This window comes from Scleropages formosus, chromosome 1, assembly GCF_900964775.1.
Source record: "Scleropages formosus chromosome 1, fSclFor1.1, whole genome shotgun sequence".
Lineage (NCBI taxonomy): Eukaryota > Metazoa > Chordata > Actinopteri > Osteoglossiformes > Osteoglossidae > Scleropages > Scleropages formosus.
In genome coordinates this window covers 9,911,563-10,023,619 of record NC_041806.1, presented here as the reverse complement: position 1 = coordinate 10,023,619, position 112,057 = coordinate 9,911,563, and the positions used below count along the sequence as shown (strand labels likewise).

Sequence of the window (112,057 nt, the reverse complement as noted above, 5' to 3'; positions counted from 1 at the left end):
AACAGTATTCTGCAACAAAAAATAACAAACAGACAAACAAACAAATATGAACAATTAAAAAAAAAACTGCTATGGACTGACCTTCTGCTTAGGTGTATCTCTCTTAGCCTTGTGACCAAAGCAGCCAGGATAGGTTTACCACAGCCCTGCTTAGGACAAGTGATTATTAAAATTGGATGGATGCAAGAAAACTAAAAAAAAAACTGTTATCGAAGTGAAACAAACTGATCGTTGAACCAGTAACATCAACAACAACAACAACCACTACTACTACTACTACTAATAATAATAATAATAATAATGATGAAAATAACTATTATTATTATTATTATTATTATTATTATTATTAATCTGTCTTTTTTCTTCTGTTTATAATGCATGACCAGCTGAGCCAAGCATGCAGAAATGCAGCAGAGTAACTGGCATTTTTCTAAACTACCACATGGAATGTGTAGGAAATGTCAAATGCAGCTGCTGAATATGGATAATTAATTTGTTAGACTAGTTCTGTTGCAAAAATATAAATTTTATATGAAATATTGCTATAAAAGGCAGCAATGCTGGATGTTTCAGTCACTCTGCCTCGTTCAGCAGTACATCAGAATATCGATGTGAAAGAGTTGCGTTGTCTTTATGGGATCCCATCCCTGTGCACAGGTGGAAGAGGCTCAATGCCTCCAGCACCATTCACTGCATGCAGTTCTCCACGAATATCTCTTTGATAGTGACACTGTTGAAGACCGTGGCAGCCACCGTTCACATACACCCAAAGCTGTGAGTGACACTCATGACCAGGAACTTTACCTGGCACTGGGTGAGGGCTATAAATTGACCTTTTCATTTTCAGCGCCCCTCATCCCCCACCCCAGCTCACACTGTACACATATCTTGCCGTGACGCACAGTCCTGACGACACGCATTCCAGCCCGCACAGACTGCGGCTCCAGGCTGTGGAAGCTTGACCGTCACTGGAACGAGTGCCGTCAACAGCTTTGGATTGCTGTGTTTTCTGTCAGGTTCATTCATTTGACCTCCAGGTTCGAATCAGATGCAGATTTGAATTTTGCCTCCTGCTGTAGTACTCTTGAGAAAAGTACACACACACACACACACACACACACACACACACACACACACACACACACACACACACACACACACACACACACACACACACACACACACATTTTCAGAACCGCTTGTCCCATACAGGGACACGGGGAACCGGAGCCTACCCGGTAACACAGGGCGTAAGGCCGGAGGGGGAAGGGGACACACCCAGGACGGGACGCCAGTCCGCCGCAAGGCACCCCAAGCGGGACTTGAACCCCAGACCCACCGGAGAGCAGGACTGCGGTCCAACCCACTGCGCCACCGCACTCCCCTTGAGAAAAGTACTTACCGTGTATTGAAACGGTAAAAATTACCCACCTGTATAAATCACTGTAAGTAGCTTAACATTTCAATTTATATTTATTCATTTAGCTGACGCTTATCTGCAAACTGACTTATGATAATAAGCAACTTACAATTATTTAGATTTATTTACATTTATTCATTTAGCAGATGCTTTTCTCCAAAGGAACATACATCTCAGAGAAAATACAATTTGGGCATTACATTAGGAGAAAGAGAGACATAGTTGCAGACATGTCATTCTTGAGTAAACCTAGTTTGTTTCTTTCCACTTTATGCACCCACGTTCATCACACATGTACGTGCATAAAACTCAGAATAGATGAATCCTGATCACCTTCCTACAATTGTTTTTTTTTAAAAAAGGTACATAAACATTTACATGCAATATAGGATTAGCAGCTGTGTAAAGGCTTATCTGGCTATGGTCATAAAGTTACAGTACATGAACATTTGCACCATACTTGAGCTTGAGAGATCCTGGGCGAAGTGAGTCCGGAAAAGTTGATTTCTCAGACCCCTCTTCAAAGTAGACAGAGTTTCTGCAGTTCCGAGTGAGAGGGGGAGGTCATTCCACCACAATGGAGCCAGAACTGAAAACCTCCACGCTTTATCATTCATGCGCGGGATGACCAAGCGAACAGAAGTAGACGAGCGAAGCCATACGGTTGGGGTGTAGCGGTTGATCAAGTCTTGTAAATAGCTAGGAGGAGTTTTATTGATGCATTTGTAGGCAATAACCAGGGTCTTGAATTTCATCCTGGCAGCTATAGGAAGCCATTGCAGAAAAATGAGTAGAGGAGATACATGGGAACACTTTAGCAAGTCAGACAACTTGTACAGCAGCATTCTGTATCAGCTGCAGAGATTTGATGGCAGTAGCAGGAAGGCCACATTCATTATCACCCATGAAATTTTACTGAAGCAATTTAGGGCAAATGCCTTGCTCAAGGGTACTACAGGTGGAGGTGGGATTCAAACCTGCCACCTTTGGCAGCAGCACTAACTACTACACTTCCAGGTAAACCTTACTTTGGAGAAAAGTGTCAGCTAAATGATTAAATAACTAACACACACACACACACACACACACACACACACACACACACACACACAAAAAAAGGCAATTTAGAGTGGCCAGTTCACCTGAAACACCTCTTTGGATTTTATGTGTTCATACTGGCTTGGGGAGAACATGCAAACAACATACAGAATAAGTTTGATTCAAACCTAAGCCCAAACAGCCCATGGAACCTTGAGGAAACTACCCACTGCACATCCCTTATTAACAATTTACTTGTCAATAAACGCACAGATGTGCTGATTCATATGCTGCTCCAGTTGCTACAGTATACATGGGATGCAGTATCCCTCCCTCCCTGAGGTCTCTCTCTCTCTCGCTCTCACTCACACACTCACACACACACACGGTCCACATAAGAGTTCTTCATCCCAACCTATAGTGACATAAGCAGGCGGCGCCCTCTAGTGGTCATTGCTATGCCTGCAGTTCACGCAGTGACAGTGAAAGTGGCGGGAAGATTTTCAGGGCAAAAACACGGAGCTCTTTAATTCTTTAAACAAAATCTAAGAAACTCGGTGAGCAACAATTCGCCATCTTGCTTAAATATAAAATAAGAATTTTAACCGGGATGTGGTTTACAACCAAAATATCAATTTCAAACAGTGTTATTTGAAAAACATTTAAACAAACTATTCACAAGTCACATCATATCTGGGAGAAACCTGACATGGAGTATTAAAATAATTTATTGTATTCTTCTTCTTATTATAATAATAATAATAAGAAGAAGAAGAATTTTTGTTGAAAAACCCAGTGTGCCCTCTGGCTTTTGATAAAGGAAGGAAAAGCTCTACTGATTTGTACACAAAGACTTGCATTGCTGTTCTGCATATTTGGATGTTATTCTATATGTGGAATGTGTGTAGAAGAGCATCACCATGTCACATTCCTCATATGTGCATACATACATAGCCATTGAAGTTATTTTATAAACTGACATTTATAGTCATTAAGTGTTTTGAAAGATATGAACTACACTGTTTCTTTTGTTCACGCCACTACAGATCAAACCCAGTTTTCATACCGTGGTAACGGCAGAAGTGGATGCTCTTTCTGCTGTCCTTCACACTGCTTTGACTCATGTAGAGATAAAAACACATGAGTTTGGATGTTCCACTTCAGCTCAGCTTTCAGTACAGGAGTTCCCACCATACTGGCCTCAAAACTCCATGTCCTGTGCCTCTCTCTTCACTTGGACCCTATACTCGCTTACGAGCGAGCACTGTTGCCTCACAACATCTGGGTGGTGCGAGAGGACATGGGTTTGATCCCTGCTCAGTCTGTGTGGAGTTTGTATGTTCTCCCCCTGTCTGTGTGGGTTTCCTCCCACAGTCCAAAGACATGCTGTTCAAGTTCACCCATAGTGTGTGAGTGGCAGTGTGTTCCACTCATGTATGGATGAGTGACCCATTGTAAGTCGTGTATCTAGCAGTGTAATTCAGCTTGATAAGCAAGGTGTGTGGGCTAACAACACTGCATAGAGACCACTGGACAAAGGTGTTTGATAAATGTACATGCAATAATGCTTTGAATAACTGTTTTTCTCTGCTTCTGCTCAAGTCCATTTAGACTAGACCACATCAGGACTAGGATGTCCCATTTTGGGCTGTAACAACAAAATCCTGCACTGCCTTTTCCCGCCTAACCCTTTGTAAGTAGTGTATCTAGCGGCATAAGTCACCTTGGTGAATAGGGTGTGTGGGCTGATAACACTACATAGAGCTCATTAGAAGTCACTTTGGAGAAAAGCATCTGCTAAATAAATGTACCGAACATTGTATGACACAACAATGTGTGCTCAGCCCCCTCCCGTATCCCCTGTCGACCATTCAGATCATTACGTGCACAGATGACAGGACGATAGTGGTTGTGGGCTCCCCACTTGGAAGAAGTGGAGACCTTGGTGAGGTGGAGCCCTGTACACAGTCTGTCTCTCAGCTTCACAGGAAAATGAGAACTAGAAAACAGTCCTTTTCACATTAATGGTAAAGAACTAAAAGAAGCAGAAGTCAGGTTTGTAGTTTTAAGATCACAGAGCACCTCTCTTGCTCCCTCAGCATTTCCACTCATTTCATAGTTTTCCCTTATTTCTTAATTCCTTTGGTTTCACTGCACAGTTTCTATATTGCATTGTCTTTGTTTTCTTTATCAAACCCTTGCAGACTGGCACTATTGAGGATTTGCACTACATGAGTGTTGGTGATAAGCTCTATCTGCTAGTATTTATTCTACACGTTCTGTATTTTGCCACAGTTAATACAGCAATCTAGCCCAAAAACCCCAAGCAAATTTTCCTATATAGAACTAAAACACAAATACAAAACTATTAACCCATCTGTAATAGACAAGGCAGGAACAACAGGTGCGGTGCTTGTCTGTGGAGGGGCTTTATTCACTCTCTGGTAAGGGAGAAGGAAGGGGAGGGAAAAGGGGGGACAGGGAACTGGTAGGATGGGGCTTCAGGCCGGTCCGGGTGGCGTCGTCCGCAGGTTCGGGCTCCTGCTCGCCTGTATGCGTTGGCTCTCCTCCTCCGTCTCACACCCTCGCTGCTGGGTACGGGGGAAGACATAGGGAGCGTAATTAACCCCAGCTGTGGCTACTTCATCCCCATCTTCGCCCCCTTCCCCGGCCACCTCGGCGTGCCACACTCCTCCACCGCCGCTGCCAGGCCCCCAACGGGGAGCTATGGGGCCTCCCTGCACCGGCCCAGCTGACCCCCTGCCCCTCCCCACTGAGAGAGGAAGTCGGGGACCACTTGGTCCCGACCCGGCCAGTGAACCACCCAGAAGTGGTAGGGCTACAAGGCCAAATACCAGCAGGTGAGGGGGGAGTTGGAGTCCTTCATGGGGTGCAGCCATTGCAAGGAGGTGTGGTCTGTACACAGGTCGAACTCCCGTCCCAGAAGGTAAAAACGGAGGGAGAGGACCGCCCACTTGATCGCAAGGCACTCTTTTTCAATGGTGCTGTAGTTGCGCTCTGGGCCTGTCAACTTGCAACTGAAGTACAGCAGGGGCCGCCACTCCTCTTTTACTTCCTGGGAGAGGACCGCCCCAAAACCCCAATCGGAGGCGTCCGTCTGTAGGAGAAAGGGGAGAGAAAAGTAAGGACAGGCAAGGACAGGACCCCTACACAGCGTTTCCTTGATCTTCCGGAAAGCACTCTGGCACTGCTCCGCCCACTGGACCGGATATGGGGCCCCTTGGTGGGTGAGATCCGTCAGGGGCGCGGCTAAGGTGGAGAACCCCGGGACGAACCGGCGATAATAATTTGCTACCCCCAAAAAAGATCTCACCTGTTTTTTGTCTTGGGGACCGGACAAGCTGCGATAGCGGCTGTTTTGTTGATTTGGGGCCGAATCTGTCCATCACCTAAGAAGAACCCTGGATACCGTACCGCTCTCCTTCAAATTGCACACTTTGCTGGGTTTGCCATGAGGCCCACCTCCCTCAGGGCCTGTAGGACCGCCCTCAAGTGGGTCATGTGCCACGGCCAGTTGGGGCTGTACACAATGACGTCATCCAAGTAGGCTGCGGCATAACCGGCGTGAGGACCTTGTCCATGACCGCTGGAAGGTGGCTGGGGCCCCATGTAAACGAAACGGGAGTGAGACAAATTGGTGTAAACCAAAAGGACTAGAGAAAGTTGAGATCTCCTTGGACTGTGGAGACAAGGGAATCTGCCAGTAGCCCTTGGTGAGATCCAGTGTCGAATAAAAATGAGCAGATCCCAGCCGGTCCAGCAACTCATCCACCCGGGGCGTGGGTAGGCATCAAACTTCGCGACCGCATTGACACGTCAGTAATCTACACATAAGTGGGCTTTGGGACCAATACCGGAACTCAGTATTGAAAAGCTGGACGGGAGCGGCTGCGCTGGCGGCGTCATTGGCGGCCTCCGCGGCGCTGGAGATGTCCCTGGTCCGCACACCGCCAGCACTCCGGTTCCTGCATTCCGGCCGCTGGAGGGGTCCCTTGGGGAGAGGAAAAAGAAGGGGCTAAAGAGACAGGGTTGGGGCCTTTCGCGACAAAGGGCGGGAGAAGGCCCGGCATGGGCGGCGGGAACAGTCTTGGGGCGGGTGGGGCTGGGGGATGCAGGGGGCTGCCTGTGAGGGTTTCCGGCCCGTGGCATTGGAGCCAGTCCACGGTGGGAGCCAGCGTGGCCACCAAGAATTGCTCCAGGGCCACCTGCTCTACAATCCGCGCCGGGTCTTGTTGGTCCGGCTGCAACCACCTTCAGGCGGAATCTAGGACCCGCTGGGCGAAGAGGAAGGGCCGGGCTGACTCATCCCACCTCAAGTTTCTCAGGGGTTGGCGGTGGCCCTCCGTCGTCAGGCCAACCCGTTCCATCACAGCCTCCCGGAGAGCCATGTAATCCGCGGTGGCTGCAGCCGCAACCAGGACTTGTTGAGCTGCCGGGAGCGCCTCGCTTGTGAGGAGGCGGGTGAGCTGCAGCGACCATTCATCCGGAGCCCACAGGCAGCTGCGGGCAGTGTGCTCGAAGATCTCCAGGAACGTCTCCGGGTTGTCTTCTGGGGCCGTCTTCGGTAGGTGGATGGGGCCAGTCCAGGAAGGCGGCCAAGGCTTCCGCCAGGGCCTGGTGCTCTGCGAGCTGGACCGCCACGATTGCGTCCAGCGACTCCTGTTGCTGCAGCTGCACGCGCTTGAAAATGGGCTCCAGCTAGTTTCCGTCCATCCCACTGCGCTGGTGATCCCAGGTTTCAGCACCACTGTAACAGATGAGGCAGGAACAACAGGTGCGGTGCTCGTCTGTGGACGGGCTTTATTCACTCCCCGATCAGGGAGAAGAGGAGGGAGGGTAAAGGCGGGACAGGGAACTGGTAGGATGGGGCTTTGGGTCGGTCCGGGCGGCGTTGTCTGCGGGCTCAGGTTTGTGCTTGCCTCTGTGCCTTGGCTCTCCTCCTCCGTCTCACACCCTCACTGCCGGGCACGGGAAGAAATAGGGAGCGTAATTAACCCCAGCTGTGGCCACTTCATCCCCATCTCTGCCCCCTTCCCCGGCCACCTCGGTGTGCTACACCATGATATGAAACACACACACACACACACACACACACACACACACACACACACACACACACACACACACACACACACACACATTTCAGAACTGCTTGTCCCATACAGGGTCGCGGGGAACCGGAGCCTACCCAGCAACACAGGGCATAAGGCCGGGGGGGAGGGGACACACCCAGGACGGGACGCCAGTCTGTCACAAGGTACCCCAAGCAGGACTTGAACCCCAAACCCACCAGACAGCAGGACTGTGGTCCAACCCACTGCGCCACCGCACCCCCGATATGAAACACTTTAAAATCAATTAAGAGACAAGATACTTTGTCACTGTATACAAGAAAATTAAATTCTGTATAGCAACCCTCAGAAGAACAGTAGCAGAAAGAACACTTGATACAAACAACCAAATAAGTAAATAAATAAATAAGAATTGCACTGAAAAGCTCTGGAGTCTTCAGTCCTTAGCAGCTTTGCAGGGGAGTATTGGAGGCAGCAGCTGGCTTTGTGATCAGATTTCTCTGGTTGGACAAGGAGGGCCACAAGAAAGAAGCTGTTCCTCAGTCTGCTGGTACGGACCTTTATCGCCCTGAACCGTTTGCCAGATGACGGAGGGTCGAACAGGGAGTGACCGGGGTGTGTGGTGTCCTTGATGATCTTGCCAGCCTTCTTTCTCAGTCGGCTAGCATAGATTGTGCCCAAGTTGGGGAGCTCCATCCCGACAATCCTGCTGGGCTACCTTCACCACACGATGCAGGTCTTTCCGCTCGGCGGCTGCACAGCTGGCATATCACACAACAGAGCAGTTGGCTCTCAATGACGGTCCAGTAAAAATTTAGCCGAAGTTTCTATGGGAGCTGTGCTTGTTTCAACTTCCTGAGGAAGAAGACTCTTTGCTGGGCCTTTGTGACCAGGTGTGAGGTGTTGCAGGTCCATGTCAGCTGTTTTGACACATGGACTCCAAGGAACTTCATGCTTTCCACTGCTTCTCCTTGTATGTGGGGGAGTGTCTACCGCTTTTGTTCTCCTGAAATCCAGAATTATCTCTTAGCACACAGCCCTGAGGGGTTCCTGTGTTTAGAATGAAGGTAGAGGAGGTGTGGTTACCAACTTTGACCTGCTGTGGTCAGTCTAAATCCATGACCCATGAACAAAGAGAAGAATCTAGGCCCAGGTTATTCAGTTTGTTGACCAGTTTGTGAGGGATAATAGTGTTAAATGCGGAGCTAAAGTCCACAAATAGCATCCTCACATAACTATTTGGTTCTTCTGAGTGTGTCAAAGCAGTGTGAAGAGCTGTTATGGCATCCTGTGCAAAGCGGTTTGCTCGGTAGGCCAACTGATGCTTACTCACATCAGATGGGTTGATGGTTCTGATGTGTGAAAGCACAATTTTCTCAAAGCACTTTATGACTATGGGTGTTAAGGCCAATGGGTGATAGTCATTCAGGCACTTCACAGTTGGTATTTTGGGCACTGGGATGATGGTGGAGGATTTAAGGCATGTTGGAACTACAGTTTGTTGTAACGACAGGTTGAATACTTTAGTAAACCCCTCTGGAAGTTGGTCGGGACACGCTTTCAGTACCTGGCAGGGAACTCCATCTGGGACTGCCACCTTGCCTGCATTAACTTTCTTCAAGGTGGCCCTCACCTGGGGATGATGTAGAACCAGTGTCGAACGCTCCTGCAGGTGGGTTGATGGGTGGAAGACCCTCTCCTCCGAGTGCAGTCGAGCTGCAGTGGCTGAATGCGCTGCCATCTAATTACCTAATAATCAAACATTTCATGGTCATTCCAGTGTGTTGCACTCATATTGTGTATGGTGTGCATTCACATTGGGGTAGTGTGTATCCAATAGATTGCAGAATCTGACAGGTGTGTCAGTCACATGCCTCACAGAAGGGAGTCACGGCAAGTACTGTGCAGCACTATCAGACACATTGATAGGACAAAGAGGCAGTTATGCCATGGAGTTCACCAGTCCTTGAAGGTCCCACTTCATCGTATCTGCATCACAGACTGCGTTTATGGGTATGTGCAGTGTGTACTCTGAACTGATACAGTAAAAATAAAGCTACATGGATAAATGGGTAAATAATTGTAGGTAGGTTTAACATCGTCAGTTGCTATGGAGAAAAGCATCAGCTAAATGAATAAATGTAAATTAGTTTAATTCTGTTATGTTAAAGAGCCTGATATGATACACAAATAACATTGATATTTTTTGACCCTTCATGAAATGGCAAACACACATAAATACAAACAACAATCCTGACCCTGCAATAATTTTAAATCAGACTTTGTCACATTCAGCATTGGGTTGTGTGAATGCAGATTACCTGTCTTGATAAAGAGCAGAGTAATACAGAAGTGAAAATAAAATCAAAGTATAACATACTTACATATAAACCCCTGAAGCCACAAATTTCATAAAAAGTATTAGATATCCAGTACTTTGTTTCCCACGTGGGAAGAGTTCTAGGGAAGTCTAATGACTACAATCATACTATTTAATACTAGGACAATTTCTCTGTTTGTCTTTGAAAATGTACAACTAGTACAAAGAAACATACCTGGACTGCATTTCTACTTTATTTCATTAGCAAAATTGACATGTTTCTAACCTAAACCTGTAAGGTACAGGCACAACAGTGACAGAAGAGCCAAGTGAAAGAGACAACACAATGGATGTTTTAAATAAAAATAAAAAATAAAAACACCAGACATGACAGTATTTATGTTTTAAATAAATTCTTATTATTAAGACATGGCATTTAAATTAGGAATACTTAAATGTCCAGTTAGAAATTCTGGAGGATGAGTTAAATTGAGATCCTATCCTTGACATTGCATTTAACCCAGGTCCAGAAATCATCTAAATACCTTAACTGAGGGCCAAATTAAAATATCTTTTTAAATGAATTGTTCAGCTAAGGAACTAATAAAAGAAATAATTAGAACAGTGAATTAAGCTTAAAAACTACTCAGCAAACTTAACTGGTATAAACCATTAATGACTAATGAGATTTAAAAGTGCTCAACTGAAGAGCAATATCTATAATATACGAATTTTATTCAGGGGTACCTGAGGCTTCAATCAAGTTGTCTTCTTGTACTTAGCACCAGGCATAAGATAATCAAAAATAATCACTCTTGCAGTCCACAGAGGGCAACCGTATAAGGAATCAGATATTTAGCCATTTTCGCAAACCATCCTGGACTAATTTAATGTCACTCTGAAGACGAACTAATTTAAGTTTTATATTCAAAATAAAAATAAAACAAAACATAAGCAGCATTTAGAGTTCAAAGGGGCAAGCACACATTGAGAAAAAATGATTTTAAGACCTAAACAGAGCTCATTCATTGATCCTCAGACAAATTCTTCTAAATCATGACTAGGCCACACAATGTATTTACATGTACATTTTATAAGTGTATGAACAAGATAAAAATAAACTTTTAATATTAAGGAATTCAGCTAGCTTCTTAATGGCATCTGTTGTAATGACTCTTGGTGTTTAGTGAGAACAGAAGAGCAAGCTGTTACAATTCAAAAGAATCCTGGTTCCTTGTCAAAATTTGCTTGTAAAATTTTGACAGATGAGTAGTTAATATGAAGTACCAGGATTTAGCAAAAATAGCTCGAACCAAATCCCCCACCTTCCACATACTGCCGAAATGGGGTACAACATACAGAAAGAACTACTTAAACATCCTTCTTCAAGGCACACACTTTTGATTACACTGACATTGATGAGTAAACTGATGAACTAGATGCGTAAAACACCCTCAGAGGTCAAAGAGCAGGATTCTTCCCACTACATCCCATTTTCTATTATGACTTCTATGCCCTTTAAGTGAACTCAAAGTCATGACACTCAATTTTCATGTCTGGATGATTTTTTTTTAAAAAAAAAAAAAAGCAAAGTATAATCAGTGAGCCACATTAAGAGTGCTGAAACACGGTATGTTAAATGTTGTATACAAATGCATGCCTTCCACGTCTTGATTGTACACCTTAATTTGAGCCAAGCAATAAACCTGTAGAAAAAAATGGCTGACCTTTTTTTTTTTTTTTTAAAATCAATCTGTCATAACCAATAATTGTATAATTCTAAAGAACTAATATCTTTGCCAGAAAATTGTACCTTGACAACAAGAATATTAAAATGGCTAAATACTTCAAATATCTGAAATTCTTATATTCCCACTTCTCTTGGCAAAATCTGTATCCCATGCAGTGTTTATTTTTTTAGAAGATGAATTCAAATCCAATTAATTTCACTGTATCCTTATGCACAAGAAATAAAGAGAAAACAATCATGGGGTCATGTTCTACCAATCTCTTACAGACAAACTAGACCTCAATTTTCATTCATGTTTTATAATGATGTATAAGGACATTGTGAGATTAAAGTCACTTAAATTTGTGCATTAAAATTCTTTTTAATGTCACTTTAGTACAAACCCCCCCCCATTTAGGTGCTCGCTCAGACAGGCAATAAGTCCTGCTGCAAAAATGGACGGTTGGACAGTCCGGAGATTATGTGCTTCTTGCTTCTGTACTGGGCGGTCAAGTGTGTGTATTGCCAGTCACTTTACCAGCAGGCACCAAGGGGGCCCTGTGGTGAGATCCCAGTCTCAAGCCTCTCTGATCTTAGCTGCCAGGGCAGAGTTCTCCTGTCGAATGGCTTTATAATCTTCCAGGATCTTCTCCAGGTTGCTCACAGTCTTCTTGCCATTCTCCGTTTCGATCTACAGAAAGGCAATGAATACTCAGGGGAAAATAACCTCACATATTAAGTGAAATTATAAAAGTTCACAAAGACCAGGTTTAATCATGTCTGGGAAGATTAAACATGTAATTTGATCCAGATTACAGGTGATGCCCCAGGAGGTGCTGATAACTAATTAAAACTGCATTTCTTTGCATATTAAAAAACACATACTGACGTAAACAGGCATTTTTAATCAATGTTCTGTGAAGAAACATTTAAAGTAGTTTGCAGAATACTTAAAATATTTCTATCTGGAGGCTTCCTTGTGATTCTACAAATACTTAACACAAAAGTTAATTATAGTAAAATGACACTTTGAAATCAAACTGAATTTTGCCAAAGGAATATTCATTAATTGGTTGCCAAACTGTTGTCTACAGTACAATTAAGGCATTGCTTTAATTCAGAGGATTCAAACATAAAGCAAATAGGAAAATTAGCAAGAAAAAATCCTGACAGGCACTTCTCTATTTTTATGTTCAAAAACAAACTAAAATACTAAAAAAAAAAAAAAAAAATTCAAGGATTTCCATAAGAAGAAATCACTGTTGGTAGGCATGCCTGTCATGACATCCTGCCAGTTTTTTCCATGTTGTGACTGTTTATCCTGCATTAAACAATTGTTTTCACTATGGCATCCGGTTCAGACTCATTAATGAAATGTATTAAATACTGTCATTGGTATAGTTATGAAAGCAATCTGTACACATTATTATTATTAAAAGTGGTGGTCTTTTTTCTTAATACTTGCAATCCATAAGCACTTAAATATTTAACTCCAAAAGTATTCACCAATTTTTTTCCAAACGTAAACAGTCAAACCTTTAAGATTCAAATTTTCAGATACAAACATTTTTGGTTAATTTATTTTAAATTGTATTCATTTTACACTTTCTAAAAATTTGTCATGGATTACCAACATTTCCACAGACAGACACTGCCTGGCAATAAAACATTCAGAAAAAGTAGATTAGACTAGACCAGACTAATTCAATTCACTTCCAGAGCTTGTGACTGGTGCTCCTGAGTGCCAGTCAATAACAAAATGAATAATTTTTCCCCATAAAAATGGGCAAACTTCATTGACTCTTGGCATTAAATACTGTGTGTATACTGTACTGTATATTTGTGGAGAAAATGTATTTTTCACTCTTAGCCACTTTCATTAACCACTTGTCCTTATGAGGGCTGCGGCAGTCCGGAAGCTATCCTGGAATCAGTGGGCACAGGCTAAGAGGGATACATCAGTCTTTCGCATGGCAGCCATGCATTCAACAAATTCAGAGTCACACACTTAAGGCACTTCTGGGTCATCAACACTCGTGAAACAAGTCTTTGGACTGTGGGAGGAAAACCGATGCAGACATGGGGAGAACATATGAATTTTACACACACTGACCTTGTTTTGCATCTACCCACTATGACCCCGTGCTTCCTACAATGTCTTATTTTCAACAATTTGTTTTAATTGTAATGTAGCACCAAGGTAATAAAATATTAAAATAAATCTTACAGTAGATTTTATTTATTAATGCTGTATCCAAGATCTTTACAGAACCTACCTTCCAAATAAATCAAGGCATGTTTTCATTACATATCATCCTCAAAACAATGAACTATACAGAGGGATGCAGCGTCTGTTGCTCCGGAAATCAATTGTTCCCAGCATCTCATGTTTTTGTGTACTATTGTGTATATGTATACAGACTTCATTAAATATATGGGACAAGCAGTTCAGACGGTGTGTGTATTTTAAAACCTTTAACTAAAAAAAAAAAAAAATCATTTTGTCCAGTGTAAAAACTAAAAATGTTTTTCAGCTGGACGGTATTACATTTTTATTGACTGTATAATTAATAAAGTAAACTGAAAGCTGAGAAATGTTGTACATGTTTATGTGACGAATCAGTGTGCATTGGATAGGAGACTGTAGTTGATTTTCTTCAGTAGTTTCAAAGCACATTTCATTTCAATATTGCTTAATAATAACAATAAAAGATTAGAAAATAAACTGTGCAGGTGTACCCTGTGCTTTCAGGATGGTCTCTGGATACCCCTACTCTAGAAGAGAAGTTGATGAAAATGGAAGTTTCAAGTTGTTAGAGCTTTTTTTTTGAAGCTGAGGGATTAAAAACTTTTCTTTTTGCATTCCATTATTCTTCAGTAATGAATTTATTGTTCATACATTCAGCAAGGAACAGGGTGTAAATCTGAAGAAATACTTAAGAGCTGTTCTTTGTTTTTATTTACCTGCTCCTCCAGGTCTCGGATTTCTCGCATGATCGTCCCAGTGTCTTCAATAGTCTGGATCAACTGGGTACAGTTCTGGGATACATGTGAACCCAAAAAGTCAAAGGAAGCATCATAGTATAAATGTGGCATTATAGTGGCCAATAAAATGGCCACAGGTTCAAAAACATAATGTAAGCACCTGAATATTCAAAGAGTTATCTGTACGTTTTGGGCATAAAAAAATAATGCAGTGTAAAACAGTCTGGCCCTCTCCAATGCACCTTTACACATATAGCCTATTATATTACATTTCTTAATTGAACCGGTGTTTTTCTTCAAAGTAACTTACAATGGTAAGGTACTTTTACTTAGTCCTTCGAGTGCAAAAATACAGCTCTAGTAATTATGCCACCTGCTGGTAATATACCAGAATTTTTCCCATTTAGAACAATCCATTTTATTCAAAATACCTTCTGGGCTGCCTACTTAGAGCACAGCTTCTCCATGAGCTTACGTGAATCTTATCCATTCGGCAAGTTTTCATTTTAGCAGTTTGCTATTGATGATAGCTAACCCTAGTTAGTGAAACTCATTTCTCCTTTACCTCATGCAGAGCTGCCAGGTACTTGTATGATTTGCGAACCGATTCATCTTTCTTGGCATCCTGCAACACACATTACAGCATCAGTGAGAAAGCAGACTAGTCAACTTGTGCCCCTGAATCTAATTTAAACCTTCAAAATAAGCATAATTTTAAGCTTTCCAATAATCACTCTCAAAAACTCAAAATATGCCTGCACTTCATTGCCCAATACTAGAGTACCATTTAAAAGAAACTTTACCTTGAAGACCAGTTCATCAGTTACTGCAAAAGTTCGATCCAGCTTGCCAGTCAGACTGTTTATCTCTTTCTGAAGATCCTTGGTGTCTGACAATATCTAAAGTAATCAAAATTAACCAAGAAAGAATTATTCAAAAATATAGGTGAGAAATTAAACATGAAAGAATAAGATAAAGCACACTGACAGAACCTTTGTGATTTCCTCCTTCTGTTTCTTGATGTTGCCAACAATCTCTAATATTCTCATAGTGTAGGCTGATCGAGAAACATCTTTGGGTAAGTTCTCAAATTCTTTCATCTGCAGCAAAAAAAAAAAAGCAATTGCAAGAAAGTCTCTTAAAAACACAAACTCACAAATTTCATCCATTTCCATATTTTAATTTTACAGACAAACATCATCTCTGGTTCAAATCATTCTCACTCTTACCAGCTGCTTGTAGAGTCCTTCCTTCTTTTTGGCATCCTCTGCAGATTGTCTTATTTTGTCATGTAGGTCTTTTATTTCAGAGAGCTTGCGTGATGATTCAAGCTGGAGGCAAGAACCAAAAGTTGACAAGTCTTCATAGCAGACCTTAAACCCAATGGGGTAATGCTTTTAGAGTTGCAGCAAATGAATATGAAAAACAAATTACTGCTGAAAACACACAGAGGAGGCCTTGAAATTTCTCATATAGCCAGGTAGGTAACACCAAGCCACAGACTAAGCATCACCTATCAGACAGGTTCACAGACCATCACCTCATGACTGCTGCTGAGCTCCTTGAGTCGCTGGTGCTCCTCCACAAGGGGGGCACGGTGCTTCTCCCATTGTGAGGAAAGACTGGCTACCCTTTTCGCACTGCTCTCCACAAGTGCCTGAAATTAGATATACAGCTAACTCAATCAAGGCACATAACTAGACTGCAGTATTATGACCAATTTGAAATATTAAATGAGGAATATTATTAATTTGTAATTGCTTACGTTATTCGTCCAAGAAAATTTACAATGCAAGATACACTAAGCTATGTAAAATTCTTTACAAAGACACACAAGAGTACAATTTAACATCAATATACAAACACTAAGGGCAATTTATAGTAATCTAACTACTTTTTAGCACAGGTCTTTGGACTGTAGAAGGAAATCAGACATCCAAGAGGAAACCCAGATGAACAGGAGAAGATGCAAACTTCACACATAGTGAGCTGAATTTAAACTCATGTCTGAAGCCAAAGCTCAGGATTTTAGGAGATCATTGACTCATGTTGCAGAATGTTGTCTTTGTTCCCTGGATGCAGGTTATCTTCAAGTACCTGTGATTAATATGATCTCATTAGAAGGGTGTGCCTTTAGCTACAGAGTGTATAAACTTTGGAAAAGTCTGCCAGATACAATCAGGAACACCCCATCAGTTTCAGCTTTTAAATCCAAGCTTAAGGCTAATGCTCAGAAGTGACAGGTTAGTTTTACCCCACTGGTTGTGTTTCTGCAATAGTAATTTTGCATTTATTCTGAGAATAAACATGTATCTTCAAAAAACAATGCAGTTGATTAGGTAAAATATGAAATACCTTGTCTTTATACTATTTTTGTTTGAATAGAATTAAAATTTACAAATCACTCCTTTTTGTTTTTATTAGTATTTTCAATATTGGCCCAACTTTTTTTGAACTGGGGTTGTACCAGCACCTCATGTTGACAAGATGATGACTGCACGCATTGGTGGACTAGATCTGCCCATGTAAACTGGCATATCAACTTGCTAGCATCTGGTGACAATATTATAAATAAAGTCTTTTTTTAAATCTAGAATGTCCAGGAGTTGTGGTTTTTTCTTCTCTCTTGCCTTTCGGTTGGGAGTTTTTTTTCCCCCCTTTCCTGCATGGCCAGTTGGCTTACTTACAGCTGTAATAATCACATAGTTATTGTAGTAATTTAATATATAACCAACCTATTATTTGTATTATGCTTCTGATCCTTTGTACAGCGATCTATGTTAATGTGACAGAACAGCACTCCATAAAAATAAATTACCTTCTTTAATAAGACCAAATAAGTGATTTATATGATAGATGGATATATACTGCTACATATATATATATAGCTATAGAATTATCGTAGAAGTCCAACAAAAAGAAATTGTTAATCTCTCTTTCAAGTTGTACATATGGTGAAAATCAACACATTGCAATAATAATAGTGCAATGGACTGGCATCGTGTCCAGGGTGCACCCTATCCTTCTAGGGTAGGCTTTGTGCCACCAAGACCCTGACTTGGACAAGAGGTTAAGGATTGTGAGTCCAATAATAATAATAATAATATGGAAACCTATCGTGTCCTGAACATGATTTTACAATTTTAATTTTTCATTGCATATCAAACAAAATGGGTTCATTATTTTTTCGATTAAAAGAAAAAATGAATCTATATGGAATGACCTACATTCTTCAGAATCATTTCTATCTTGATTCAGAAGCCATGTTTAGCACTCTGGTTCAAAGGAATATAAATATTAACAAAGAATATTTCACTCACTGTGAAAGGAAACTGCAAAAAATCAGAGCATACAAAAACAAAATGCACTTAAAAAAAAAAAAAAACCAAAAAAAAAAAAAGTGCTGCTGCTAAGAATTGCTGAGCTGCAGCTAAACAGGGCTGTCAGACTCCAGGGGAGCATAGACTAGGGACAATAGTTCCATAGTCCGCTAATCTGTCACTCAGTGTTATTAGCTGCAACACTCTGAGCAGATGTCTTACTGTAAATGTATTACCAAGTGATTTAACAGAATCTATAGTATTTATAGTATGCGCAATATTTAACATTATTTATTTACTAACATTCTTGCGGAACCACATTACATGAGGTGAGCATCTACGTGGCCACAAGTCGGGCTACAGATAATGACTGTGGTTAATACTTTCTACCGAAGTGTGGGCAAAATATTTTAATTAAAATAGAAATTCTACAAGATAATATAGATTGACAAGGACATATATCCAAAGGCTCGCTGTTCTTTTGACAAATAGGACCTGGTGCCATTTTACCATCAGTAAAAATTGTTAAATTTTTTTTTTTTTTTTTTTTTTAAACAGAAAAAAAGAATAAGTGTCTCCTTGGCCAGTGTGCACAAATTCTCCATTGCCTCTGAAGAGAGTGTAGTGCGCAGGTTTTTATGTTCTTCATCAGATGACATTGCTGGAGAAGCAAATGTACCTGGAGCTTGGCCAAGTTGTTCTCTGCATCTGGTAAAAGGTCGACAGTCTGCTTCTTCACCCTGACAGAGGCCTCCTTTTCCATATTACTTGCCTCCCACTGCTTCAACTCATCAGACACCTGGGACACAGACAGCAATACACCTAATGATATCCTTACGCTCTGTAGTGGAGACTCCACAAATTACAATTCCTGCACACAACAAAAACAACTTGATACAAAGACAAATAAGAGGTACGGGTGTCTTACTACAGTGTTATACAAAACATGGACAGGCCACAAGGAAACACCAATATGACACAAACACAATAATATAAGAATTCAACAGTTCAGTCAAAGCAAAACAGATCAAACATAGCAAAACATGCTAAAACAACTGTTTTTGCTCAAAGCAGTACAAGTACTTATTTTAAGTAAATGCTGTACTTATTAACTGAATCTATGCAGGACTCCACAATAATATACTGCAATACCGTACATTACACCACTTTGAGTATTCAGAATACAATGATCTTAACAGGATCTGTAAAATGGAAAGATGAAACATTTGTATTCTAAAGGCATTTGCATTATTTCAGAAATTATATCAAGTTAACACAAACTAAATAGTACAGAGTAGGGGAAACTGTCAAAACTATTAAGAGGGTTGCACATATCTTGAAAAGTGCTATTTTTAGTGGGGTATTACCTGGCTAATCGACTGTGTGAACTTTTTAATGTCTCCACCCACTTCCTCCATACGCAGGGACAGCTGCTGTAGCTGCTGTTGAAGAGATGCTACTTCCTCTTGCTGCCGGGCCCGAAGATCTTCTTCTGACTGGTGGGAATTAGGCAGCGAGTTTGCTGCTGCCGCCATCTGCTGGGCAGCTTTTTCAGGGTCCTAAACAAACACAGGCATTTCACACGCTTACCGGAAACAATAGTGTTTCACAATAACCGAAAATTGGACAATTTATATTTAGATTGCAGAATAACAAACAGGACAACATCTAAAATATTTGTAGAGATGTGACTATATAATACTACAAAGAAAAGTAAGAATGACCTGTGTAAAGGTGAATTTCTCAGTGTGGGTGAAGCGCGTGCCCTTTGTAAGTACATTTCCCCCAATGCTGGCCCCTCCAAATGAGTGGAGTAGCTCTGCTAAGTCTTGGCCTGATCTTGGTGCATTCTGAGAGTCAAGGCATGGCTGAGCAGCTACTCGAAGCTGTTCCAAAATGCGTTTCTGAAGCCGTGCACGTTTTCTGGACCGATAGTCCTGCATCAAGGAAACAAGCAGAAAAGTAAAATTTCCATCATACAAGACAATGTTCACAGTCCTATCAGTTATAATAACAATTAGATATAGCAGAAGCTAGAGTTATGAACCAATGTAGTGAAATGTTTCTGAGTCACAAAAAATTTCTTATATGCTAAAAACAGGACTCAAGTGAAGAAAATTAGAGCGCAGTGCTTTTGTGAAGGTCTGCATGAGTCTACACTGTAAACTTTGCTCAGTTTGGAAATCTCAGTCGCAAACAATACAAGAATTTCATCAGGTCAAAATTAACTTCTCCATGCTGGATTTAAAAAGAGAAGTGATGACACAGGAAGAAACAAAAATTACCCAAAACACACCCTAAGAGCTATTTTGAACTCTTCTTCAAATGTTATGTACATAAAAAATATATATCACATCTTAATCTGTATATGTTTCAAACCAGTTTATCAGGTTATTCACATCCAAATTCAGTATTTATTTTGGAGTAAACATACCATACATCATAAATATAAAATTAATTCACCCGGAGCTTCTGCTACTTTGTTCAGCTTCTAAAGACACATTGTCAATCGTCTCACAATCCAATAAGGATGCAAGCTCAATTAGCATCTTAACTTCATCACAGATTCTGAATTTACCTGTAGCAATCTTAGTGAAACAAATAAACAGATGGACATACATAGATACATGGATAAAGATGTATCCTGACGCTAAGTTATTCTGAATATACTCCATATAGCTAACATTTCAGATGGAGAAGAAAAAGCAAGCAGAGTGACTCAAATATACCAAGAACAGACGCTACTCGAGATGCTCCGCTGTAAAACAGCATCTACATACTAATGCATTTCCTTGGATATGTGGTGTCCTACAGTCTGCGGTTACCTCAGGGCTAAGTCTGGACAGGAGACCTTGACTGTTCCACTCATTCTCCCATTCTTGGGCAGCACTAAGCTCCAAGGCATGGTGCTCCAACAGGGAGGCAGGCACTGAAGAATGCTGGGAAGGCTGGGCAGTCACAGGCAACAAAAAATCCTTGTAATACTTCTTCACCTCTACAACAGAATTAGGCATGGAGGAGGGGTAAGCACAAAACTAAAAGCATCATCAGTCTGAAAATTCTTTGTTTTATTTTAGTAGAATAGAACTCAAACAAAAAATACATCGCAAATCCTACATTTTAAAACTTTTAACTATTCAAAAAAGGTGCTTGCAATATATTAACTGCACCATTATAGATATAATGACTGCAGGCTTGCCTTTTAGATTTTTCCCAGACGCTTTAGAAAAATGAGGTAAACTCAGAGGCTGAGAATGGAAACTGTGAGATACACCTGGGCTCTGAAATTACAAACAAGCAAATTGTTGGATGAATTCAGTCAGCAAGGGAAAAAAAAAAAAAAAAAGAAAAAAAATCTTCCACAGCAAGTACAGAACCTGTTTCTGTGGGAAGGGGGCACATAAAAATAGAAATGAAATGAAACCAAACAATCCATCTGCCAAAATATCCACCAGAGTGACAAATCTGAAACTTAAAAGTACTGGGTAATTCAGATATACCTGTGTTTGGCAGAGAAAGGGCAAACGGCAGGAAGGAGGCACCCAGGAGACAGCTAGCTGAGCTTTGATCTGGTCAGCGATAGATTTTTGCAATAGGGCCAACTTGCCTGTAAGGAAAAACCAAAACAGTAAGGAACTATGGCTGAATTATGTGTTTATGATATAAGCTAATGTTTTTAAATGAGAAATTTTAGCTGTGTTTTAAACAATTCCACTCATTCACAGAAATACAGTCTCTGACAGCACCTGTAGGCTGATCAGAGGCTTCTGCACTTTCCCTTGGAAGCTTCTCCACCAGGAACATGAGCAGAGAGCGGATTTCGGGTTCGTTGCTATAGAGAAACGTCTGGTAGCCAATCTCCCCCTTGTAGCCAAGGTCCTAAACAGACAAGTTCATGCCATCCCAGTACTGCTGTGATGCATTAATTTAATCATCAAAACATTAAATATCAGTATCAACTTTCATTATAAAAGTATGCAGAAGGCTGAGCACTAGTGAAACGCACTTGGATACACATGAAGTAAACTGTTTATTAGATTCATTCGCTAAAAACTAGGAAGAAAGTATGGAAGACCATTAAATTTAACTTAGTACTTTTGCCTGTCACCGCAGGTGGCGTATAGGCCCCCAACAATAGTCTGGACAAGACCAATAAGAGAGACTAGAGTGTTGTTTACTGCTGCTGTCAGGATGACTCTTACCTGGCAAGCTTGTGCCAGACTCATGCCTAGCCGGAAACGAGCGGACATGCCAGGTGGCAGTGTGGCAGACAGGCCATTGCCCAGAGGTGGGTCGATCACACGCAGACATCGCACCACTGCCTCCACAATCAGCTCGCTGGTGAACTGCTTCACGCTCTGAATGTCCTCTGCCACATCCCTTTGAACAGAGATGCAGGGTAGGGGGGCTGAGACTTCACTCAAAGCATAAGTTTTTATGACACAACCTGACATTAAGCAAATAAGGAGAATACACACTTTTCTTCAGAAACATTTAAAACCCACTTTTAAGTACTTTTGAAAATATATTGATTTTGCTTTTCATGAATTCCTTTGACAGGTACATTTCATTATCATATATAACATTTACCATGATTACACAACAGTATATTAACTATCTAAAGGTAGCAGTGTTAGATGCTCTCCAGTCAGATATGAACTGCACTGAAATGGTTTGAGTCCTACCCCACCTGATCTGGTGGGGCTCTCGATCACCCCCTCAGCCTCTGGCAACTGGTGTCCCACAGGGCTCAGTACTTGGCCCCCTACTCTTCTCATTCTACACCTCTTCCCTCAGCTCTGTCATTGCCTCTCACAAATTCATCTACCACCGCTATGCCAAACAATACCCAGCTCTCAGACAATACCCATGTTTTTTGCACATCACCGCCTGCCTCTTGGACATCTCTGCCTGGTTGTCTGATCACCACCTATAACTCAACCTCTCTAAATCAGAGATTCTTCACCTCCCAGCTGTTCCATCGTTCTATCGAGAAATCTCTAAAAACCGAAGAACTCACTCATTTCACCAAACTCATCAGCTAAGAGCCTGGGAATAATTATTATCTCAAGCCTGTCTTTCACCCAAGATATCGAAGTCGCAACTCGGTCCTGCAGATACATCCTGCAAAACGTCCACAGAATCAACACTTATCTCACAACAAACTCTACACAACCAAATTTGAGAAATACAAGTATGCATACACTAACAAACTGTATATATTCAATTTGTATTTTTTTACTGACATTAAATAAACTGACATTTGAGAAAAATGTACATCTATATACAGACACAGACACACACACACACATTTTCAGAACCGCTCGTCCCACAGGGGGTCACGGTGAACCAGAGCCTACCCGGCAACACAGGGCGTAGGGCCGGAGGGGGAGGGGACACACCCAGGACGGGACGCCAGTCCGTCGCAAGGCACCCCAAGCGGGACTCGAACCACAGACCCACTGAAGAGCAGGACCTGGTCCAACCCACTGCGCCACCGCGCCCCCCTTATATACAGACAAATGTAACTATTTATTACTAACCTATATTTAACTTACAGGCAACTTAAAGTGTGAGAATCAACATTACAATGACTTACTGTGAGAATACTGTGCTGTATAAATGGGTATCATTTCAGGGTAAGTGCCTCAATTGAGGGTATTACAGCAAGCAGGAGATGTGAACCAGGAACTTTTCCAATGCAAAGTAATAGCACTACCCTACACTACTCGCTGTCTTAATAAATATGTGTCATACTAGATTTAAGTTTTGTGTGCTCAAGACTGCATACTGTGCAGGATTATATTTTTCACAAAGCATTAATACAACAAAGTCTTAATATGTACCACATTTTTAGAAGCATTCTTGTTTCTATAGAGATGCATGTGACTGCCCATCAGAAACTTCACAAAAAAAGCACTGATGCAGTGGACCTTATTAAGTGGGGGTCAAGTAATCTTTTTATGTTGAACATGTGACACAGAATACTTTTCCCATTAGCAAGATTATACTTTCCTAGCATTTACATCATGATTAATGATTATGATGTCTGCTGGCTTTTCACATGATAAAAACTCAAATATATGCTACTTTTTAGGGAAATAAGAGTGCCATCATGATCAACATGTCAAAACGGACGACGAGTGAAATCCAAGATGAAGATGTGTCAATCAATGTGTTGTGAAACATCTGGATTTACTGGCAAAAAAAAAAAAAAAAAAAATGGCAGAACAAGTGTACTCACGTCCCAGTTTGTCTGAGCGAATGAATTAAAATTTTATCGACCTCTTCCATCGCAGCCACCAGCGCCTTGCTTGTTTCGTCAGGGTTCACGTTCGTGCTCTCGGAAAGAAGACCTTGTGTAAAACAGTAGATGAACTCGGGTTCACACAGAACTCAACGAGCTAGCGACCGACTCTCACTCAGCGGCACCCATTCGCCACCTTAGACATGCAAACGGTCCGTTTCTAATTCCAGACGTCTACTCGGTTTTCCCAGTAATGAATATCTTCATTTTGAATGCTTTTCCATTTTTCTTTCAGCGTAAAGAGAGATATAACACTTCAGACCGACTGACACTTTCTTAAATTCTGCATCTGAAGGGAGGCAGGAAGTCATATGCAAGGAGTTGTCCTTCGCATTGGTCGCTGGGAATGAGAGTTTCAGGCATTTCTTCCAACGTTTAAATGAGAATCAGTTTAAACTACAACTCCCAGGCAGCACTGTTCACCGCAGTCCCATGATGTTCAACGCTTAATCAGCGGTGCAGGTCGGGAGTTGTGGTCCAAAGTATAGTGGGACGTTTGCGTGATTATGGTTGTTGCATGTGGGCATAAATCAATTCAAAAAAGAAGCTGGAAAAAGGTCGAAACCAAATGTATTAATTCAGTTCAGTAGGGAGGTAGGAATTATTTTCATTGTGAAAAGACTAACAACGTAAGAATTAACTTTAGTTTAACAATTTTATGCATCCTGACCTGAGGTCAAGCCTTGAGCTTGACTCTCTCTTATATTTACATTTCATTTATTTAGCAGACGCTTACAAAGCGACGTACAGACTAGCGAAAAAATATGTGAAATTCGTTCATGACAATCAATCATACCTGGCCCAAATCACGAAACAGAAGTCGTTCATCTTACCCATTTCATTTGCTGTTTGTATTTCAGTATCACATTTACCGAATGTATGTTGGGCTAAACGGTTATACATTTCAGTTCATTTTATAAATCGAATGCATGATCATCAACACACAGATGCCACAGCAAATCTTCAGTTACATCATCATCATTGTAACTGAAGATTTGCTGTGGCATCTGTGTCTCTGGGACAAGCATAGAAGAAGAGCAGAAGACTGGTTACATTTTTTTTTCAGTACGCTTGGGGTTTATACTTTACAAGAAAAAAAAAACAATTCTTAAGTAATTTTGTGTGTGTGGCGACCCTGCGACACCCCCTCCGTTCCGCCCGCGCTGTACGGCCTCTAGCCCAGCGCCCTGTATTTCCACACAATAGGCTCCGGACTAGCGTGAGCCAGCTTAGGACAGCCGATTTATTAATACTGCTATCATCAATATTACTTTAGTAGCCACGCTGGACAGAACTGTGGCATGTCAGGAATAAGGATAGCAAACGAGCAGAGATGTGTTTCTGTAGGCGGTGTCATAGCTCGATGCTCCTCAGCGCCTTCGCTAAGAGGCAGCATTGCACTGCGCAGACGCAGGACTCCGCGAGCGCTTCTCCAAAACGTTCGGATCGCTTTACATACTTCGAGCAGCATTCGCCAAAAGTAGCAAATCACCCACTGAGATTGCCCGCTGAAAATGAATAACTACTAATGAATTCAGCTTCTTACTATCAGCTGAATCTTGTTACCGCATAGTTTTCAGAGAAAAAAAAAAGTTACCGGGGGGTTCCCACAAATTTTGCAATATTTAACTTTGATAAAATGTCCAAATTTGGTCTGATTTTGTTAATACAACAAAACAAATAAAGCCACGATTCTCTTGAGGGACTGAAGCATGATTTCAAACTGATAATATTTTCTGTCTGCATAAGTTGGATCCCAAAAGGCTGTATTATTACTTGTGTAATTATTACATGGGAACTCTTCCCTACAACTAATAATCCTGTAACAGGATTATTTTTAAACGTTGTTTTCTGGCATGAAAACAATTTGTGTGACGACCTGTTGCAACTCAGAGAACTGATCTCATTCAGTTGTTATGTAACCGGAGTTTAATGGTTCTAACATATTTTCCCTGTCACTTGATTTATAGTGGAATGTATGGAAAAAAAAAAATAATGCACCACAGACTTAAACAACAATAGGCCTAGTGTGCTGAAAAAAAAACACTCTTAGATCCTGATGGGTCCCAGGCTATGTGTGCTCAGTTCAGGGGTGGTTTTGGAATGTTGATCATCCTGCTCTTGACCAGAGTTAGGAGTCTGTGACATCACAAGAAACTTGAGCCCCCTGCCTAGAGCAACCCTCCCTTTAGTTCCCTCTCTGGCTTTCCTTCCTTTTGCAGTCCTCTTGTGTCTTCTTGTCCTGGCTTTAAATTTTATCCCATTTACAACTCTGAGGGAAACCACAGACACCAGCAAACAGAGAGTATGCACAGCTTGATCCACTGCTACATACTGTGAAATACTGCTCCGAAGATCCACAACTTAAGGAGAGGTAAGAAAACAAAGATCCTCTCAGCTTTCCGCCCATGTGGCACATGGGCCATAAAGTGAAACGACCTCTTGTGACTGGAGGGGGCTGTGTTCCAAAAAACAGTCATTTAGTGCAATCACTTGCATGTTGTTTTCATAGAAGTTGTGAGAAATATGTTATTTTCGAATCTAATGTAATAAATGCATAAATTAATCCATGGATTTATTTATGATAGTTTGGAGACCGTTGAACGTTCACGAGGAGCATTTTCCTTTCGTTAAACTGTTTCTGTCTGGGAAGAAACTCATGACATAAGTGTTTAGGGTGTGTGTTCTGCGTATATGCAGCTGATACATGAAGACACCAGGTTTCTGAAAAAAGTTCTTTTTTTTTAAATCCAGAAATTTGCCAAGATTTTATTTTGGAAACGGCTTCGTGGAAAATACAAGTTTCAAAAACATATTCAGACATAATCAGTAAATTCTGGGAATAAGTTCCTAAGGTAATTTCAACTTTCCTCCTTTCTACAAAGAAATTTTGCTGGGTCTTATGCTGTCCTTGTACAGCCTTCCAAAGTGATGTCGTGGCATTCTGCAGGGAACATAAGGAATTTTAAAGACATTACCATTTATTTTTAACTTGGTTTTTCTGAGAAGCAGGAAAGCATACATCTGGTATTTTTTCATGATAATTTTTGAGGTAGAACACATTCAAGGATACAGAAGCTGTGTGCAATCTAGGTAACAAAATAAAAGTTGTAATTTGTGGTGTCTATTTGACAGTTCCTCCGGAATGCCTTTCTAACTTCAGTGCAGTTGGTTTACCACAAATAAACCAAATTCTGTGCTTGCCTCAGACAGCAAAGAAACGTTTACATGTCGTATTTCAGGCTTAGCCACCAACACACTCAAAATAAAGATAATCTTATAGGTTAACTTCCAAAGGCGTGAAAACTGAACCATTTATAAATATTCCCTACATTTTTTTCAGTATTTTTTCCAATGCCATTAGATGAGAATGCTATGTTGTCATTTTACAATTTAGGAAATGTAGTCTGTGCTACTTACTAAATTTTGAGAAACAGATATTGTGTATGATAATATGTAGGTGTATGTGATAATGAGCACGGCGGCTTGAGAAGAATAAGAGTAAATAAGGCAGAGGGAAGGTTAGAGACAAGATATCGTAGTTTGCACCGAGTCACTCGTGCAAATGCACAACCAGGAAGGAGTACCTACCAAGCTGAAAAGCTGATGTGCGTCTCAACCTTATGTCTCACTGTAATGCTGAACATATGCCATAATGACCTGTATAAAAGCTGTGGTATATTTCACACAGCAGCAGCTGTGAAATACTCTATCAGTTTATATATTCAAGAATAAGTGAAATACATCTGGAGGTAACATACTTTAGGCTAATGTTTATGTTTGCAATGCTGACCTGAAAATCAGTTTCATGTTGGACATTGCTAATATCTGTGCTAAGTGAAATATACTAAACGTGAAAATTTGGCTAGAAATTTTCATTTCTCTTTTTTTCATTTTTTCATTTTTTCATTGCCCAAATGACAGAAGGAAGGGTAAGCTAATTATAATTCATTGCTTCTAATATTTGATCCTGTAGCTAATTTATTGACCACTTTTAAATAATTAGTTACAGTCAGGAATGCATCACAACATACGTTAACTGGCTAACGCTCTGTTTTAGTGAGAAATTATGTTGTCCTTCTTCATATAAGCCTGTTTAAAAAGGCATTGTTCTCACTGAATTTATTAGAAAATACATAATGACCACAAATGTTATGAAACATGTTAAATCTTTATGGTTCCATCTCCTTAATTTCTTGAAGCGCAAATGAGTGTGCGTTCGCTTTTCGCTTCTTTTTGACTGCTGCATTGTCCATATCCAGGGCAATACTGAATTTCAGATAACTTCAGTCTGGCAGACAGAAGCTCAGGCTGCACCCCATCTCCTAGACTGATGGCTGCTACTGTGAAGAGTTTCTTATCTAGAAACACGCACCAGGTGTGGCCAGTAAACCCAGTTAAGAGATGAAAACTTGGCAGGCAGAAGTTTTTTTTTATTCTTAATTTTTTTTAGCTGGGTCTAAAAGTTTGCAATACATTTCTGTTTATTTTTATTTAAGAAGTTGGTACAGCTTTACATTTATTCATTTAGCAGACACTCCAAAGCAACTTCCAGCAAACACTATATAGTATATCAGCCCACACCTTGTTCACCAATGTAACTTACACTGCTAGATACACTACTTACAATGGGTCAGTCATCCATACATCAGCGGAACACAGTCTCTCTATCACTCTCACGCACACTGTGAGTGAACCTGAACAGCATGTCTTTGGACTGTGGGAGGAAACCAGAGCACCCTAAGGTAACCCATGCAGAAATGGGGTGCGCATGCAAAATCCACACAGACTGAGTGGGGATCAAACCCACATCCTTTGCATCACCCAAGCACTATGAGACAGCAGTGCTACTTTCTGTGCCACTGTACCACCCCTTATTTCCCAGTTTTTTGCTATGTGGTAGTTTTGGTTCCTTTCACTTATTGTAATGTCAAAGCTGGAAGCAATTATTTATTTGACTACAGTTTTTTTCTATTCTGGTTAGTACTTTCACAGTGTTTGTTCTTCTAATCATAGACTGTAAATGGAGGATTAAAGGCCTTATGCCTGCAAGTTACTGCCCTGTATTAGTCAAGCCCTTTGTGTCACATCTACATTACCACATATATGATCCAGATATGCTAAACTGGTTAAGTGCGGTTGCTGTTCCTTGTAATCTAATGGCAGCTAAGTCATATAGTGATAAATAATTACAATCAGAATCATGACAAAATAAGTGCTGTTTGTAATGATTTGACAGAACAGCAATCTTGCTTATGCTTTTGGGGATGGATTTGTCTTAATAAAAAATACTTTACTTTATATGGTGGAACAGTTGGCAGTGCTGGTTTCTCACAGCTTCTTGGCTGTCATGATTTTCCTGCTTGTAATCCTGTTTTTTTCCACAGTCCAAAGATGCGTTCCAGGTGAGCTGATGGCTCTGAATAATCCTTAGTGTGTAGCTGCATGAATAAGCATGTGTGTTACAATACTCTATTGTATTAATACACATGCTCCTCGACTTACGATGGTTCGATTTACGATTTTTCGACTTCACTCATGAGCTGGCGATAGACATTCAGTAGAAACCATACTTTGAGTTTTGATGTTTTTTTCTGGGCAAATGATATGCAGTGTGATATTCTCTTGCGATGCTGGGCAGCGTTAGCGATCCGCATCTCCCAGTCTGACACACGGTCGCTAGTGTACATGACCAATACTCTACAGTGTTCTGTGTTGCCAGCATTTTTTTGGATACTCCCCTGTATCTGAGTTGTGTTTTGTGCATCCATCATGTCTATGAAATGCCCATCTGTGTCTCCTGCTACTGGTGAGAAGAAGAGGAAAGCAATTACTCTTCAAGATAAACTCTAATTAGTATGTTTATATCTACAGTATTTATTATTATATTGTAATATCTTCTGTTTTTTGCTGTCTTTATTGTTTCTTGTTTAGTAATTACCGTACTGTCTTGTGATGTTTTGCCCATGTTTTGCACACGTGCACTTTACGTGGTGCTGTGTAAGTAGCTTTGTGTTGTTTATGTAGCACCATGGTCCTGGAGGAACGTTGTTTCATTTTACTATATACTGTACCAACTGTATATGGTTGAAATGACAATAAAGCCACTTTGACTTTGACTTTGGTGAAGGCGGCAAGCCTGCAGTGGCCATTGCACGGGAACTTGGACTTTTGCAATCAACGATCTCGACCATCTTAAAGGATAAGCAATGACGTTCGGTAGGTTAGGTGTATTAAATGCATTTTTGACTTATGATATTTTCAACTTACAATGGGTTTCTCGCAACGTGACCCCATCGTAAGTACACCCCTGTGCAATATCACTTAAATATCAAATGATTCAAAATTGTATCACCTCTCAATAACTGCATTATTTCTAAGTTGGCAAGTAGAGTATTTGCTCTTATGTAAAATTAAAAACTAACAGTTTAGATTTATTATATTAAAAATACAGGCCCCACAGTAGGAACTCAATGCAACAAAAGTCAGTACACCTTTCATTACTGAGATTCAAATCTTTTATTTTTTCAGTACAAGTGATATTGCACAGCGGCATATTCACTTCTGTTGTATACTGGAGCTAGTTTTGCACAGTATATCTAGCACTGGACAAAGGTGTCATTGGAAAACTCTTAATAATAGTTGAAAATAATTCTAAGATCCAAATATAGTGGAGGTACTTCAGTAGTTTACTACATATCCTAATGTGCTAGACAGTCACTGTCTTGTCTTCCAAGAAGTCAGTGCCAGCTCAGTGAAATATTGAGAGAAAAATATAATCTGTGGTTAGTATGTAAGGTTTTGGTTATGCTGAATTAAAAAATGTGTTAATCTCTGCTGTAATTTCCTCTCAAGTATGTTCCCAGGAAGAAAATAGTTCTTTTGGATAGTACTAATCTACATTTAGTCACTTAGCAGATGCTTTTGTCCAAAGCAACTTACAATGGATACTATGTAGTGCTACCAGCCCACACACCCTATTCAGGTAAGGTGACTACATTGCTAGATACGCTAGCCACAGGGTGTTACTCATTCATGCATCAGTGAAATGCACTCACTCTGTGACACTCACACACTACAGGGAAACCTGAACAGCAAGTCTTTGGACTGGGGGAGAAAACCCAGACAGACACAGGGAGAACATGCAAACTCCACACAGACTGAGCAGGGATTGAACCCATGTTCTCTCACACCCCCCAGGTGCTGTAAGATAGCAGCATTACTTGCTGTGCCACCCTGCCACACTAATCTGCTCTCGAGCACATATCAGTTAGCTGCTGATGTAATTATGTTTTCACCCAGATTGTTGTAAAAACTGTACATTTTTTTCAGTCACATGACCAAAATGACAGAAGTATATTGGATGTAATCAGAGAGGTCAGACAGCTGGTGTCATTTCCCAAAACAAGCTGAGGTGTAGCAGAAAATTAAAGGTTTGGCAAACAGTGCAAGTGATGAAAATGTGAGAAAAAAGGGTTAGCAAAAAAGGATTTTTTGCCCATCCCTGCCTAGGTCTGTGGAAATCATACAGTTCTCATCAAAGTGCCACATGAAGTTCCTCCAGGTCTCCAGCCAAAATATTCTGGCTGCATTGAATTAAGATCAGTTTGCTGCGAGCACACCACGAATTACGTAACCCAGACATAGAAACAGCCCTTTCACGAGATGATTTTGGTTGTGAGTTTACTTTTTACCCGCTTTTTAGCAACGCTGCAGTATACATGTTTCTACTGCAAATGCAGACTTGTTTCATAGTGCAAAACCGGTAGTAAAATGAGAACTTGTGTGGTATAAAAGAATAAAACCATGAATTTTTTGATTGACAGAAAGTTTGGATAACGTACAATGCTGAGAAAACCTGGAAGGAACTCAGACAAAATAAAATATATGAGTCCAATGAAATATACCAGAAACTTCAACAAACCCTGGCCATGTTGGTGAACTTAAGGCTGAAATACCCATTAGGATTTTATTTTCAGGATAATTCAGATAAGACTTAGTGGTGAAATGACTAACAAAATCATTCATCTGAATCTCAACAATCATGTATTATGTGCAGGCCATTATGAAGCACTCGCTCAAATAATGGCTGTAACAGAAAGAAAAACACAGAAAAAGAGTTTACTTTGTACCATGGTTGCTATCATACAATGCCATGGAAAAGCACTGTCCTTCTCAAGTTATTATCTGATAAGCACCCCATATTTCATTAAAGTAAACAAGAGTTTCTGTGGATATTTCAATGCCATATTTTACTAATTGTCTTCTTGACAGTACTTTGGTTCTTACCGAAACACCCTGCAATGCTGTACAAAGGGAAAATTCAAGATACAAGTAGGAAAAGAAAGAGTTAAAATGGGACGTTACTGTATTGTTCACTCTTCACTTCAAATTCTTTCCACGATTTAAGTTAACTATTAGGATGAGGAAATAGTTCATTGACTAGTTGGATGTCAGTGCAGTAGCTTTGCAGAAGCTGGTGGACATTAGGTGAACGTTTTTGTACATACAGCACACACATTACTAAGAAGAGGCAGTTGTTCTAAAAGAGGACTGCCTGCATTCATGGGTGAGATGCTTTGAGCAATAAAAGTTTCACCATAGTGGGAAATCCAGAAATGGGAGGGGCGGAGGGCTGTCGGCAAGAGGCAGTATAGCATAAACAACTGGCATACACAGTAGAGCAGCCAGAATTCTTGGGACCAGAAGGTTACTGGGTTCGAAAAGGTTCTTAAGCTAAACTGTTTCAGAAATATAGACAGCTTTATAAAAAGCATAAGACTCCAGCCTTTAGATTAAAGTCTCCACAGCAGTAACTGCTCTCTTGTAATGATTGCGTGATCTTCATGATCTTATGCTGATATGTTTAAAGGGGTTCATTTGTTTAGTTTGCAAAGTTTGAAAACATTTGTGTTGCAGTTCAGCCCTTTTCAGAAGAATGGCAGGGACCTCTACTGTAGCGGTAACTTCCCATTTGTCTCTGTATAGCACACCAGGTTCATCTGCTGAAAATGTGCAGAATGTTCTTTGGCTTTGCTTGGGAAATTACAACCGTTGCTATCTTAGGCAGCAGATAAATGTAAGACCCACCTGTGAGTTATGATAACATAGCCACTCATAAGCTATGCTAACAAAGAACAAATTATAATTTTAATGTAGAAAAAATAATGACAAATAACACCTGCAGGAGGAAGAAAAAAATCTGCATTGTATTCGCAAAGGTAAAATAGACTATGCTAAGTTTAATGCTAAAAATGTGCTTGAAAATTTTATCATAAACATAGATAATAAAGATACCAAGCATAGTTTTTTTTTTTCTTATGCAGTGAATAATCTTCTGTGGCATTTCCCATTCATTAGCAACATTAAAGGCTAAGGCTTTGTGTTAATACTACTTCAAGCATAGTATTTTTTTCTAATTCAATGAATTAAATTCTGTGGTATTTCCTACAAATTAAACAACATTAAAGGCTAATACAGGGCTTCTGAAGATTAAAAAATCTCCTCCCACATTTCCTCCATTCATTGCTCTATTGTTGACTATGGAAGTTTCAAGCTGTGTGATTATAGAAACAATGCATCTTGCTGAAAAGATTGTAGAAAATGTCTGTATTACACAACTTTAGGCAAATAGCCTCAGGACTGAGCAAAGCCATGAAAATTTTGGCACCATGATGTAAAAGCCTGAGCACCACTGACAAGAAGACTCTTGCATTAACCTTTAAAGGCATCGAATGTTTGAAGATTAAACACAAAGTGAACACTCCTTGAAGGACACATAGATTCACAACTGAATTCTTCATTCTGACAGATATTTAAAGTCACCATAAATGTGCTTCTGTGAGATGTGCATCGATTTGGAGAGAACCGTCTGCTAAATGAATAATTGTAAATTTAAAATCTATAAGTTATTTATTTTCAATAATGTGCGAGAGTCATTTTGAATTTAATTATCTTTAAATTATATTTCATTATCATTTGTTGGGGGAAGCGTGATGGTGCAGCGGATTTGGCCGTGGCCTGCTGTGTGGTGGGTCTGGGGTTTGAGTCCTTCTTGGGGTGCCTTACAGCCTTCTGGTGTCCCGAACTGGGTGTGTCCCCTCCCCCTCCAGCCTGGCGCCCTGTGTTGCCCAGGTTAGGCTCCAGTTCTCTGGGACCCTACTCGGAAAAAGTGGTTGTAGACATTGTGTGTGTGTGTGTCATCTGTTGGTTTTTTCAGTTTTGAATTTTTCTACTTTTTTCAATTCAGTATTTCAATAAGAAAAGTTAACATTGAGTCATTTATACTTTATGCACACTATATTTAGAAAGCCTGCAATTAGCAAAAAAATGGATGAACTAACTTCACTGGAAAATTGTCATGTGAATGTGAAGAATTAATTAATTTTTTTTTCTAAAGGAATCCCATTATCTTAACCCAGACCTTGTCCTTGAGATGTGGTATTGCATGTTTGCTTTTAAACAGTGGCTGTGAAAAGGTCTTTCCAGGTTTTTATGGTTTCTGTTTGTGAAGGCCTCTAGAAGATAAGATCACTAATGTTCAATCACTGGTGAATATTTCACAACTGAGCTACAGTAGATGTATTTATCAGTTGCAATTCTGTACACAACTGCACAATTCTCTGCAAGAATGCTTAAATTCTGAAGTATTTATATAAAGCAGTTTGAACTGCTTAAAAAGTTAATGGCAACGAATGAGATGTATGTTGGCGGGTTCTCTGCGCCCTAATGCTATAAATCAAAGTGAGGTACCAATCGAGATGGAGAAACTGAACTTGCAAGTTCAAATTGAGGTGAAATGAAGCTACTTTAAAGGGTTAAAGCTTGAACAGCTTGTAAAAGCCCAGGTTTGACTCAGAAATGGGTGTGGGTTAAATTTGTACTGTTTATACGTTGTGTTGGGAAAAGGCACTCTTGTCCTTATCCACAATGAAGCAAATTTTAATGTTTTTGTGCAGACTGGAGTAATTCAGATGAAACACCTTGCTCCTGTCTGCTCATAGGACTTAAATTGTCAACTTTCAAGTTATGCCTGTTTCCTGAACCTCAAAAATGTGACCTTTTTGTACCTGCTAAACAGTTAATTATGAGAGAGGTGATCTGTTATTGGTATATTATGGTGTTTAAAAATGAGATAAAGGGTGGGTGGTATCTTCACAAATCTGCAGGGAGTATAATTTAATTCTCACACATCTGATTGCAGTAAATAAATCCATATAACTTCTTGATTTACTATACAGAGCAACAAAGGAATACTTTCAGTTACTGTAATATGAGCTGAGATTTATTTGACACTTTCTCCAAAGGAACTTACAATGTTATCTACAATTATTCTACCCATTTATACAGCTGGATAATTTTACTGGAGCAATTTAGGGAAAGTACCTTGCTCAAGGGTATTACACCTAGAAGTGGGATTTGAATATGGAACCTTTCGGGTCAAAAGCAGCAGCTCTAACCTTTATGCTACCCGCTGCCCCTGTTTTATCATAAATGCAATATATTTGTGTCATAACTAATATTACTGGGATGAGACCTTCAACAGCTGGCTATAGATATAAGGCTTAAGCTAGTTTAAAATGGCAGAGCCTACATGTGTCACAGTAAGTCCCTAAAAAGCAGAACTGCTAGTTTGTCTAAATGCATATGTCCTACATTAGGGGTGCATATCATGTGCTTTTTGTTTAATATCAAAGGATGTATTCAGTAAAGCGGAAGTCGAGCATTGTAAAATGTGTTCAGTTGAACTGTAACATGATATATTTATTTGATCTGAGATGGAATTAATATGAGTTAGAAATTAAAGACATTGCTGTTATTTTGTCGAGTTACCGAAGAATCAGTCCTTAAATCTGTGTGGTTTTTTGTGTACTTGCTGTCATATTTTATAGGTTTCAATGATTTTATTTTGGAAATGCCAGCACGCCTCTCAAGCCAGAGCTCTTAACTCTGTTCTAGGTCTCCTTATTGGTTAGCATTGCTATAAACCAAGCCTAAATAATCTGATCTGCTGCAGTTTTTTTTTTTTTAAATCATGAATAGTCTCACATTTGTATATGTAATAGTTTATATTTTGTTTAAATTCTATTTTTGGATATTTAGAAGACAGATATTTTTGTTATGCACAGGAATATTATTTTTGTACACCAAAGAGCTGTGCTTATTTTTTTATGTAAGTTACAACAGTGCAGAAATGTTTAAAGTTAGGGTTTGATGGTGACAACAAAGCATAATTTCCAAAATAAGTCTTCCTGTCTAGACAATTGTGATACAGATCCAGTCAGTAATACAACAATATACAAACTTCAGTCAATATCAGCAACACACAATTGTCCCCATAAATGTACTGTCAAACGCTTTGCCAAAACTGAGACTAGGGTAATAGGTTCAACTCATTCTATCATGGGGTGTAGTCAGGATGTTTAATTCTGGGACAGTTCATTAACTTCCATATATAGTTAGGATGCAGATTTCACAAAGCATTAACTGGAGTTTATACCAGCAATTTTTGTCTAATAAACTGTAATCATATTACCATTTTTCACAGGACTTAACATGCAATAGAACCAGAAATTCGTAGTGCCTAAGGAGCAATCTGCCACTGTAAAATCTAAATGAATAAATATAATATAGCACATGAAGGTTAAAATGGCTTATTTTTCCGTAATGCTAGAGTCCCAAGTTACTTACACTTATGATTTACATTTTAAATGAGTTATAATTTAAATCTAGTTTGAAGTTAATAATAAAAGCCGCTTCCTTTCTATCCAGATTGTACCCTGCTAGGCTGCAAACCATCATGACCCAGCACTGAACAGGCCATACTTCAGATCCTAGCTATGTTTATAAGTAGTGGAGCCAGAGTATTCATAAAACTCTATGTATTTGATGCTAAATGACAGGAATAAGATTATTGCTGTTAAATATCTTTCTTGTACTGTATTGATGAATATCTAATATTTGTCCTTTTTTCTGAATACTGTTACTTAAGGTATTAAACTCCTTGCTGACTGCTGGTAGAAGGATGCATTGACTAGAAAATTTGATTTTGATCTTAGGAGTCTTAGAAGTAACAAGGTGTTTCTGAAGCAGGTTCTTAGAATAATTATGTTCCCTTCACTAAGCTATGAAGAGTTACAGTAGTTATGAGATAATGCAAACATTCTACTACTGAAGGTCATTTATTGGACCTGCTTAATGTTAGGTTTAAAAGCCTTTCTCTTGGTAGCTGAGAGGAAACCTGGTTACTACAATGGAAACATCAACATTATTTATGAACCCATGGGGCCCTACACACAAATTATGCATTCCATCCTTTTTACGTTCTGGGCTATGTCTCAAAACACCAGCGATTACCAAATAATGAACCAAGCATGTTTAAGACATAAATAAGCAATAAAAAATGTAACTGTAACATTAACTGCAATAGCGGTATAGCTACTTTTGAAATGTAGTATGATTTTGACTAAATTACAGCATACCAAACATATGAACCTCAGAAATTTAGACTAAGTCTTGCATAAGCAGAAAAAAAAACAAAACAGACTGTACTCTGTAAGGCTGTGTCATTTTCCCAAATTAAAAAAAGAAAATGTCAGCCAAAGAAATAAAAATCTGGAATTGCTTAATGGGTTGCAGGCATGTGGAGGAGCCTGGTTCTGTAAAGTCCTCTGCACGTCAACTGTGAGGCCCCAATGAAACAAAAGTGCATTTTCTCCTTTGAGCATTCACTGTGACAAACTAAATCTCCCAAGCTGGAACATTGCAGCTATGCCAAAAAGCTGTACATATCATTCACAGTTTACTTTAGCCCATAGCTCCTTGTGAAAGTTCTCAAGTTCAGTCTCACCTTACTGCGAAATAATAATAGTGACAGTTCCATTTCACCACTGTTGAAAGAGTTTTCATATAATTTGGTGTTCTCAGCACCAGTAAAGCTGCAATAATAAAATAAGCAAAATAAGTACACAATAAAATCAGACAATAAACACCATGTTTTGCATCTGTCCAAGAAGTCAGTCTCACCTGCAAGAATCTCACAGTAAATACCTTGGCTTTTAAATACCATGGCCAGTACTAACTGGTTCCGGAGACCGTTGAATTAAAAACAAAACTGTAATAAATGTAATTTTACTTAAAATTTTTAATGCTATATTGATTGTCTTAGCATATTTCTATATGACCACTTACTTTAATATATAAAAAAATGACCTGCAATTCCATGTAGTTTAAAAAGAGTATTCGCAATGAGTGGTTGTGTGCCTGTATTTCTTTTTTTTTGGTTTTCTCAGGTGTATGAATACAGCCCCTGGTTTGATTTGTAAAAAGCCTCCAGGGCAGGCAGTAAGGACTGCATCACTTTCCTAAAAGAAATTTTACCCGGTGTCCCGAAAGTCAGTGATCAAAGCAAAAATCAAGCGAAGCAGCAAATGTGAGGAGTACGGCAGCAACCAAATACGAATGTTTACGTCCACATTCTACGGCTATGGAAAAATTCCCTAATCAGTCCTGGCAAGGTGAAGGTTGGGCTTGGACTGTGTAAGAAACAGAAAGAAGGGCACTGCAAAGAACAAAAAACACATGTAATGATGTTTTCCAGCCAGTAGTCCAGCACTGGTCTTACTCCACAGTGTTTATGAGACACATGGAGTAAGAACAAGCAATGAAACTTGTTCATATCCCTTGATCCTGACATTGACAGATCTTGTTGAAGAAAAACTCATTTCAGGAGACTTGTGGATTACCTCATATAAACAGCGATCGCCTTTCTGTGACAATGTTAATCCTGTGCCGTAGTTATGTTGTGGAAGGCCTGGCAGGTTCTCTCCTGCCATACATATACCTTGATGAAACACAAGGCTTCCAGACTGTGGGAGATCCACACCTGTGTATGTGATGGGGACACAGCTTGGGTACTCCCACACTGGCTCTCACAGCAAACAGTGCAACATGAAGATTCCTTGACTTGAAGATTTTTCGAAGCTACTCTGAATACTGAAAAAGACACATATTCTATGTTAGTGAGTACAGCTAAAACTGAAAGCAATGTTAAAATCCATAACAGCCTGCTATTGCATTTTTGGTTGTTTCCACTGTAAATGTAAAATGCCTTTCCTTATTTTCCCTATTTTCAGACACCTGAGACTCCATAGTCCTTGCAGAGTCTTAAGTGCAAACCGACCATCTCAGTTCTGAGCCTCCATTCAACAACATTTAACTGCTCTTTAAGACAATATGGAGCTACAAAGGATACCAAATGGAAACAGTGAGAAGATTCACCTGGAAAATGGGTATGTTTCACTCTGGGCTGAAAAGAAGCTTGTGCCTCATTTATTTCTTCTACTTTTTTCATGCATGTTTATTTTACATTCTCAGTTTGCATTTACATTCTTTTATTTAGCAATGTACAATATTAAGCTACCTACAGTTATCTATCCATTTATACAGCTGGGTAATTTGTTTCAAAAATATTGCCACCCAAACCTTATAATCAGGTTACTTCGGTTTTAATAGTTTAGTTGTGTGTAGAAGTTAATATATTCAAAATATGGTAGGCATTGATCTACTTCAAATTGCAGTGTATTAATAAATTGTCATTAAGGGTACTCCTATTAAAAAAAGTTACAAGAAGATGTTATTTACTGTCCTTTGTCTAATAGCATTTTTGATGAAGCTGAACAAGAGGAGTTTTTACCTCACAAGCCTAACGGGATGAAAAAGATTCACTTCACTGATGTAAGTAGAATGAATCACAGGGCCAGGCTGGTGTGGGTCTGAGTTGCCTGAGAAGGATAACATCACAGAAAGTCTGGATAAGTGCTCATATGACCAATTTTATGCATATACAATACTCACAAATACACACACAATTTAATTTTTCACTAACTTAACTGGTTTTGATTTAAAGAGCCCTCTAAACAGTCAGTGGTATATTTCTTAAGTCAAATCACATCCGAACATTTGCCTTTTAAAATCACATAGTTTATTTCTACATTGCTACTCACAGTTAATCAAAATTTCATCAAAGTGCCCGCAGACCATTACTACAGTCCCTTAAAGTTCTGCCTCCTTTATTTTTCCACTAGTCTGAGGGGAAGACTTCTTTTGGGATGTCTGTCTTTAACCTCAGTAATGCCATCATGGGGAGTGGAGTTCTGGGACTGGCCTACGCCATGTCAAACACAGGCATCGTCCTATTCCTGTAAGTATTCAGTTCACACCTTACATACTAAGGAAAGAACAATGTGATAATCCTCAATATTTACAGTAGATTAACAACTAATACTACACAAAAGCTAATAAACTGAGAAACTATTCTGGGAGCGATCCAGATCATTTCATGATGGTGCACCAGGTAGTTCCGCTGCCATATAGCTCCTGAACTGTTTGTTTCTAGTTCACTCAGACAGATTTTGCATATTTTCTCCACATTTGAGTGGCTTTCCTTCCAGTGCTCTGGTCTCCTCCCACAGTCCAAAAACATGTGTTTCAGGTGCATTGATGACTCTGAATTACCAGTAGTGTACTGTATATGTGTGCATGTATATGTTTATATGACTGCCCTGCGATGGACTAGTGTTGTGTCTAGGGTATGGCTGGCATCACACCTTATGCCTCTGAGTTAGGCTCCAGAACACAATAATCCTGCCTTGGACAAGCAGTTATTTGATAATAGATGGTTGGAAATATAGTCGGCACCATTCATACTGTTAGGTAATACACACACACACACACACACACATTTTCAGAACCGCTTGTCCCATACGGGGTCACGGGGAACCGGAGCCAACCCGGTAACACAGGGCGTAAGGCCAGAGGGGGAGGGGACACACCCAGGACGGGACGCCAGTCCGTCGCAAGGCACCCCAAGCGGGATTCGAACCCCAGACCCACCGGAGAGGAGGACTGTGGTCCAACCCACTGCGCCACCGCACCCCCGCTGTTAGGTAATATGGCAAGCGAAACCTTGGCAGAGAGTTTAGAAAACATTTACGAAACATTAGATCTTTATTAGAGTTCCATTTATACTAATACTCCAATAACTCCTGAGAAGAATTTAAAAAAAAAAAAACTGTCCAGCATTAATGGAAAACGACTTTGCTGTATTTACATGTATATGAGCTACTCCATTGAGTATTTCAGTCCAAATAATTGCAAGATGTAACATAATTCTGAAAACAACAAAACAAAGAAATCAGTATTTTTATTGCCTTCATAAATCTTACATAAATACATTAAATATATATGAGTACTGTGCGCATTTCAGATTATGGTGGTAAGAAAACTAACTTCACAAAATGGTGTAAGGAAGCTTTAATTCAGTAGAGTTAATAATAAAAAAGACTGGAAACAGAACTGCTTTTCTGAGGGTACTACTAGTTGCAACAAAATCCAGTTTACACAAAAGAAATTACTGATAGACAATATCTTCAATTATGTTTCAGTTCTGAGAAATTTTGCTTTTAGTTTGTTTTTGATTTTGAGAGGACCATTGATTTTAAAAACAAATAGGAATACTCAAAGGTGACGGTTCAAAGGTTTTGAGTGGCCTTCCTTCCAGTGCTCTGGCCTCCTCTCACAATCCAAAAACATGTGTTTCAGGTGCATTGATGACTCTGAATTATCAGTATATGTGTGCATGAATAAGTTTATATGACTGCCTTGCGATGGACTAGTGTTGTGTCTAGGGTATGGCTGGCATCACCCCTTATGCCATGGCGTAGGCCTTTGAATACTATTCATATTCAAAGGTTACTATTTTAAAATATACATGGTACTTTTACCTGTTACTATAGCCAAGTGAACACGATTTATGTCTTTGAGACAATACTCTAATGAGTACTAAATCAACTCTTGGATAATATTCTGAACACAAGAATGCATTGTCTAATGGAGGCATTTCACTTACAGCTGTGCTGAAATGATCCCCAATCCAGGAACCACAAATGCATCTCTTTAAACCACTGCTCTACAGAGCTTTCTTTGTTTCCAGTCTTACCAGAAGCTCTCTTCAGCCTGTTTGTTTATTTCTTTAGCTGTTAAGTTTATATTTCTTTACCAGAACTATTTTGGTAAACTTAACTTGTTGGGTCCCCTGCTCAATGTCAAAGAGGATTAATGGTCGGTTGCATGTCATAACAGCTACTGTGAATCATCTTTTCTGTATTTGCTACCAGAAGGTGTGGAACACACTGATAAAAAAGGCTGCTGTATGTAAAAAACTATTTAAATTATATAAGGCAAAGTCATTTGTTCTTGTCATTGCCTAGGGCCCCAACATATCCTTACACTTTTACTCTAAATACCTCAGTATATGATCTGCCTACAACTCAGGTGAATTCTTAAGAACTTGCCACAACAAGTAGAAAGACATCAGGGCCTTTCTGAATTTTATATATTAACAGAGCAATCTAGCATTACTCAGATATTCAATGAGCTGAAACATTTCATAACATTAAGAACAATGATGGGTTGTTTGCACTTGCAGTGCATGTACAGTATTGCTTAAAAGTTTTGGGCACTTGGGGAAAAAGCTGTAAAGTGAGAATGCTTCCAAAAATAATACTCTTAATTAATAAACTTCCTACAAAGCTTAGTAGCCATCCATTGTCAACAACTGCTTGGCGCGGCGGGCTTGGCCAAGTCCTGCTCTCTGGCGGGTCTGGGGTTCGAGTCCTGCTTGGGGTGCCTTGCGATGGACTGGCGTCCTGTCCTGGATGTGTCCCCTCCCACTCCAGCCTTGTGCCCTGTGTTGCTGGGTTAGGCTCTGGTTTGTCATGACCCTGCTCAGGACAAGCAGTCTCAGACTGTGTGCGTGCATGTACTTTTTTCTTTAACAACACGCAGAACCCTTACTGTAATACTGTAACTTTTTGTAAAAGGAATGCTTGGAAATCTAAAATATGCTCTTTCCTATTGACACTAATGCAGAAGACATTAAATAATCGTCTAAAACAAATATTTTTGTGAAGCATCTAAGTGCCTAAGACTTTTTTTACAGTACTGTACTTTTCTCTTTTGCCTTTGCATTATTGATCTCCAAGCTATTGAGTAACGTTTACCTTTTATCTGTTTTGCTTGTTTTGTACATGCACAGAAGTAAAAATTTTTTTTCCTCCTCTGAGCTGAATGTATTGACGACATACTGCTCAGTATCTTGTAAGAAGAATTCATTGAGTCAAACTGGGTTCTTCATGCACACCTGTTAAATTCTCCCCTCAACCTCAGCCAAAGCCACAATCTCTTTCCATTACTAGAAGCTGAGTATGCTTACACCATATTTTAATTTTTCGTTGTTGCACTTTTTCTGCTTCTCTTGAGGGTTTCTGTTTGAATGTCAAAAAACTTTTCTCTGGAATCTCGCACATCTACTTTACCCACCTTTTCAAACACAAAGAATGCGATAGAACAGGTACCAGCCAAAAGTTTGCCTCATAGAGTCAAGGACGTGTTTACACCTATTTGTAATGTCCTTAGGTGAGTTGTCACATCAAAATGGGAATATATGTGAACACATTTTGAACATTTTTACAGCACTCTACTAATCAAAGGACTTCAATGTTTTACTCACAGGCTAGTGTGACTGTTCATTATTCTTCATATTTCAGTAGGCTGTTATTCCACAACTTGGAGGCAATGCTCCCTAGCTTGAATTTTGACACACACATTCTTCACATACATTTTGCTGATTTGCAGCCTGAAAGATTTTCATACTGCTGAACATGTTTGTCCCACAGTAATCACAGCACACAGCCACTAGTAACTGGATGATGTCCAGGCAGACATGAACCATGACTTTAGTGGAGTGTAGAGAAGACTAATACAGAGTGTGTGATGGAGGGATTGTGCTAAACGTGATCTGGGTGTGCAAGGGTAAGATTGGACACACATGGGCCTCCTAAATCAGATTTGTAGAGATATAAATAGCACTGAGCCGGCAGATGAAATGCAGTACTTGGTCAGGGCAGTGCAGTCCAGGAGAAGGAAAAATAAAGAGGAACAAATTTCAGCACTGAGACTTTGGCAACACTAAGACCAACAGGGATCTGCCCAATTTCTGGACTGTGTTATGTTTCACTGCAAGCAGGAAGTACAACAGTATAAGGCTTGATAGAAGAAGAGAATCATAATTAGGGGTTATGGTTTAATGGGCAGGATTCCAAGCAAATGAAACCAATCTGTTTATATAGCATATTTTACAAATATTTATATGGTATCAAATTACAAAATGTGTCAGAACACAAGTGTATCATCCAGTTCTCTGTGATTCATTTCTTGCGATCTAATGTCACATATCTTTTCCAGCCATTTAGATTGAAAGGTCTGGGGAATGTTATGGATATTAATGTGTGATGTTGTGAGAAAATGTTAGTGTCAGCACTCTGTAAAATAACTATGCAACCAGAATATAGGATAGTTTCTCCCTGTTTGCATAATATTGAAAAAATGCATTGCTTTGTATCTTTTGCAGATGTCTGTTGACATGCATTGCTGTTTTGTCATCTTATTCTATCCATCTACTTCTTACATGTGCTGGTGTTGTAGGTAAGCAGGTTCAAGAAAGGCAAAACAAATAATTTTATGCTGTATCACCAGTAAACATTGTTACTCAGGCAAATTTGCCCCTTGCCAAAATGTGACATCAAATTATTACCTTTAGATCACAGTCCTCCCTTTGACTAAAAAAACAGCATGCTTGCAAGAGTTCATTTTTATACTGATGAAAATGTTTTACATATGTTTTACTAATTTTAAAGAAATAGTTAACAAAACATTAGAGAACTCAGTCACAAGATCACATTTCATTATTTTACCAGTCAATAGCAGTATTTGATGAAAACCTATTGCTTCATTGCATATGTCATCAATTCCATTTTATTTTTTAAAATTTCTTCAGGTATCCGTGCCTTTGAACAGTTAGGGAAACGGGCCTTTGGTAAAACAGGCAAAGTACTGTCAGCTGCCACCATCACTGTGCACAACATTGGAGGTAAGATAAAGTCAGTTTAACAACGAGGAAGCCTTTGACTTCAGGCTTACATACATGATCTCTAGCCATTGCTTCTTCTCTGCCTTCCCCACATGAGTATATATTTATTGTTATTTCATACCTAAAAACCAAATCATGGCACAAAAATATTATGTAAGATAAAATTTGTATCTTCAATATATACGTGGGGTTACAACATAAACAGGAAATTATAGTGTGTCAGCCAGAAACCTTGATCCATTGTACAGCAGATTTTGAGCAGTCACATAATTGTTCACATGGTACTTTGGTGATCCTGATCATTATGTGTGCTAGTTCATTGCCTGACAACTATACAGTGTACACATATAAAACATCTACAGACATTCCATTTAAACAAAAACTACATTGAAGCTTTTCATATCAAAACTGTTCTTTTATTTATTTTTACATTTACATAATACAAATAAATGTAAACGTAAATGTAAATGTAAACGAATTTATTTTTCATCAAATGACAGCATATCATACTGAAATACCTGATCTCTTCATAAAGAAAATATATATTTTTAGATATATATTTCTCTTTTGGGGGGGTGCGGTGGCGCAGTGGGTTGGACCACAGTCCTGCTGTCCGGTGGGTCTGGGGTTCGAGTCCCGCTTGGGGTGCCTTGCGACGGACTGGCGTCCCGTCCTGGGTGTGTCCCCTCCCCCTCCGGCCTTACGCCCTGTGTTGCCGGGTAGGCTCCGGGTTCCCCGTGACCCCATATGGGACAAGCGGCTCTGAAGATGTGTGTGTGTGTGTATTTCTCTTTTGTAAGTTTCAACAGAATACAGTTATTTAAAATATGACATCTCAGCCCTTACTCCCAAGGTTTGAAAACCAATATGTTATTGTCTTTCTAGGTATGTCCACCTACCTCTTCATTGTAAAGTATGAATTGCCACTGGTAATACAAGCTTTTCTTGGCCAGCACACCAGCAGTGGGTAAGTGTGTGCAAACTAAGCAACACCCTTGAAACACCTAATACATGTACTGTTTAAGAACAGTCTGTGGCTGACTCTTTGTAATCTTTTTACACAGAGAGTGGTACTTCAATGGAAATAACCTCATCATTATTGTTAGTATCTGCATCATCCTCCCCCTTGCTCTTATGAGACACCTAGGTATGCCAACCACATTACCGTTTCAGAATTCTTCTTCATCATGTACTCTCTAACTGTGAGCATTTCCTGTTTATTTGTTACAGTTATGAGTATGCTGATTCCCTTAACAGAATATATCTGCTGCTATACTTTTAGGCTACCTTGGCTACACCAGTGGCCTCTCACTCACTTGCATGGTGTTCTTCCTCATATCGGTGAGTGGGATAATGGGGACTACCTTACCAAACATCGTCTTTTACAATTCCCAGCACCTGGTGTGCATAACTATATATAGCATAGGCTCATGGAATTTGACAGAGGATGATGTCCATCTGCCGTGACGATCGAGATGTTCCATGCCGAGTCGGGGATCCAAGATGCCATTCACCAACATTATAATTACTTGTTAAACACTGGCTTACAAATTGTTATTTTCTAGAATGCCCAGGAGGGGTGGGCTACCACTGGCCTGTGGACCCCCAGAGGTTTTTTCTCCCTCAACTTTCAGTTGGGAGTTTTTGTTCCTTTCCCCGGTGGCCAGTAGGTATACTTATAGCTCTATAATAAGTTCTTCATTATGGTAGCCATTAGTTGACCGTCTTCTTTGTTTGTATCTGTTTTTCTTGCCTTATGTCTGTGTTAAAGCGCTCTGTGCCACTGTGTGAGAAGAGCGCTCTATAAAAAATAAAATAATAATAATAATAATAAAAAGTATAAAATAGCACCATGTGAAAATTTGTTTGTTTGGATATGCCGAGACCATTAACTTCAAATTATTTCCATTTCTAAGAATGATGTGACATATTAATGGGACCTTACAAGCGTCTTAAAATGCTACTGAGGGACAGCTTAAGTCAGCATTCCACATGCAAGAAAGTGTTGTGAGATTATAGAAACAAAATGTTGCTTAAATATACTTTTATATCTGCCTTACCGGTGATTTACAGCAGTCTACACAGATGCACAGACTGCAGGTACAGTGGTTTTTGTTCCAGCCAAACTTTTAACCATCAGATAGACTGTGCTAAATGTGGTACATGATTAAAGCCACATTAAAACAAACCTGGGAACTGAGAAACTACTATTCTTAAAAAAAAAAAAAAATAATTATAAAAAAATGTGTTAAATTATGTTTTAGAATGCTGTTAAACATGCATATAGGACAATAAAATATTTTTCCAATTATTTCTGGAATTAAAACTATAAATTTGTAGTTTATTCTGTTTCTTATTTCAGCTTTTAATTGTTATAATCATGAGATCACTCTAAAAAACATCTGGGAAGTACTTTTTAGGAACCAAATCAAAACATTAAGAAATATTATTGCTTGTGTTTCCCATCAAGAAAGACTTACTGGTTGGTCAAAACTGAACTGATTTAAAACCTGTGGGGAGTTTGCAGCTAATAAATTTGATTTAATGTGATCCAAATCATGCAGTTCATCCTATTAAAAAGGGGTACATAAACCTCCATACCATGTGGCCCTTGATGACCAATGTGGCCATCCCTGAACTAGACTATTACCAAGAGAACATGTCACTGTAGATTCCTTTGACCTACCAACTAGTCCCCGAAATATACTACTAAATATTAAAGGGGTGGTGCCCAGATCAGTACATTTGTTATAATCCCCTCAAACTCATTCTCTATTTTCAGGTCATATATAAGAAGTTCAACATCCCCTGTCCTTTAGAGACTTATGGCAATCATTCTGTCAATTTCACTACCGAGGAAGACTGTCAAGCCAAGCTATTCACCTCCAACCAGCAGGTAAAGGCAGTGCAATGTTTTCTGTGCTGTTTAGGCTATCAAGAGTTTCATGTTGATATATTTCATGATATCAAGGCTCAATGCTCTAGCCCTTTCTACAGTGCCACCACATAAGGTCAAGAGTTATTTACAGTAATAGTGAGAGGATATCTCAGTATAGAGCAGGTTGTGGGCATCTTGTATCATATCTTGTTTCAAGGCGACTACTTGTGCCCATTTATTCATGCACTTCAAAACCTGCAGTTATGACTTTTTCATTGCTTTCCCAGGGAGTGTTTTACTTGTCTTCTGCAGCAAGACTATAGTAATTGTTTTCTTATGTTATTTGTGTTTCAGACTGTATATACAGTCCCCATTTTGGCGTTTGCCTTTGTATGCCACCCGGAGGTGCTGCCCATTTACACAGAACTGCGCAAGTAAGCAGAAACAGTCTATATCACAATAACACATGTTTTTGTTCCAAAGACCAGCATTGCTTCTGTGTCTTGTCAAATTTGGCCATTAGTTTGAATGTGCAATCTTGAATCAAAAAGTTTGATTTTGCAAAAGGTCAGCAATTACCGAGTGATACTCTACAGAATATGCAATTATTTGAATATGGTATCTTCAGACGTGGGGCGTTGTGGCGCGGCAGGTTTGGCCAGTGCCCTCTGGGTGGCAGGGCTGGGGTTTGGGCCCTGTTTGCGGTGCCCTATGACGGACTGGCGTCCGGTCCTGGGTGTGTCCCCTCCCTCTTTGGCCTTGCGCCCTGTGTTGCTGGGTGAGGTTCCGGCTCACCGCGACCCTGCTCAGGACAAGCAGTTGTTGAAATTGGTTGGTTGAGCTGGTTGGTATCTTCAGACTGATTTCCTGTTTACTTTTCAGTCATTAATCCTGACTGTCTGTTTGTGCTTACCTCAGCCCCACCCAGAAGCGCATGCAGGCAATCGCCAATGTCTCCATCTTTGCCATGTTTACAATGTACCTTCTCACTGCTACCTTTGGCTACCTCACTTTCTATGGTAAGCAAACAAACATGTTGATGGTCCTAAAATGAAAATGCAACCGGCAGTAAATAGGGCAGTCTTGGACTGACTTCCCATTAAGGGTGTACCATGCCTCAAGTTCTATGTTTCCATGGTAGGCTCCAGACCACTGCAACCCTACACTGGACAAGCAGTTATAGATAATGAATGAATAAGTTGTCTTGACTGTGATTTACACCTGAGTAGGATTCCTGGGCAAGTCATGAATAGAATTCAATGCAGAATGTATGATTACAGAATAACTGGTAGAAGTCGACATATAATTTTTTATGTGATACATCTTAAGATTCACCTGGCCACATAATCAGTGATGTAAGCTGGGGTCACTGTGTGTTTCTGTCATGCACAAAGCATATTGCCATGACTATATTGTGCACATAATACTTTTTTCTGGTTATATGATTTGATCATATTCTCAGTGAATGAATGAATAAAGTCATTAACATGTGCAGATGTGGCTAACAACTTGATGCAAATACTTGGTATACCCTTAGCAACATCACTGAAAATCCTAATAATGAAGGCATCTAAGCTGCAAATACACCATGTGGTGTTTACAATCATTTCATCAGAAATAAATATATAAAATGTTTTCCAACATATCCTGATGATAATTGAAATAAAAAATAATTTGAAAAAACTTAAAACCCAATTTATTTCAGTATTTCTTACCATATTATGTACCCATTGTTTCCTAACAGCATTCCGAGCAGTACTATTCATTGCCTAGGGCTGGGAAATAAATGACACACATATATCATGCCAAAGGGTTTCATGGAAGACAAGCGTATGCACACTAGCTGCAACCAACAATTATCTTACAAAAAACAAAAGCCAATGTCCCACAGGTTTTTCTGTGTACTTTCAACCCTTGTATCAGCTGCAGTGGAGTTGAGCAGGTTGGCTAATGCTGTGTGAGTCTAAGCAGGTGCTCTCTTCTGTGTAGCCAATGTGGAGGCAGAGCTGCTGCACATGTACAGTAAGGTGGACCCCCTGGACACACTCATCCTGTGTGTGCGCCTGGCAGTGCTCATGGCTGTCACCCTCACCGTGCCTGTGGTCCTTTTCCCGGTAGGAGCACTGCCCTCTTTTCACCCATCCCTGGGGTTGTCTCTCTATATTAACCCACCAGATAATAAAAAGTGTGGTAATATCAGAAGTATTTTCCTTCAGAAATTCTAATTCTCAAAATACTTGTGTTGCATTTACTCATCTTTTCTACAGATATGTATATAACTGTTGGAGTTTGCAGCAGTTCTTTGAACTGGAGCATATTTCATCATATGGTTGTCAAGTTGGGCAAAGTGAGATATACAGTGACACCTTGACACATATCTCAATGGAATTCATGTGGTGAAGATGAATTTTTGCACCAGGTTGTAAGGGGACATGGAGTCTGGGTATTTAGACATGATCAGTGATCCAAACAGAAATTGTAGGAGTTGTACCACTAAAAAACAAAGTATACTGTAGATTATGATAGGGCGCACAAGTGACTAACCTGAAACCTATGACTGAGAGAGGAACAAAATACAGTATGTAGGAATTTTATGGAGTTGCAAAAAAAATGTTTAGTGAGATTGAGAGGATTCTTTTCCAAATATGAAATGCTAGTGCTGTGGATTCTGAAATTAATCACACTTACAATTTCTTCCCTGGAAAGATCCGGAGAGCTCTGTTGCAGCTCCTGTTCCCTAAGAAGCCTTTCCACTGGGTACGCCACACTAGCATTGCTGTGTGCCTCCTCTTCATCGTCAACCTGTTTGTTATCTTTGTACCCAACATCCGCGACATTTTTGGCATCATTGGTTAGTCTATCAAAGCTTTTCTTTTTCTTTTTTTTCAGAATTTTAATTTGATGTCTGATGCTTGATGGTCAAATGTTTTGTATACTTGAAGAAAACAAAAAGAAGTTTACGCTGCATTCCTTATGCATAAGTTAAACATTTGCATGTCAAAAGCTTGAATTTTTACTATGCTTGAAAATCCACCTGTGTGTCTAGGTGCTACGACTGCACCCAGCGTAATCTTCATACTCCCAGGCTTATTCTACATTCGGATCATTAAAGATAAACCAATGACTTCTAGATCAAAGATTCAGGTATGTTCTCACCACAGATAATTATACCAATGCTTTGATTTTTTAATCAAAATGAAATTCAATGGTGACAGTAACTCTGGTTTTCTGCATGTCCTCCTGTGGGTTTAGGCAGCCTGTTTTGCGGCTTTTGGATTCATCTTCATGGTGATGAGCCTGACTTTCATCATTCTTGACTGGGTGAATGGAGAGAGCCGAAGCGGAGGTGGACATTAACGTGTTAGCATCTGCCAAGAATACTAACACTCATCACAACAAACCTCCCCTAAACAACTGCCGCAAATTAGCTCATCCAGGTTAAGATATAACAAAAAAAAGAATGAAACGCTGGATCCCTCATAATCTCAGCTTTGGTGAGAAATATCTTCTGGTCAAGAAGGTCACACAACCTACTGTCCTGGTAGTACGTCACATAAAAAGAGCACGACACTGGCTATTTCAGATAATTTTTCAATAGAAAAATTAAACATGCATTTTTGCCTTCTTGGATTAATCTCAGTGGAGCTGATTAAGTTATTACTGACAGAACCCAGGTAACAAAATGCTGACAATGTGACAGTGCAAGTTCTGTAGGCCAAACTGGATGACCTTCTGATAGATTTAATTATTCACCCTAACACCACCACTGGCATTTACTATTGTATATCAATTACTGGCATTTACCATTATATGTATATGTTACTAAGAATGACAAATTGCCCATTTTATATCAGAACTTTAATTGTGATGACCTATAACGAGTTCCTGAGTATTAATGATTAATATCCACGTCCTTTTCATTACTAAAGTCGGTATTTTTTGCTGAATCTACCAGCCATTCAGTGCTTGTTGAAATTTCTGATTAGAGCTGGTCAGATGTGTTTGAATCCAAAGAAAAAACCCAGGCTGCCCTCTTTATCTCTTTCTGAAACTTTGTGGTTCTGCAAATAATAAAACAGTGCTAGTCTAGTACTTATATTTGGATTTATATTGTGATTTATTTATGTTATATCCAGAAACTTGAAATGGATTTGTAAACAAATAATTTATTTCAAGTACATTTATTTGGAAGGGCTGTGAAAGACATTGTCATTTTCATACTGCAAAACAAGAAGCTGACTAAAATTTGGTGTTATTGGTTTTGGTGATGATCACTTCTTTCTGTCTGGTCTAGCATTCCATCGCAAGGCAGCAGATGAAAATCACAGGAATATGAGCTTGAAGCTGCTTTTCTCAATTTGTTTTAACAACTTGCACGCAGCAATTCAGAATGCTTACGTCTAACCTCAGCCATTCCAGCAGTGATCTTGTTTTTTTCCTTTGTATTTCTTGCAAATATTCCTCTTGGTGTTCCCATTAACCATCATAGTGCCAAAATCAACAACAAAGCACTGTCTGAATGTGTGATAAAAAGGTCTGTACCCAAGGATGCCAGCACAACTCTAAATCACAAGTGGTTCTCATACAGAGGGACTTGTAATGTTGTACGCTTCCGATACTAATTTTCTGATTATTTTCGTTTATCTGATCCATTGCGGGAAGCATGATGGATGTTATGCTACTCTTTCTAAGAAATTTACCTGCTTCTATTGTGAGAAAAAGCTAGGTGAGTGATAGTCAGAGAAGGATTCAGCATTAATAAACAACTCTGGACACAACAGTATGGTTCTTACAATACATACTCAGCCTTTCCGTGCTTTTCTTCATGAGTGCAGACACAGCTCTATTTCTAAGACATGTGTCCTGAGAAGAGAAATTACGAAGTAAAGAAATGTCAAGCACTAAATGGAAAGAAAAAAACATGCCAGTATGTGCATAGACCTGGACCCCTGCCTTACCAGACTCAGACACACACTAACCTCATATAGGTATGATTTGCAAGGCCTCAGGAGTCTGCTGAGAATTGCTGAAGAACACCTAAATGAGTGTTACTTTTCATCAAACTGTTACAAAACGTGTTTTTTTTATTGAGTCAATAATCATGTGTGTTTTATTTAGGTCGCAGTGAGATGATCTATTTTCAAATAAAGGTGAATGGATGTCATTTTTTGAATTAAGCCTTTTCTTTCAGTTCTGTTTGAAAAAAAAAAACTTGTATTACTGTCATTGTTAACACTAGAATGTAGTAAACTGATAGTTAAATCAACTGGCCTTAAGTAGAATTATATACACAACTTCAACATAAAAATATAAACATTTTTCTGTTTTACAAATAACTAGTAATTCATTTTAATGTTCAGTTTATAAAAGAAAAGCTAAAAACACTGACCACTGTTACAAAGACAGTATTGTTAAGAATGAATGATCAAGCAATCTATTTTAATCACTGTCAAAAAGCTCACCGTTCTGGCTGTGGGATGCATGGGGTGTCAAGCAAAGAAGACCTAGACTGAGAGCATTGTCCACTATCACACAAACTGTAAGGTCCTTCTTTCTGTTTGCTGATGGTATCATATTGCAACAGGAGCCATTCAGTCAGACAAACACACACATAAGTGAAATGTAGGAAAATGCTACAATTGTAAACACTAAAAGACTTAAGCTAGGCACTTATGTCACTAGCACCAACCTTGACAGAGGTAAACTGAACTGTTAGTCAGTGTTTGAACACTCAGTGCTGTTAAGTTTTTGCACCCTTTTCAATTTTCTGTTACTGCAGCAAGGGGGCGCGGTGGGTTGGACCGGGTCCTGCTCTCCGGTGGGTCTGGGGTTCGAGTCCCGCTTGGGGTGTCTTACGACGGACTGGCATCCCGTCCTGGGTGTGTCCCCTCCCCCTCTGGCCTTACGCCCTGTGTTGCCGGGTAGGCTTCGGTTCCCCGTGACCCCGTCTGGGACAAGCGGTTCTGAAAGTGTGTGTGTGTGTGTGTGTGTGTGTGTGTGTGTGTGTGTGTGTGTGTGTGTGTGTGTGTGTGTGTGTGTGTGTGTGTTACTACAGCTTTTTGACACCAAATGTGGTCAGCTCTTTCTATTACTTCAATACATGAATGGAGCCTGAGATACACAAATTATGCTAGGATTGTTTTTATGTCATTTTCATGGTTTAAATAAGTAATGCCCACCTAACTTTAATCAGCATAATTAACTGGGTAATTGTAGTCAGCTGTTTGAATATAATCAGGCCTGATTCGATACAATCCGATTCTCAGCTAATTAAATACTTACCACCAAACCCAATTTGGCAAAACATGCTCAAAGGAATTTTTTTTTTTTTCTTCAAGACCTTGAAAGAAAAGCTGTTTAAGGCTGGCAACCTGGACAGGGTTGTACAGCCATTTCTAAGGCTCTGATTTGCTGTGAAACCATGGTTTGGGCCAGATTTCTGAAAATGAGATCTGGTAAATTTGGAACTGCACTAAGTTTACCTAGGGGTGGTCATCCTGCAACAATTTCTCCACTAGTAAGACAGAAAATATTTCATGAGTGCAAAAAGAACCCCATAACATCATCCAGGGAGCTGCAGGCCTCTCTAATCCCATGCATCTCAAGTCCCTGTTCATGACTCCACAAGAAGAAAGACACTGTGCAATAATGGGAGACAGTGGTAAGAGGAAGCAATGATCATTAAAAGTAACATTAAGGCACAGCTACACTTTACCCAAAAACACCTAGATGACAAGATTTATGGAAGAATTTTCTTGGACATACGGCATTTCAGAGTAATTTTCTACCAAGTTACATGGTGATGGTAATGTAATGGTTTGAGGATGGTTTGCTGCCACAGGACCTGAATACCTTGCTGTCAGTCAAGAGGGGCTTTGTCACTTCAAGCATGTACAGCTGGTACAGTGCACAATGAAACAAAACAGGTGGCACGGTGGCACAGAGAGTAGTACTGCTGTCTCACAGTGCCTGGGTGGTATGAGAGAATGTGGGTTTGATCCCTGCTCAGTTTGTGTGAAGTTTGCATGTTCTCCCCATGTCTGCGTGGGTTTCCTCCCACAGTCCAAAGAGATACTGTTCAGGTTCCCCCATAGTGTGTGAGTGACACAGAGAGAACGTGTTTCACTGATGTATGAATGAGTGGCTCATTGTAAGTAGTGTCTCTAGCAGTGTAAGGCACCTTGGTGAATAAGGTGCGTATGCTAGTAATACTACATAGTATCCATTGTAAGTCGCTTTGGAGAAAAGTATCTGCTAAGTGAGTAAAATGTAAAACAACATTCCTCCAGGACCATGATACTACATAAAACACAGAGACATCACTATGTCATCACATCACTGAAATTCCTTTTTGTATCACAAAATTCTGAAGACTATTAAGCCATTGGTGTATAAGTGGAAGCATGACTGAGTTATGCAGCAAGACAATCATCAACATCAGAATGACTAAATCAAAATTAAAGTTATTGAATGGTGTAGTCAGAAGTTCTCACCTGCATTTGACTGAGATGTGTTAGTTGAAAAGAGCTGTCCCTTCTCAAAAAAATTGCAGTTGTTGCTGAACTAAAGCATTTTGTATGGGGAGTTAGCCAAAATTCCCCCACAGCAGCATGAGACCTTGGTCAAGAGCTATGGGAACTGCAACTGCAATTAAAGATTGTGTAAGTAGTTACTGACTGAGATGGGGCAGTTACTATTTTCTCACATGAATGTACATTTTATTATTTTCCACACAGAGGAAGTAATTTAAAAAGAATATTGGTTTTTATCTCTCAAGCTCCATTCATACACTAACTAAAAGACATGATTTATACTTTCCTTATTGAAAATTAATACCTTTAAATCATTATACTGGCCATATAGAAGCTGGTAACAATTTTCTGAGTATATATAAGACTTGTGCAGTATTACAACACACTGAACAATGTACTTTTCAAATTTGTGTTGATGTAAGTGATTTTACATGCATTTTTAACTGTAAAGTGTGCTTTGTTATTAGTTATTCCTAAATCTCAAGAAAAACTGAGCATTAAAATTTAACCTAATTTGTAAGAAGTTTTTTCTATTTTAAATTTTACTCAAACCCTCATGTCACTGCCTCTCATTAACGAGGCACAGTATAAAGAGACCGGGACACAATGCCTGCTTGCGGAACGTTGTCTTGAGCAACTACCCTGTGCTTTGTGGTCCTGATTCGCTTCTGGTCTTGGCTTCCTGGCTGTCAGTCAGAGCAGACTGGGGACCCAGGTGTGGACCCAATCACAGGATCGATTGTTGCAAAGGTTCTTGGGACAAGGCAGTATTCTTAGTCAGGTACAATCGTGGTGAATTTGAAGTGCAGACGTTTGTGGGGAGAATCCAAGGATGTGGTCAAAGAGGGTGTTGCAAGGATCAATGACGTGGTAGACAGGAAGAGGGACGAGGAGACAGGGGAGTGCAGATAAGTTGCAGTGGAAGAGCTGTCCTCACAGGAGGGGCAACTGTCTCAAAGAGATTCCATGACTGGGAAGGTGCAAGGGGATGATTTTTATAGCTGACTGCTCTGATTCCCATCAGGTGCTTAATTAAAGTCAAGTACTGCTTGTTATGGTGTGGGTGTGCTCATGACACTGGCATCTGACCCTTGCCGTTCCGTCTCGACTATGTCCCTTGTCTCATCCTACGAAACCCAATTTGCTCATCACCTGACCCATGTCTGTTTTTGATCTGTTTTCACCTGCCCATTTGGATTTGTTAATAAAAGAACCCATGATTGGGTCCAACTCTCCAGCGCCCCGGCTTCCCTTCTTCCAGCATGACACCTCAGTCAAGAGTAATTAACTAGAATAATTATTGTTGCATTTTTTTTTTACAGATTTCACACATTTTTCGTGTTAATACTGCTACATAATAATAATTTAAATACAATACAGTAATATTATATTTTCATGCTACACTACTATTTTCACTTTTATTTCTAAATACAGTATATTGTCCTGCATAAGTGATTAGGCAATTGTAAGAGATAAGTGACTGGGCTGATCCGTCAAAGGATCTTCTAGGGACCAATGAGCCGAGGGGTGAGTTTCTTGGAGGGCAGCTTAAGACGGATGTCCCTGGTAGACAGCAAAACCCGTTGTCCGGGTTGGAAGAGGAAGGTGCGGTGGTGCCGGTCGGCCTGTTGTTCGTATCGGCAAACACTTTGGTGAAGATGTTCCTGCACTGCCCACCAAACTACCTTGCTGTTCTGGAACCAGGAGTCCACAGCGAGGACCTCAGAGGAACCGGGATGCCAAGGGAATGGGGGGTTGGTACCCGAGGGCACACTGAAAAGGGAAGAGGCTTGTGGAGGAATGGGACAGGGAGTTATGGACGTATTTGGCCCAGGACAGGAAACGAGCCTACTGGTCTTAGTCTTGTCCACAGTAGCTTCTGAGGAAGCAGCCGAGGTCTTGGTTTAGTTGCTCCACTTGTCCATTAGCCTGGAGATGGTAACCCGAGGTAAGGCTAAGGGAAACTCCAAGTCTCTGCCAGAACGCTTTCCATACCCTGGACACGAACTGAGGGCCTCTGTCGGACACAATATCCTTTGGTAACCCGAAGATCCGGAATATGTTCTGGAAGAGGAGCTTAGCCATGTCCAGGGCAGTGGGGAGTTGGGGCAAAGGGAGCAGATGACAGAACTTGGAAAACCGGTCCAACACCACCAAGATTACTGTGTTACCATCAGAGGGAGGTAAGTCTGTCAGGAAGTCCACTAATACATGGAACCAAGGCTGGGTTGGAACCGGATGGGGCTCCAACAACCCTGCAGGTTTCTGGTTCGGGGTCGTAGTCTGAGCACAAACCTCACATACCTCCACAAACTCCTGCACATTCTACCTAAGGGAGGGCCACCAGTATTTCTTCTCGAGCAGGGAGAGAGTCTGTCAACACCCTGAGTAACCAGGAGCTGGGGCGTCATATACCCAGTGGAGCAGCCGGGGGCGCATCTTGGCAGGGACATATTCCTTGCCGTTGAGGGCGTTGGCTGAGCGAGGTTCCTCTGTTTGGGCCCTCTGGAGGTCCTGCATGAACTGCCAACGCACAGGAGCCACGAAGCAGGTGTCAGGCAGGATGGTCTCGGACGAGTCTGGGGTTGGGTCCTTGTCGTACAGCTAGGTAAGACTGTCAGCCTTTGTGTTCTTGGAGCCAGGGTGATATGAGACAGTGAACTGGAAACTGGTAAAGAAAAGAGCCTAACAGGCTTGTCGAATGTTGAGACAACGGGCTGCCCTCAGGTACTCCAGGTTCCGGTGGTTCATAAGGACCAAGAACAGGTGAGTAAAAGTTTGCAAACCCCAAAAAAACCACTGCAGAGCTTTCACAAATATCGGCTAGGGCCAATCTAGCACCGCCGGGACCTTAGCCGGGTCCATTGCTACCCCATCTAGACCAAGGATGAAACCCGGGAAAGCCACGCGCTCCTGATGAAAAAGGCATTTCTCACCCTTGATAAAGAGACCATTGTCTAATAAGCGGCCAAGCACCTGCCTCACGTGTACACATGCTCAGTCATGGAACGTGAGAATACCAGAATGTCGTCGAGGTTAACAACTACACACTTATTCACCAAATCCCCCAGCACATGATTTACAAAGGCCTAGAATACAGAGGGAGCGTTAGCTAGACTGCAAGGTATGACCATGTATTCATAGTGGCCCAGGGCTGTGCTAAATGCCATCTTCCATTTGTCCTCCTCCCTTGTACGGATTAGATTACATGCAGGGCGCAGGTCTAATTTAGTAAAAACCCATGCACCGTGGACCTGTTCTAGCGCAGCTGTGATTAATGGCAAGGGATCAACATATTTTACAGTGATCTCGTTGAGAACTCTGTAGTCAATACAGGGGCGAAGGCTGTCATCCTTTTTCCCCACAAAGAAAAAGCCTGCCGAGGCTGGTTTGGTAGACAGTCTAATGATACCTATGGATAGGCCTCAGTCACATTTTCTTCCATAGCCTTCTGCTCTGGTAGGGACAGTGGGCAAACCCAGCCCCTCGGAGGTGAGGTTCCCGGCAGGAGGTCAACGGCGCAGTGCCATGGATGGTGTGGAGATAGGGCAGACGTGCATGATTTGCTAAAGACCTCTGCTAGGTCTGTATATTCCTCTGGCACAGTCAGAAGCTGCATGAATTCAGGGCTCTCGATCAACATCGTTTGACAGGGTAGGGACAGGCAAGAGGAGGCGCATTGCTCTCCCCATGAAATCAATTCCTTGGAGCTCAGGAGAACACAGGGTCATGTTTAGCCAGCCAGGTCTACCCCAGAGTGACTCCCAGAATGAGTCAGAGGATGCAAGAAGAAAAAATTAAAGCGTTTCCCTATGGCACACCCCCATCTGGAGCTCAAGCTCCTGTGTGCGAGACTCCACCACGTCCTATCCCAGTGGTTGACTGTCAAGTGCGTTAATCCATAACTTAATGCCACATCTTTGTGTGGGAATGCCATGTGACCTCGCAAAAACAATGTCCATGAATCTACTAACTGCTCTGGAGTCTATGAACGTGTGTGCGACTATCTGGCAGGCACCTACTCCCAGGACAGAATGATGGGAATGGTGAGCTGTGAGGCTGGAGGGAGGGGGTCACACACCCAATGGCGGGTACAGGAGGCTCCGATGGAGGAGCGCTCCAAACAGATCACTAGGAAGTGGCCAGAACCACCGCAGTAGAGGCAAAGGCCCTTTTGGAAACACTGCTGTCTTTCGGTCAGGGTCAGGTGTTTTCGACCGACCCACAAGGGTGTTGGGGTTTCCCTCATGGCTGGCTGGGGGTATTGCAGACACTCACTGCCAGGTTGTCCAGGGTGATAGCCTGCTGTATGAAGCGGTCCACAATCCAGTCTTTCCCTCGGGAGGTGAGTTCAGGATTCGTTGGTGGAGTAAGGGCGACCTCTGGTGGGGATCCAGGGTCTTGCAGTGAAGCTCACGTTGTCTCAGCTCTTGGATCTGTTTCCAGGAGCAACAAACGTTGGAATTTTGCCAGAGCACTTTTTGGCGTTTGATTAGTGCTTGGTCCATGTTTAAGGCAGAATCTTCTGTCACGCGAAACCGAGAATGTGGGAACAGCTGGACCCAGGTGCAGGATCATTTCTAGGAAACTGAGGGGTCAGGCGAGTTCTTGTTGTTGGGGACGGGTGAAGAGTCATTCGGTTGGTGATCAAAGTGGGAGCGAAAATCCATGGATGTAGTCCGGAGACAAGGCGAATGGTCAGAAGCTGGGGAACAAAAAACAGGAACTGGGAATGAAGCAGATCGTCATATGAACGCTAAGGAGGACAGTTGTCTCATGAAGATTCCTCGAGTCTGAAGGAGCTGAGGAGGGTCTTTGAAGCTGAGTGTTCTAATTATCATCAGACACTTGATTGTCTTCAGGTGCTGTTGATTGCAGTGTGGGCGTGGATGTGACAAGTACAGATATTAGGTTGGTTATATACTAAATTAATATAATAACTATGTAATTATTAAAGCTATAAGTACGCCTACTGGGCATGGAGGAAAGGAACTAAAAAACTCCCAACTGAAAAGCAAGGGAGAAAAAAAGACCTCAGAAGGTCCAAATGCCAGTGGCTTCCCATCCCTCCTAGGCATTTTAGAATTAAAAAAAAATTAAGTCAATTTACAGGTATTCATAACATTGTTGCCAGATGCTAATGACTTGATGTCCCAGTTCACATATCCACAACTACCACCAAGAGAGTACAACAGACACTTTCTTGAGGTCTGTTTTCACCCTATGGGGACTTTAAACAAATCCTAGGAACTCCACTGTGTCTTGATGGAGTTGACACTTCTTTCTCTTGACAAATAATCGATTGCCAAACAATCTTTTCAGGACCTGCCTAATATGCTGTACATGTTCCTCATATGAGCGGAAGATTGTAAGGATATCATTAAGATAGACCTGAATGGAATGATTTATAATGTCTCTGTGAACATCATTAATGAAGGCCAGGAACACAGAGGGTGTATATACAAGACCAAAAGGCGTGACCAAATACTCATAATGTCCCAGGGCGGTGCTAAAGATGATCTTCTATTCATTCACCTCGCTGATTCTAATCAAACTGTAGATGCTTCAGGGGTCCAACTTAGTGGCCCCACAAACCTGTTCCAGTGCTGATGTTATTAATGGAAGATGGTGAGAACGTTAACTGTGATGGCATTTAAACCTCGATAATCTATGGAAGTAAGCTATCATCCTTCTTCTCAATGAAGAAGAAACCAGCAGAGTCTGGGGGAGGTGACAGCCAAATTATACCTAGTTTTAATGCTTCTGTCACCTAGGCCTCCGTAGCCTCCTGCTCTGGTTAGAACGGTGAGTACACTTATCCCCTAGGTGGTATGGTGCCTAGTCAATGGAACAATCCCAAGACCTGCGGGGAGGGAGTTCTGAAGCTTGTACTTTGCAAAACACTTGTTCTAAATCATCCAGCGTTGGGGCTCTCCATGGAAGTGGCTCGATATGGAATATTAAGACACTTCTGGGAACATTGTTTTTCACATGAAAGTAATTGCCTATGCTTCAAGATGATACTGGATTATGCTTAACCAACCAAGGGTAACCTAAATTTCCTGGGTTACATGAGTACTTAATTAAATAGAACCGAATATCTTCCATATGATACAATCCCACTTGTAGGGTGAGGGGCACTGTCCACATGTCTATTACTCCAGACCCAATTGGTTCACCATACAGGGAGCAGATTTTTGAACTGTGCTGCATTGTCTCTAAAGGAACACCCTAGGCCTTACCTACTGAGACATCAAAAAAATTCCCATCAGCCCCAAAATCCACCAGAGCATTAGTTTCATTACTGTTTCTTCAGTTTCTATAGTTTCTTCTACTGTTCCTGCCAGGAAGATTTTACCGATAAAAGGAACTGAGAGGCACTGTTAGTGACACCACTCACCAGTACAGGCACTACTGAAGGGCCTCTGGGTGGGCAAACAGGACACATTGCTTGGAAGTGGTCTGGAGAGCCACAGTAGATGCACAATCCCTTTCTGAACCAACGCCATCTCTCTTCCATGCTCAGATGTCCTTCATTTGTCCATGAAGTTTACTTTCAGTTTGTGACCAATAGAAGTCAAAACTGTTTTCAGGGATGCTTTCTGCAAGGCATTGTTTGGCTGATGGGACAAAGCTGATGGTGTGAACTCCGGCTACGTGGCATGAAGTGGGGGCAGCTGCATCAGATGAGATGAGGATATCATAAACACAGGTGAGGGGCCGTTTCAGTGCTTTGACCAGCGTGGAAAGCAGGCTGAAATTTTTTAAATATGTTTTGATGATTAAGGTAATTTACAATTTGGGAAGCTACAATCTTTTCAAAAATTTTGGATAAAAACAGCAGATTAGAGATAGGTCTGTAATTAATTTGGTAATTCTGGTAAAGATCTGATTTCTTTAGTAACGGTCAAATAACTTTAAAAAGGTTCAGAACACAGCCATTAATTAACAAAGTATTAATGATGTTACCAATAGGCTCTGGGAGAACAGAAATTGCAGCTTTAAATAATTTACTAAGGGTAAATTATTATAAAGGACAGGTAATAGATTTCATCGAGGAAATTAGAATGGCGATTTCCTTAGTAGTAATTTAATTGAAGCTACTAAGGCACAAGTCACAAAGAGGAGGGGACACACCCCAGACGGGACGCCAGTCCGCCTCAAGGCACCCCATGCAGGACTCAAGCCCCAGACCCGACAGAGAGCAGGACCCGGCCAAGCCCACTGCACCAACACATTCCCCGCAATGCTGCAAACAACATGTAAAATTATCAAAACTAGAACCCTTTGCACTTCCTAGAACCGGAGTATGACTGATGTCGAGATATTCTCAGATTTTTTGCCAAAAAACTACATAAATTCATCATTACTAATTTAAATTGAATTAAATTGTTTATCTTGGTGTTTACATGTTTAGTTAGCAACAGTCTTAAACAGAAAACAAGGATTATACCAATTTTCCTCAATAAACACGTATAATATTTGGGCTTTGTATTAAGAAGTGCTTTTCTCTTTTTTAGACAATTGGAGCAATGATGGCAACTGTCAGTCTTGAGAGACCATAGCACAGCCACACAGGATTAGTAAGCACTAGCAGAGCAGCGCTTGGTGTGGCTGTACAGTCTCACACAGGAAAGGTAGTTTCTCTGGCAACTGGCACATTCGAAAATGTCATTGCCTGGTGTTGTAGACTTTGGTGCTTTTTGCTGTTCTCTCCTCTCTGCTGCTGCCTGGTCCAAAGTGGCCTGCCTCCTTTTTACACTTTCCCAAACCTCCTGCCTCCAGCGAGCACGGTCAACAGCGCACTCCTCCCATTCTTCTATTCTGATGCTGATGGCCTTGCAGATGTCTTTGCAGCGAAGGTGGGGGTGGTCCAGTGCCCTGGTGCTGGTGGCAAGTTCGCCATAAAGCAGGTCTTTGGGGATTCTTCCATCTGCCATGTAATGGACGTGACCAAGCCTTCGAAGATGGAGATGTTGCAGCAGACTATAGATGCTCAGCATCTAGGCTCTGTTCAGGACCTCTTCATTGGTCACTCGATCCTGCCACTGAACGACAAGGATGTGCTTGAGGTTGTGCATGTGGAAGGTGTTGAGGTGTCGTTCTTGCCTGGAGTGCAGATGCCAGGGCTCGCTTCTGTACAGCAGAGTGCTGTATGTGCAGACATGCAGTGCAGGCACTATAGACAGTCATCTTGGTGTATACCGTCGGCTTGCTGTCATTCCAGACTTTCATTGACAGCCTCATGAAAGTTGCTGCAGCTCAACTGATCCTCTGATCGATTTCAGAGTTCAGAGAGATATTATCAGAGATTGTGGAGCCCAGGTAGATAAATTGGTGCACTACTTCCACTCGTAGTCAGTGATTGTGATTGAAGGGGAACTCTCACGTTTGTCTTTTTTCAGGCTGTATGGGGAGGCTGAAGCCTGAGCAATGAAGAAGAACTTCATCACTTTGGAGAGCTGGTCCATGAGCCTCTGCAGCTGCTCCTGTGAGTGAGTGGCCACAGCAGCATCGTCAGCAAACAAGTTCCTTATGAGAACCTGCCTGACTTTGGTCTTTGCTTGCAGGCAGGAGAAACTGAACAGTCTACCGTCTGACCTTGTACGGTGGTACACCCCTTCAGCTGACTGTCCAAAAGCATCTAAGCATGAAAGCGAAAAAGATGCTAAATAGTGTGGGGGCAAGGACACAGCCGTGTTTCATACCATTTCGGATGAAGCTCCATTGAACTGGACAATGCCCTTCGGATCCATATTCATATTTGATGGAATTTAATCCTCTTTCCTCTTAGATGACAAAAACTGTGCACAACCAGATTAGATGTATGAATGTTCTTCATATCTTGCTGGGAATCCCTTACCCTCCTCTAGCTCATTTATGTATCTTTCCAGGAAATCATGCCTATGTCTGGCAGTGAAAAAGTTTCAAATTGTAACGGAGTGTACCATTTACTCTCCCCCTGAGAAAGCAGAAGACCAACACAATGCGCAGCATATCAGAGAAAGAAGAAGAAAAAAAAAAAAACCTGTGGTTGTCCATTTCCTGTTCTCAGTCTTGTTGTGCTGTGTTAACATCACACAGTGTAGAATAAGGAAGTCCTGCTAAAGCTTTTGTTCCCCTACAGCACATTCGTATTTTTCTGGGAAAGAACAGAGGAACGTTTGGTCCGAAGCCTACCATCTGGGGCTCCCTTCTTTCTGAGAAGACCAGGGCAGCCATGAGTCGGGGACAAAAGTCGAAGACACAGGAGAACAGCCCTAGTTCCCTCCTGAGCATCCAGGAAAACGAGCGGCTGGTGGATCTCCTGGGGCGGAGATGTGTGGTAAGTAAAGGTACATATGCTGCACAGGGGGTGCATTAGAGATACCCAAAACAGATATTCCAGCACTTGTTCTGAGTGTGAGGTACACTAGAAGTAGGCCTCATTCTCTACAAAGAAGTTAACCTTTCAGAGTTTATCATAACCATGCTGATGGGCTCTGGACGTTTTCATATCAGCTTTCAAAAATCGCTGTGCCTTCAAGTGAACATGAAAAACACTGAAAATGGTTCTGTGAATTGTATTATCATGACCAGAACAAGACATGGTGAACAAGTGTACATAAGGTCCAAGATCCTGTGGGGAGTTTCATCATCAAACCATATAGATGGTTTGTAAAACATGGTAAAGGTGGAAAAATTGCTGTGTCTGATGCACATGTAGTATAGCCATTTCCATGTTGAAATTAGCTATCAATCTTAATGAGTTGTTCTACAATAATTTGTTTGAGCGATCTACAATTCTCCAGTAGTAGTACTTCCTGAACTGAGATACCACTGAATTGAGATACCACTTTACGGAGATGCCTTAACTAGTTCCAAAAGCACTTGTCTGGTTGTGTTACAATTATAAATATGTATACTTTTGACAGTTTCATAGTGAATTAGTATCATGGGTTACACATGGCTTTTAACTGGAACACTGAATAGAGCTTTAAAGTGATTGCATTTTGAGTATCATTAATGCTTAGAGTCATCTTGGAAACCCCCTTTACATGATTCCTGGTCTGTTCTCAGTTGCATTACATCATTACTTCAGTTGTATGTTGCTTTGGAGAAAAGCATCTACTAAATGTATACATTTCAATCTAAATGTAAACGTCATAATGACCTATTCTATCTACTGGGTCAATTCGTTTGTGGAGTGAATAGATGAGACACTAAAGAAACCACGAGAATCTAAAAAAATGGAGGGAGCTGATGGTGAGCTCATCAGTTCTCTGCAGGACTGGAATGAAAGTATAAAATCAGCAAATGTGGGGTTTTATTTATTATAGGGAATATTCTGCAAGAGACATTTGATAATTAATTTGTTATCTGCCAGTGCAACTGTATCGTTGTAATCCACGCACAGCACACTTGCATTGGATGATCTTAAATTGCATGCAAATGTTTAACTGATTTATTTAATGTGAATAACAGCATTTAACTGTTTGTGATGTCATACCACGTAACCAAAAGACATACAGAAAAAGGTGTGTGTATGTATGTGGCTGAGGATTTCTTGGGCTGCCAGTGTTAACTCTTCAATAAAACGGGAGAAAATGGGCAGTGCATAAAACACAGTTTATTTGCTTTGCAAACTGAAAGAAAAAAGGCAATCGATTTTACTATCGTAGTTACAGAACAGATTTCAAACAATTCACACCAGTGAGTTTTGCTGAATTTGAAACCAGTAGGTGCACCAGGGGTCATACGATGATTAGACTATGACCGCAGTCTTCCTGTCCCCCACAGGGTCTCAATATGTAGTTGCTGAAATGGTTTTGCTCTGTTAACTAGCAGAGGCTTCAGAGCAACAGGAAGTGTCACTGAGGCCACTTCCTCTCCTACTATAATCAGCACTCGTTGGTACTGTCACCTACAGTACATGCAGGCACATGCAGTAAGTGCAATACACACATTTTTATATAAGAAAACTCATCACTTTAGCATTGTAATTATTGTTGTTTCCCCATGCATGTAACTGAGGTATCTGATAGACCTGGCCTCCTCTGAAAAATAAACTGAGACCCATCCTGATTCTGTTTTCTTAATGCTGTATGATTTCAACCTTTTGAATAGATTTTGAATTGTCATGTAGCATTCACAATTTTTTGATCTTACCATGCCTTTTAAGAATTCCTAGTGTGGGAGGTAGACTTTTTAAAATTACAGATTACAAATGAAAGTAACAATACAACAGATATACATTCCCAAATCTGTAACGTGTATAACTAACATTTGAAAAGCCTTAATTTTACAAAAAATATCACTCAGATAAATAGCAGGTGGTGTAGTGGTTGCAGTCATCATCCTGTAACTAAGTGACACAGCATTTGCATGCAAAAAGAAGAAAAAATTGAATGGGTCATCTTCTGGCCATGTGTTATTAGGGCAGAAGATATTATCCATTTTGCTCTTTGCATGATCTTTTTTGCAGTTTGTACTCCTAACACACTGCATAATATGGTACATTAGTATATGTCACAGGAGTCCGCATACTTAAAGCGTGCCAATAATGTGTGTGAGCATACATGCAGAGCCATTGCTGCCTCAGTGGTGTTGAGGCTCCATATATTAAAGTGCGAAAATGGTGAAACCAGTGAAGTGGAAATCAACCTGGGACTTGGCTGGTAGTGCACAAAGCAGGAAGGCCTTTACTGAAGGTCCCTTCACATGAAATGAGTCAGAAGCAGCAGCAGCAGAGTCAAGTTCCTCTATTTATTGCTATTTTTCCACCTGCAACCTCAGCACGTGAGGCCAGACCTAAAATTATTTAGACTTTATTTAATGAAACAAAAATACCCCGACAAAGGAACAAATTCAAAAAAATTCTTTGCTTTACCCTTTTTAGTCAATGAAGAGCCTTCACAGAAATTCAGATGTGTAAACATTTTGTCCATATCAGAGATTCAGCATGGAAACAAAACAAAATTGCACTCTAGCTCTGCTGCTCATACGCAGTTTCAGAAAGACTGTGAAAAGTTCTTGTGTATGTGCACTGTATGTGCTCATGTAGGTGTGTAAGAGTGCCTTATCTCTGCAGACCCTGGCCACCGCTGTGGTCCAGCTGTTCATGGCTCTGCCCCACAGTCCTTTGGAGTGGAATCTGCAGCACTGTGGAGTGTTGTGTTTCGTCAAGGACAATCCTCGCCGCTCCTACTTCATACGCCTCTTTGACATTAAGGTATGCCAAGCCCCTGCTCACTTGACAAAAAATATTGAAAGACTTACTACCTATAAGATGTAGGTAGTTGGCTATAAGTACGTACTGTAGGTTAGAGTTTTTCTTTGGACTTTTTTGCAACTATGTGTTAATAAAGAGGGGGTGTGGTGGGTTTGGCCAGGTCCTGCCCTCTGGTGGGTCTGGGGTTCAAGTCCCACTTGGGGTGGCTTGCGACAGACTGGTGTCCCGTCCTGAGTGTGTTCCCCTCCCCCTCCAGCCTTACGCCCTGCATTGCTGCGTTAGGCTCCAGCTCACTGCGACCCTGCTTAGGATAAGCAGTTTCAGTTAATGTGTGTGTGTTAATAAAGTCCTATTTTCTTCTCTGTGTTTAATGCAGGAAGGAAAGCAGATATGGGAACAGGAGGTATACAACCAGATGACTTACTCCAGTTCTCACACCTTTTTCCATATGTTTCCTGCAGATGTGAGTACTCATCTTCCATGTTTACCACATTGGAATGTATCACTGATATGATAATGTGAGTGGATGATCTTTTTGTACATGAGGATGTATGATCCTCATGATACTCCATGGAAGAAAAAGCAGGCCCTCCACTCAGCAAAGATGACAACTTGCTCATGTAGAGGACACACATATTACCCTGATAGTAACTACTCTTACTATTGTTTCTACACACTGGTCTTTCCTAACAACACATAGACCAGGAATTTCAAATATCACATTGTACTTGGTTTGAAATGTCTGCCTGTAATGTGGATCTCAACTTAATGAATGCTGACTAGTGCTTTCTGAGCAATGCTGTGTGCTTTATTAAAGCTGTTTTAATAGCAAAGGCAAAAGCAAAAGCATAGCAAAAGCATTGTTGAAAACATGACCATGTGCAACACATTTGTGCTCTAGGACTGCCAGGTGGGGCTCAACTTTGCAAGTGAACAGGAAGCAGAGTTGTTCAGAGTAACTGTGGAGGAGAAAATCACTCAGAGAAACACACGCCTCGGTTGGTACCTTTCACACAGAAAATTCACAAGTGGCTCTTATTCACTGCTCCTGGGTTTCACACTCTTGAGGAATGCAGTTGACTTGGAAAAGATCCAGGTGTACTGCACTTCAAAACCATGGGCAATTTGTACATTCGAAAATACCAGCACTGCAGTGACATAAGTAAAGGAAATGTAGCATCTTGACTATCTGCTGAAAGAGAAACTGATAAGTGAATAAAAATATCCTCTCTCTTCTCTATGTTTCTTAACTGCAGAGAAACGGCAACTTCCTCCAACACCCAGCAGTGACGGTATCTCTTTAGCATTTCTCTTTTTTCTACCATCCTTTTGTTTACTTTTCATACTATGGAATTCTAAGCCTCTTTCTTATCACAACTGTGCTGCCATTATTATTATTATTATTATTATTACTGTTATCGTTGTTGTTGTGGTGGTGGTGGTAGTGGTGGTGGGCAGGGTGGCCCACTTGCAGAGCTCCACATCGTCTTCCAGACAGTGGTCCTAATAGAACTCAGTGTGAACCAGCTGTGTTGTCTCTGCAGACAGGAGAGGGCCTCCGCCGCTGCCTCCTCCCAATGGTAAGTCGTGCACTGGAAGTTGCTTTGGACAAAAGTGTCTGCTGAATAAATAAATGGAATGTAAGGTCATTGCTAAAGGGTACTACAGAGGTAAGTGAGTTTTGAACCAGCAACCTTCAGATCTGAAAGTAGCAACATTAACCATTATGTTGTCAGTCACCCCGTGGTTTAAGTGATGCTTCAAGTGTTTATTTACTTATCTTCTATAGTTACCATTTATAGTTTCCTGCATCATGAAAGTGCTTTGTTTACCATATTTTCCACTTGCACCATTTCTTACATGTGTAATTTAAATGTTATAATTAGGTCTTGTGGCTTTCATGTACCAGTTGCAAAGTAATGGTACAAGCGTAATACTGCCTGTATCTGAGAAGCATATGGGAACAGCTATGAAAACAGCTATGTCCATGTTACTTGATTCCTAATGGCATCCTACCCATGTTGTGTTAGGATCAACTGGACATCTGGAGGGGATGATGACAGTGGACATTCAGAACCCAGATATCTTGGCATCACGCTACCGATCACCTGCTGTTCCAGTCCCTGCACATGCCAGCCTGTCCAAGGGAAAGAAGGACAAAAAGAACAAGAAGAAACCAAAAATCTCCAAAGCTGATATTGGGGCTCCCAGTGGTTTCATGTGAGTACTGGCCAACTCACTAGTCATCTAATCCTGCAACAGGATCTGAGGTTATGCTGCAGAGTAATTTGAAGACAGCAAATACTGTCAAGTAAATAAGCTGAGCACCACTATTTCACCAATGCATTATTACTTTAATTCCATTATATATGTGTTTTAGAGAGCTCTCTATGATGTCACTATGGCAGCCAGTTGCAGTGATGTGTCTGTTCTCCACTTCTGTTGACAGGCATGTGACCCATGTTGGATGGGATCCCAACACAGGATTTGATGTAAAGTCTTATTTTCTATAAGAAAGTCATTTAAGCCCCGTCATTTATGCAGTACACTTGAATGTATGCCTTCCTGTTTCAAGTCCATATCAATCCACCCTAAAGAATTCCAAGATACATGGTGGTGCAGCAGTTACCCTGGAGCCCCATAATGCCTGAGCTGCATGTTTCGGTATTGGTCTGAACCCTGCTCAGTGTCTACACAGTTTGCATGTTCCCCCAACACTTTTGTACCCTCCCTTACCATAAAAACCATGAATCACCTTGAGTTGAGATCAACTTGATTGCACTTACCCTAATAAATTCCTAGCCAGTGTCCAGGTTCCAGTTTTACAAATTGACAGCCGTCTCCTGGTCTCACTGAGCCCTAGTCTTTCGCCACCTGACCTTATAATGACTTTACATTGAGTGACAGCACAACCCAGAAATAGAGTAAACAGAGCCCCAAAGTGTATATTCTACAAACCTTTAGCCTTTAAAGAGTCAAACTGTATTTAATTGACAGTAAATTAGCATTGTATATAGTCTACTTGAGTAATTGATCTCCCATCCTATTCAGATTGTGTTCAGGGTTCCTGTGGAGTCCTGCTGGTGGTTCACATTAACTCCTGCTCCATTTTTTTCTCTAGACCAACAACTTAGATCCAGACCTGAAGAAGCTTTTCTCTTGCGCTGGTATTAGTGAGGCCCAACTGACAGATGCAAAGACCTCCAAAATCATCTATGACTTCATTGAACAGTCTGGGGGCCTGGAGGCAGTGAAAATGGAAATGAGGAAACAAGGTGAGTCGTGTGATCTATCTACGAATGGTACACGTGTTCGTGTAACATGCAGCCTACAAAGTCCTGAGTATTTGTTAACACCGTAAATGTTTCCTTTTGTTGTTTCTATAGAATGTGCCCCACCTCCACCTCCACCGGACCGTGGGGGCCTCCATGCTTCTTCGGCCCCTCCTCCTCCCCCCACCTCCCGAGGGCGCTCGGGACCCCTCCCCCCCATTCCGGGACAGGCTATGCGAGAGCCTCCTCGTAGTCCTGCGCCCCCTTCACACCGTGGGGCCCTTCCTCCTCCTCCTCCTGCTGGTAGAACTGGTCCTCCACCCCCTCCCCCTCCTACAGCAACTCCCAGTCATCGTTCCGCTGGTGCCCCTCCTCCTCCCCCTCCTGCCTCTTCGATGACAATGGGTGGAGGAGGAGGAGGGGGATGTCCTCCACCTCCCCCTCCGCCTCCACCTCCCCCACCAGCCCCAAGTTCAGGCGGCCCTCCTCCCCCTCCTCCCTCTTCTGTGGGCTCAGCACCGCCAACAAGAACAGCATCAAGTGGAGGGGGTAGAGAGGCTCTGCTGGACCAGATACGTCTTGGAAAGAAGCTTAAAAATGTAAGGAAACCTTCTGTGGCTTACAGTAGAAAAGCCTTCAGCCCATTACAGAAGTAGTTTTAGCCTCTGTCCAACATCTTGGAACCACAAGGTGATAGAAATTTTGAAATCTGTTACTGCCGGTATCGTGTCTGCTTTCATTCAGCTAAATCTTAGTAAGTGTGAGGCTCATTTCAGTGTGAGTCGTTGAAAAGTTTCAGTATCTGTGTCACAGCTGTGGATAGGGAGCACAGCATCCCTCTGCTCTTTGAACCAAGGGTAATAAAGGTTCAGCTTTGGGCAGGATAAGCTGATTGCAGATGACACACAGGAGCGAGCTGATGTTTGACTGTTTGTCCTAGGTCACAGAGAATCCTGATCCTCCACCCCCTGTCCAGGACGACTCCAGTGAAGGGATTGTGGGAGCTCTCATGATGGTCATACAAAAGAGGAGCAAAGTCATCCACTCCTCAGGTGACACCTCTTTTTCCCCGGAGCTCCCCTCTCAATCTCTCAGTCATATCAGTAAGAGTAGCTGAAAAGAGAAGAGTAGCTATTGGTTTGAGCTGGTGTCTTTGGACCTAAAGATTGCTGGTTTGAATCCCACCACCAGCCATAGTACCCTTGAGCAAGGTACTTACCCTAAATTGCTCCAGTAAAATTACCCTGCTGCATAAAGGGGTAGAGGGGGGTGCGGTGGCGCAGTGGGTTGGGCTGCAGTCCTGCTCTCCGGTGGGTCTGGGGTTCGAGTCCCGCTTGGGGTGCCTTGTGATGGACTGGCGTCCCGTCCTGGGTGTGTCCCCTTCCCCCTCCGGCCTTACGCCCTGTGTTGCCGGGTAGGCTCCGGTTCCCTGTGACCCCGTATGGGACAAGCGGTTCTGAAAATGTGTGTGTGTGTGTGTGTGCGCATAAAGGGGTAAATAATTGTAGGCACTTTAGAGGGAAGTGTCAGCTAAATGAATAAATGTAAAGATAATGTATCTGAAGTAGCATGTGGAGCAGATCATACCATATCTGTTCCTATTAGATCACATTGTACCCATGTGACACTGCTTTTACCTTCTGTGCAGTGTCTGCCCTAATATTTCCTTCCTTCCAAGGACAGAATGACAATAAAATTCTATAAGAACAGAATTAAGCACACACACACACACATTTTCAGAACCGCTTGTCCCAGACGGGGTCGCGGGGAACCGGAGCCTACCCGGCAACACAGGGCGTAAGGCCAGAGGGGGAGGGGACACACCCAGGATGGGACGCCAGTCCGCAATTAAGCAATACATTTCAAATTTTCTAGAGACTCTGGTCTAATTTCTTCGAAAACATTATCATTTCAGAAGAGGAAGATGAGGACGGTGACGATGACGATGACGACGAATGGGATGACTGCTGATTTTTGTACTTTTGGCTTCTCCTTATTTTCCATCGTTCACTTGATGTATTTCCTGCAGTGCTCTCCAGAGTGAGGCCTGTTAAATTTAATTTGTCACTCGATGACCTCATCAGTGTGAGTGGTTCCAGTATAAGCAACAGAGTCACCCTCTACCTGGATACTTTTTTCAATATGCCTGGCCAGGGTAACTGTGTTTGCATGACGTTTGTTTACACAGGCAATAATTTGCTATGGAAGCCTGTATAGCCCCTGTATAAAACGAAAACTTGTTCTGAAATTTACACAGTGCACACTTCTTCCATTTCTTGGATCACAGATCCTCCACAGCCCCCCAAGATGCCTACATTATGAAGTGAATCCCCTTTTTCTCTGCAATCAGTATGCTAGTGGACTGTTTTGAGAAATTTTATTTTCTTTGTTACACATCATTCTAATGTTTTAAAAAATAAATGTTCGTTCATTCTTAAATCTATGAATACTTTGTGATATTCCAGTTCTTACTGGTAGAAATGCATCTTTGTACATTTGCACTTATTTTGCAGACACTTTTCACCAAAGCGACATAAAACAGAGTAAAAAAAAAAAAAACTGCAGGCAAAAAGCTTTGGACCAAGACATGTGACTGTTTAAGCACAGTGAAGTTTGTCAGATACCAACAGTTTTGCCAGTGCACATTATAGTAGTAGCTGTGCATAGAATTGAGTCTGAATTGAAATACAAAGCTGATCATGTCCGATAATATGATGCAGGTTTATGGAGCTGTTAGGAGATAAGGGCAGAACTGGGTCTAAAAGAAATGTTTTTGAGATCCTTTTTTTAAGCACTTAAAGGGATTCAGCAGTTCTGAGGGAGATGGTAGGCTCATTTTACCGTACTGAGGCCAGAATCAAGATCTTGCCAACTTTTCATTTTGAGTTCTTGGTGAGTGGGGCCACCAAGTGGCGAGAGTTGGAGGAGCACAGTACTCGTGTCTATATGTTCAGAATACAGTATATTCATGTTCAGACTGTGCAGATTCAGCATGTGAACCCGTGATACTCACATTGGTAGAACCCAAGAATTTTTTTTTACCCAAAAAAGGACTTTTGTCTTCCTTAACTGTTTTAGGGCGAGCTGCATGTGTTTCTTTTTTCAGTTTCCAAAAGGAACAGTGAGGTTTTTTTTTTTTGTAAATGAATGTACCCATACTGGAACTTGCTCACTGCTGGTAACAGCTTGTCTAAGACAGGGATGCAGTGGTCTAGAGCCTAGTCTGGAAGTTAGTTAGGGTACACCCCACACAGGACATCACAGTCCATAACAGCTCTAGAATGTTTGATAAGCACTCCATTTATCATAGTCTTCTTAATTTTCTGAGAGTAAAATGTATGTGATGGTAAAGTGCAAATGATGCTGTTGTAGTGCAGATGTTTTTTTTTTTTTCTCCCCCACATAGTACGCGTGAACGAATTGAAACCAGAATTTAAAAAGACTGATAATGAAAGTTAAATCAAGTAGAAAACACAAGATAGTTTCCTGCAAGTTTATAAAATGTTTATTTTCCTTTTCCAAACTCCCAAGACAAAATATCTATTAATAATAATAATAATAATAATAATAATAATAAACATCCATATTAATTTAAACAAGTGTAAGTATATCTACACAAGGAAGAACCAGACATACTTAATTTAGTCCAACAACAAGCACACTAAATGAAAAACAGCAAAGACAAAAAGTTAAACAGATCATATTCCCCCTAAGTGGTTTTATGCCATTTCATTTGCCACTATGAACTTTCCAGCAGGAGGCAACAATCATGGTTTGGAACATGTCCTGGAGTGAGGGGATTTTATGTTGTCTCGCTGAGGGAAATGATGTAGATTGGTCTTGTGCATCTGAGACCAGAGCTTGTATGTTTCGCTTTTTTGGAAACAGAACTGTTCAGCAGCTCTAGAAGTGTAATACCTGTCGTTTTCACGGTGATGTTCCAGCTTGGCTGCACACACATTTAAATGGTGCCTGGGCATACACAAGAGTGTCCAGCTAGCTCATCGGTGGCTTTAATTCAATTGATTTTGGCACTGTTGCAAGGAGGCCTCATGTTTAAATGTATAATTGCATCTACAAAACCACAAACATTAATGCCCATTCCAACGGGCTCCTCGAGGCCAGGTGAGGAGGCCTAGAGTGAGGAAAGTTCTGTGGAAGGAATGTAGATGCCGCATTTTTTTTTAATCTTAGGATTAATGTTTCGGTACAATCAACATTCCACAAAAAGGGCAAAAGAGGTAGACATCTCTCAATAACTTGTCATTTTCATTCTTGCTGTCAACTTTTTTCAAAATTCAATAAAAATTCTTTTATCTGTGCCACTTTCTGAAAAATTTAAAAGAATCAAGAACTGACATGACACAATGACTGCATATCCTTCTGGCAGCTTTAAAGTCTGGAATATAATGACATGTTCTCCCATTTATACTGCCACCTGGAATGGATCAAAAACATAAATTTTGGCTTTAGACTTGATATTTACACCAAGTTACATTGTCTCTGCACATCCATCGTGTTCAGCTTTAGCCGAAGGTGTTCCAACATGCAGAATTTGAAGGTCTAAAAAGGTCTACCTCTTTACTCCAAACTCCAATTGTGAATCCCTCTCCCATCTGAAACCCCAACCCCCACCACCAAAGTGCAGAACTTACAGGAATATGTACATTCTCAAAATAAATATGTCATGGTGTGGGTGAAAGAGAGCACAGGATTTGTCTAGGAAAAAGGGAAGAACCTCACACCAAGGTGACTTTTGCGGCATATAGATCATGTGGAATCTCCACCATGAAAAGAGATTGGCTTAACTGAGATTCAGTACACACTACAGCTCACCACTTAGATTTACAATAACTCAGAAACAATAACACTTCCGTGCCTAATAGCAAAAATTGTTTAAAGAATCACCCAGCAATCAAAAAACAAAGTAAAACAACTAACCAAAAAACAAGTGTGGATATTCAATGTTGCTAGAGTTTCTGTGACTGATATTACTTTACTAAAAAGGCTTCCTGGTGGTTTTGATGAGAACATTAAAGACATAGGATACACACTATGGGAAAAGAGCAAAAGAACACTTCTGAGGGTATATTTACAGACTGTTCTATTGGTTACAGTGTCATGTAGCATCATTGGTGTGCTGTGCCAGTGTAATAGTACTATAAAAAAACTAAATAACTGCAGATTGTCTGGGAATGCACAGAAACTATACTCTCTGGTTATGGTCTTTGCAACAATGTCCACTCTGTAGTGATTTAGTAAAGCACTGCTTAGTCAAGGTTTGTAGTCTTTGAATCCATATACACTTTTTGGCACACCTTAATCAGATCTGTTTCACTTTGCATTTTCTCAATCTGGATTCACCTTGTATTTTGGCAGGACAATAAATTTTGGTCCATAAATAAATTTTGTCTCACTTTAAAACACATATGATGGCTGTGGAAGTCATTGCAAAGCATTTCATTTTCAGTATCTTTGCTATTGATAACACTTTGCAGTTTACTATTCAGAATTTTTCAGGTGTTCCAATGTATTTAATTTTATACTGAGTCTAATTACTCCATACTTCGTTCCAACAAGGTTCAACAGACAGACAGACTTGTTTGGTCCACTCCTGCCATTCCTTGGGTTTAGGCTGATTTTCCAGAAGCTCTCATTTCTCAGCATAATTGCTATACATCATTTTATATGTGGTGTTCAAACATTCAGTTCCATTGTTAATTGCACTAAACCTCCTTAAACATTAAATCTTACTTTCATGATGCTGTACTTTCTTTTACAAGTATGATTTGCAAATGTAGAACATCGTTTGGAATTACAGCTAAATACATTTATAATGAAATGCAAATGTTCATATGCTGCTCTGTAGCAATATCGGTCAGTTATACATTGTAAGAAAGATATCTGCTACTGTTCCCATTATCCTGGATTTTGGAGCACCCTTCAGATGCTGATGCAAATATAGGGCTATTGTAAAGAAACTACTATCTGCTGGCTGCATTCAGAAGATACCTGTGCATTTAAAATTGGCACCATAAGAACCACTACTGTGCACGTGCACTTAAATTTAGACAATCATAGGGGCAGTAAAAATAGTTTGGACAGATATGCACCAAAATATTCAGGCATAATTTCTTTCATGTAGAAGCTTTAAAAATTCACCAACTTCTGCACTTCTTTGCAAAATAGTCTGACTCTATTTCAGACATCTTTCAATGAATTGGTGTTTTCTCATACCACTGTTGAAATGGGGCAGATTGTATTGTTTTAATATAAACATGAACTGTGCCTGAGTCTCTGGTGGATTAGCTCCCAGGTGTCTTCATGGGTGCTGCGCATGAAGCACCAAAGCGGTCTGTAGAAGGCTGGGGTCTTGCAGCCATGCTAGGCTCTTAGAGCTTATGCTGCTGGATTCATTGCATCTCATCACTGTGCCGCTTCAACCATAAAGGAACCATAAGTGCTTGGCAGGGACTGAATCAGGGAGGGATGGGGTTTCTCCAAAGCTAGGGCTGGGAGTGCAGGTGTCAGTTATCAGGCCGTGGTCCATGGTCCTCAGTGTGCCTTCGACTGGTTCGTTTTGACTGCCACTTGGGCTGAATCTGCTGCCAGTATGACTGGCAGTACTGGTTCATGAGTTGAACCTCTGGCTCTGGGTGGAGCTGTGGAGGGAGGGTCTGGGGAGGGGGTGGTGGGGGAGGTGGGTGCGTACGACGGTGCTGATAATCAACTGGAGCATCGGGAGAGGTGAGGGCATCCACAATCTCCCGGTCCAGAATGTGCAGAGCCACCCGGGCCACTGTGTGCTTGAAGTTATTCTCTGTGGCGAGACAGTGGTAAAGACCACCATCAGACTGGGTCAAGGACTTCAGCAGGATCCCATGGCCTGTCTTAAGCATCCCACTCTCCCGATTGAGCTGGCCAAAGTGGTGGAGCATGAGTCATAGGGTGGCAAAAAAGAGAAAGAGTGAGTGGCCGGGGAGAAAGGGCCCAAGTGTAGCATTGAAAAACAAAAAAGTGAATGTGATATTTGATGTTATTTCTTCTCTCCTGTCTTATGGTCTTTTACTTCTTGCAAAAAATATACACACTTGATTTTATTTCACCTGTAATTTTTAAACATTTTTTACTTTAAAGACAAACCTGATTATTATTATTATTATAAATGAAGCAATCAGGCACAAATTGCCAGTGTGGTTGTCTGCCTTACCACTTTCCTCTTGCCATCCTTTTGGAAAAGCCACTTGACAGTAGCCTGAGGAGACCGAGGCTGACATTCCAGAAATGTACTGCTTCCTTCCACCCCAAACTGCACTGTTTCTTTAAGTCTATGCTCAACTGGGAAAGTGACAGAAAAAGAAAGCAGGGGTTATTTTTGTTTATACCATTTATATACTTCTATATATTTTCATCAGGCGTATAGTACTTTGCAGAGATTTGAAGCTAATAAATAATCAAACAAAACAGGATTTATTGGGCTCTCAGTTTGATGATAATGGAAACCATTTAAGAATCAGCTTATTTTCCATATAAGCATCCAAATAAACTGAAACTATCTAATTTTATAATCATAAGTTGACCCATCGGTATATTTTTATGCTTGAAGCAATTATAGGGAAGCTTCCATCTTTCAATTTGTGCTTATGCTGGAATTCAAACATTTTGACCTCATTTGCAATGATAGCTCCTCCAGCTAACAGTTAGCATCTGCCATTTCATCCATCTTTAATAGAATTTAACTGAAGTTCTTGGTTTGTGTTCTCTTCGGCAGAAAAGAAAACTTTGTTTTATCAGAAATTAAACATATTTCTTGCCACTTAAATTAATTTGCTGGAAAATTAGAAATTTGTTTCAGCAGTGGGGGGCGCGGTGGCGCAGTGGCGCAGTGGGTTGGACCGGGTCCTGCTCTCCGGTGGGTCTGGGGTTTGAGTCCCGCTTGGGGTGCCTTGCGGCGGACTGGCATCCCGTCCTGGGTGTGTCCCCTCCCCTTCTGGCCTTATGCCCTGTGTTACTGGGTAGGCTCCGGTTCCCCGCGACCCCGTATGGGACAAGCGGTTCCGAAAATGTGTGTGTGTGTGTGCGTTTCAGCAGTTTGTGATTTATGTACAGTTCCTTAAACCACCTACTAACAACAGGTTTGGAATTCATCAACAATTCTTTAGTAAAACACCAAATGAACTTAAAACAACAAGAAAATGAATCAGTTAAATGTTTGCTAGAGGATTATATATTTTTTCTTTTTTAGGAAAATAATGTACTGTCAAGCAACTTGGACACTATTATATGTTACAATTTATAAATATATAAGAAAAGGTGAACATATAAACTAGAGCAGTAGGTAGTGAAACGGCTTGTGCTCTAGCCTTGCTCCTCCTCCAGTTTGAGCCCCACCTCTTGCCGAAGTATCCTTTATCAAGGTATTTAACTTGAAGTGATACAATAACAACGGGGGATGCGGCGGCGCAGTGGGTTGGCCCAGGTCCTGTTGTCTAGTAGGTCTGGGGTTCGAGTCCTGCTTGGGGTGCCTTGTAACAGACCGGTGTCCTGTCCTGGGTGTGTCCCCTCCCCCTCTGGCCTTACGCCCTGTGTTGCTGGGTAGGCTCTGGTTCCCCGCGACCCCATATGGGACAAGCAGTTCAGAAAGTGTGTGTGTGTGTGTGTGATACAATAACAATACCCTCCTGTATAAATTGGTAACACAAAAATGTTAACCAAATGACTTTTAATAATCTGCATTCTGTTTTATTGTACTCATTCTTCTGCATACAGACTGATGGCATCAGTGGTGTGGTTGCACTGGGTTACCTTTAGCATTGAAGCCTCTACATTGTCGCAAGGGATCGCCATGTTTAATGTCCTGTCTCCTGCTCCTCCTATGGGACAGGTAAGACAGCAATTGACATTAAATGTGTTCTGACCACAGATTGCTAATGTAAAGACAAAGGGAAGACAGGGGGTCTATGACAGTGCACTCGCCTCTTGGTGGAAGGGGTGAAAGCAGAACAGTTTTCCCCATCCCAGGCACAGTATGGATCGCGAGCCAGACAGCAGTCAGAACAAGCTTTGCCATAGACAGCGCACCTGTGCAGGGACACCTGTGTCAATCCACTCTCAGATGACACATACAGCTGTTGCTGTGGAAAAAACAGAAAGGAAAACTCTCACAAAACGTATAACAACATCAACAATGAACATTTCCATTACTGACTAAAACTTCTCTTTATTTCTAATGTTGCTGAAACTTCTAATAGTAAAAGCAATACACAAACAAACAAACACTGAGTATATATAAATGTAACTGTAACTGTAAATGCAAATAATTGTAAATGGCTTAACATTTTAAGTCGCATTGGAGAAAAGTATCAGCTAAATGAATACCTGTTATTGTAATGTAAGACATTATACACACACAGACCTTTGAAAAGACCAATAGAGGCAGTCAGTAGTCAAAAAATTACCCTTTTGGATGAGATCTTCATTGTTTTAACGGGAGCTGGAGTCTAGAGAACAACAAGGGGCCAGTTATAAGGTGCTTTATCACTGCATTTTTATTTATATGGAATGCTGTGGAAAATGCATCATTGGTTACCAGCCGACATTCATTCTTAGATTCAATAAACAAAACAAATGGAAAAAAAATTACCCTAAAAACTTCCACCTCCTCCAAAGTGAGCTCTTCTGTGGTGCTGGGATCTTTTGGAAGAACTATTACCTTTTGCACTGTTCCACGGTCTAAAAGCAGAGATGAAGGTTAAACCAACTCTGAATTACAAAATGGGCTGAGCTGTGCAGCAGTGGATTTAGTAACTCACCTGTCCCCAAAAAGAGCACCTCATACGTCCCATCTACTGCATCTACCAAGTCAACCGCAATGGTGGTGAATCGGTAATCTACTCCAGTGCGCACCACCAGGGGGCGCTTGTGAAGAGGATAGACAGGGTAGTACATAAGAGGGTGAGCGCGCACAAAGTTGACCGCCTCGTCTGAGAACTCCTTGGTGGTGCGTACTCCAGGAGTGAAAGTGCCTCCTGGACACTGTGAAAAGAAGCATTTAAATTTATAGTTGAATCAACTAAAGCACAAAAATTATAGTAAGTAAATAATCTTACATTGAAACTATGATCACAAGTCTGAGTTCTCACAGTCACAGGTTTCAATACTTGTTTCATTTTGTCCTTCTCCACATAAAAATATCCAGCACCTAGAGATTTTCTGTTTTTCATAACTGAGGCCAGAAGAAATGCTGGAAGTGTAGAACACATGCTAGAACTTACGGTGCCAGGGCGAGGGTATGGGATCTTCCCGGTGTAAGGTGTCCATTGGTAGTTGTGGCCATGCTTGTGGGAGAAGGGCCCATTGAAGACGTTACGGATGTCGTTCATGGAATACACGCACACTGCCGAGCCTTTGAACACAGAACTGACAAAAAGTTGGGTATCTAAGCCAAAGTGAAAGATTCAAAGGGCACTGAGAAAAATATAGTGGGAACCAGAGAGAGATGGAATGATAAACACACAGCGAGACCAGGGGTTAAGATACGTACATAACAGCCCAAATAAGGGCACCAAACCAGGATTAGTGATGGTGTAAAAACAGAAATGGGGCGGTCTGTACCATTTCGAATATTTGTTGGGCTGAGAAGTTGCAAAAAATGCCTTGTAACTACCAATCTACCAGTGAACTTCAGTTCCTCTCATAACCGTCACTGCGTGTACTGACATGTTCAATGGTAACGATACACAATAAAACATGCCATATGTCACTTTTCCACATAATATATTGCCATTTAAAATGTGTGGAGGTGGAAAAAATTACCCAGCAGTAGAGAACACAGCATAAACAACAGGATTGCGTTCATCTTGGTTAGGTTGAATGAAAACATCTCCTGGAAGGAGGTGAAAGGAGCAGAGTTAAAACAATGCAAGTCAGTGCAGTGGAGCAGAATAAGTAAAGGAGCTGGTCTTACTCAGTTCATCAAAATATGTCTCTATGCCATCGTCTCCAATCACAGAACACACTAGGCGAGCCTTCAGGAATGTTGTCCATTTGTTCACCAGTGACCTCTGACCTCCGTCATCATTCTGACAGGGTAACAAATGCATACACACAGATACAGGTTGAGGAGGGAATTAGTTTAAGCTTCATGTCTCAACCAGTAATTTTGCTTGGCCAAGCATGGAATCTGTCTTCATTTGAAAGTTTAAGTTAATATTCAAGACATGTACTTGCATATGTTTATGTTCAGTATATGCATGTGTGTAATCATACACTTGTGTGTGTCTGCATGCTTCATTTGCAGTAATAGTCTGCGCTCACTGTATGCTCACCAGACAGACACGTCCAACCCTGGATACAACACTAGGGCTTCCCCCTCCCCCTGCATCCAGGCTCTTCTCACGGAAGAAGAAGTAGAGTTTGTCATCGTTTTTCTCTGAGCTGTCAGGAATCCTTTGGATCTCGATGAACACTGGTTCTAAGGTGGACACCGATGTGATTGAGGCAGATATTCCATTTAGATGTGATTTATGTGATTTTCTGCCAAATGTCATGTCACTCTAAAACTCACCATTGAGCCATCTGGAGTCGTACTGTTCGGTCCTCACCGCTGGTCTGTCACCAAGAGTGCGAAAGATTGCTGGATCAGTGCCCATAAAGTCTACATGGACACCAGCATACAGATTCCCATCTAGAAGGAGATACAGAGATGAGGAAACAATGATGATGAGTGAAGAAAGAAGCAAGAGTGTAAAACTATGTCAGTTACTTCTTCGTGATTCTGTAAATTTGCAAATACGTAGCCCTGTGGAAAAAAGGCTTACTGATGAGGGCAGCCACGTTCTGCTGCCGAGGGTCGTAGGGACATTTTCCCTTTCCTGAATCCACATATCCAGGCACAAGTCGGAAAAGATACTCCTGGGAGGAGGATGTAAAGAGAGCAGTAAGGTATAAAGTGTTGGCAGGAGGTGAGCTGGCATTTTAACGCTGCACTGCACTGTACCTTACCTCAGCTCTCCATCCCCGATGGACGAAGGTACAGATGGGCTTGTAGGCCCCAGTGCCACAGGTGTACAGATGAGTTCGGTTCCATGGCTCGATCAGGCGTACAAAATTTGCACACTCACCCTGATTTACAAGTAGGGGGGTTTAGATCAAAAAATGTTGAAAATTGTCACATTTGTGGTTCCACAGGCTATTATCATAATCAGTGTGCCTTATCTTCTGAATTCCATACTGGCATGTATGTAGGAGTGCACCAACATGTGACAATGGTAGTTATACAGTAACAGCCACAAAGCAAAGAGAAGTTAAACAAGGACTCACCTGCCCTCCTTTCCCAGTCATTCTGCACTCTCCTTTCCTCTGGGTTGTAGCAGGCCAGTGGATCTGAGACACACACAAGTACTTTTTCTGTACATCTGTTATCTGTGGTGTGGAGCTCAGAACATAAATATTATCTGAGATGTTTTCTGGAAACACGGTGCTTCTGAACTTTACACTCCATCCCACACTCCTAAGACATAGTATAATATATTATCAAATGTATGAAACTGATGTACCAAGTACACACTGACCTCAAAAGGTTAAACAAAAAAGATGATGACAATAAAGCTGAATGAAAAAGTCTTGCAAAATAAAGTGTGGATGAACAGTTAACACCACCAAACAAAAAAAGAGAACACAATGCTTTTATTCTAGCTTACTTCTTCGAGAACAAATATTCACATATGGGAAATAGTGGTTTCTCCAAAAACACAGGTTTCAAAATTATTTGATCCGCTATTCCTGATATGGAAAATAACAAGAAACACGTGTCCACAAGGAAAAACCAAAAGACACTATGAGTAAAGGCAAAAGGCACTATGGCAAACTTTCTGCAGTGATTTATGCTTCGTGGGTGAAAGCATCTTACTCTCTCTCTGTCTTTCTGTCTCTCTCTCTCTCTCTCTCTCTCTCTCTCTCTCTCGCTCTCTAGCCATCCGGTAAGGGTTACCAATGTATCAAATCAAAATCAAATAGACTGCGGGATAGCTCCTATTTAACAGTCAAGCAGCATCCAAATTCAACAACTCATCTGGCTTTCGTCCGTTAAAAGTTTTACTTAATTACTTAATATTAATACTTAATATTAGTGTTACCCAATTCCTACTGTGCTGTATTTTGTAAATGTTTTTAACTTATTTGTAATCCTAATGTATCTTGTTATTCCCCCTGCCCCCACGAGCTTATGGAAAAAGACATTTCATTGCCAGCAACCACTGCTATACGTTGTATTGATGTGCATTTAAAAAATAAACTTTTGATTGATTGATCAACTGATTGATTGATTGAGTGATTGAAAAAACAATAGAGCACATACTTCAGTGTTAAACAATTGAAGGATAGTATGGAGAAATGCCTAACAGCAGTGAATAATGCATGTCTGTAAACTTACAATGAGTGGTTCCTTGTTGATGTTGTGCATATCCAGAGCCACCACGTACTCCCGGCTACCCAGGTAGAGGCGGCCCTGGTCCTGATCCATGAGTAAAATGCGGTAGTCGCTGGTGTTGAAGGAGAAGCTGAAAGGCCGTATTGTCTTGGTTTCCAGAAGTTCTGCATGGCACAGTAAAACAGAAAAGCCTTCTCACTCCCAGGTGCTCATGAACTTCACAGGGGATACCAGTACGAACACTGTAGTGCTAATGGTGTAGATGACTCATAGAGTAACTAAATTAATATACACACTTGTCCCAAGAAGGGTCGCGATGAACCGGAGCCTAACTCAGCAACACAGGGCGCAGGGCTGAAGGGGGGAGGAGACACACCTAGGATGGGAAGCCAGTCCCTTGCAAGGCACCCCAAGCAGAACTCAAACCCCAGATTCACCAGAGAGTTGGACCTGGCTAATCTCACTGCGCCACTGCAGTTAGCCCTTCAGTCCTTATAGCGCATGACAGTTAGCATGCTTATAGGACTGATAGGATCAGTAGTAGGATCAACTGTTCCCGAATCTTAAAAACAGCAGGTGGCACCAAAAACACCCACTGTGCTGATGGGTCAGAAGCATGAGCAAGTGTAGAGATGAAAGATGAGCTCAGCTGTTTCACGTGGCATTCAGGATTGGGATGCTCAGCAAAAACATAGTGTTGTACTGTTTCTACTTGTTTAATCATCTGAATTTTTGGCTAACCAGATATGCTAGACATGTAATCATGGTGGCTGTTTCTCAGCAACTACAACCCCACCATGACTAGGTAAATACAGATGTAATCAGAGTTTACATCAAACACAGTGATGGAGCTAAAAGCTGTAGATTAGTACAAAAAGGAGATTTATACTGAGATATTTAGAAGGAAGACATTCACTGTCATTTTTCAAAAGGAAAAACAATTACAGCTATTATAATTATGTAAATGATTAAATTTATGCAATTATGCAAAAGCATAAAGGAGAGAAAAGGCTACTGAGCCAAAACAGAGGTGATCTATAGGACCTCATCCTTAGGTGTCTGACCTTAGCAATAAATATTCAGTGAGAAGGACGCGAAGACACCTTGCCCCTGGCTCCTGACAGACACTAACAGCGAGAATGTGAATGAGTGAGGGTGAGCTTTAAGTCTAAGGCAGTGACACAGAGCAAATCTATAAATTACTCACGTTATCCCCATACCACCAGCACTTTGATCTCTCTGGTGTTATTGCACAACCTTCCAAATGCTAACCTGTCCAAGCTGGCCTAGAAAGTGTCAAATAAATAAAAATAGCATTTGCAGTGGTGTTGAAAAGGTCATGGTCATGGACTACTCACTCTTCTTGGAACCGGTTGTAGACAATGCTTCACTTTTTATTGTACTTCTTTTATAGCAAGGGATTCTTTGTATCCACTGCCAACTCTTAATTTATTTTATCCTAAATGAAAAAATAATTTTGGCCATCCAACAAATTTACAATTAAAACATATAAGATCATTTCCTAAACTACAAAATTCATACATCTACGACAGAGTCAGAAAAGGACATTTAGTAGACCTAAATACTGAGTAGGGCAGCTGATTTCTCCTGGAGAAGTTTGTAAGGGTCCTTTTACTTTTCCTGAATCTATGTACCAAGATACAAGATGGAAAGATGATATCTACTGCACTGATGATATCTACTGGAAAACCTTATATAGTGTCTGAGGAACAGCTCCCTTGTGAGTGTATATAAGCATGTGTGCAAGTATAAATCTCAGTGCAGGAGTTAGCGATGCATTTTCATCTGTATATCTGTGTGTGTAATGTATGCGTGTTTGCCTTTGTGTATGTATTTGTTTGTCTTTGTGTTGCTGGTATCTGTGGCTCTAACTAGGTGGCGAAGTGTGGTCGTCTGTCTGTCTCTCTCACAGCTGTGCGGGTGATCCTCAGACAATCCACACAATTCCAGCCCCCAGCGTTCGATGGAGGACACCGGATTCCTGCCACTCACAGTCTGGGAGGGGAGGGATGGAAGGGCTATTCTCAGGACTCCTCTCATCCCATTCCAAGTGGCTTTATCCAGAAAATCCACTATGTTTCGTTAAGGGCGGGGGTGCCTGTTTTTAAAGATGCACCTGCTGGCTTGAAAGGTCAGGCCAAGTGTGCAGGTCTGTGACTGTTTATCTTCCAAGTCTCAGCACTGGGGAAACCTACTGTATATGTTCACTAAATGGTCACAGGCTCAGACTGAAGACACAGCAAGAGATGCTACAACTGAACATTAAAAAATAAGATGCCAATGTCTAGCATGTGATAATGAGAGTTTTCCCATGAAGAATTCCCATTATTAATTTTTTTACAGGTCAGAAACTTGGAAAAGAAAACTGTAAGACTAAGTACAATAATTTCTCTTTCCAGAGTTCTCTTCTGTTTACAATGACAAGGAACCCATCTGGATTTCCTTACAGAAAAATTAAAAGTCGATTGCATCATCACATTATCACATACACAACATGAGTCAAGAGAAAAACACCATCAGAGCTGCAAAGATGGCAACACAAAGAAAGTTGCCTTTCACATGACCCCCGCCCAGTCTCTCTACTAGACCTGATAAAAGTGATTAAATTAATATTTGGTACAACTGTGAAATGCAATGTGAATTAACTGCCTTGCTCTCTTTCAAAAGAAAGAGTTTAAATTGTGCAGGATAACGCACAAGAACTTCACCTCCCAGTTCATTTCTAAACCAACTGGTGACGCCGATTATGATAAAAGAAAGAAAATAAAGCACTGTCCGTATCTGAAAATGGCCACAATTAGTAGCAGGGCAACAAAAAATTTGAAGAAAAAAAACGAAGTAATTTGATAGCTTTGTATAAGTCCTTAGGAACAATATATTAAAGCCCTTTCCTTATCTGTGTAGTGGTTTTATTCTGAGCACTCCTAAGTCACATAAGCTAAGGAACGAAATGAACTTAGTTAAACCTCTGAAACCAAATGAGAGAAGTTCAATAATTTACATCTTGTGGCAATATTTCGGTGTAGAGCTGGATTGATTTTTTAAATTATTGAAACCTTGTGCAATGAGAGACTGCTGTGGGTCTCAAAGGTCAGATCTGTTACAAATAAAATTTTAAAATACAGAGCTTCTCTACACTTTTTTGAGCTATTCTACTTTCCTGGCTGCGTTAACACTTAAATGGATCACTCTGTTCATGGACAAAAAGAAAGGGATATGAAACAACTATTTTGAACAGAATAGCCTATACCAAAAAACTTGCAAATGTATTTCTTAAAAACCAACGTTATGAGCATCTTATGAACAAAAAATTTCAGAGATATGATCATGAGATATGAGCTTGTGGAGGCTGCAGTGCAATGCTCTCTTTACTCCAACAAGCTTCAGTGTCATAAAGGTGTAAGAGTGGAAACCCCCATGGCAGCTAGTCTCCTCTCTGGGGGCTGTCTGCGTTCCAGCACACTGCCAACACCTGCTTCGCATGGCAGCATGAGGTAAGTGTGCCAATCTATTAGTCTGTTGGACAGGAGCTTCTTGACCAGGTAAGGTTAGCTCCCCTAGACTTAGTGTGTAGCTGATGTATTCTACAAAAAAGCAAATTCTTTCAAATACTTTTGATAGAATGAAAAAACCAAATGTCTTCAGCTCAGTGTAACTGGCTAAGAGTGGCACGGAAGGGGGTAGGCTGTACTGAGCTTGTATGGGGTAGGAGTCCCGTTGCCAGAGTGGAACGTTGCATTGCCAGTTGGCTAGTGCTGCAGTGGCTATTTGGGTGTGTGCATGCAAAGCACACCACTAAGCAAACCAGGACCAAACTAACAACCTAGAACTGGTACAAAAAGCTGTATAAAAAGAAAATAGACATCATTTTCTTTTTGCTGCATTGCTGCAGGACACAGGACACAGTGCTGCTCACAACTGTACGTGTAATTAAACTTAACGAGTAAAAGATGAAAAGGAGACACATAAAGAAGAACAAACACTGAGCAAAACTATTCATAAATTAATTCTTGACAGAGACAGAGAGATGGACAGAGAGAGAAAGAGAGAAGAGTAACACAAAGAGATTTTTGACCAACAGAGGTAACTTACACAGAGATGTTGTGCAGGTAGATAATACTTCATAACTTTTACCTCACAACCTTTAACTGCATATCTCTGGCAGCCAAACATGTGTTTACTACAGCCTGAGGTGAGGGCACAGGATGTTTAGTCAAGCTTGTGCTAAAATAACTCCATACCAAGGTGGATCTCTTACAAGTGGCAGGAAGAGGGCTGCGTCAGGACTGACTGTTCCTGTGCTTTGTGACAAAAACAGGACGCTGGTCTGCTGTCGAACTTCTAATGGGACAAAGTTGATGACTGAGAAAGTTCAAAACCTGATGATGAACCTTTACCTGACACACCCTGGCATGGAACACAGCCTCTAACCTATATCACAGGCATTAGCATCAGGCTTGAGCTGAAAACAATGAAGGGCAGGGATCTGAAGCCTTGCAGGAAGAGCTAGCAAAAAAACCAATGGCCATTTCTTCATAATTGTTTCTGAGACTGTTTAAAAAGGAAAACTATTGGATCTGCTGTCATTTACAAAACAAGTCTATCAATCTGTCTGTGTCTAGAGTTGTACACTGTATGCATAGGAACCTATAGGGATTCTTAATTATTAACTATATTTGTACCCAAACTCCAGTCGTTCACCTCCCTCAGAAACCTTTAACAATGTCTACATCCTTTAATAATGGCTAAGGGACACAAAAAAATTTCCCATATTTCCCAAAACTCCCTGATTTAGAAATGAAAAATAAAATGTCATCTGTTCCAAATCCTCACTGGTTGACTTACAGCAACATGCGAGTGTTCTCTTGAGATGCCACACTGCACAAACTAGTGAGCAGGCACCACAGAGAACAATGAGCTTCACTGTGGAAAACAATGAATGCTCAGTTTTCATACTGGCAGAAAACTTTTCTGCCAATCTGTTCTTGGAAACACGCATTGAGCAAGGGCAGGGGGCAGTCATCATAACTATCATTGCAATTTATGGTAAGATTGAAATCCTACTATTGTGGTGCCTGAGTGGAAAAGGGCCTGTCAACCAAGACCAACTAGAATCCACACTGATCAACTGGTGGTATCCGTTCACAGCAGCTGGAGAACAGCATTTCCCAAGAGGTTTATGCATTAATGTTGGCACAATAAGTTATCATTAATAAGAAGTGGCGGTGGCACTTAAGTATGCATACAAGCCTTTTAATGATCCAACTGTGTTAGATGGAAGCTTAACAAGCTTAGGTGCTTTGCCAGGTTTAGTGGCTCATTAAGACTCATTAGGGTAACACTTGCTCCAGTCGACAGGGCAGTGAAACTGGACCTAAAGCTTCTGTTTCTTGCACCCTGGAGAGTAGCACCTTTTTCCCTAGCAAAACCAAGCTGCTTTAATGAATAACAAAATGAGTGAACAGTGCAAGTGCTCCAAGATTTGCTGGAAATGTTGGTTAACCTAGCCAAAGCATGATGAAATGCAAAAGTTAAGACCCAAAAAATACATCTGCTTGGAAAACCTGGCCTTTTTTTATTCAACAGTATAAAGACATAATTCAGATGTTGACAGTAACAGTAGCTTCTTTTTCAAACAGTAACTTCTTTTTCCAGAAATCATTTCTTTGGAGGGTAAAAATATTCACAGTTAAAATCCCCTTTTTTAACAGGGACAATGCCATGACCATGCCCACACCTCAACTGACAGCACCCGATGATCACCAAGCACCTGACTCACCACACACCCTTTAAAAGACCCTCCTCAGCTCCCATACCTTTGTGGAATCTTGTCTGAGACAACCATCCTATTGCACCATGTCCTGCTCTCCTCCATCCCTTGTTTCCTGTCTCTGTTCTCCGGTTTTCGACCCTTCACTTTGTCCCCTAACCACGTCCTTGGATCCTCGCTCCCACCCCGTCCGCCAATTGACCGACCCTTCGCCTGTCCCTGACAACGAGAATTCGCTTGACCTCTCAGTACCAGATGAACGATCCTGCACTTGGGTCCAACCATCCCGGGTTCCTCAGTTCCGTGCAACAGACAAGTGGTCATCTGAAGGAACAATTCTGTCAGTGGCCTTTTCAGTTCACTCCCCCATGCACTTACCTTCAGGCAAAAGCCAGGACCATAATGAGACTTTCTTTGTTATTCTTGCACTGTTTCCTATTACTTGAGTTCCATAAAAAATGGACCAAAGGAGTCAGGCTCAGCGATGCACAATTAGACACCCCTTGTCAACACCCTTGATGTTATAAAATATAATTATAAGAGCCATGGGCTGAAGGAGGGTCTGCAGCCAAAAGCTAGTTGAGGGCCACTTTTTTAGGGACAAATGCTGTTTTGGCCGGTCTTACTCCCTGCTCTGGCTTTTTAGAAGGTTGCGCTGATTAAGTGTCTTCCTTGTGTGGCACTCTGCTAACTCTCAACTTGGGAGAGGACTGTAGCACAGAATTTATGAATCCCAGTTATGAAAAGTCCCATAGCACTCGATCCAACCCAGCTCCCAATTATGAAGTAATACTGCTCAGCTAATCACTAGCACATTTAAAGTTCTTTATTGCAGTGTTTGCTGTTCCACAGTTTACATTTATTCATTTAGCAGATGCTTTTCTCCAAAGCGATGCACATCTCAAACAAAATACAATTTGTGCGTTACCTTACGAGAAAAAGATATAGCTACAGATGTGTGACTCTTAAGTACAGTTAATTTGTTTCCTTCACCATATGCACTGATGTTCATCACACAAGTAGCTGCATAAAACTTAACCAGAATATCGCCGATTCCTAATCACTTTCCTAGTAGTTTTTTTTTTTTTTTTAACGATACATATAAACATTTACGTTACATTGTAGGAATGGCTCTGTAAAGGATTGATCCAAGCATGATCGTGAACACTTATACCTTGTATGAACTTAAGAAATTATGAGTTTTAAGACCCTTTTTAAATGTGGACAAAGATTCAGCAGTTCTGAGTGAGAGGAGGAGGGCGTTCCATCATAACAGAGCCAGAACCAATAACCTCCGTACTTTGCCTTTTGTGCATGGGACCACCAAGCGGGCAGATGTGGAAGAGCGTAGCAGTCCGGTAGGCATGTAGCGACTGATGAAGTCTTCTAGGTAGCTGGGTGCAGTTCTACTGATGCATTTAAAGGCCATAACCAGGTTCTTAAATTTGATCCAGGCAGCTATGGGAAGGCTACTACTGGAAGTCAGTACAGAGAAATGAGTAGGGGAAATACATGAGAATGCTTCGGCAAGTCCTCAGCTTATTTCTCAACCTCAGTTCTCAGCTCTGAGCTAAAAATTGGGGATACAATGTGGAAAGCAGGGTTGTTTTAGTGGAGCATGCAAACTGGACCATACACACTGTAAATGAGGCATTTCAGAAGCAGAAACATGTAACAGTCCATCCGCTATACTTCCTGCAACATCAGGATCTTTTATCTGTCACAGAAAGGTGGCAGTTTCAAGAGGAATAGACAAATCCGTCCAAGTTTGGATACCCTGTGGATATCTCAGGCTCAGAAAGATTAATAGGACTTGCGTCATTGTTCTCAACTTAGAATCTATGAGCAAAACCATACATTCACTTCACAACATGAATCACCTCATGACACCTTACAGCAGCTGGTCTTGGCAGCAAATCTAGTCCTAAGCGATGCTAATATTTTTTATGCTAAAAATAAAACAAATGCTTAAACAAAAGAGACTGCTAATGGGAATCTTAAAGCACTTCTTCCAAAGGCTTTAAATTTTACCATACACAAACAGTCCTAATGGCAATGTAAATATGGTTGAACTTGATATTCTTAATAGGGAAAGAATGAGAGGATGATCAGGGGTGCTTGCACAACAATGTACTGAAAAGGCCAGAAACTCCCATTAGCAGCTATTTAGACCTTGACACAGGGAAACAGAAAACCCCACAGACACACACACACACACACACACAGTCTGAAGCTGCTTGTCCCAAGCAGGGTCGCAGCAAACCGGAGCCTAACCCAGCAACACAGGGTGCAGGGCTGGAGGGGTAGGGGACATACCCCAGATGGGACACCAGTCCATCGCAAAGCACCCTAAGAAGGACTCAATCCCCAGACCTGCCAGAGAGCGAGACCCAGCCAAGCCCGCTGTCCTCCCACAACAGAAAACCACTTCGCACACAATTATTTTAAGCCTTTGAAGAATTTATTCTAATGTGTTCTGCTTCTTGACAGTACATTTATTATTCTTCCCCTGCTTTTTTCCCAAGGATTTAAAAAAAAAAGGTTTTGTGGAGAAGCGTCACTGTCGTTCCTGGAACATAGGAACATGGGAAAAATGCCCAGTTCCAGTATGCAAGCAGCTTGCTGTCCATCTCACTGTAATGGAGCACAGGGAGGCAGAGAGGCTGCCCTTCACAACATGGCTGACGCACACAGGCTGAGAGAGGGGGAGAGGTACAAAAGTCAGCAGGACAGACACTGACCAATGTGGCTGACACCACGCACCAGAGAAGACATTTGTACCAAGGTGAAAGAGCACAGCAATCACAGAGCAGATTTATAACCTAAAAGTTTTTTCAGTTACTTGAGTACTATATGAAGAGCATCTAGTATGAAACACATGTAGCATGCACATCTACATAGGGGAATAGAGTATGCAAGTTCCATTGTGTGTAGAACCAGAATGAAAGGGCATAAGTGTCACAGTGTAGTCCAGGAAAACCGTTTGAGGCAAGATGATAGGAGCCGTGGTCCCCATAGCAGACATTTCTGTCTCGCGCATTGGAGCAGGTTGCTGGACTGGTGCCATTGCATTCTTCCAGGGGCTTCCCTATGCCATTCCTGGGGTAAATAAAGTCACAGTGGGAACTATTTATATCACAGTTACATGGCTGCTTTATCCCCGTTCCCAGAAGTGGAATCCGCTTTCCTGTCGCATATGCACACAATTGCTCGAGACAAGCCACCTCTCGTCACCTGCGTCCCCCTCGCCTTACACCACAGCTTCCCTCATCAATTCAGCCACCTCCATCAGTGTCTTGGTGTTCCATCCTCCTATTTTTGATGCCACTCCATCATTTCCTGATTTTCAACCAGATCTCTCCAGCAGTCGTACCTACCACTCCCTACCCTTCTGGCACCACATTCATAGCCCTGTCTGACACACTGGGGCTTGGCGTCCTGCTCCCAGTAGGCTTGGAGGCTTCCCAGCAGGGTGTGGATGCTAATCCCCTGCAGGAGAGCAGGTTGAGTGTGTCTGTGGAAAGGGGGTGGGGTGGGCACTAGAAGGTGTTTACTTCAGTTACACAAACATTCAGTCACAGTGGCAGAAAGGGGGGTCTAAAGTAAAAGTACAGTAAAAACAAACAGGTGGGGTATTCCTCCTTCATGAAAGAAAAATCCCATCCAACTGGCAAGCATGCATCAGCAAAAAAAGATAAAAACCTCTCAAATACACAACTGAACAAAACATAGACTTTGTCAGATGAAAATTTCTCCTTTTATATGTAATAGTGTTTATGCAAAGCATTGCATTAAATACATAACACTATTCATATTATCTGGTTATAATATTACTTTGTTTTACTCATTGTGTCATAAAAGCAAAGATTCTTAATATGTGCAATATGGCATGGATACAATTGGCTTGTTACCAGCACATACATACATGCACACACTGCACATAAATAAAAATGATGAAAAAAATCTATAAACCTGTAACATCAAAGAAAACAAATGTGACAAAATTATTTTTTTTGCCAAAACCTGGCACACTGTTGGCTATGTCAGAACAGAGTGGGGTGTAACATTCATGTTAGATTTATGATTTCAAATCCTGCTCTCCTAAAATAAATCTGGCACTGCCTTTAAACACTGTCATGTATTCAAGCAAACCGCATTTCTGTACAATGCTTTGGCTTCACATGCATGCATGCTACCTGTGGCATAAATATTACCCTGCAGTGACAACTATAACAAGATTACAAACAGTGATGACTACCTGCTTTTATTAAGTTCTTTGTCCAGTTTTAACATATTCCTATCAATGTTCTCTTTGTGGTGCGCAAGAACTCAATAAATACTTACTCATCATATCAGTTAAACCCGTATGTCTTTCCAATACTGTATGCAGAGAGAGCTTTTGTGACCAGAGTGTGCGCCATATAATCTGTAGAACCTCATTATGATCAATTGGTTCTGCAGCACAAATGTCTTTTTGAAATGCTCCATCACCAGTTTCACCAGTGTGGAAGAAAAGACAAAAAACAAAAAACTACTACTAGTACAACAAAATAATATAATCTCAATGGGGATTCAATTCTGAAAATATATTTTTATAGAAATAAATATACATTGCAACAGCCTTTGAGGATGCTCACCTTTGAAAGACAAATGTACCCGGGGTGCAGAGCGAAGGTTCCCGTGGAGACCACAAAAACATAAACTCAGGAGGACGAGGAGGCCTTGTCCTGTCGCCATAGTAATGACAGCACAGCTAACCTTTGCAAACCTACAAAAGGAGAAAAGGAAGGTTATAGGGCACAGTTAAACAAAGAGGTTAAAAAGGCCCTTTAGACATAACAAAAATACTGTAAAGCCTAATAAAGTTAGGTATTCAGGAGTGTTAGTTTCAGGTCTGCTTCAAAAGAATAATAGACTTACCAAACAGTTATCACCTGGCTGAAGATAACTTTGTTCAAAAAGGAAGTTAAACTTTGTTCACACACCTACCCTCGTTCTACTATTTGTCAATGATCAACAGATACTTTACTCATCCAAATTGAATAATACATGTTTTCATCTGAATGTTCTGTAACATCAAATTCAAAAATCTAGTGACAACCATACACTCCGATCTGAAGGGGTTTATCTAATTATTTGTCTCTTGCTTATTGTGTATTGTTACAGAACGCATAAGACATTTGGAGGTTGAGACATTCCATTTTCAAACTGTTTTAATGCATAAAAAGCAAACTCATATGGACTAAATCTCCATCCAGCTTATATGGCTTTGCTCTTTGTCAGGTTCTCTATTTTTCAACATATGAAAAATTTCAACTATGAGACACTGGCATTCCGTTCATGGTACCAGGTGGTTCAAACCTGGATGAAAGACACAATGCAAAAATCATCAGAACCTTCTTTCTTCAAATATTTTTCAATCTTCTAGATTTCTGTTTTCATTCAATGAGATACAACCTTATCATTTTCCAACAACACAAATTACCAGTGACTTCACCTCAGTGAGAAACAACTCTGTGGCCCATCTTTGTAACTGAGACAGCTATGGGGAGGAAGCCTATTACTGTGGACCTGTGCTTTTGTGGAGGAAGGTAGTAAGTGGCCACAAAGGAGCTCATATAAATATGTGCATTGAAACCTGCAATCTTAAAATAACTGCTGTTAAACATCACATCTGCTGCTGCAACCCCCATCACACTTCTACTCTAAATCTTTACCCTCACATAACACCCTGAGCAGCAAGGACAACGTAGTCCAATAATCAGGCTCCAGCTACTCTGCTATGAATGTAAACCCTGTGTTAAAATGTCTTGAATTCAGAGTAGGCATACATCCAGACAAAGATTTTAAAAATAAGGATCAGAGTAACCACAGTGAGAAAATAATCCCTTGGTTTATTTGAACATTTTTAGGAAACAGTTTACATTGCCCATATTTAAGACATTTTCCCCTGTGGGCATTTACTTAGATAATATAGTTTCCTTGCAATGTAATCCACAACATAATCTAAAAGAAAAGAGAACAAAATTGTCCTCAGTCATGATACATTAATCCATTGGTTTCCAAAAAAAATTCCCCTCTGGAAAGATTGCTCTCATACTGTTAATGTTGTACTGCAAATGACTTGTGACTTACTCATAGCAACATGGAAAAGATGTGCAGTGCTATTAAGTGAATTAGCACACGCAGAGCAAAGGCAGTGTACACACACACACAGGCAGTGTATTTTTAAAAAAATGTTTTCCCTATTGGAGAAATGGGAAGTTTTCTGCTGTAGATTGAAACAGCGATGAGCCATCCCCATGACAGCGCCGTCATCTGCTATCTTCACGGCTGAACTTTTGTCAGCTTCAGACACACATCCCTTTCACATGTATGTCACTGCTGAGCTATCAGAACAAAAAAGCCACCTATATGGATCATTGAGTAATGTGACTCTCATCCAAATGCCATGTGCATTTAAGTTTACAACACAGGGTCATCTCTCAAATCCTCTTTTAGTACAACATATTTATTATCTGCCAGGGCTCCTTTCTGCCATCTTTATGAAGTCTGACACTATATATTTCACGCAAAATACTGCATGGTTTTGCCCCATTACAGATATCTTGGTCAGCACATTTTTCAACTCACCTGACACACACACACACACTTTCAGAACCGCTTGTCCCCTATACGGTCGCGGAGCCTACCCAGCAACACAGGGCGTAAGGGGAAGGGAACACACCCAGGACGGGACGCCAGTCCGTCGCAAGGCACCCCAAGCGGGACTCAAACCCCAGACCCACCGGAAAGCAGGACTGTGGTCCAACCCACTGCGCCACCGCACCCCTACCTCACCTGACACAAAAAGTCTAATGAAACGAGAGGTGGTCTAATGTTCTTGTGGCTGCCTGCCACTCGGTAGCACAGTAAAACAGAATCTGGGCTGTGCTGCCAATTTGACACCCCCATCAAAAGAGGACTCACGCCCTAACACGTCTGTTCCTGCGCACGTCCAGCCTATTATTACCATCTCTCAATAATGGAGCACTTTGCTTGAATAACACCTGTAGCACACAGACGAAAAGATAGGTCCTGTTAATTTGGAATGGTCCAAATCCCAGGAGTAGTGTGGGATTGCCCATTGCTGCCCTCAGCAAGGGACAAGGTTAGAGTCAGGCAGAGAGCAACATGGCAAAAAAGGTGAGCCAAACAAAACTGCTGAAGTCAGTGAGTTTCCATAGGCTAATACCAGTGTCCTTTTACAGTTAGGTGAGGGGGGGGGGGGGGGGGGGCATCCCATTCTTGAGCACTAGGAGGTCTACAGGATCAGTGTTCACAACCCTTAAATATTTAGTCAACATGTCATTGTTTTTATAGGAAATCTTCTCAAACTGTGTTCAAGATCTAATTTGACTGCATAACTTTAAAACTCTGCATACGGAGATTACCCCTGTCCGGAAAAAGAAAAAGTAGGTTTGTCCTATTTTTGAATACTCGTTCTGGTACCAGTGGTCATTTCTCATATGATGGGGTTTCTTGTACCGTGTCCAGTGTGGGCCTCAAAACTTTAAATAAAAGCGGTAATCGCAGCCAAAACATACAAACTATTATAAATAAGGCCACGTGTTTAACTAGACTTAGTGATAGGAACACTTGCACCAGAAACATAAAATACATTAAAACAAACATTCTCAACTTACCACTGAGGCCAAACTGTAATATAACATGCTGTCTGTTAAATATTCGTTTACTAACAAGTTAAGCTGCTCTAGTAAACAATTTAATATTAAGTTACAAGTCCGATTTATTCTTTCTTACCAAAACCTGGCTCAGTGAGTCCGATACGATTCCGCTACCTGGACCGTATTCCTTTTTCTCAAGGAATTTTGTAACTTTATAACCGATTTAGTCATTACTCATGACAAAATAATCTTGATGGGTGATTTCACTATTCATACAGACATGTCGTCGGATACTCTCGCTAATAGTTTTACGTCTCTCTTAAACTCCGTTGGTTTTACTCAAGTTGTTAACGGTCATTCCCGTAACCATACGCTCGATCTCATCATAACTTACAGCATAGATGTTCATCATGTAAATATTATTCCTTTAAACGAGACTATTTGCGAACATTACTTATTAACCTTTTATCTATATCTGCCGGTGCTGTCAGACAACAGTAAGACCAAAATCGTGCAACATATTGATGAAAATACTACTGCTAAAATTACTGATTATATTAGAAGCTCTGATTTTGGAACAAGCATAGTTATAGAGCACCTAAGCTGTGGAATACTTTACCAATTACTGTCAGAAATGCCCTGTCTGTTTCTGTCTTCAAACCCAGTTTAAAGACTTACATGTTCACTCAGGCATTCCACCTTGAAATGTAATTCCACTTGCCTGTGTTTGTTTTTCCCACCTCTATACCAATGCAAACTAAATTTACTTGTTAAAGATACAAATTACTATTTCTTCTTGTTGAGCATTGTCTCCCTACATAAGACCTGAGGAGGCTGGCCAGTGATCACAGACGCACCCCAATGCCGACTGAAAATGATGACCAACGGCCATGATGGGCGAGACGTACCATGCTGAGCTGGGAATTCAATCTACCATACAGCAACAATATCATTCTTACTTGTAAACTGGCTTAGAATTGTTACTTAATCTAGAATGCCCAAGAGAGGTGGGCAGCCACTGGCCCCTGGACCCCCAGAGGTTTCTTCCTTGATTTTCGGTTGGGAGTTTTGGTTCCTTTTCTCCGTGGCCAGTAGGCATACTTATAGCTCTATAAAAGCATTATATTATGATAGCCAGTAGTCAACTGTCTTCTTTGTTTCTTTATCTGATGTATTTGTTTTTCTTCCCTTATGCCTGTGTTAAAGCACTCTGTGTCATTGCATGAGAAGAGCACTCTATAAAATTGAATTGAATTTAATAATGTTGGTAATGATTAGTATTATACTACTATATATTATATAGTATATTATATACACACACACACACATTTTCAGAACCGCTTGTCCCATACAGGGTCGCGGGGAACCGGAGCCTACCCGGCAACACAGGGCGTAAGGCAGGAGGGGGAGGGGACACACCCAGGACGGGACGCCAGACCGTCGCAAGGCACCCCAAGCGGGACTCAAACCCCAGACCCACCGGAGAGCAGGACTGGGGCCCAACCCAGTGCGCCACCGCACTCCTAGTATATTATATTATAATATATAATATTATTTTATTATATATTATATTACTGTTTAATCAATTTGTTTAAACTTCACAGATACTTCATAAACCGTTTTGTTGGACTATGTGGCTCCCTCAACCTTTAATGTCATTCTAAATTCGAGGATCATATCTCACTTGACAGTTCACAGCATTTCAGCTGTTAGTGCTCTTTGTTCTTGTCATTTCGTTGCTGCTGCATATACATTCCATTATATTACTATGTTTTCAGCAGTCATCGAGAATCCTCCTAAGGAATGTGAGCCCAAAAGCACACATGAGAGATGGAAAAGGAGTGAGTAGGAAGTTAGAGGTGAGGATAAAAGAAAAGGCAACCACAGCAGCCCAACATAGACAGGAGGAAGAGAACAAGAGTACAAAGACGGCACAAAAAAGTAATGAATGAAAGGGTTGTTGAGCTGTACAACACTTTGGAGAAAAGTCATTCTGCCAAATGAGTAAATATGATGTAAATACTGTTATCATGTAATCAATTTACCCATTTAATGTGGAAAAAATGACAAATACCAGTACTTTGAGCAGATTTTACCCTTAATATAATATGAAAATATTGTTCTGTATGTAGGGGGTGCGGTGGCGCAGTGGGTTGGACTGCAGTCCTGCTCTCCGGTGAGTCTGGGGTTCGAGTCCCGCTTGGGGTGCCTTGTGATGGACTGGCGTCCCGTCCTGGGTGTGTCCCCTTCCCCCTCTGGCCTTACGCCCTGTGTTGCCGGGTAGGCTCCGTGACCCCGTAAGGGACAAGCGGTTCTGACAATGTGTGTGTGTGTGTGTGTGTTCTGTATGTGAAATTTTTTTAGTAAACATGATCTCAGTTTTATTGCTGCTGTTTTGGCGATACCTAGGAGTCAGTTTCAAAAGGAGACTAATTTTCCTGTTGAATCTTAGATAGCAATAGCTGTATTAATGGAAGTCAGACTTGCGGTAAGGAATGCATGCATTTGCTGAATGGGAACACAAACAAAAGAATGCTTAAAAGGACCTTTCAAGTGGAATACCAGAAGTAGAGACATGGAGCTGCCAGTACAAGTTGATCCAGCGCCATGCCTTTTCATGAGCTTTTTTTTGCGGGGGGACAAGAATGTCTGCTCATTGTTCATCAGCTCTTGTTGTCACTTCATCAAATCTTAAATCTAATCCTTTATGTCCAGGGCACTGGCAGGGCAGGGAACTGTTCTTAAGTAGCCTACTTTTAATTTAGGCACCAAAGTGAAGGATTGGATAACCAAACACTCAAAATAATAGCAGAAAAAAACATAAGGCTAAACATTGTTTACACGAGTACTCATCAGAAGATGTGACTTTTCATACCCTTTATTTGCTCCTGCCTGCTTTTTTGCTCTATGGTCTGTGGTTAATTATCCTATAAGGCTATATATACTCCTCATTTCTACTGACTGATACCAAAGAGATCTATGCATCCTTCTTTTTCCTAAGCAATCTGCTTTTTCAAAGAGCTTTATCTTAGTTTTTTGAGGGAAAAACTAAATAAAAAGTAGGTTTAAAAAGCTGTTTATATCCACTTTCCTTCATTTTTTACATATTCTTAGCACAAGATAAGGTGACAGCTGCCATATGAGTTATTTAATGCATCTAGGCCATGTATTCACTTGGGAAATGGAAGATGGACTCTTAGGAGCAACAGCACTATGGTCCTGTGTGAATACAACCAACATGTGCTAAATCCTATTATCAGGAAAACCTTAGTACATCACAAAGATGAAAAATAGCTGCATCGTTATATGGCACAAATTGTTTCTCTTCTTGCCTAAAAGAATGAGCTTACTCAGCAGAAACTATGGAGGAGAGGAATTTTACAGATAAATTTGTTATTAACAGGATTGCAAACACATGCTAGTACCTAGAAGCCATAGTGTTGTTAACAAGGTAAAAAAAGTCTTTTCACTTTCTGTACAAAAAAAAATCTATCCTCAGAAGAACCACAAATTCTCTAATTTAACTCCATTTTTGCCTAACATGAGATTTGTAAATATAGAAATGTTCATATTATCTACCCACTAATTGATACCAGGCAGCACAGTGGCACAGCAAATAGCACTGCTATCTCACAGCGCCTGGCTGGTGCGAGAGTACATGGGTTTAATCCCTGCTCAGTCTGGGTAGAGTTTGTATGTTCTCCCTGTGTCTGTGTGGGTTTCCTTCCACAGTCCAAAGACATGGTGTTTGGGTTCACCCATAGCATGTGAGTGTTCCACTAACATGTATGTGGGTGACCCATTGTAAGTAGTGTATCTAGCAGTATAATTGACCTTGATAAGCAAGGTGTGTGGGCTGATAACATTGCATAGAGACCACTGTATGAAAGTGTCTGCTAAATAAATAAATGCAATAGTGCTTTGAATAATTGTTTTTATCTGTTGCTTCTGCTCAAGTCCATTTAGACTAGACCACATCAGGACCGGGATGTCCCATTTTGGGCTGTAACAACAAAATCCTGCAGTGCCTTTTCCCACCTGTGTAAAATTACAACTAACAAGAAAACTCCAAAAACTCAACTGCCCTGGGGGTTTCTGAAGATTTTACCACTAACGCTCAATTAGCATCTTGTTTAAATCCATAGGGGTAAAGGCCAGCACTTTGAAAGCATTTAGAGCCAGAGGTGAGGCAAGAAGAAGCATGGTCAAACCTACGATTTCTCTAGACACACACACAGAGTGAGCAAGGGTGAGAGGGCTGTCAACTCAAGACATCATTAGCACAACCTTTTGGAAAAAAGCCACAGTGAACTTAGATACTAGCCCCAGGAGGAAAGGAGTGCTGGGGGGGGTCAGCTGAGGTCATGTTACCACACTGGCTGCAGAATACGTAATGATTTACCAAAACCCAACCTCTTCTGTTACCATGCTGTATTTCTCAAAGCATGGTCCTTGTTACTTATAGTAAACTACAGACTTATAGACAGTGGCATCATACTACAATAACTGAAGTTCTGGAAAAATAAAAATGTGAGTGTTATCAGAAATGGATGCAAGCACCAGCAATAACTCGACATGTCAACAGTCACTGAATTCAGACAGAGATCCAGCAAGTCTTCTATCAAAAAGCAGAGGCATATTACAATTTGTTAGAGGGTGTCTTTTCAGAGAGGACCTATAAATCTTCTTTCACAAACAGCTGGTCAGAATGGCTAAATAATTAAGCTTCAGTTTCCCAACACAGTTCTTTTCCATTCCATTTCACACATGGAATCTAAATCCTTCCTTCAGGCAAACGGTGAATTGTGTTGAGTGGGAGTCCCCTTCACTGTAGGCACAAGGGTGGGAGATGAAAAGCAAACTAGCTCTATGGGTAAAACTGTTGGCCGCTCTCATAGGCTTGATCCAACTTAATTACTTAATGAACCCAATTATTGTGCACGGGCAGTCAAAGTGCTCCACACTTAAAGGTGTGCACTGATTGATGGTTTGGAAAGGCCTGCAGCCAGAGTGATGGTGGCACCACTCCAGGAGGAGAATTGGCCTCTCCTTATGCACTGATCCAGGGTTCAATGTTTAATCCAGCCACTGTGGTGAACTTTGGAACTATCTGCTAAGCTCCTTCACTCCTAAATACCGGATTCAGCACCTCTCTTCAAAGACTGCTAAGCCCCTGCCATCTTATCTGCCCCCACTTTGAAGTCATCAGTTTCCATTCCAATCCTCAGTTCTTGCTCTTCAAGTGTTGTTCTGCTGTTGCAGATTTCAAAGTCTCAAAGGTCCATTTCAACCAACAAGTAACAATTTAGATGTATTCCAGTTAATTTAAGTGGTGACTAACTTTTTTGTGTTTTTACTTTGTTAAAAAGACTGCCTTATCTGAATAAATTAGAGGTGTTTAGAAACATGTTAAGTGTCTCATCACACTCTTCAAGGAGCCAGGAAAATAATATGTTTGAAAGAGGAAAGATGACTCCAGGGCTCCAGGCAGAACCAACAGTTCCAAAGAGAATATGTCCACAGGGCTCCAGATTTTCAATCCACCTCAAAATCCGAAACATGAGCCACTACTCAAAAATTAGATCAAGTCACCCATATGTGTGTTAATTACTTCCAACATGACAGGTACCTCTGTGGACCTGCAGGACACACTGGGGTCAGGGGTGTAGGGAGGGAGGGAGGGGGGATGGAGGCGGCCTTCCCCATAGCAACGCAACAAAGCAGCTATTTGCACGTGCGTCATACGGCATCTATGCAATCCGTCAGCCCCCTTCCCTGGCTTCCCGCCTGTCTCTGTTTGTAATCCTGCACCCCGATAGTCAGACCTTTCAAAGTATAGTGCTGGTGCTGTAATGATACAAAATGAGCGAGCAAGAATTAGAGAGTTATCCAGCAGAGGGGATGGAAAGGCGGCTGAACACAGCCACATTCTCGCCGCTGTCACATTCCAACACCTGTTTCAATGAGGCTGCTCCTTTCATTCGCACAATAAACACTGCATTCCATTACAATTACCAGCACCTCTCACAATCCTATTTATATCCAGCAGCTGTTTTTCAGTGTCAGCTCAGTTTTCAGTACAGTGTGTATTTGTCACTGTTTCATAATGTTTGTGTAGTTTTTGAATATGGTATTGGTCCAATTATAATAAACCACTGGGGGAAGCAGAGAGTGTAGCAGTTAGGGCAATTGCCTTGTAATCCGAAGGTTCCTTGTTCAAATTCCTGCTCCTACTGTACCAGCCTTGATGAAAGTACTTATGCTGAACTGATACAGTAAAAATCACACATCTTTAAAAATGTATTGGCAGCATAATATCCAACCTTAACATAACGTAAGCTTCCTTGGACAAAGGTATGAGCTAAATACCCTTACATTATTTCATAACTGTCTTTTTGAGTACACTGCAGCTAAAGTCCTACATTTCTTATCATAGTAAAAATATTCCAAATTTCAAATCAACACAAGGCGTGACTGGCTTACACAGTAGAATGACCTGAAAATTTTTCCCACATTATTTTAAGGGAATAAAAAATATATTAAGATTAGTGTTGTAATGTGGATTTAAAAAATCCACAGAGATGTTACAAAATCCATCACACTTTAGCTAAGCTCTGGTGCTTAGCTAAACTTCTAAAAAGTGTCCTTTTCCTTGAAGTAAAATCACACCAGTAAAGATGAACACTGTCTCATGCCAATGTAAGAAATCAGACTGTATACAAGTACAATGTGATAAAGCTTTCAGCTTTAAACAGTCTGACTATCCATACAGAGCATTCCACCTTGAAACCTTGAATTGTTGGTTTTTAAATGCAGGATCTTTGTTGTTTTACATCTCATGATGTCTTCTAGTTCACCATGACATCATTACTGCTCTCCCACAAAAAAGTGAGCCATGTAAAACAGCTGACAAAAATGTCATGAGATATCTACATTGCACTTATGAGCCTTAAAATTTAAAAAGCCGAAAAGAAAAAAAGATACTGCCAGAAGACATTGAAAAAGCTTTACATGTAAATTTAAAGTTTAAAGTGCTTAAAAAATTACAGAATTCTCCTGAAAGGCAACATGATTACAAATGACTTAATTTGATCTGATTTGCCATTCTTTCACAACAAATAATACTTCATGAACAGTTAGCAGTGACTACAGTAATTACATTGCAACAATTGACTTATTATATATTATATTATATTATATTATATTATATTATATTATATTATATTATAGGGGGTGCGGTGGCGCAGTGGGTTGGACCGCAGTCCTGCTCTTCGGTGGGTCTGGGGTTCAAGTCCCGCTTGGGGTGCCTTACGGCGGACTGGCGTCCTGTCCTGGGTGTGTCCCCTTCCCCCTCCGGCCTTACGCCCTGTGTTGCCGGGTAGGCTCCGGTTCCCCGTGACCCCGTAAGGGACAAGCGGTTCTGAAAATGTGTGTGTGTATATTATAACTACAATAATCTTTATTTCAAATTATCAAAGCAGCTTCTAAAGTACTTTACAATAAACAAAGATATATGCATTACCACTCCAAAGGAACTTACAATAAATAACCAGCCTTTAAAAAATACAACAATAAAAGAACAGAATAAAACAACTAAAATAAGAGAGAAAATAATAACGAGATGAATTATGACAGAGAAAGAGATAAAGGGAAAGACGATAGAAAAAAAGGAGTTATGAATACTGGTTCTGTATAAACACGTGTTGAACAAGAATTTTCTTTACAAGCAGGGTAATGAATTGTGCCTGTTATGGAAGGGAAGAAGCAACTTTCTAAAATATTAACACTACAACAAGATAACATAAAGATTCAAATTACACACACACACACACACACACACACACATTGTCTGAACTGCTTGTCCCATACGGGGTTGCGGGGAGCCATAGCCTAATCCAGCAACACAGGGCATAAGGCTGGAGGGGGAGGGGACACACCCAGGATGGGACGCCAGTCCGCCGCAAGGCACCCCAAGCAGGACCAACCCACTGCCCCACCAGATTAAAATTAGGGCTCAGCAAATATATCTTATTTCAAATTCTATATAATACTTCAGCTCAGGATGAGACCGTAAACGCTGAGCTGCAGAATTGGTAGGACCAGATGTAGTGTCCTTTGCACTCTGCAATCTTAAAAGGCATCTATAGTATATTGTAGGAGGTACAGAGAAGATGTGGAGGCAGGCTTTTATACACCTGAGTACAGGGCAGATACACAGGCATACCTTTACATACATGAGTTGGTGCAGAGCAGATGTGGAGACAAACCTTCATACCTCTGCACTTGTACAGAGGAATCCAACAGTCTCCAGAATCGGTGGAAACACTGCAGTATCGGTTTAATCACCCTTTCAGAATTCACTGCCTTTAGGGTTCCTCACACAGTACATGGCCCCCTCCTCTCATACTGGCTTGATCACTGGCAACCAGCCAGGAATCTTCAGAATGGAGCCTTAATACCCCCTGGCCCGGCAGCTGCCTGGATTAGCTACCCTTGCCCACTGTCATTGATGCCCATGTATTGTATCTTTCCCTGTAAAAGCTCACCAGAATTAGGAGGGAGAGGTGGGGGCAGGCAACATTCTGATGCTGTGTTAGGTGCTGCTGCTTTTGAATTCTTGGTGTCATACACTAGTACACTGTAACTTGCAGCAGACAACATGTGTTCACAGTGTCAGGAGCTTGGTAGTATCACACGGTTAGATATTGTTTGAAATTGCTTAGCAATCAGTTTCATTCAAAGGGTCTTTATATGGATGGATGTGCAATGAAAATATGAAATCTGACACACCCTGCTCTGAGATACACACACACACTTTCAGAACCGCTCGTCCCTTACGGGGTCACGGGGAACCGGAGCCTACCCGGCAACACAGGGCGTAAGGCCGGAGGGGACACACCCAGGACGGGACGCCAGTCCGTCACAAGGCACCCCAAGCGGGACTCGAACCCCAGACCCACCGGAGAGTAGGACTGCGGTCCAACCCACTGCGCCACCGCACCCCCCGCTCTGAGATACTTAACCAGCAATATGCTGGTGGCAAACCTATAGTTTGAACCACTGAGTTACCTGCTGTCCAACTTGAGAAGGAAAATGCCTAAAAACAACCTAAACTGTCTTTTCCATTTTAGGCACTGGGCACTTTTCCATGCAGCATAAGTTTTCCATGCCTACACTTCAATTGTCAATAATCTCTGCAAGTAAAAAAATTAAGATCTCCCTTACTCTCATTTATGTTCAGATATTCAAGATTAGCTTGGACTTTCTCCGAGTATTTCTTGAGAGAGGTAAACTACCCAAATACCAGAGTTAAAGGTGATGTTTTAAATATTCATGCATTGCTTGTAACTCAGCAAAAGAAACGAACAAATTGAAAGCGGAAAAAAAAAAAACCTCTCAGTGATACTAATTCCAAGAGTAGGGGGTACGTCTTCCACATCGCCATCACTGAATTATCGCCTGCCGGCTGACTCGCCCCTACTCTTGACCCCACGAACCAGCATAGCTCCCATCTGACCTACTCCGCCTCCCAGAGGCTGCCATGGAAACGATCTCTGGAGGACAAATATATTTTCAGCATGAGGGTGCCAGGCAACCATCACTAAACACAAAATTCTTAAGAAACATTTTCCACCAGGTATGGATAAAATATAAGTTCCATAAATATTCTGAAAAAATTACAACTGTTCATAAATTGTTTAAAAGTCACCTTCCTTGCAAAAACATTACTTTATCTAAGTATCATTTGTAACACTACTGCCATGTATGTGTGAATTATTTCACACTGAAGTTGTAACTAGAAAGTAATACATACCAATAGGTCTAATGTGCTTATTACTCCCCCAGCTCCCCCAGTTTTCTTAGCTTAAAACCTCTTAAGATGTGCACATTTTGCAACTATAGTGCATCAGAGACCAGGAGTCAGAGAGGAAAGGAAGAGACCAGAGAGACTTTGAACACAGAGGTCAAATGGATTTGTTTAAAGAAATCACACACTTTCAGTCTAATGCAAGATAAAAAGTAATATAACACATTAAAACTGAGAAGGTGTTGACAAGATAGGACGACATTTTCCATGTACAGGAAAAAATGCAGGTTTTCACTGATTTCATGAACACCTCAAGCTAATCAGAATTATTTTGCTGACCTCAGAAAAAAACCATATTTTCTGAAGAAAGTATCTAAAATATGATTAAGGAATGGGTCATTATAAATGGATTTGTTTTTTTAAAATCCATCAAAAACATACCACCAGGAGAAAAGCCTTTGTTAAACTTAAGATGATTCCGGTGAGCTGCACTTAGGCAAGTTGTTACCTTTTCATGTGATTTTTTTTTCTTGCTATCTCTGTAATGCTTTTTCCTTGTACCTCACAACAGTCCAACTACTTCACTAGCAGACCTCTCTTACCAAAAGTGAGCAGGTAAAATTTGCCTCTTCTTCCTATGCAGTGAGCTTCTGATCATCCGGCCATCAAATTTTCAGTAAACCCCAAACTGTGCAATTGTCATATATATATATATATGTGTGCATATACATACATAATATATATAAAAAATAAAATATATATATATGAAAGCTGCACATTTAGTTGTCAGTCTGATGATAAAATCTGATGATGAAATTTGGGAAATGAAGGATTTATGTCAAGGTACTGAGACATTAAAAAAAGTGAAAAAAGGTTCAGAAGATTGGCACAAGCTGCATTCACTGAACTTTGAAGTGTAACAGTGTATAAAAAACTGCAAGGGCTAATCAATCACAGGCTAGCCACCATATGGAGAACCATGAAAAAGGCCATTAAAACTATTCTGAATTGCACTGAGATCAAATGCAGACCTTTTTGTGTGAAACAAAGAAGTGCAGACACTCCATGAGCCCAATTAGTTCAGTACAAGTGACCCACAAATGTGAGAAATAAACATTAAACTGATAGTCACCCATCTGCTGAATCAAACCGAAGCCTTAGTGATCTTTCTTTTCAAAACTCGCCCTGACCGCTGAATGTCTGTTTCATCGGCTCTTATTACTGAGGTACACTGCACAACTTGTTCTCCTTCGTGTGACGATCTGAGACAGCTAAGATGGATAGGTTGATGACAAGTTGTTGGCACAGGATAACAAAGGTATGCAACATTACTTTGATGATTGTTTTGTATAACTAGGTTTGCACTGAAAACTGCACTCAACACTATTTTAATACTCAAGCCCCAGTGCTGCCATCTAAGTAACAATGACAATGTGTGAGCTGCACTGTGCTGAGGATTCAAGCACTGGAACGTTGGCCCACAGCAAAAGGGACAGGCTGGTCAGTGGCCCAATCTGTTGGCATCCTGCTTGTGCTGAAGATATGGAAGATCAACACTATTTTAGCTTTACACACTTCATACAAGTGAAACATTTACAATTTGTTTCTCTCGAATCAGTAAGTTGTCTTCACTTCCTTCACTGATCTTTCATGACTTACTTTCACTTTTATTTCTACAAATCCAGCATGCTCAATTGTGTAACCTGTGTTACAGATTACCGTACAGCATACAGTTGCTATTCATAACTTGCTGAGGGTGAGTGGTGCCAGTTCACTTTTGTGACTCAAATTCTTGTGTTACTAACATTCTGTGTAATACCAATCACAGTTTAGCCCAAGGGAGCAAATGTTCTGAACTTCATTTCAAAAATAAAGAAAGGTAAATTGTGTGTGCATAGAATTCCAGCTGTGAGAAGCAGAGATGTGAGATGAGGGCAACATGCACTTTTTGTTTCACAGACTTCACACAGACTCTCAGTTTAACGGAATAAATGATCTCTGCCTCCAGCTAAAAGTTTTGCTGCCTATAGCTTCTTTGCAAAACAGATTGTCTTTTTCAATCCTTGCTCTTTTTTGCTGAAATATTCAGAGGATATATCAGCATACTTTAATGTAATGTACTATTCCTTTTAATTAAACTAAACATACAAAGAAGGAGTACCACTATCTTCAAAAGGACAGTAAGACCTAAAGAGAGCACACAGCTAATGGAAGATTATCAGCCCTGAAAGACAGGTTGATAAGAGGTATTTTATTTTTAGCTGGTAACATAAACCTGAATTTTACTGTATTTTTATATAATCTCTCTCACTTTGCCAGCAATGGAATGCCGTACAAGAGCTTGTTCACATGAACCTTACTACAAAATGCCAAATGTAATATAGAACTAGCATTGTGTCAATGAAAAATAAATTCACCTCTGAGATCTTTTCCATGTCACATCCTACCTTCCTTAAAGTGTCTCACTCCTAATCAAAACTCTAATATATTTCTTTATCTTTATTCTACTGCATCAGTATATTACAATAAATGATGGTGCAATCTATTGATAATGCACACATTTATGATTTTGTAAATTATGCAGATTATACAGTTTTGTAACACTTATCAAATTGTCAGATGAAAAGTCCTGGAAGTCACTCAAGAACAATTACAAACATATTTACAGTATAAATTTCATGCAGTGAATATAGTAATGGGTCTGAGAGGGAAGTGAGGCTGGTATGTAGCATATAATTATCAAAGCTGAGAGTGTGCTGGCTAGGGCTGCTCCCTTTGACCCATCCAAAAGGTTGCAGGTTCGAATCCCACCGCCTGTAGTAACTTTGAGCAAGGTACTTGCTCTAAATCACTCCAGCACAACTACCCAGCTGTATTAAATGGGTAAATTAATAACTATTAGTCACTTTGGAGGAAAAAAGCATCACCCGAGAGTATATTTTTACAAATGAAGAGACTTCTGGGGGGGTGGTCCGTGGGAATTATTGTGTGTGGCACACAATAGGTATTATATATTACAATATATACAATAATATATTGAATATAGGTATTATATATTGTATAATATATACAATATCGATTTTATATATATGTGTGGCACACAATAGGTATTATATATATTACAATATATACAATATATTGAATATAGATATTATATTCTAATATATACAATATAGATTTTATATAATTGTGTGGCACACAATAAGTATGCTGTAATTAATATCAATCATGCAAACCGTTTCGTGAGCTGGAGTGGACAGAGCAGTTGCGGTTGTGCTTTTAACTTAAAGACATCATTTGTAGCGGAAGCGCTTTGCCCAGATGTTCGAATCGAAGGTGCGATGCATGAAAGTGCAGTGAGTTATTTATAATATAAGTCTTCGAAGTTCTTTTGGGCTTCGCGACCTCGACGTGTCCGTGGCCAAGCGGGGACTGTCCCTCCCGCCACCCGACGTGGAACTCTCTGGCCGTTCATTAAACGACTTGAAAGGAATCCTCTCCCGTTCTTGCGCGTGTGGTGGAAACAGCGCGGTCCCGAAGAGTGCGAGAGAGAGCAGCAGCGAGCGAGAGGGGTGTCATCCCTCACCTCCAAACACCGTTCGGAAGTTTCTTCAGCAGGTCACACCGTGACTGGACGGAACCGCTACAGATACACACAGCCATGGCCCATGGGGCGCTGCGCTGCTTCCACAATAACTCACCGGGAAACGAAGCACGGCGGCTGACGCTGACAGAAGTGTAGCGCTGGATCGTTCAGAAAAGAAAGGATAATCAAGTGAATGTCAAATACCTTGTAACCTCTTCCTCTGCTTTGTCTCTTCGGAGGCGCCCCGGTGTCCTACAGGTACAGTGTCTACATCCCAGGCAGTGTGGACACACACACACGCGCGCGCGCACACACTGGCAGTCCGGGCTCAACCCTCTTCTCCGTGTGTTACTTTCCTGCGGGGCGGGGGGTGGGTTGTGCCGCGCGCTCTCCCGGCGCGAGCTCTTCACCTCCACCTCCACGCGCCCACCTGGCGTCAACAAGTCCTCAGGCGACCGATGCACTTGCTGTTTTTTTCCTTTTCTCTTTTTTTTTCTTTTTTTTTGCCTTTTTTCGTAATCCGAGACTGAGTGCCTCTTCAAAACTGTGGCAAGAAAAATAAAGACGAGCACACCCTCATTTATAAAGATATTACATTGATTAAGGCTTGAGTGTGTGTTGAAGTGTGGGCAGGTGGAGAGAGCAGTGTGTCTCTTTCATCCAGACTTCCCCCTTTCTGCCC

The 112,057-nt window shown here is 41.0% G+C and overlaps 4 protein-coding genes across 4 annotated transcripts; 2 read left to right on the top strand and 2 right to left on the bottom strand.

The window, feature by feature from the left end:
* Window positions 1–9,729: 9,729 nt before the first annotated feature.
* Window positions 9,730–24,527, bottom strand: ccdc22 (CCC complex scaffolding subunit CCDC22). Its single transcript, XM_018752895.2, has 16 exons — window positions 24,150–24,527; window positions 22,108–22,285; window positions 21,652–21,784; window positions 21,406–21,512; window positions 21,105–21,186; window positions 20,731–20,900; window positions 19,630–19,842; window positions 19,273–19,464; window positions 18,585–18,704; window positions 16,126–16,242; window positions 15,815–15,916; window positions 15,578–15,685; window positions 15,389–15,484; window positions 15,151–15,210; window positions 14,565–14,639; window positions 9,730–12,291 (listed from the first exon to the last, which is right to left on the bottom strand). The coding sequence occupies exons 1-16, from the start codon at window positions 24,197–24,199 to the stop codon at window positions 12,178–12,180; spliced, it is 1,917 nt and encodes a 638-aa protein (XP_018608411.2). The 5' UTR covers window positions 24,200–24,527; the 3' UTR covers window positions 9,730–12,177.
* A 1,866-nt stretch (window positions 24,528–26,393) lies between these two features.
* Window positions 26,394–51,957, top strand: slc38a5b (solute carrier family 38 member 5b). The gene is made up of 16 exons (XM_018752897.2): window positions 26,394–26,586; window positions 39,347–39,502; window positions 39,872–39,947; window positions 40,298–40,413; window positions 44,683–44,756; window positions 45,109–45,201; window positions 46,087–46,168; window positions 46,266–46,348; window positions 46,484–46,542; window positions 47,984–48,097; window positions 48,434–48,513; window positions 48,998–49,098; window positions 50,069–50,193; window positions 50,786–50,930; window positions 51,126–51,223; window positions 51,332–51,957. Exons 2-16 carry the CDS (start codon window positions 39,447–39,449, stop codon window positions 51,434–51,436), a joined length of 1,407 nt encoding a protein of 468 aa, XP_018608413.1. The 5' UTR covers window positions 26,394–26,586; window positions 39,347–39,446; the 3' UTR covers window positions 51,437–51,957.
* Window positions 51,958–64,667: 12,710 nt separating this feature from the next.
* wasb (WASP actin nucleation promoting factor b) lies at window positions 64,668–73,476 on the top strand. The gene is made up of 12 exons (XM_018752896.2): window positions 64,668–64,936; window positions 67,682–67,822; window positions 68,199–68,285; window positions 68,724–68,820; window positions 69,079–69,114; window positions 69,367–69,402; window positions 69,853–70,042; window positions 70,272–70,314; window positions 70,944–71,097; window positions 71,209–71,693; window positions 72,035–72,146; window positions 73,010–73,476. The coding sequence occupies exons 1-12, from the start codon at window positions 64,832–64,834 to the stop codon at window positions 73,063–73,065; spliced, it is 1,542 nt and encodes a 513-aa protein (XP_018608412.1). The 5' UTR covers window positions 64,668–64,831; the 3' UTR covers window positions 73,066–73,476.
* A 1,776-nt stretch (window positions 73,477–75,252) lies between these two features.
* Window positions 75,253–111,713, bottom strand: sema3gb (sema domain, immunoglobulin domain (Ig), short basic domain, secreted, (semaphorin) 3Gb). Its single transcript, XM_018752893.1, has 18 exons — window positions 111,580–111,713; window positions 94,952–95,082; window positions 84,527–84,687; window positions 83,416–83,478; window positions 83,098–83,217; window positions 82,914–83,007; window positions 82,661–82,780; window positions 82,422–82,567; window positions 82,061–82,175; window positions 81,910–81,979; window positions 81,369–81,513; window positions 80,907–81,129; window positions 80,738–80,826; window positions 80,553–80,594; window positions 80,071–80,228; window positions 79,900–79,967; window positions 78,305–78,432; window positions 75,253–78,011 (listed from the first exon to the last, which is right to left on the bottom strand). Exons 2-18 carry the CDS (start codon window positions 95,049–95,051, stop codon window positions 77,622–77,624), a joined length of 2,232 nt encoding a protein of 743 aa, XP_018608409.1. The 5' UTR covers window positions 95,052–95,082; window positions 111,580–111,713; the 3' UTR covers window positions 75,253–77,621.
* Between the last annotated feature and the right edge of the window lie 344 nt (window positions 111,714–112,057).

What these genes read in the sequence shown, in the direction of transcription:
- ccdc22 (XM_018752895.2), bottom strand. Translation starts at nt 24,199, where the DNA reads ATGGAAGAGGTCGATAAAATTTTAATTCATTCGCTCAGACAAACTGGG. An exon ending in GTCTGGCACAAGCTTGCCAG is followed by an intron (nt 21,785 to 22,107) that starts GTAAGAGTCATC and finishes TTGTCTGTTTAG; the next exon opens with GACCTTGGCTACAAGGGGGA. An exon ending in GTCTGGGAAAAATCTAAAAG is followed by an intron (nt 20,901 to 21,104) that starts GCAAGCCTGCAG and finishes ATTCTGTTGTAG; the next exon opens with AGGTGAAGAAGTATTACAAG.
- slc38a5b (XM_018752897.2), top strand. Translation starts at nt 39,447, where the DNA reads ATGGAGCTACAAAGGATACCAAATGGAAACAGTGAGAAGATTCACCTG. An exon ending in ACAGGCATCGTCCTATTCCT is followed by an intron (nt 40,414 to 44,682) that starts GTAAGTATTCAG and finishes TATCTTTTGCAG; the next exon opens with ATGTCTGTTGACATGCATTG. An exon ending in GGCCAGCACACCAGCAGTGG is followed by an intron (nt 46,169 to 46,265) that starts GTAAGTGTGTGC and finishes CTTTTTACACAG; the next exon opens with AGAGTGGTACTTCAATGGAA.
- wasb (XM_018752896.2), top strand. Translation starts at nt 64,832, where the DNA reads ATGAGTCGGGGACAAAAGTCGAAGACACAGGAGAACAGCCCTAGTTCC. An exon ending in ATCCCAACACAGGATTTGAT is followed by an intron (nt 70,315 to 70,943) that starts GTAAAGTCTTAT and finishes TTTTTTCTCTAG; the next exon opens with ACCAACAACTTAGATCCAGA. An exon ending in AATGGAAATGAGGAAACAAG is followed by an intron (nt 71,098 to 71,208) that starts GTGAGTCGTGTG and finishes TTGTTTCTATAG; the next exon opens with AATGTGCCCCACCTCCACCT.
- sema3gb (XM_018752893.1), bottom strand. Translation starts at nt 95,051, where the DNA reads ATGGCGACAGGACAAGGCCTCCTCGTCCTCCTGAGTTTATGTTTTTGT. An exon ending in AGGAGGTGGAAGTTTTTAGG is followed by an intron (nt 80,595 to 80,737) that starts GTAATTTTTTTT and finishes GTTGTTCTCTAG; the next exon opens with ACTCCAGCTCCCGTTAAAAC. An exon ending in AGGATGGCAAGAGGAAAGTG is followed by an intron (nt 78,012 to 78,304) that starts GTAAGGCAGACA and finishes CACTTTGGCCAG; the next exon opens with CTCAATCGGGAGAGTGGGAT.